General features: G+C 50.8%; 2 protein-coding genes and 1 pseudogene across 5 annotated transcripts in view; 2 read left to right on the top strand and 1 right to left on the bottom strand.

Annotated features, from left to right (window-relative positions):
• Positions 1–58,355, top strand: part of GPR107 (G protein-coupled receptor 107) — a 69,707-nt gene extending 11,352 nt beyond the window's left edge. Inside the window, exons 2-19 of one of the 2 annotated variants that reach the window (XM_081237770.1) lie at positions 4,507–4,629; positions 5,396–5,446; positions 5,691–5,770; positions 6,811–6,950; positions 8,847–8,884; positions 10,469–10,525; positions 13,996–14,106; positions 14,457–14,590; positions 19,398–19,473; positions 21,130–21,203; positions 21,588–21,705; positions 24,730–24,860; positions 27,039–27,082; positions 29,762–29,818; positions 42,237–42,286; positions 43,526–43,609; positions 44,343–44,464; positions 53,356–58,355. In XM_081237770.1, coding sequence (XP_081093896.1) covers positions 4,507–4,629; positions 5,396–5,446; positions 5,691–5,770; positions 6,811–6,950; positions 8,847–8,884; positions 10,469–10,525; positions 13,996–14,106; positions 14,457–14,590; positions 19,398–19,473; positions 21,130–21,203; positions 21,588–21,705; positions 24,730–24,860; positions 27,039–27,082; positions 29,762–29,818; positions 42,237–42,286; positions 43,526–43,609; positions 44,343–44,464; positions 53,356–53,452 — 1,587 coding nt within the window. In that variant the 3' untranslated portion in view covers positions 53,453–58,355. The remainder of the gene's footprint in view (positions 1–4,506; positions 4,630–5,395; positions 5,447–5,690; positions 5,771–6,810; positions 6,951–8,846; positions 8,885–10,468; positions 10,526–13,995; positions 14,107–14,456; positions 14,591–19,397; positions 19,474–21,129; positions 21,204–21,587; positions 21,706–24,729; positions 24,861–27,038; positions 27,083–29,761; positions 29,819–42,236; positions 42,287–43,525; positions 43,610–44,342; positions 44,465–53,355) is intronic. The other variant, XM_081237769.1, reaches the window with a different exon arrangement.
• An 18,763-nt stretch (positions 58,356–77,118) lies between these two features.
• NCS1 (neuronal calcium sensor 1) lies at positions 77,119–138,567 on the top strand. 2 transcript variants are annotated; one of them, XM_081237773.1, is made up of 8 exons: positions 77,119–77,516; positions 101,986–102,010; positions 114,860–114,998; positions 116,949–117,027; positions 118,539–118,627; positions 118,988–119,065; positions 122,674–122,791; positions 134,826–138,567. In XM_081237773.1, exons 1-7 carry the CDS (start codon positions 77,453–77,455, stop codon positions 122,770–122,772), a joined length of 573 nt encoding a protein of 190 aa, XP_081093899.1. In that variant the 5' UTR covers positions 77,119–77,452; the 3' UTR covers positions 122,773–122,791; positions 134,826–138,567. The 2 variants fall into 2 exon arrangements, with proteins under 2 accessions (XP_081093899.1, XP_081093898.1); XM_081237772.1 differs by having other exon boundaries at positions 77,120–77,516; positions 134,864–138,567.
• Positions 108,414–111,215, bottom strand: LOC308619201 (acireductone dioxygenase-like; annotated as a pseudogene). The gene has a single exon. The product of its transcript is annotated as an acireductone dioxygenase-like (transcript).
• Positions 138,568–140,857: the final 2,290 nt, after the last annotated feature.

The raw sequence follows: 140,857 nt of genomic DNA, 5'->3' as shown, positions 1-140,857 counted from the left end.
TGCGTGTTCTTGGCAGCTTTGTCAAAGATCAGTTGAACATAAATGAGTGGATTTATTTCTGGGCTCTATATTCTCTTCCATTGGTCTATATGTCTTTATGCTAGTACCAGACTATTTTGATTACTATAACTTTGTAATACATTTTGAAATCAGTCAGTGTGATGCCTTCAGCTTTGTTCTTGTTACTCAAGATTGCTTTAAGGTCTTTGTGGTACCATGTGAATTTAGGATTGTTCTAGTTCTGTGAAAAATGCCACTGGAATTTTGATAGGGATTACACTGAATGATATGGATAGAATGGACATTTTAACAATGTTAATTCTTCCAATCCATGAATACAGCTTATGCCTCCATTTATTTGTATCTTCTTTAATTTCTTTCATCAGTGTTTTTGTCGTTTTCAGTTTATAGTTCTTTCTTCTCCTTGGTAAAATTCATTCCAAAGTTTTTATTTTTAATATTTATTTATTTATTTATTTATTTAGGCTGCAGTGGGTCTTAGTTGCAGCATGTGGGATCTTCGTTGCGGCATGCAGGATCTTTAGTTGTGACCTGCAGACTTCTTAGTTGCAGCATGTGAAATTTTAGTTGTGACATTCATGCGGGATCTAGTTCCCTGATCAGGGATCAAACCTGGGCCCCCTGCATTGGGAGTGCAGAGTCTTACCCGCTGGACCACCAGGGAGGTCCCTGTTGTTTTTTTTATGCTATTGAAAATAGAATTGTTCTCTTTATTTCTCTTTCAGATATTTCGTTATTGTATAAGAAATGCCACTAATTTTTGTATGTTGATTTTGTCTTGCAACTTTACTGAATTTGTTTATTAGGTTTTTAAAAATATTTTATTTATTTATTTGGTTGTGCTGGGTCTTAGTTGTGGCTGGTGGGCTCCTTAGTTGTGGCATGGGAACTCTTAGTTGCAGCATGCTTGTGGGGTCTAGTTCCCTGACAATGATTTGAACCCAGGCCTCCTTCATTGGAAGTGCAGAGTCTTAACCACTGCACCACCAGGGAAGTCACATGAATTTATTAGTTTTAATAGTTTCTTGGAGGAGTCTTTAGTGTTTTCTATATATAAGATCACGTCATCTCTGAACAGAGACAGTTTTACTTTTCCCTTTCCGATTTGGATACCTGTTATTCCTTTTTCTTGTCTGATTGCTCTGACTAGAACTTCTAGTACTGTGTTGAATGGTGAGAGTAGGCATCCTTGCCTTGTTCCTGATCTTAGGGGGAAAGTTTATATCTTTTCACTGTTGAGTATGATGTTAGCTGTGGACTTGTCATATTACAGCCTGTATCATGCTGAGGTACATTCCTTCCATACCTGATCTGTTGAGCATCTTTATCATGAAGGGATGTTGTATTTGTCAAATGCCTTTTCTGCATTTACTGAGATAATCATAGGATTTTTTCCTTCACTTTGTTAATGTGGTGTATCACATTTATTGGTTTACATATGTTGAACCATCCTTGCATCCCAGGGATAAATTTTACTTGATCATGGTGTATGAGCCTTTTAATGTGCTGTTGAATTTGGTTTGCTAGTATTTTGTTGAGGATTTTTGCATCTTTGTTCATCAGGGATATTGACTTGTAATTTTCTTTTCTTGTAGTGTCCTTATAGGCTTGGTGTCAGGATGATTCTGGCCTTGTAGAATAAGTTTGGAAGTGTTCCCTCCTCTTCAATTTTTTGGAAGAGTTTGAGAAACACTGGTGTTAATTTTTCCTTAACTGTTTGAATACTGATTCAGTCTCCTTATTCAGATTTTCTGTTTCTTCAGATTGAGTCTTGGTAAGTTATATGTTTCTAGGGATTTGTCCATTTCTTCTAGGTACTCCAACCTGCATCTAATATTATAGTGTTATTACTTTCCAATATTAGGGGATAGTGGTGTGAAAATGGCTTTCATGTCAGATCTGTGTTGAAATCCCAGCTTTACCACTTAGAGTGTCCATAGTCTTGGGTAGCGTTTCATCTCTGAACTTGTGTCTTCATCCCTGTCATAGGGATACTGCTTTTAACCACACTGGGCTGAGTGAGGATTAGACATCATAGGAAAGCCCTTGGCACATAACCCAGTTCTTGGTAAGGGAGTTGTGATGCTGTTGTGATTGCTTAAAATATTCTTCAAAAACATGTTTTTAATGGCACTGTATTATCAAGTGAAATGCTATACAAAAGTGGGGAAAAAAAGCACTAAAGGAATATAGAGTTTGTATGGAAAAAAATCACTGTTATAAGGTTACAACTGAAACATTTTCCCCCCAAAACCTAGAAAATAGACATTGTGGTGGACTACGTGAAGATAAAAATCAATTAACAGGCTTCCATTTTTGCTACACAGCATCTAAATGCGGGATAAATTAGAACAAACATATTTTCAAAATTTAAACTTATAGAAGTATAATATACATGCTAAAGAAAATACTCACTGTAAGCATACAGCTCAATGAATTTCCACTGTGTAAGAATACTTGTGCAACCAGCAACAATGTTACCAAGCATTTCCAGAAGCTCCTAAAGGCCGCATCCCCCAAGTGACTGGGAAGTCTCTCCCTACCGAGAATAACCAACCACCATCCTGACCTCTATTGCCTTAGCATATTTCCCCCGACGTTTGAATTTGAATTTGTTATACCTATGGGGAATATGGCTTGTTTTGCTTAGTGTTATGTCTGTGAGATCCATCCACCTTGCGTGGGGCAGGAATTTTTTCATTTTCCTTCATTGTCCCTCTGTAGCCCTTCTCATCTGTGGATTTTGCCGGAGTCTTAAGCCCTGATGTCCAAAGTGATCCATCATATGTAGCTGAAGTAATTTCTGTCCTGTGAGTGTAGGATGGTAGTAGCCTTGTAACACTTTCGGGAGGACTGAGAAGATGCCCGCTCAAATCATGTTCCGTGGAGGTTCATCTCTCGTAGAGTCCCAGGGAAGACTGGGAACTTGAGCTTTTCTGGGTTTTGTGGTCTAGCAGCTCTCCAGTGTCTTCTAGCAGATGACTTCTGGAAGGTAACAGTTAAGTTATCTTATCTGGCTTTTTTTTTTTTTTTCTCTTCTCTCCCTGGGAGTGCTGGTTTGCTGCAAGCTCCTTCATCCCACCTGGAAATGGAAGGAAGTCTGGCAAATGCATAGCTGGGCTCCTAGAAAGGGGAGGGAAAGTCCCAGGGCCAGATAAAGGGGAGAGGGAGAGAAGGAGCTGAAACCCCAGTGGCAAAATAACACAAGCCAGGGCTGCCCCAAGGTGTAGAAATCTGGACCCAGAGCCTTGGATTTTGAGCAGCTGGTGAGGGAGAGCCGGAGCCAAAGCCCTAGACCCAGGCCAGGAGGGCCGCTGGGACTGTGTCCCTCTCCTCGGCTCACAACAGCAGACTCTCAACAGCTCTGTTCCTCGAATGAAGGAAGTGGGCTAGGAAATAGAACCCTCCTAACGGCAGTGGGAGGAGTCCGTTTGATTTTTCTGCTGAAGATCTGGTCCTTAGCCTCTCATCATAGGCGTTTGGCGTTTGCAATTACACTACCTCTGAAGTCCAGGAGCTCCAAGTCTAGAAATAAAAAATTACCCCTCACACAAAGAAACAAATTGCTAGGAAAGTCAGCAGAGATGACCAAGAACAGAATTAGGGGTTTCAGAGCTCCTCAGTATGTTGTAAGATGGCTCTATTTAAAATGAAAGAAATAACTGATAGAGTTTTAAAATACGAGCAGGAAACAAACACTATCATTAATGACTATGCAGATTTGAGGAAGAACCAAATCCAAGTTTTAGGAAAGTACTTAGCCTAATGCCTTTGCATTTAGGAGCTACTTAATAACTGTGAACATTTGGGCAAATAATTCTCAATATAAAACTCATGACTTTACACAATGTGAAGCGTCTTTGTGGAACCTCAACTTTAGAAGTACTCACTAATACCATTGTTCTGTTGGCCCTAAAATTTGTTGACTGAGTTGACATTGGAATCACCATTTTGAGATAGTTTTAAGTAATGTTCAGCTATTCCTGTTGTCCTGCAGTGGGAGGAGCCGGTTACACCAAAACGCCTAAGAAGGTTCATATGAATGAGTGTATTCTTGGAGCAGCTTTGGCCTCTTCTCCCTCCCTCCATGCCCCCCTCCCCCGCCTCCATGTTTTGAGTGCCTACTGGATGCCAGGCCTTGTACTTGAAGGAAGCATGGGAGGATGACTGTTCCTCCTTTCCTGGAATCCACATTCCACAGGCCATCGAGTCTGCCCCCGGGACCCTTACAGATACACTGGAATGAATCGAATCTATTGTGTGTTTCCTTCTGCAAAATTGTTGCTATGTTATGAGTTTCTGATGAGTCTTCTTCAGCTTTGGGAGCAAGAAAAGGCCCCACAGCTGTCTATATTACTGAATATATAGAAACATTGGTTAGGTAGCAGGGACCTATATAACCATAGTTTTCCAAGCAAATGAATAGGTTAACTCATCAAGTTAACTTCTCCATGTTACTAATTCCACCACCGCAAATCCTTTTAGGACGATGTGAGGCATAAGGTTCATCTGAACACCTTTGGATTCTTCAGGAACGGGTACATGATGGTGAATGTCAGTAGCCTTTCCGTGAATGAGCCTGAAGGAGCCACAGACAAGGACGCAACGGTAAGTGCCTTTCCAGGAGATCTTTTCTGTTGCTTAGGTGAAAGCTTCATCCCATACTTAAATATGAAGTATCAGAATGTAGAGAAAATTAAACTTGTGAGCGAGCATCAGATGGTTTTATTCTTTTTTTTTTTTTTTTTTTTTTTGCGGTACGCGGGCCTCTCACTGTTGTGGCCTCTCCCGTTGCGGAGCACAGGCTCCGGACGCGCAGGCTCAGCGGCCATGGCTTACGGGCCCAGCCGCTCCGTGGCATGTGGGATCTTCCCGGACCGGGGCACGAACCCGTGTCCCCTGCATTGGCAGGCGGACTCTCAACCACTGCGCCACCAGGGAAGCCCGATGGTTTTATTCTTAACAGTTAAGCTGTAATAATAATAATAATTTTTTTTTTTTTTTTTTTGCGGTACGCGGGCCTTTTACTGTTGTGGCCTCTCCCGTTGCAGAGCACAGGCTCCAGACGCTCAGGCCCAGCGGCCATGGCTCACGGGCCCAGCCGCTCCACGGCATGTGGGATCTTCCCAGACCGGGCACGATCCCGCGTCCCTTGCATCAGCAGGCAGACTCCCAACCACTGCGCCACCAGGGAAGCCCAAGTTGTAATTCTTGAATAATTTTAGTAACAACTGATCCTTCTTACAAAATGAATGCTAAGAAAACCAAGAGGTGGCCAGGCCAAAAGAGTCACCTTTCTGCTCTTGGAGTAATGAAGGTAAGGGCGCCGGGCATCATGTGGTTATTTACTTCCATTGTTTTCACCTCCTCTTAGATTGGATTCAGCCTAGACCGCACAAAGAATGATGGATTTTCTTCTTACCTGGTGAGTATCAAATGCTTGACCTGATCCCTCCCTTCACTTGAACCCAAGACACTGCGTGGAAACGTCCGTCAGTGCTGTTTTCTTGAGGTGGTAGTGGCTTTGACTTGCAAGCATCTCTGAGCACCCACAGTTGTGTTATTTGAACGGAGTCTGGGCCACTTATTTGCTTTGTTCCTGAAAACGTTTTGTTCTTACTCTAGTGTGAATGAATAAGGTGGTGTGTAATTGGGTCTTCCTTTCTCAGGATGAAGATGTGAATTACTGTATTTTAAAGAAACAGTCTGCCTCTGTCACTCTTCTAATCCTAGACATCTCCAGAAGTGAGTAAGTAATTCTACTAATCCTTCAGTTCAATCCTAGAGTAAAGTTAGGGGGAATTTGGTAGTTAAGTTACCATTTATTGTCTGCCACATGCCAAATATTTTGCTGAGTGCCGGAGATTAAAAACAAGATGAGGAAGACAGAGGTCCAGTCCTGGAGGAGCTTCTAGATGGGTGAGGGAGCAAACGATCACAGCAAACTAGAGAAGTAGTAGAGCAGAGAGACTGAGGATTGCAGAAGAGAAGGGAAGGCTTCAGAGAAGTGTTGGTGCGACCGCCCTTCTCATGAATAGACTTTACAGATGAATAGGAAAGGGAAGAGCATTTTAGGCAAAGGGAACGTGATATACAAAGGCAGAATGGTGTGAAATAGCATGGTGTGTTCAGTGAAGTGAGGTCATTGTCCGCATCCAGCTAAGGGGAAGAGAGGAAGGCTCCGCCCCGTTCAGTGCTAGACATGCTCCCCTTGGTACGAGTGATGGTGCCAGCTGAGGCTGCGTGTCCGCTCAGGCATGGAAACTTGCTTGTTCCTCCTCAGGCGGGATGGGGCAAACAAAATTGCGGTCTGGTAAGTAGGGAGGAGGGAGGAAATGCATATTAGGTGGGCTACTAATAGTGCTCACTGCCCCTCGCGTGCTCCCCAAGGCTTCACTTTAACATCTTACTGGGGGTTTTTTTTGTTTTTTTTTTTTTACCTCTTGTTCCTTTTCCCTTGTACACCAATTTGTTGAACACATTGCACATACTTAGGGGGGAATGTGTACCTCAGAATTGTATGGTTGCTATGAACTTAAGCTTTAGAGTGAGACTGCCCAGGTCCTCGCCCAGCTGCTCACTAGCTTACTACTCTTGGGCAGGTTCTTTAACCTTTCTGAGCTTTCATTTCAACATCTGTAAAATGTGGATAATAGAATCTACATCATAGGACATCATGGGACTGCATGAGATGATGGATTTAGAGCTGGAAACAACACCTAACTTACAACACTTACTGGCCATAAGCATTACCTTGAACTCTTTTTCTTCTGTCTTGTTTGAATATAGAGTGCGAATAAAATCTCCACCAGAAGCTGGTACCCAGTTACCAAAGATCATCTTCAGCAAGGATGAGAAAGTCCTTGGTCAGAGCCAGGAGCCTGGTGTTAACACTGTTTCAGCAGGCAGCCAGACTCAGAAAAAACAAGGTAAACTGTGAGGTAGAAGCTAGCATTTTCTTCACTACCCTGATTTGTAGATTCTTTTTTGTTCCTAAGTAAAAACAAATATGATCTTAGCATTATTTTATTTTTGAGGTGATATAAAAATATGTACCAAAGAAAAATGTGGAAAAGGTGGGAGAAGAAATGTCATTTCTCCTTACTCCCTGTGTTAGAATTTTAGTAATTTATATTTCCTTCTAAACTTGTTTCCTAAGTCTAGAATATTTGATTTTTAAAACTCATACATGTTTATAATTTTATAAGCATCCCTGTTCACTCAACTTTAAGTTATTTCATACTTATTAGATATCTCATTAAATGGATACTGTAATTTGCTCAGCCTTTCCCCTTAAAGAGACATATTTCTACCTTGATGCTATTATATTAAAACATTGCTACATCAGACATTGTTATTTGTAGATTTTTTTTCATATGTAGAACTTTCTTTAGGATGGGTTCCCAGAATTGGAATCTCTGGTTCAAAGGATATGAATACTTTTGAGAATATTGATACATATTTTCATTCCTCTCCATATGAGTTGTGTGAATTTATACTCCTGTTGGGAAATATATAAGAATAGTGCCCACATCACCATGTCCTAGACAATACTGGGTTTTTGGTTTTGTTTTGTTTTTTAAATTCTAAAGTGAAAGGCAAAAAGGTATTCTTGATTTTGAAGTCACTTTTTTAAAAAAATTTATTTATTTATTTATTTTTGGCTGTGTTGGGTCTTCGTTTCTGTGCGAGGGCTTTCTCTAGTTGTGGCAGGCGGGGGCCATTCTTCATCGTGGTGCGCAGGCCTCTCACCGTCTCGGCCTCTCTTGTTGCGGAGCACAGGCTCCAGACGCGCAGGCTCAGCAGTTGTGACTCACGGGCCTAGTTGCTCTGCGGCACGTGGGATCCTCCCGGACCAGGGCTCGATCCCGTGTGCCCTGCATTGTCAGGCAGACTCTCAACCACTGTGCCACCAAGGAAGCCCTGAAGTCACTCGTATTACTGAGGCTGCTCTTTTCCTCCATATGTTGATTAACCAATTTATATTTATCACCTCTTTCATTAACCGTTAGGTTTATCTAATAATTTATATGAGTGCTTTAAAGATAACTATTTATTGTATTATTTATGTGTCTTTTTTCTCAGTTTGTCAAAATTCTAACCCAGGTTAAAAGATGTGCAGAAATGTTACATTTGTGTGATGAGGTAGTTTCACGTATGTTCACCATCTCCTCCTTGTCCAGGTTCCTCAGGCTCACATAACCATTCCCTAGGCAGAAAATCTTCTTTTCCTTCTTTTTATTCTGAAACTCTCTCCCTTCCTGCAGGGAGTTTGAGATGCTGTCTTCCTCACGAAGAGGGTCTTAAGTAAAAATAAGACACAGATGCCCTCTCTTTTCATTGAAAGAAGTCATTAGCAATTTCTACACTCCTTGATGTGGAAATAAAAATAGTATGCTTTATGCTAATATTATTTCCGATTTTTCCGTGTATATAAATAAATCTCATATATTATATATATATGTATTTTAAACAATGATCTGTTTTCAAATGTAATTACTTAGAAGATAAGGAAGTCATTCCACGTGGTATCTCTGACGGTAACATGCACTAGGTTATTTAGAGATGATTTCCCTCGTCTGTACTGAGTATTATCATTTATTAGATTGCATTTATAATAGAACAGGTTGCCATTTGCGGCTTCTACAGCTCAGGAGTGTTTGGGGTTCTAAGCAGATGGCATTTCACTAGATGGCACGTGGCCTCACCGTTTTGATTGTTTGAATTATTTGATATTAGACGAGCTAGAGTCTCATAAAATGATACTGTAATATACATATGAGCTGAATCATGCAATAATAGCTCTTAAATGGTTCTGCTTCTAGACAGTGCAAAGTCTGAAAGAAGTACAGTGGATTCAAAGGTAAGAAATAACCTGACTTATGCTCTCAGCTTTCCTGGGTGTATATGTATGTCTGTGTATGTGTGTGCATATAGGAATGCATATACATATGTATATATGTACACACACAGGTGCGCACACATACATCTGCATGCCTGATCTACAGGGGGTTGCCTTCTGTTTGGGGAGATAACTTAGGCACTCGGAAACAATTTCAAAGTAAGACTGAGTGCTGAGCTATACAGCACTTACATGATAGAGGCTCAGATAGTGAGAGGAGAGGGAAGTGGGCTCTCGGAGAGCCCTCTGGAGGGAGGCGTCACCAGGGCTTGAAGTTTGGTAGATTGTTTGGGGAAGAAGAGAATGAAGGAGATGAAGACCATCATGAGCAAAGACCGGAAGTGGAGATGAGCGTGACAGGTGCTGGGCACTGGCCTATTGGAAGTAAAAGGTACCGTTTGGGAGCAGAGAGAGGTGTCTTAGATAACAGAGGGCTGGAAAATTGAAGGCATCGATGCACAGAAAACAGGAAGTCATCATGTGTTCTTGACAAGGATGGAATGTGATACAGAAGGTGTTAAGGGAAGGTCATAGTTCTGAAGGAATGTGTAGGGAGAGGGAGACAGTGAAATTAGAGGGACCAGGAGGAATACTGTTGTGATAATACAGGTTTAGGGTGATGAGGATCTGAACTAGCGCAGAGCTTTGGAATCAGTCTGGGAGGTCATTTGGGGGTGGTGGGAGGGTAGGAGAAGAGGTAGATTCCCCCCCCCCCGCCCAGAGGTGTAGGAAGTAGAAATAGCAGAAGGAAAAACGGGAAAGTTTTGGTTTGGGATATCTTGGTTTTTCAGTGATGGGACATCCAAATGGCGGTATTTTATTTTGTTTTATTTTAACGGCTTTATTGAAGTATAATTGATATTTAATAAACTGCACATATTTAAAGTGACAATTTGATAAGTTTTGGCTTGTGTGTACACCTGTGAAACCACCACCACAACAAGAGAGTGAACCTGTCCATCACCCCAGAGGTTTCTCCTGTCCCTTTGTCACCTTCCTGTCCCTAAGTAACAACTGATCCGTAACTATAGATACGTTTTACAGAAGCTGCTATAAATGAATTATGCAGTACCTACTCTTTTTTGTCTTCTTTCATTTAGCATAATTATTTTAGGTTCGCCCGTGTTGTTCCATGGATCAGTAGTTCCTTCTTCTTGTTACTTACCTTTAGTCCGTTGTACCGGTGGCAGTATGTAGATCATTTGAAGTCGGGGATGGAGCCCAGGTGCCGTGCCAGGGTGTGACCTGGGTTGGCATCCGTTGTCTAGCTGAAGCTTTAAGACTAGAGAGGTGGTCACTAGTGAATAGGGGGTATTGAAGAGACAAGAGGTAGATGAGAAAAGGAAATGGGTAAAAGAATTACCATTCTCTGTGGAAGGTGATTTCATACATCTTGAAAAAAATGGTGAATTTCTTTTTCAGTGAGCTTCTGAAGAAAGCTTGGGTTTAAGAAAAGCATGTTTTGGAGTTTTAGAATTTTTATTTTTATTAGCAAGCTTTTTCCACCAGTCTCATTCTAAAATAGGTTGTTACTGTCTTTTTTAGGCAACAGGAGAGAAATCCTTTTCTGTTCGTAATAATGATGGGGCAGTTTCATTTCAGGTATGTATTCTCTTTCAGTCAAGCTTCGTAGAATTTATCTCTACCATGTAGAAGGGTGAATTTTTATAGAAAATTTGAATTTAGAAGTAGTAATTTAGGTATGCTACGTGTCAGTCACTTGAATACAGTAGCTCTCTCCATAACAAACCTACAAGGTGGGTATTGTTAGCCACCACTTATCAAATCGTAAATCTCTGAGAGAGAATAACTCAGAGTGTTATGTCCAGTGTGAGTGAGGAGGCCCGGATTCCAACCCAGTTCTCCCTGGCTGTCCCCACACCTCTGCCTCTCCAGTCCCATGCTGCCTCCCATTCAGAGTGTGTCAGAAACACAGACTTCTGTACCTGAAAGGACCATTGTGATCTTTTAGGGTGATGTTGTCATTTCAGAGATGAGTTCACTGAGCCTTAGAGGCCTGAGTGACCTGCTTAGCTGTCACCCTTGTTAACTGCGCACGGGTGTTTATGGCAGCATCGCAGCCCGTGTGTGGGGTCCGGCGGAGGACACTGGACTGGACCTCAGAGCCCATGTGCTAGCTGGTGACCTTGGACAGCTCAGTCAGCTTCTGAACCTCGCTCTTGAATGATCTGAACATGGAAAACGAGCGCGCGTGTCTCACAGGGTTGTTAGGTGTATCATTCTTCAAAAGTAAAAGTGCTTTGTAAAGCACCATATAAATAATCTTTTATCATTAATTTGTAAGAATCACTGTCTCTTTTCTAACCAGTTTTCATTAACTGAGGTGTAATTTGCTTAGAGGGAAATGCCCAGGTCTTACGTGTATGGTTCAATCAGTTCTGACACCTGCATGCACCCACATAACCCACTCTCAAGCTTCTCTGTATTTTCACCATCTCCGAAAGTCCCCCACCCCTGCGTCTGCTCTTCTGATTTCTTTCACCGTGGATTCTTTTGCCTATCTAACGATTTTTATGTGTTCTTTCAAGTTCAGTGGCCGTCGGTATTAACAGCTAATAACTGAGCGCTTTTGGGGCGCTCATCTGCTCTGAATCCTCGGCAGCTTCCCATCTGTCTCAGAGTAAAAGCCCGAGTCCTTCCACGTGGCCTGCAAGCCTGCGTGGTCCAGCTGCTGTCAACTTTCTGACCTCAGCTCCTGTTTCCTCCCCAGCCCCTGCTTATTGCTCGCTTCCAGCTACACAGGCCACCTTGCTGCTCCTAGAAAAGGTCATGCCTTGGGCTCTGCTCTAGCTGTACCTGCTGGAGGAACATTCATCCCTCAGAATCTGTGTGATCAATTTCTTCCTCCTTCAAGTCTTTGCTCAAATGTCACCTTCTCAACAAAGTTTACTCCCATCGCCCTGTTTTAAACACAGCACCCCCCGCCCCGCCCCTGGCTCTGTTTTTTCCCTTAGCGCTTCTTTCCAACGTACGGTATACCTGTACTTATTATTGTATTTATTATCTGTCTCTCCCTTTAGAAGGTAGCCATAAGGGCAGGGATTTCTATCTGCTTTATTGCCGCTGTATATGAAATTCCTCGTCTTGGGCCTGGCCCATAACAGGCTGCCCATCTGTCATTACGGAGATGAATGAGTGAGTCACACATCGTGCTGAGTACTTATGTGTCATCATTATCTCAGTTCATCCTCCCAACAGTCTGTGAATTAGGTACTGTTATTATTCTCCTTTTACAGATGAGGAAACTGAGGCTCAGAGAGGTTAAGTAACTTGCCCAAGGGGAGGGTTCAAACCCAGGTTTGTCTGACTCCAAGGCCCATGTGTTTAATCACTTTGCTTTACTACCTTCTTAAGAAAATACAAGAGGTACTTTTCTGTCTTCTTTCCTTCACTTTAAAATGTTTGTTAATAAAATAAGCATTTTGAATGTTTCTTTTTTAAGTCACAAAAGGAAAGCATTTATAGGGTACACATTTGTCCGTTACTAGTGCTTTGTGTCGAGGTGAGTACTGAGGGGAAAGCAGCATTCGTGGTGATTCAGAACATTGCCTCAGGCAGCCCGTGCATAGGGTTCTTGGGATGCATAGAACAGGCGGCACACAGAATGGGCAGCTCGCTTTCTCTCTGGCCTCCCCACCCCTTGTAGAGAAGCCAGCAGGCGGCACGTTAGTGTTCTGCTACCCAGTGTCCTCCCGGTTTTGGGCAGCACAGTCACTCCGAGCTTTTCTGCTCCATCCACAGAGGAGGTCTGATAGTCTGTCTACCTAGAGCTGGAAAGGGACTGTCAGGGCTTACCTCAACCCTAACGTTTTCATTTTTGCTTTATTTTCTTTTCTTTTTTTTCCTTCAAGTGTCAGGTCTCTACTCTGATCCACCATGATGGTTCTATTGATTTTTTTAAAAAATATTTTTTAGAAATTTAATGAGAGTCTTACTTTTGTAATTAAATTTACATGTTTAGAAAAGTTTTCTTTTTGTGTCTACCTTGGGTGGACAAGAATACACGCTCTCACTTTACAGGGATGAGTTTGGGACATGGTTTTTCGGTAATAATTTCAGCTTGAATAATTCTTGGTCTTTTCTTTTCGTCTTCTTGTCAGATGTCTCTTTTTTCCCCCCATTCTTTTAAATTTTGAGGTATAGTACCTATAGAAGAGTGTATAGTACTTAAGTTGAGTACAAGTAATTATAAATAATCACCTTTGTAACCATCACTTGGGACAAGAACTAAAACAGTGCCAACACCCCAGAACCCCCCTGTGGCCCTCATGCTCTTCTCAACTCTAGAGTAACCCCTATCGTGAAAGATGTTATCGTAACCATTTCCTCACTTTTCTTCATAGTTTACCACCTATATATGTAACCCTAAACAGTATATTTTAGGCTTTGAGTAAAATGTTCTCTGGAATTGATTAAGGTGTCACATTCTGTGATCTTTATATATATATATATATATACATTTTAAAATTTACATTAAACTTCATTTGAATACATGAAATAATGTTGAAAACAAAGAAAAATGTCTAAATGTAGAAATTGTAGCCTCTGTTACTATTGTTTAAAATCATATGGGTAAATTTTGATGAGGGAATACTGGTCCTTTAACTTTTCAAGTATCAGATGAACCTCCTTTCTTTCTCAGAAGTATTTTTTACCAAAGAGCAAAACAACAATATGTTGGCTTGAAAACTAGAAAACTGTATCTTAGGTTAGCTCTGCAGACTTCTGCAAAAACCCATCACTGATGGATAAATATGTGATAAAGCAAGTGTAGTAAACTGTTAATTGTAGAATCTAGGTAGTGGGTACATAGGTATTCACTGTATAATTCTGTTAACCTTTCTGTTAGCTTGAAAATGGTTATAACAAAATATTAGGAGGGTATCATAGAATAAGAAAACATCTATTTAAACTCTGCTCTGGGACAGTTTGATTAATCTAAGTAAGCAGTCTGTTTTCTTCTGCTCATGGTGTTCACGATTTATTTCTAAGATTTAAAAATTTAGCCGAGGATTTGGGTACGCTTAAATTTTTTTCTTCTTCACTTTCAGTTTTTCTTTAACATCAGCACTGAAGACCAAGAAGGCCTCTACAGTCTTTATTTTCATAAATGCCCTGGAAGTGAAATACGGTCTAATGACAAGTTTTCATTCAGCCTCGATGTGAGTACCATACAGAAACTCACATGTGGGTGTTGTCAGCCGTGTAAAATGGGAGACAGTTATTTCTTCATGAGAGTAGTCTTAAGAACACTTAAGCCAGAGTAAGAGAAACATGTGGCCAAAATAACATTTATGCCAGTGGGCAGGATACTTCAGCAGAGGGTTCATAAATAAGAAAATATAAAGCGATTTAGGATGTGTTTACACTTTCAGCCTATGCATTAAGAATGTGGGTGTTATCTGCTGGTACTTACTTTCTTGAACTTCCGTGAAACAGCTAAGATTCCAGATTGCTGAATATGGGATGATCTGTTTCTGAAAAGTAAAAATTAATGTCATGTTGGTTTCAGATTGAGATCACAGAGAAGAATCCTGACAGCTACCTCTCAGCGGGAGAAATTCCTCTCCCCAAATTATACATTTCTATGGCCTTTTTCTTTTTGCTCTCTGGGACCATCTGGATTCACATCCTTCGAAAACGACGGTAAATTATCACCTCCTTGAGCCCTTCATCCACGAGTGTTCGGGGATTTATATAATTTCACCTTTTGCTCTCTTCTGAACCTGGAGCACTTGGCACTAGCGATCCTGTTCTCTTCAAAGGGCATCTTCCCCAAAACAAAGGGAGACCGTGCAGGAGGCTTGCCGCCTGGGAGGCCTTTGCATGCCTTGGTGTTTGTTCACTTCCCATTGCTTTGTTTAAAAAGCAAATCCAAATATTTCAATAATATACAAGCAAAATAAAATGTATAAGCAAAGCGTTTCCATAGCGAGGACACTAGAGTCCAGGACTCAGAGTGAACACATTGGTCCCATTCAGGGGCTCTTTGTTCTTAAGAGACAAGTGACGACAGCCCAGTGCCTGGTGGGAGCATGGAGTTGCTGCTGAGCACCGAAGGCCCCTGCCCAGAGCCTGGGCGGGGTAGATACCGACCTCCAGAGGATCATCACTTGAGAAAACCTCTGCAAAGCCCACCTGCCTGACTCTTGGCCTTTCTTCTGAAATCCCTGAGGCTTTAACTTCCTGGTCTCTTGGTACTTGAGGGCAGCAGCAGCATATGTGTGGAGCTCATGTTTGTGTCCATCCCCCGAAATGGAAAACAGGATACTAATTTTCAGTTAAAAAATAGTGTGAAGTGTTTGTTACAGTATAAGGCCCACAAACTGTGTAAATGATGGTATGTGAATACGGTATTATAATATGGATTTAAATTCAGACAATAATCGAGCACCCCCAAGTACCAGACACCTCTTTCTCTGGAGCAGTGGGACACATTGAGATCTCTTTAACCTCTGGTGGCCAGATTGCCTTCTAGTGGACGTGTTCAGCTCGGGTACTGGGCTCTGCTGGATGTGGTTGCTGGTTCCTGTTTGTTGTAAATCTTGTACATCCACTGGATGGAACTGTGTCTTGTTTACTTGTGAAGAACCCTGCATAATCATGTTTGGACTGGAGATCAGGCAGCCATTAATAAGAAAAAAAGAATCCTACAAATTCAGGCCATAAGAGGTGTTTGGGGGGTGGCGTTTGGTTTGTTTTTTTAAAGAAAGTTTTGCTTTTGCCGTTATTAGAAAAGTAAGAACTAGGGGTCGGAGACCTGATTTCAGGTGTAAATGCTGTGACTCTTAACTGCCTGTGTGCCTTCCTTCAATCTAAGCCTCTTTCTCCTCGGCTACAGAACTGGGACAGTCATAACTGCCCTGCCTTCCCCTCAGTCTTAGATCCTTAGTTTTCTTATGTGATTTCCCCTGAAATGATGTGTACGAGTTCTGCAGATCAGGGTGCCGTGCAAAGATGAGGGGCATACAAAATAGTTTAGCCAGATGTTCAGTGGTATTTTAATTTCCCTTTATTTAGCGATGCAATAGTCACTGTCGCTGGTTCACTTATGTAAACTCATGGCAGCAGTTTGAAATCTGTGGTTAAACGCGGCTGACCTACTTTGTACACCGTATTTTACACTCCTTGTGGAAGTATAGCGTGTGTACAGGAGCGTGCCATTTCAGCCGCCTGCCCCATCCCCGTGTTTTTCCTGGAGTCTCACAGCCAGCCACGTGAGTCACGTCACAGATGTGACTCCAGGGCTGCCAGCGCATTTCAGAGACTTGTAGCCCCTTAGTGCTGGAGGGAACTGAGAGATTTTTTTGCCTCGTCTCATTGAGGCCTTGGTGGGGGGGAAGTGAGAGACATGGCTAGCATCCCCCGACAGAGCTGGCCCCGGGACCCAGACTGGCTTGCTGTGCCTTTGTGGCTCTGTCGTAGGCCCCAGAGCACGGGGAAGTGGGAGGGGCACGCGGGCAGCTGATCGGTTTGGTACCTGCTCTCTGCCCAGCCAGGCAGTGGATGTCACGGCTCCTTGAGGCCACTGTTGGCCCATTTTCAGCAGAGGTTTCTGAGGCCTAGAGAGATGAAGGTCGTCAGGGTGGACCCCGCATGTGAGCCAGGTCGGTGTGGCTCCAGTGCCCGAGACCTTTCCCTCATTCACGTAACGGCCCAGCCATGAGTGCTGCAACTTGGACCGCGAGCCTTGGTGGCCGGGGCGTGTGGTGAGCACAGCCCTTGACGGTTCTGCACTCTGGGTAAGTCTCATTACTATTCAGGAGGGACAGACTCTCTGGCCTTGACTTCCCTTTCGACCTTCAAGTAGGTAGGCACTGGAGCAGGAAAGTACCAGGGAGGAAACCAGTCATCCGGAAACTGGGTGTGCTGGGTGTGCGTCAGCGCGCGACACGCCCTCCTTATCGTTCTGTGCACGCCCTCTCCTGTTTTACTTCCTGTCCCCTCTCCCGTTCCTTCCCCGCACGGCCAGCCACTCGGATGCGGTTAGTGTGTGTTTTGGGGATATTCGTGTATTCTTGTAAACAAATAATGTTTATTGGTATTGCATATATTTTTTTAAATAAATTTTTATTTATTTATTTATTTATTTATTTATTTATTTTTTGCGGTACGAGGGCCTCTCACTGTTGTGGCCTCTCCCGTTGCGGAGCACAGGCTCCGGACGCGCAGGCTCAGCGGCCATGGCTCACGGGCCCAGCCGCTCCGCGGCATGTGGGATCTTCCCAGACCAGGGCACAAACCCGTGTCCCCTGCATCGGCAGGCGGACTCTCAACCACTGCGCCACCAGGGAAGCCCTAAATAAATTTATTATTTTATTTATTTATTATTTTTGGCTGTGTTGGGTCTTCACTGCAGCACGTGAGTTTTCTCTAGTTGCAGCGAGCAGGGGCTACTCTTTGTTGCGGTGCGCGGGCTTCTCATTGCGGTGGCTTCTCTCGTAGAGCACAGGCTCTAGGCGCGCGGGCTTTAGTAGTTGTGGTGCATAGGCTTCAGTAATTGTGGCGCGCGGGCTCTAGAGTGCAGGCTCAGTAGTTGTGGCGCACGCACGGGCTTAGTTGCTCCGCAGCATGTCGGATCTTCCTGGACCAGGGCTCGAACCCATGTCCCCTGCATTGGCAGGCGGATTCTTAACCACTGTGCCACCAGGGAAGCCCTGCATGTATTTTTAATTTATATAAACTGTTCCATCTGTAGGTATTGTTTTTGTACATTCTTCACTCAGAATATCCTCTTTAAGATCTAGTCACGTGGCTGCGTGCACGTCCAGTTCATTACTGTTCAGCCACAGTGAGCGTCCATGTCATCCACAGTGCGCGTCCCCATTCCACCCACCCACCCCCTTAATGGTGGACCCCTAGGTTGTCTTCATTTCCCTGCTTCCCCGTGCTGTCATGATCCACCCTCCTTCCTGTCCCCGGAGGGGTCTGCAGCCTCTGAAGTACATCCTCGGAAGGAGGTGCCCTGGGTGTCGGGGAGCTCTCCGTTAATTTCGCTAAGTGCCGCCGATTGCCCACCAGGATGCGTGCCTATGCCGGCTTGTGCTCCTACTACACGTGTGCCAACACTGGCACCTTATGTTTTGCCAGTGTGATGGGTATAAACTGGTACCTCATTTTCTTCTGCATTTCTCTGAATATCAGTGATATGAATTATCTTTTCAGAGACATGTTAACCTTCTGGGTTTTCCCTCTGTGACTGCCTGTATTTGCATATTTTTCTGTGGGATTTTCTGTGGGATTTTCTGTGTTTTTCTTGTTGCTTTGCATAAATTCCTCACACATTCGGATCTCAATCCCTTGTATGTCTTAGACATTGCAAATTTCTTCTCCCAGTTGAATTGTTGAGTAAAAATGTTTCATACTAATGGAGTCACGGCTATCTAATTTTAGTCTTTGGGACAGTGCTCCTTGGAACTTAAGAGGCCCATTCCTACTCCAAGATTACAAAATGTGTATTTTATGCTTAGCATCAGACTCCACCTGGGTTGTAAGTAAGTGTGAAGCAGAGATCCAGCTTTCCTTATTTCTTATATAGGTTTGAGCTAATTTTTCCCCAATGTCAGTCATTAAGCAGGCTGTTCTTTTCCCATTGACTTGGTATCCCCTTAACTATCAAGCTTCTGTACACACACGAATCTATTTATAAGCCTTCTAGTCTATTCTGTTGGTTTACCTGTCTGATGCGACACCCGTTTCCCGTTTTTTACGGCTGTGGCTTTGCAGAATGTCTTGATATCCGAAAGTGGGAGTCCCCACTGTAGCGCTTACTCAAGTCTTTGCTTTCTTTAAGACTTTTCTCCATCGTGGTTTTGTTTGTCTTCTTAGGTTAATTCCTGGGATGAGGCAAGAAGGGGTAGTGGAGTTGAGTGCCTGGCAGCCTGAAGGTGGACTCGTGCCCGTAGGGGGAGGTGGGCAGTGGGTGCTTTGCGCCACTGTCCTGCTATGTTTGGCAGGTTCTAGCTGTGAGGAGGGAGAGAGGGGCACAACCCCAGCGCTTTCTCTCTGACCAGCCCTGCTGCCTGGCTCCAAAGCCTCCTCTCCTCCTGGCTACAGATTTCCCCTATAGCTGTGCCTAATCACCTCTGCCTTCTTGGGGGTTTCATGCCATTTTCATAGATCCATCTGCCTCATTCTTGATTCTGCGGGCTTTCCAAGGTGGTTTCTGGAGAAGCAGCGGGCAGCCTGTTTAGATTTCCATCTTATCAGGCCTGGAAACCCATTGTGCATAACTCGGCTCTATTCACAACATTGAATTATATAGTAGAGGTGACTTGGGACTCCATTCCAGGCCTTTTCTGCTGCCAGCAACCACTTGTTTAAAAAGCTTCATGTTTGTGGTTTGCTTGATTATATTTCCTGCCTCCTTATAAGTATATGATGTCTGGAGCTTCACGTGTTCTTTGGGAGTATGAAATATCCCTTTAATTCTTTTCTCTCTGTTTTTACATAGGAATGATGTATTTAAGATTCACTGGTTGATGGCCGCCCTTCCTTTCACCAAGTCTCTCTCCTTGGTGTTCCACGCAGTACGTATTAGTATTTTGGGGTCATTTACGAAATGATGTACAATGCCTATACTGTCTGGAAAAATAAAGTAGAAGACAGGACACATCAAATAAAAGATGAAAGAATACCTTTGTCATGAAGCCTCCTTTGGTCTGGGAGGGACTCTGGTCACAGAGATGAATCCTCACAATCTCCCTAATGCTAGACTTGAGATCTTCACACGTTACCTTCAGACTCAGAGTCTTCTCAGAACGCTGGTTGGTGTCTATTTGTTTTGTTTTTGTTTTCCCAGTCATTTCTTAAGATTAGTGTGCCATCTGCTGAATTGTTTCCATGACTTCCTTTATTTTTCCAAATATTCCCTCATGTTCCCGTTTGATTTGAAGTTCAGTGTTAGGATACTTATTTGAGAGAAAACTGATGCTCTAAAGATTGAGGCATAAGAATTGAGCTTAAGCTTTGACTATTTAGTCCTGATGCAGATTGAAATGAGCCTGCCCATGGGAGTAAGATCACAGCTTCCCTGATTTGTAGGCCTACGAGGTATCCATGGGTCATACGTGAGGGTGACAGTCTCCAGACATGTGCACAAGATCCTACTGCACTTAAAAATATTGTCATAGAAAAAGTAATAATATAGCCAGTTACAATCTCAAGAAATGACAATTATTTGGATAATTTCCCATTTGGGTGTAAAGTAAAAGATTCTTTCTGGAACCGTGTAGATGACGAATGATAAGATTCTTGAGTCACTTTCATATCTAGACAGCCACGTGTGGGAGAATGAAAGATGTATAAAGAAACTGATGTCAGCTTTGGGAGTCCTGCCTGGAAGCATTTGGGCCACTACTGAAACTGGTCACTTTAGTTAAACTGCACTGGTGATTTCAGGTAGCTCTAAATTTACAGATTTTTTTCCAAAGAAAACATAGTTGAAGCTAGGTGATTCCACATAGATTTATTTACTGACTTTACTGACTGAGTTATTATGTAAGCAGCAAGGCTATGAAAGATAAAGCTCTTGACTGGGGCATTGAAAAGACCTGTGGCATTTGGAGGTCCTTTTTCTTGTTTATTTATTTTTTGGTGGTTTTATTTTTATTTATTTTTTTATTTTTTTGCGGTACGCGGGCCTCTCACTGCCGTGGCCTCTCCCGTTGTTTTGGTGGTTTTATATGTCATTTTATTTTATTTTATTTTACCTGGGCTACGGCAGTGAAAACCTGGAATCCTAACCACCAGGGAACTCCCTTGGAGATTTTAAAGAAAAGAATAGGCATCCATTTGCCAGAGTGAATCACCTGCCTCAGGAGAGGGGCCCTGGGACTTCCCTGGTGGCCCAGTGCTTAAGACTCTGAGCTTCAAATGCTGGGGGTGCAGGTTCGATCCCTGGTCGGAGACTAAGATCCCACATGCCGTGTGGCACGGCCAGAAAAAGAGAGGGACCCAGACTAGGTGTTAGTGACATGGAACCCTTGCGTCAAGTTCCTTGTCAGGACGCAAGTTTCCTGACATTTGTAGTGCTCTTACAGGCTTCACTGTGCATCAGCAAGCTCAGCATTACAGATTGGGAGCGGGTGTCTCCCGTCACGAGGGCCTCTGGTGGCATTTCCTGTTCTGCTGTGTGTAAGGCGTGTAGTAGATGATCTTTCTGAAATACACTTGTTTGATTGCAGATCGACTACCACTACATCTCCTCCCAGGGCTTCCCGATCGAGGGGTGGGCTGTGGTGTACTACATCACTCACCTGTAAGTATGCAGAGTGACACAGGAAGCACCCATCCCGCGAAGTAGCTTGCCAGACAAGTTGGGGGAGCCGTGGTAGGACGAGACCTGCCCCACGTTGACTGGCCCCGCCCTCCCAGGGCAGCCTGCCGGATTCCTGCCAGGCCTGAGGCGTGTGGCGTGTAGTGGCTGTCCCGACCTGAGAACGTGGGGCCGTCGACGTGCCCCTGCCGATCAGATAGCGGGGTGCATAGCTAGCTGCCGTGTGCCTGAAAGTGACGCTCACTTAACGGTGGATTCCCTGAGTTTGGCCACCTGTCTTTTGCAGGAAGTGCGTGAAATCATAGAACTCTCAGAGTGAGACGCTAAAGACACCCGTTGGTATCTGTTCATTTTTTTCCTTTGCAGCTTGAAAGGGGCCCTGCTGTTCATCACCATCGCGCTCATTGGCACCGGCTGGGCTTTCATTAAGCACATCCTTTCTGATAAAGACAAGAAGATCTTCATGATCGTCATCCCGCTTCAGGTAAAGGAACCCTCGTCCTGCTTGTCCTCGTTCTCTCTTGACACTTAGCTGGGCTCAGCTCCAGGCCTTCCTGGGAAGAGGGAGTCAGTTCTCCTGGAAACCCCCGCTTCTGCCTTTGGGGTTGAAGACTGGGCCTCTCTTTCTGAATTCTGACAGACCTAGACCTCAGGTCATTGCACTGGGGGATGCTCCACCATCTACCATCTTTAAGCCAGCATGTGAATAGGGAGCTGCTGAGAAGTTAGGGAATCTGTTTGCCTTGTAACAAGATGGTCCTGTTAGCAAAGAAGCTTGGGTACACAGTGACTTGACCAACAAAATTTTTCCCCCCGGCATGCCGCACGGCTTGCAGGATCTTAGTTCCCCACCCAGGGATTGAACCTGGGCCATGGCAGTGAAAGCGCCAAGTCCTAACCACTGGACCGCCAAGGAATTCCCAACAAATTATTTTAAAACCGAATGACATCAGTGAGTTTCCACAAGGTAGAATATGAGACATTGGGGCAAACATTTATTAAATGCTTCGTATGTTTGGGGCCCTGGACTGAGGCCAACTTTATAAAATTGTGAGCCCCTCAGGAGAGGAACCTTGTCTTACGTATAACAGTCTTACTGGATATAGAACCTGGATGTAAGGGACGCATAATAAACAGAGAGGTCCTAGCAGGGATGCACAGCTCCTCAGCTCTGCTTGACCAGGGAGCTTCTATTTGATAAAGTTGTTCTCGTCAGCCAATCATTTTGGAGCACAGTGTAAGTGTGGCAGGTGAGGGTGAGAGAGGGACAACTTTCTGGGCACCCAGGTCGGCCTGCTCCACTCTGGTGATGGGTGGTTTGGCAATGCTTGCGGCAAAACAATCTTCACGTTCAATAATACGGGCCACACACTAGTGCCAGGGGAATGGTGCAGACCAGCTGCTGTAGGTTTCCAATGAGAGGGTATTCACCCCAGTTCGAATGATCTGGAAGAGCTTTATCGTGGAGATGGGCCTTGCCTAGGTTTTAAGGTAAGACACATGACGGAGGCAAACATGACACGACCATCTGGTGTACAGGAGATGCTGAGGCGCTGGGCAGGTCTTGGCTGTTGAGCCACTGGGGCCACTTCTCTGCCGGGCTGAGCTCTCCAGCCTGCCAAGGTCTCAGAGCTCGGAGGCGGTGGGCCGGGGTGCTCCTGCCGCTGCCGTCCTGCCCCGTCTCGCCTTCCCTCTAGGAGCCGCTGCCTTCCCCCCCAGTTTGACTCTTCCTCACATAGCCTAAACTATGATACAAGGGACACAGCTTCCCCCCTTTTGTTCCCCACAAGGTTACATGGCAGGTCACTCGGAGGAAACAAGTCCACTTAAAAACTGAATGTAAGGAAGTTAGGAGTGTTTAAGTGTCAGGACTCGTCTGGGAAGTCCTCGAGCGCCAGCCTTGAAAAGTTGAAACCGTTTCCTTTTGGTCATGGGGAGCCACTGTGCGTTTCTGAGTAGGGAGTGAGGGATGTAAAAATGGAGTTTCGAGAACATGATTGGCACTTGGTTCCACACCAGCGCCTCTGGGAACATTTTGTGTCTCGTGTCAAGAGTGTGAACTAAGGACAAAATGGCATTAAACATTTAAGCTGTCAGTTTCCCACTTTGTCTTCATGGACAGAGCCACAAATGCAGATGTTTAGGATGGACTGGGCTGCAGGAGGAACCCAGAGGCTGGGTGTCGGTGGGAGACTGAAATTGCAAGCTAATTTTTGCATTTGTTTTAAGTGAATTAGGGCTTCAGTAATGATTTAACTGGTAAGTCCTAGATGGAAAGAGAAACTACCCTCCCCAAGTCATTGCACGACAGGTTTCACATTTTGGTACAAGTGTGGGGAATTCCCTTTAGAGCAGTGAAGCAGAGTATTTGGGACCACGGACTTCGCATGGAGTACAGAGGTGGGATTCTGATCTCTGCTTTCAGACCTAGTGATAATCTTCGAAAGAATATCTCATAAATTATGTCTCCCTTATGCTCAGTAGTGTCACAGTTTTAAAAATATTGCTCTCTCTGTTTAGCCAGCTGAGGGACTTTTATAACATGCTAAGAGCTTAATGACAGGACCAAATGTACAAGGCATGTCCTTCACTTTGGAGATTGAAGCAGGCCGTGGACGCGGACACACCTCAGTGTGGAGAACCAAGCCGCGTCCGCTGTGGGGCGGGCCGACCCGGGTTATTCCTCTGAGGAGCAACGTGGCCACTCACCCACTGGGCTGAAACCGGCCCTCCTTGCCGCTCTGGTCTCTGATAAAACAGTCCTGTTATCTGTCCCCGAGGGCCAGGGGCCCCATGCGTGAGATCTCAGGCCTGAGGAGGTGGCTGGAGGGGATGTGAAAAAAGCTGTTCAGCACCTGAGCCACTGCTGAGGCTGAAGGTGCCTGCAGGGCAGCGTGTCCCGGTTGTCTGTGGCTGTGTAACACGTCACCCTGTTGTGACTCAGTGACTCCACAGCGCAGTGACTGTTGACTCTGTCTCACAGTTTCTGTTGGTCAGGAATCCGGCAGTGGCTCACGTGGGTGGGTCTGCTAGGTCTCATGCAGTTCTGGTAGACGGCGGAGGGGCCGTCTTCACTTGCCTCTGTCTCCTGGGCTGGGAGGACTTGGTCAGATGAAGCGGGAACTGTGGGGACTCCTCGGGCATCTTCTCTCTCTCTGGGTTCTCCGGCAGGGCGGCTTCAGGGTAGCCAGACTTCTTATAAGACCGGGTCTCCAGAGGTGTGTGAGAGCCAGGCAGGGGCAGTGTCTTTGGCGTGACCTGCCTTGGAAGTGACATGTGTCAGTCACGGCCACCCTCTATTGGTCAGAGCAGTCGCAAGCTCGAGGAGGCACGGAGACTACTTCTTGATTGGAGGGAAGCAAAGTTCTGCGAAAGCACGTGGACCTGGAAACCATGCTGTGGCCCCAGGGTGGGGCCTCTAGGTCCCAGTGTCCCCCCCCCACGTCGGGGCTGCTCTTGTAAAGATTTGTCCATGCTTTGGGGCCTCAGCGACTTCTGTGTCCTGCAGGTCCTGGCAAACGTGGCCTATATCATCATAGAGTCCACCGAGGAGGGGACGACCGAGTATGGCTTGTGGAAGGATTCTCTGTTTCTGGTGGACCTGCTGTGCTGTGGAGCCATCCTCTTCCCGGTGGTGTGGTGAGTGCCTGCGGGGAGGGAGGCCGCGTGTGCACCGTGGGCTTGTCTGTCCAGCCCGACGGCTGAACCCGCTGTTCCCAAACTGGTCAGAATCACACGGAGCATCTGTTTAAAAATGACAACTTCCTGGGCCCCAGACTCACCTGAATTAGTCTCCAGGGGCAGGACCTTGGAAGTTTTGTCTCTTTCAAGTTCCCAGTAGATTGTGATAGCGCTCATATGGCACAGGCTTTTAGCAGTTCAGACACTAGAGAAGATTCTTGAGATGAGAACTTAGTAGCAACATAAAATAGCAGAATGAATTTAAAGGGAAGGGAGTTGAAGAAAGCCCATAAACAGCCTCATCTTGCCAGATTAGGTAGAAAGTGAGGAAGTTTATTAACATAAAACTAGTGATAGTTCTCAGCTCATAAACATTGCAGATATCTTCAGAATGGTTTGCTTCATTCCTGGAAGTGGCAGACTTTAGATGCATGTATGCATTGTGCTTTGTGTGTAAAGACACGTTAGTGCCAAGTCAGTGGTTGACGAGAAAGAATATCCTCCTGAGATCTCATCAAAGTGAAGGAAATTCTTGCTTCAATAGGAAGCAGTTAGAGGAAGAAGGGCTAACAAAACTCAGACACTCGCCTTCATGATGATCTAGTTCTGTGGCTACTTGAAAGCAATCAATTCTTTTAGAATGAAGTTGAAAAATACAGATTTACCTACCTTTTATTAGAAGTGTGGTGCACTCTGCAGTGCCCCATGCTGTGAATTAAGATTTTTAGACTCCTGGGGTCGATCAGGTCATTCAGTTATTCTGATTATTTAGAACATGGTGCCAGTGGAGTGTAATGCTCATTCCGGCCAGTTATTTAGATTCACTCTTAACCCTAACTTCGTCATACTTCACATGTGTACATGCATCAGTTCAGTAGATTGAGCAGACAGCTGCCAGCACAGGAGAGAGAGCACGTGTGAGTCTCGTTAATCTCCACAACCTCCCCGTACCCTGCCCAGGCTTCTGTGACAGGATGGCCAGTGTTGTCTTCAGGTAGAAGGAGCATCTTATCATCAGGGAACAGAGCCTCCGCGCCCCCTGCCACATGTGCGCATGACATAGAAAGGCCCTGGGGGACGGGGAAGCCCCATACGCTCCAGAGCTACGAGGGGAAGGTTCCTGCCGTTTGTTAATTACAGCACTAAGGAGCAGGTGCCAGATGGCAGGATTCTTCAAGGTAAACGCTCTGAAAATTGCTGTAAAATGAAGAAACTCAAGTACTAGAGAGGTGATTTAAGAAACAGTATCAAAAATTTTTTAAACATTCAGATTCGGCCAGCTTTGGTCCAGTGTCAGCTTTGTGCCACTTAATTTCACATGTTGCACCATTCAGTTCTCACAGGTGGGCAAACTGCGGAGGTTTTAGGAGAAATGACTTACTTACAGTTGAGTAGAGAGTGGGCAGCTGTGCCAGGACTGCAGGCTGGGTCTGTGTGACCCCAGCCCTTCTCCCCCTGTGCCATGTCCGCTTGTGCTGTGCCCTTCCTCCCACACAGTCCTTCCCTCGGTGCCTGTGAACTCTGCCTAGGACGCTGGTCTACAGCTTCTTTAAGAACGTTCACGTTCCCCTGTCTGAATGGTAATTAGTTACCAGCACCTCACAGCCAGAAAAGATTCCCTGGAGGTTGGCATTTTTTCAGCAAAGTTAGAAATCTCAGGTCGATGACGTATCGAGTTTGCATGAAGCCTTGTGCTCACAGCTCCTAGACCTAGACTTCAGAAGTCGGCCTGTGACCTTCTTATAGGGTCCATTCTCTCCAGGTAGCAGGTGAACTCGCTGAGGCTCCATTGTCCTAGCTGTGTTGCGGCGGGGGCGTAGCTGTGGGACTGAGAGATTAGGTAGAAAAAGATGAGGAGTGTTACTGTGTTTTGATCTTTCCCCTCACACCCAGGTCTCTGCCAGGCTTTTTTGAGCCAGCAGAGGGCATCTTTAACCCTCAGGCTTGGGCACCATACATGCTGAAGGGTTGATTATCAACAATCATGTTGTCTAGGGAGAGTGCTCTAAAATCATCTAGTCCAGCCTTTTAAGTTTATAATCGAGAAATCCAAGGCCTCAAGTTACTAGTGCTGAAAATAGAGAGGAATGCAAATTTGTTAGCTAACCTTTTTGTTCTCCAAATGTTTATTTTTAGGTCAATCAGACATTTACAAGAAGCATCAGCAACAGATGGAAAAGGCAAGTTCCTTTTGGGGCCGGACAGCGTTCCCTGAAGCAGCATGCCTGGGCACTGCTGAGGGTGGAGCAGGAAGGCCGGTGCCCAAGGGAGAGCCCTAGGGGCTTCTTCGTAAGAGCAGCCCCGGGTTGTTTGGTGGGGAGGCAGGTGGGGAGCATTACCGAGAGGTTGTGTAAGGCCTGGAGGTGACTGCTTATCTCCACTCGTGAGTGTGAGCTTCACCTTCTCAGAACTGAGTCAGGAGGAGAAAATGTTGTCTTGGAAGGACCAGATAACACTTCACTGTGAGAACAGGAGGTATTACGGATTGGGAATGGCTACGTGTAAAGCATCCCTTCCTGCTGATTTAACACGCTTTCAAAATAGTTGTGTCAGTATTAATTTAAAAAGAGACTCATGCCAGAAAGAACCTCTGAAACTCAGATTTTTAAATGGTTGTGCCATTATAACCCTTTTGCATCTTCTTGATTTTCGAACCATGCCTCCTAAGTCTGAAAAGAAACCACAGAGAAAATGTTTTGCGTTTCTGGGCTAACTTGAATAATGTCCATGACTACAGGCTGCCGTGGGCCACGCGGGGATTTCAGGCCACAGCTGGTTGAGGAGGCATGCTCTCTCTATGGTCCCCTCTGCCTCTGGATCCATGAAATCCCACACCCAGTGCTGGTAGTAATGTTCTTTAAGGCAGATTATTCATTTGTTCTTGTTAAATAAAATTTTGTTGCTGACCTGTTTTCTGATTGTAAAAGTAATGTAGATTCATTTTGGAAATTTTGGAAAATAGATAGTAGGTACAGATCTTCCTTCACACTTGCTATACAGTTAATATCACATGATTTTCCTTGAATTGAATTAACCTGACTTCAAGGCTTCATACCAGTGTCAGGCACGATCCCGGTGTTCTTACTGAGAGCACAGCACTCGCTGGGGCGTCTCCAGTTTGGGGTCCACGGTAGTTCCTGTCGGGGTTCCTGCTGTCTGGGTCCGTGAAGCGCTCTGTGAGAAGCCTGGTGCGTGAGGGTCATGCCAGGCTGGGAGCCCCGGTCCTCAGATTCCAGGCTCCCAAGGTGCCCCCAGCTTCCCAGGTGGCCGTAAGGCGCCACTTGCAGAATGTACCAGCTCTCTTTCTAGTCCCAGGAAATAGCTTTTTTTTCCTCTCTCTCTCTTCCTTCAAAGGCCCTGGATTCCGTTCTCCCTCTGGAATGCTCTCTGGGATAGATTCTTTTTTATTTTTTTAAAAAATTTATTTATTATTTATTTTTGGCTGTGTTGGGTCTTCATTGCCGCACGCAGGTTTTCTCTGGTTGCGGCGAGCGGGGGCTACTCTTCGTTGCGGTGTGCGGGCTCCTCATTGCTGTGGCTTCTCTTACTGCAGAGCACGGGCTCTAGGCGCTGCGGCTTCAGTAGTCGTGGCTCATGGGCCCTAGAGCACAGGCTCAGTAGTTGTGGCGCACGAGCTTAGTTGCTCCACGGCATGTGGGATCTTCCTGGACCAGGGCTCGAACCCATGTGCCCTGCACTGGCAGGCGGATTCTAAACCACTGTGCCACCAAGAAACTCCTGGGATAGATTCTTTTCAGTGAGTTTAAGCTGGAACGTGGTCTGCAGAAATCTTTTGCTTTTAGCCTGGCTTTCTGAGCCACGGATCTCAGAGAGCCGTTCTGCCTTCTTGGAGTGGGGTAAAGGAAAGCAGCAAAAAATAAATCATGAATTAGAATCTTGATAAAGCACGTTGCCACAAACAGAAAGTAAAAACCCAACTTCTGGGAACTTGGGCATATTCTTGACTTTTTTTTTTTTTTTCCTTCTATGCATGTTATATAAAAAGTTGGTTTTATTATTTCTGTAACTTAATGAATAGGTCTTTCTCTTATTTTAATATATTGAAATGAGACATGTTAACTTTTTCATCTTTTTACACTTCAGTAGTTCTGGGTTCATTTTACTGACTGTTTGACTGAAAATGTCCAAAAATCCCAAGGGTAATGTTTTCCAGTTGATAAGTTTTATCTGTACTTTTCTTTTTTTTTATTAATTAATTTATTTGGCTGCATCAGGTCTTTGTTGTAGCGCGTGGGTTTCTCTCTAGCTGTGGTGCGTGGGCTCCAGAGCACGCAGGGTCAGTGTTTGCGGCGTGCAGGCTTAGTTGTCCCACGGTAGTTGCGGCACATGGGCTCTCTAGTTGTGGCGTGCGGGCTTAGTTGCCCTGTGGCACATGAGATCTTAGTTCCTCGACCAGGGATCGAACCCGTGTACCCTGCATTGGAAGGTGGATTCTTAACCACTGGACCACCAGAGAAGTCCTATCTGTACTTTTCTTCTTGGCTTCATCCTTACCCCTTTGTGAATTCCTCTATTCCTTCCTCACCACTCCCTTCTCCCCTTCTCCATTGTTCTGATCCTTTGACACCTCTCTGCCTTCTCCACTTTGCTTTTAGAGGGCTTGGAGGTGACTGTGGTAATTAACTGTCTCTGTGACCATTTATTCCATGAGACATTAATTGTTGACTGAGGATCTTAGTAAAGTGTCCTGCCTGCGGTGGACAACACAGCAAGTGAAGCCCAAGATGGGGGGGTCGCAGTTGTCCCCCAGCATCTGTAGTAAAGAGAAACTTTATGGAACAAGAACGCTTTTGTCATCCCCTGGGGCATACAAGGCAGTTTCTTGTTTTTTCCACCAGGTGACAGCATGGGACCTCTTCAGCAGAGAGCGAATATGAAAACCGGAAGTCATGCAGGCACACCAGGGCTTTTGTTCCACCATTCTCGGGACATACCATTAAGAAAGCACCCGTTTCTCGTCAGCAGATATCACAAGCCCTTTGAAAGAGGGACAGAGTTGATTAGAATAGGGGTGTCTTCTTGATTCGTGTTCTTTCACTGAACTGATGTAGGCTGTGGGGTGCTTTGGAGCTAATCCACAAATGCATATTTCACTCTGAACTTTGAAGAATGGTTATGCTTGTGACCCTTCCAGAAACAGGGCAGCCATGTCCCCGCAGTTGAAGTCCCCCCTGCAGAGAACTCAGGGACAGCACGCTGTGCTGGTACACCATCCTCGGGCATGGCTGCTGAGCGGCCGTGCCCTGCTCGGCTACCCCAGGACAGAGGTGAGGCAGCGCGGGAGAGCTTGAGTGAGCGCACTGCCCACCGCCTGCTGGTTCTGGAATGTTGCGGTTGACCCTCTCTGCTCCTCAGTTCCCGCGGCCTGAGGTCTAGCCCATCCTGGAGGCAGCTGACAGAGCAAAGGCCGTGGGCAATAAAGTCTCTTGCGGGATTTGGAAGCTTTTGGCTGGATGGAGCCTGACACTTTGGTTCTTATTAGTCTCATTATTCCACTGAGTCATTACATGACCTTGACCGCGACTTGGGCTTAAGAATGTCAGTTTAAGTGCAGTCTAGGCTGACTGACTGCAAGTGGGGGAAAGGCTGTAGTTGTTCTCCCTGCACTTGGGATTCATATTGCTTTCTTTTCTTTTTTTCTTTTTTCTTTTTTGAGAGGTAAGATGTGGATTTATTTAGAGAGAAACACACTCCACAGAGTGTGGGCCATCTAAGAAGGCTAGAGTGGCACCAGGGTATGGGGCTGTCAGTTTTTATAGGAGCGGGTAATTTCATAGGTAAAGAGTGGGGGGGGTGTTCCAGCTATTTGGGGGCATGTTGCTTTCAAAGAATGTGGGTTTGGATTTGTTTACTTCTTTGTGTCTAGATTCCTTTTGACAGAAGCTGAGAAAGTATAAAGGAAAACATTAAGGGCAAAGCTGCCCACTGTCCTTAAGTCGTGTCTTTGTCTCTTCTGTCACACGTGGTGGCTTCTCTCAGGTGCTCTGTCATTTAGTGTCACTGCCGTGCCACATCCTCTGAGAGGAGGCTTCGTTGAGTCTTCACAGGCACGCCCAGCTCTGCTGCGCTATGTTTTGCCTTCCAGGAGTCACTGGCTGTTTCTGCCTTTGAGCCTGCACCCTTGTTCCCTTCTGTTACTCCAGTGTCATTACCTCAGAGGACTGGACTGGGGAGACACACCATACATCTAATTAACAATCTCTGCTTCTGAGCATCTTCTTTTTTCCCCTTTTGTTTCTGAGGAAATTTCAGCGGAAGCCTTCTTCGGAATCTTAGCTTTCACATGAGCTTCAAAAGCACTTAAACAAATGGTGATTGGCTGGTTGAAGAGGTTATGGAGGAAAGGCTTCATCCCCAGCTGCCACTATGTTCTGAAAGTAGCTGTGGCCTTGAGAGGGCAGCCGTTCTCAAGAGGGTCCTCAGGATCAGAACTTTTTTCATAACAAGACTTTATCAGCCTTTTTTGCTGTTGATGTTTGCACTGATGGTACAAAAGCCGAGGTGGGTAAAACAGCTAGCGCCTTAGCATGATTCAGGACGGTGGCACCAAACTGTTAGTGGCCACTGCATTCTTCATTACCATCTACTTCCTGGGGGTGAAAAAGAATGACCTTGATGAATTAGGAGAAAGTACTAATGTTATTAAGTCTCAACCCTTGAATATATGTCTTTTACCATTCTGTGTGGAATGGGAAGTACCCAGGAAGCACTTGTGCATCGTACTGGGGTGTGGTGGTCATCTTGAGGAAAAGCATGTGTGCAGTTGTTTGAGTTGTGAGCCCAACTAGCTGCTTTCTCTCAGGACACTGTTTTTATTTGAAAGAATGATGACAGTAGAACTATGTTTACTCAGACCTGGGCTTTTGACGAACATTTTCCTGAAAATGAACGAAGTGAATGTGTCACTTCAGGAAAACAATTAAAAATATTTGTTGGGCTTCCCTGGTGGCGCAGTGGTTGAGAGTCCGCCTGCCGATGCAGGGGACACGGGTTCGTGCCCCTATCCCGGAAGATCCCACATGCCGTGGAGCGGCTGGGCCCGCGAGCCATGGCCGCGGAGCCTGTGTGTCCGGAGCCTGTGCTCCGCAACGGGAGAGGCCACAGCAGTGAGAGGCCCGCGTACAGAAAAAAAAAAAAAAAATATTTGTTGTCAGTGATCTAATTTTCACTTGAAAGCACAGATTTTAATTTAGGAAAACTTACAATCTACCACTGTAAGCTTGACGGCTTCCCAGTTCTTAACAGACATCTGGTGTGAGCAGGGGAGATATTCAACAAATGTGACTTTAAAAATATTTTATGATAAAAGTTTCAGTATTTCAGAGATCTGCTTAACTCAGTGAAACACTATTTTCTACCTGATCAGTGCATGTTACACAGTCATGCATGAATAAGAGATCCATTCAGAGTCCAAGATGGACCTGTGACAGAGTGCGAGAGTTCATCGCTACCGGGACCTCCCTGGTAGCAGTCCGCCCGCCGATGCAGGGGACGTGGGTCCGAGCCCTGGTCCGCGAAGATCCCGCATGCCGCGGAGCAACTAAGCCCGTGGGCCACAACTGCCGAGCCTGTGCTCTGGAGCCTGCGAGCCACAACTGCTGAAGCCCGTGGGCCACAACTACTGAGCTCATGTGCCGCAACTACTGAGCCCATGTGCTGCAGCTGCTGAAGCCTGTGCACCTAGAGCCCATGCTCCACAGCAAGAGAGGCCACCACAGTGAGAAGCCCGCGACCCCGCTCACCACAGCTAGAGAAAGCCCGTGTGCAGCAACGAAGACCCAACGCAGCCAAAAATTAAAAAAAAAAAAAAAATTTTTTAATTAAAAAAACCCAATAATCTAAAAAAGAAAAAGTTCATTGCTACAGTTTCAGATTCCCTACCTCACCTATCTTTAAGAAGCTGCCATTTGTCAAGCTTTAATGCAGAATCAAAGACGACTGTTCACAGTTCTCTGAGAAGGCCGACATCTGATTAGGCCCTATTTTCTTTATAGACTTCAACCAAAACACTCCCTCACTCCAGATTTGAAGGCAGAAGCAGATACAAGAATCCAGTTGTGTTCTATTAAGCCAGACGTTACAGGAATTTACACAAATGGAAAACAATTTTACTCTTTTCATGAAATTTTTTTGAAAGTTATTTTTTAATAAGGAAAAAGCATTGTTTATATTAACATGTAATGGATTATTTATTTTTGTTACTTTTAAATGAATTATTAAATGTTTTTGTTTCAGTTTCTAATATGGTAAGTATTGGTAGACTCTACTCATATTAACAAAAGCTCCTTGTGGTCCTCAGTAATTTTTTAAAAGTGTGAAGGGGTCCTGAGACTGAAAGTTTGAGAAACGTGTGTTAGGGACAAGGCTTCCTGAGTCTGGTGGTCACAATGACCGTGAAGGGGAGTGAAAGCCTGCCTGGTTCTCTTCTCCTGTGCCTCCTGAGCCCGTTTCAGACTTACTTGGTCATATTCTATGACTATTTAAGATGTCTGTTCATTCTGGGCAACTCACGGGGGGAAAAATGTTTTATTTGGATGTATTCATATAAACAGGCCTAATGAAATACCCACTGATGAGAAAGGAAGAGAAATATCCTCTGTCTGTTTTTATAGATAAAGTCTTACTGGAACACAGCTGTGCAGTGTGTATGCCTGTGGTTTGTGGCTGCTTTTGCACTGAGGTGGCAGAGATGCCTGGCCCACAAGGCCTAGACGCCTGCTCTCCAGGCCTGTATAGAAACAGTTTGCCGGCTCCTGGCTGTTGTAGACATTGAAGAGATACCATTTTAAAAACCGTACCTACAACGTGGTGCTATTGACTGACTTTATTCTATACTGAGCACTTTGAAAACTCTTAAGCTCACATAGATGTAAGAAATCACTCCTTTTAAGCATTTGCCGAACTCCAACTTTTGTATCCAGAACTGTGTTCTTTGTTTTTTGATTGGAACAGTAGCTTTTGCATCTTCATCTGCTCTGATGTTTTACCTGACCTGTTACTCTAATGGGAATTGGTACTTTCCTTTAACTAGCAAGATGGCTTTTCGCATGGATCTCCTCTGTTTACCAGCGGGGCTTTGGGTTGTACCCTTCCACCTGGCCCATGTGAATAAGCACCTCTTCCTCAGTTCCTGGTTATAATTCCAGGTTTGTCCAAACTTTTTTTTCACTTTCCAAGTGGAGACTAAGGTAGCCCCAGATGTACTGATGCTCTAGGCACTGAGGACTGTGATTAGGTTAAACTTGGAGACTCTGGGTCAGAAGCCTGGAGGGGGAGAAGGAGGGCAGGAGAAGGGGGAGCCTCCCGGCTGCACATCTGGCGTGATTCCACCGCCTCGGCATGGGGCTGGGGCCGGGGCCGGAGGTGAGGGTTGAGGGCGGTGCTCTAGGACGGGGTGCGGCCTGGGCAAGGCTGATTTCCTCCAGAACTGCCGTCTGCTAGTGTCTGCCCTGCTGTGGAGGGTAGTCTGTTGGGCTCCTGGCTCTGGAGCGCTGTTTCCTGATGATAGGAGAGAAGAGGCAGAGAAATGAGATTCCCTTTAGCTGGTCCCTCAGAAGATGTTCATGCTTTTGTCCGTGTGTAGCCAGAGCACGTACTTGCAAACCCACCTCTGTGCCAGCAGTCTGATGCATACCACGGGAGCCCTGTAACAGTTCTCGGCTCCAGAAGGGTGGAGTGTCAGCAGGCAGGAACGCTTTCTCTCCGGCAGTGTGATACAGGTACTCATAAAACTCCTGCCTCTCTTAAGGCATGAGGTGAGCGGGCATATGTCGAGCTCTCAAAAGGATTCTGTCCTGTGCTCAGGGCCACTTCACTGAAGTGTGTGGCGACCCTCTGACTCTGATGTTCTTCCCATGGCATCCGTGAGTACCTTACCCTGGCGTGTGCCACCAGGCACTTCAGGCGCGGGTAGGGGGTGCATGGCCTTCAGCAAATTTTCAAACAAGTCTGTGACCCTAGGAAGGGTGAAAACCATAGCTAAGTAGACTGTCATGAAGAGAGAATGAGAGAAAAATTGTATTTTATGAGACTGGCTTAATACAGTGATTTTTAATTTTTAAACAAATTTATTTATTTATTTATTTATTTATGGTTGTGTTGGGTCTTCATTGCTGTGCGCGGGCTTTCTCTAGTTGCAGCGAGTGGGAGCTACTCTTCGTTGTGGTGCATGGGCTTCTCACTGTGGTGTCTTCTCGTTGCAGAGCACGGGCTCTAGGCACGTGGGCTTCAGTAGTTGTGGCACGTGGGCTCAGTAGTTGTGGCTCGCGGACTCTAGAGCGCAGGCTCAGTAGTTGTGGCACACGGGCTTAGTTGCTCTGTGGCATGTGGGATCTTCCTGGACCAGGGCTCGAACCCGTGTCCCCTGCATTGGCAGCGGATTTTTTTTTTTTTTTTTTCGGTACGTGGGCCTCTCACCGTTGTGGCCTCTCCCGTTGCCGGAGCACAGGCTCCGGACACACAGGCCCAGCGGCCATGGCTCACGGGCCCAGCCACTCTGCGGCATGTGGGATCTTCCCGGACCGGGGCACGAACCCATGTCCCCTGCATTGGCAGACGGATTCTTAAGCACTTGCCCCACCAGGAAAGCCCAGTGATTTTTAATTTCTTTAAACACCAAAACCTCTTCTCATTACTTTTCCTCTGCAGATCACACAAAATTCCTTCAATGTCGTGAACCTAATCACAGCTTCTGATCAACATTTTGAAATAATCATTTAGCCAGTGATACCGCCCTGAGTTCGTATAATCTACAACCAAAAGCAAAGGGGCCTCTCATGTCCTCAGGCTGAGAACCAGCCTCATCATGGTCACATTACCAGTTTTTTATTAGGCCTTTAAAACATTGGGAACCTAACTGCCTGAGGGGTCCCTCCCTCGGCCACCCAGCGGGCCTGGTCAGTAACCTGGGTTGGCGGCCCACCTTGACTCCGGGCGTGGTTCTCTGTCTAGGGGTGTCAGCACGCATTTGACTCTGAGAGTCTCGAGACAGACACAGCTGAAACCAGCTCTTCTCCATCACTGCATACTCAGGGAGGTCCGGTTCTCTTATTGAGAAGGTGCTGTCCGCTGTTAACCAGCTGTGTCTTCAAGCAGTGGGATGTCTGACTTCCTCACCGCCGCGGACTGAATCTGTGCAGTGGGCGGCCCTGGGGCGGGGGTAGTCCCAGACACTCTACTCAGCTCAGCTCATTGCGGACTTCCAGAGACGGGACGTGATGGGAGAGGCTGACAGGAGCCGAGTCTGAGATCGGCTTGGCCCTGAGGACCCCTCTTCCAGTGGGGCCTTTGGTGTGGTTCTAGAGTATAAGGGAAGCGAAAGGCAGAAACTTGCTTGACTTGACAGTGAAAGTCCTCATAGAATTGCTTTCCTTGTGTGGGATGGCCATCAGCCGCTCTCTTGGGCCATTCTTGTTTCTTTCTTTTTATTAGTCATTTAAGATAAAATTTTGCTTACAGTAAGATGCACAGTCATAAACTGTTGAGTTCAGTGACTTTTGACCACTCCTGGGTCATTGATTTAAGTATATATTGGGAATGTATTTTGAACCACTTTTCACACAACCCTCAACAGTTTGAAGGTCAAAGAATTTCATTCTCTAAGCAGTTCTTCTTCTATTAGTGCACCCTTCCCCGTACTTGCTCCTGATACCTTCTCAGCAAGATGCGTTAGTGGAATCTCTTCTTAATGGAGGCCAGAGGGCACCCCATGAGCTGATCACTCCCCAGAAAGGACCCTTTGAGAACAGTGGGGTCCCAGGTCAGTGTGTGGCCTGGCTTTCAGGTCTGTGCTTGACCGTGAACAGGGGAAGCAGCCCTGTCCCCCGTACAGAGTGGGCCTGAGCCCGAGGCTGAAGCAGGTTGTGGAAATGGTGCTACTGAGAGTGAGTCAGAGTGAGCCTCCTGCCGTCCAGGCTTTGCCATCACACTCATTTCTTTCATTTTTGTGCTTGACTCAAAATCCCCTCTGAAGCGTGGCAGGGAGGAAGCGGGAGAAAAAGGTGATGGGTAGGTGAGGATGTTTTTAAGCCCCGAGGCTTTCCTTGCTCCCGGGCAAGGATTGTTTTGGAGATTTCTCGCCGGGCCTTTGCCTCTTTGTGCCCCATGGACCAGCCAGTACCGACCCCTCAATACTGGATTTTGCTGGCAGGTCCTGGGCGTTGCCCACACTCGGAGCCATGAGCTGCCAGTGGGTTACAGAGCCATGAATTGCCCGTCTCTTAGCACAAAGTGTAGGTGTTAAAAGCCCGGTCCTTGGAGGGAGGGACCTGGGTTTGAGCGCTGGCCTCCCCACTTACAAGCTCTGTGACCTTGGTAATTGACTAAACTTCTTCAGGCCCGGGTCCTTCATCTGCGAGGCAGTGGTAACAGTGCCTCTTCCCTCGTGGAGGATGTTGTGGGGATTTTACATGAGATGAAGCATGAGGGGTGCCCAGGCCGGTGCCTGGTGCATGGTTACCACTCAGTAGATGTGACCACCTGCACTATTGTTCTTTTCATTGTCACAGTTCCGAGACCACCCAGGGAAGACCACTGGGGAGGAAGGGGACGACCTGCCTTCTTGCCAGCCTGTTTAGTTGCCCATTGGTGTAAAGAGGAAAGGTGAGAGTCTAGGGAAGGTGTGTTTCCTCTAGATCGGGTGCGTTTGCTCTTTTGCTACTGCGTCAGAGAACTGACTCGTTAAGTATATGAGAACCTGGGTTCTTCCTGCCTCGCAAGCACTTGTTCTGTTCTCATTGGCCACTTGTTCCGTTCTCATCAGTAAAAAGCACTTGCCAAAATCCAGGGTCATGGCTGTTTTCCTGAGAGTGAGTGGGAGGAAGAGGAATGCACAAGAGGCCAGCCTTGTAGGAGCTCCTGAAGCAGGTGGACCTGCTCCCTCCCTGCCCCCAATCCCTGCCCTTCCCTGTTCCCTGTTCCCTGGAAGGCTTTTCAAAATCCTTATAGCCAGGCCCAGTTGCAGAAGAATCAGGGGCAACCTGGGCCTCTATCCTTAAATAAAGCTCCCCAGGTGATTCTGGTGCTGACCCGGTTAAGAGCCATTGCCATAAAGAAATTCTAGCCCACCATAAAGACATTCTCTAAAGGAGACTGATGCCCAGAGAAGGAAGTGGCAGGCCAGGCTAGGGCACACTGAGTTACGATGGTGCAGCGACCAGAATTCAGGTCTCCTGGCTCCTTCCGAGGTATTTTTCCTCTCGTCTTGCTCATTCTTTTACCATATTTGCTGTTCCTCGTGGTGGAGTCAGAAATAGCCCAGACTTGGTGAGCCTTCACTCCCGTGGGAGACCAGCCCGGCCGTGGTCCAGTGAGCTGCAGGCTGTCAGCGTTCTTAAGTGCAGGCAAAGCTTTTTTGGAAGAAAAGCAAGGGGAGGCTTGGGATTCCAGGCTGCGACGTGCCGCATCCCTGCCCATTGCAGCACACGGGTGAGGTTGCACCTCGGAGCTGGTCCTCCTCTGCTCAGCATGCTGACTCAGCACGTGCACGTGGCAGCCCTGCTTCCGGGAGAGCCCGGGGCCACCACTTGTTCCCGTTTCACTTACTAGAGCCTAGACTCCTGCCAGATGTGGCAGCCACCACAACGCACTTGGTATTGGAAAACTAAACAGTTGACCCTTGAACAACGCGGGGCTTGGGGCAGTCGAACCCTCTGCACAGTCGAAAATCGATGAGTATAACTTACAGTCACCGCTGTTCTTCCGTATCTGCATTCCACAAACCACGGGTCCCCTATGACTGTAGTATTTACCGTTGGGGAAAAAAATCCACGTAAGAGTGGACCTGAGCAGTTCAAATCCGTGTTGTTCAAGGATCAGCTGTGATCCTAATACAGTCCTAATGCTGTAACATCGGACGTTCATCCAGTGCTCACTGTGTGCTGTTTGTCTTCCATGAACGGTGTCGGTCAGTCCCTCCAACCAACCCTAGCGGTAGGTGGTGGTATTCTTGTTTTACAGATGAAGGAATTGAGGCTCAGAGAAGTTAGGTGAATTATCTGAGGTCACACAGCTAGTAAGCAACACAGTTGGAACTAGAACCCAAGATGTTCAAATGTGCAGGGCCTACGCTGTTACTCACGACAATAAGTGAGCTTGCTTCCTGCCTTCCCAGCCTTGGCTGTGACTAGAACACCCGTGTGGGACCCGGGAGCCTGATCCCACGAGCAGCAGACTTGCAAACAGATGTCTTTCTTGTGACCGGAAATGATGTCCGTCGTGACTGGTGGGTTTCGGGGTCAACCCTGAGCTCTGCGTATTGTGGCCGCATTTCTCAGGAGTCAACACCGGCTGTTCCCAAGGTCCGTTTATCCGTCCTAGCACGTGTCCTGGGATGGCACAGCATCGGTGCCCGTGCTGACGTTTCCTCGTGTTGCCTGGACGTGCGTGTGCAGGCTCATTTTCCGAGTGCTTCCTGGCCTGCCTGACTTCTCGGAGTGTCTGACAGGCAGCCGTGGTGGTGCAGATCGCAGGGGATGGGAGAGGCAGCGCCTCCCCTCCTTGCTCTGATCCCATGGAGACCTGCGGTGACCTGACCCCTCTGCTTCCTCTCAGTCAGCCCTCCCTCTGCCCCTGATTTGCTTTCCTGTGATGGCGGGGGGCTCAGACTTCACCTGAAGAATTCTCTCTGGTACCCTCAACTTCATCCCCCCCTCCCCCAGCCACTAAGACAGGATCCACCTTGTTCCCTGGCCCGCCACTGCTCTGCCCTGACAGATCCCTTGCCACTTCTTAGAGGAACCTCTACAAATTCAAGGGTTTTGACCTTAGTGGGGCTCTCCTTCTTCTTCTTCTTCTTCTTCTTCTTCTTCTTCTTCTTCTTCTTCTTTTTTTTGTGGCCGTGCTGTACAGCTTGTGGGATCTTAGTTCCCCAACCAGGGATTGAGCCCCGGCCCTCGCCGAGTCCTAACCACTGGACCGCCAGGGAAGTCCCTGGACTCTTATTCTTGACTCTTCATCTTTTCTCTGAGAGATTATTCCAAAATGTAGATGTGATTCAGGTTTTGCCCTGCTTGAGACGCCTCAGAGACTCCCTGGGGCCTTGGCACCAACAAGGAGTGCAGCTCATGGTCTGCGTCTGACTGAGTTTTGGGCTTTGTCCTCAGCCCGGCCGTGTCCCTGGCCTCTCCGCGGTCCAGCTGCGCTGAGCTGCTTTCTCTGCACTGAGACGTGATACCAGCATCTCCAAACCTTGGTATCTGCTCTTCCCAAACGTTCTCTCCGCTCAGCCTCTCCACTCTCGCTCCCTCCTGAGCCCCCGTCAGGCCTCTGCTTGGACACCACCTCCTTTGGGAATACTGTCCTTCCTCCCTGTCCCCTTAGTCTGAGTTGGGAGCCCTTCATTGGGCGTGGCCATGGCAACCATGCATATCCCAGCACGGCACCTTGAAATCCAGGAATAGAAACATGCCGCTTCTCTCTGTTGGGCTGATGTTCCTTGTTGAAGCAAAGGCAGGAGATTCATTTGCCAGGAGTTATTTCAGCAAGCAAAATTCAGAAGAGACTCGTAAAGCATTTTTATTGTTTAAATGGGCTGATGGTTGGTGCTGTTTTTTGTCAGTTATTCACAAAGAAGAGGATTGAATGTACAAATTCAAGACCGATTTTGCTTGTTCGGAAGGGGCCCAGTTTTTGTAGGCCACCTGGTTTTATGGGGCAGAGTGCAGGAGCAGCTGGCCATATCGTTGACTGCCGCCAGTGTGAGCAGAGACTCGCACGCAGAGAGGAACACAGAAGGAACGCTGGTTCATGCAAACGTGCAGAGTTTGAAATCTGGTGACGTAGTTATCCGACACTTCTCAGTTTTAACATCTTGACCTCGTGTAGCGTAGCGTAGCCTCTCTTGTCCCCCAGGCGGGGAGGTGAGCAGAGACTCGCACGCAGAGAGGAACACAGAAGGAACGCTGGTTCATGCAAACGTGCAGAGTTTGAAATCTGGTGACGTAGTTATCCGACACTTCTCAGTTTTAACATCTTGACCTCGTGTAGCGTAGCGTAGCCTCTCTGGTCCCCCAGGCGGGGAGGAGACCCTGACCCCACACCCGCACCGCCCAGTACTCTGTGCGCTTAGCATTGTGAGTGGATGGCCAGTGATCCAGTGCTTCTCCTTCCCTAAGGCATGGCAGCCACCCCTGGGGCAGGCGCCGTGGTCACTGCTGCATCCCGGGGCCTGGCCCAGAGTCAGAGTAGATGAAGAAGGACCGAGAACCAGAGAGATTTAATTTAAAAAATAGCAAGACCGCCAGAAGGGTTGCTAGATCAGAAAGCTTTTGCTGATCTGCCTACTTCACGTGTTACTTGAGTGCATGAATCCATCACAGCTCTGTATGTGGGTATTATAGCCTCTCAATTTGGGGAGTTGGAATTTCTCAGAAAATATACACTCAGTTTCTCACCGTATTCTTGCAGATACTGTTAGTTGATAATCACCTTGAAGATTAATTCAGGATTCCAGGAATCCTAAGCTTGAGTGCCCCCCGACTAATCATGAGTCAGAGGAGGGAGATGGAAGGAAATCGCTCCTTCACCACCCACAGTTCCATTCCTAAAGGGAACCAGTAATTAAATGTTATTAAGCAAAATTAATTTGCCTCCTGCAGGGAGGTTTCTGATGAATGAAAGGATTGCTGATCGGGGAGGGAGCCAGGCTATCCTCTGGTCATCAATATTTCATGGCCGTTGGCGGTGGCAGGAAGTTAGCTGTCCTGGCTCCCTGACCTTGAGCAATCTTGAAGGTAGGGCAAAGCTGGGGAGGTTGTAGTTAAAGGGCTCTGTTACAAGACACTTAGTGCAAACCTAAGTGAAATTTGCAAGACGCACCCATGGGTTAATTGAATTTACACCCTCAGTTAGCTGGAGGCTCCCCTGGATGGGGCTTAGGGACCCACCTGGGACTGGTCCTGTTGGGGGATGCAGCCCTGTAGTCACAGTGGCAGAGCTGAAATGTTTAATGATGGCTCTGGGGGAGGCGGGGCGGGGGGAAGAGTCCTGATTTGTAGTGTCTGCCGATTTCTGTGGTGTCACTGTATTCTCAGCATGGCTGTTTAAAGCTTCTGAACGTGGAGCGGGGAGGTGCACTGGTTTACTGGAGCTGGGAGTCCCAGCGTGTTGCCGCCACAACTCCCAAATTCTTCCTGGTGACTGGGGAAGACCCTGCCAAACTGCATTTCCAGAAATAACAGATGTGCCCCCTCCCGCCCTTGGGCGGTACTCATGGGCATTAGACTTGGCCTCTTGACTGAGAGGGTACCTGAATGTGATGGGCTTTAAGAATGAGAAAAGAAGTAGCCTCTCATTTTGTTCTTTTCTTCTCCCCAGCTGCCATTAACTTGGCAAAGCTGAAACTTTTCAGACATTACTACGTCTTGGTGAGTAAAAAATTCCTGAATTTGTAAATAAGGTCAATTCATGAAGTCGAGCTAATGAACTTCCAAAGCATTGGTAAAGCACAGGAAGTGTGCTACCTGGAGCTGTGTGGGGTTCGTTTTACAAAACCAAATGGTGGCTGTGGACATGGGAAATTAAATATCTGAGTTACTTCTTTTTAAATTTTAGTTTTAAATTTGGCTTTAAATACTCAGAAAAGTAATACATGCTTGATATTTTTAAAATGCAGGATTATAGGAACACAGCAAAAGCCCTTTATGACCCCGACCTTCTACACCCCTTCCCCTTTTCTTCCTCCTACCCCAGGTATTATGGTTAACAGTTCAGTGGTTATTTCTCTAGATTCTTTTCTAAGCATATGCCACTCATAGCTGTTCCTTTGACTTGCTTTTTAAAAAATTCATTTACAAAAATGGGATCATAGCTACAAACAGGACTGGAATGAACATGAAAAGTCCCTATAAACGTAGCACCAGAGGCAGGACTTACTGTAAGTTATTAGAGTCATAATTTCCTGGACTATATAAGGTATAGATTTCTTGTGGAATTTGCTTCCGTACTCCTAAACGAAAGCTTCTGAGTCATCTTTATCTGTGGTTTGGGCATTGGCTGTCACTTTGCACAGTCCCCTGCAAGCCTGTCTGCCCTGGGTGCGGTCACAGTGAGCCGTCCACTCTCGAGGGGTCAGCGTGTTGAATCCTTTTCACATCCTCTCTCACTAGAATGCTTAGGATTATTGGTACTTCCTCTGAGCGTGGACCTCGAACATTTACAGCATCTGCTGAAGAGACTAAAAATCAGTATTTTCCCTGTGTGGCTTTATTTTGCTATTACTGCTGGAAAATATTTCTCAAATCCTGGGAATAAAAAACTACCACCCTTTGGGGCTTGAAATCAGTGGGTCATGTATGAGAATTAGGCGACGAAGGGGTTACTCAGGAATTAAGAGCAACTACAGCAAAGTGTCCTCCCAGTGGGTGTGACTGTGATCAATCAATATCTTGGTCACCTAGAGAAAAAGAAGAAATCCTTTTTAGCGTAACTAGCAGAGAATCTGTCTCTCTGCCATGTTTACTGATTAGCACTATAAGTGTCAGATAATCTTCAGGTAATTCTGTTTTCTCTTTTGTAGTTAGTTTGTGAAAGCAGGTCATTGGAAGAAAGTGGTGCCATAATTTCTATGTTGATTTTATTTCTTGTTTTCTTTGCCCCTCATATAGATCGTATGTTATATATACTTCACCAGGATTATTGCATTTCTCCTCAAACTTGCTGTTCCGTTCCAGTGGAAGTGGCTCTACCAGGTATGCTGCTCAGAGGGGACAGTGCCAGAGAATTTGTGTCTGAGGATGAAGTCTTAGGGTGTAACTTAAGATTGTTACTAATTTATTTGGCAGTGGCCACTAAGACCTTTTGTCTCTTCCGGTCTGCAATTAAGACGATATGTTTGTCCAGGAAAGCTGCTGGATTACATGAGAAATCTGGAAGTAATTGCATTATTGATTTTAGTTTTCAATTTTTAAAGTTTTTGCAGAGAAAAGCCTCAGGCCGAGAAAGACTTGCCCTGTATAATTAAAATCTAGATGAAATCAGTTATATTGGGCTTAGAATAACTTGGAATCTAGACCTCCCTTTTTCTTGCCCATTTTTACTATTTCAATAATAAAGTATCTTTGCAATATACTAGAACTAGTTTAACTACTAGGGTCGCCACCATATGATTTCGAGACTTTTTTCTGGAGGCTCTCACTTGGCGCTTTAGACCCTGTAGGAAAATGTATGTATGTAATGAGCTCTTAAAAGATGCCAATGAAGACACTTAAAGCAAGGAGTCTCAAATGTCATCTCTGGGCAGAATGCTTCTAGCTAAGGCTTCAGCAAATCCTCTAAGGAAAATGCTCCCCAGCGGTCAGCTCTGGCATTTGAGTGACTGATTGCCGAGTCGTCGGGGGGAGGGGGTCAGTTTGTTTAGTTCCACTGCTTTCTGAAGAACAATATTCTAATCCCTTTATTTGGGGGTGGTTTTAAAATTTGCAGCTCCTGGATGAAATGGCCACGCTGGTGTTCTTTGTTCTAACGGGGTATAAGTTCCGTCCAGCTTCAGATAACCCCTACCTACAACTTTCTCAGGAAGAAGATGACTTGGAAATGGAATCTGTGTAAGAATCTCCTTTCTTCCCTCCCCTCCCTCGCCCCTTACGTAACTAAGAGCAGCGTGGTATGAACTGGAGCAGCTGCTCTCCGCAGTTTGTTGCTCCAGAGGTTGTCCCTCTATTTTTTTTTTTTTAATTTTTTTTTTGTGTGTGGTACGTGGGCCTCTCACTGTTGTGGCCTCTCCCGTTGCAAAGCACAGGCTCCGGACGTGCAGGCTCAGTGGCCGTGGCTCACGGGCCCAGCCGCCCTGTGACATGTGGGACCTTCCTGGACCGGGGCATGAACCTGTGTCCCCTGCATCGGGAGGCGGACTCTCAACCACTGCGCCACAGAAAAGCCCATAGTCTTTATTTTAAAGTCTATTTTGTCTGATATGAGTATTGCTATTCCAGCTTTCTTTTGATTTCCATTTGCATGGAATCTCTTTTTCCATCCCCTCACTTTCAGTCTGTATGTGTCCCTAGGTCTGAAGTGGGTCTCTTATAGACAGCACATATATGGGTCTTGTTTTTGTCTCCATTCAGCCAGTCTTTGTCTTCTGGTTGGAGCATTTAATCCATTTACATTTAAGGTAATTATCGGTAATGTATGTTCCTATTACCATTTTCTTAATTGTTTTGGGTTTGTTATTGTAGGTCTTTTCCTTCTCTTGTGTTTCCTGCCTAGAGAAGTTCCTTTAGCATTTGTTGTAAAGCTGGTTTGGTAGTGCTGAATTCTCTTAGCTTTTGCTTGTCTGTATAGGTTTTAATTTCTCCATTGAATCTGAATGAGATCCTTGCTCGGTAGAGTAATCTTGGTTGTAGGTTTTTCCCTTTCATCACTTTAAATATGTCCTGCCGCTCCCTTCTGGTTTGCAGAGTTTCTGCTGAAGGATCAGCTGTTAACCTTATGGGGATTCCCTTGTATATTATTTGTTGTTTTCCCCTTGCTGCTTTTAATATTTTTTCTTTGTATTTAATTTTTGATAGTTTGATTAATATGTGTCTTGGCGTGTTTCTCCTTGGATTTATCCTGTGTGGGACTTGCTGCGCTTCCTGGATTTGATTGACTATTTCCTTTCCCATATTAGGAAAGTTTTCAACTATAATCTCTTCAAATATTTTCTCAGTCCCTTTTTTTTTCTCTTCTGCAACCCCTGTAATTCGAATGTTGGTGCGTTTAGTGTTGTCCCAGAGGTCTCTGAGACTGTCCTCAATTCTCTTCATTCCTTTTTCTTTATTCTACTCTGCAGTAGTTATTTCCACTATTTTATCTTCCAGGTCATTTATCCGTTCTGTCTCAGTTATTCTGCTATTGATTCCTTCTAGAGAATTTTTAATTTCATTTATTGTGTTGTTCATCATTGTTTGTTTGCCTTTAGTTCTTCTAGGTTGTTGTTAAACGTTTCTTGTATTTTCTCCATTCTGTTTCCAAGATTTTGGATCATCTTTACTATCATTACTCTGAATTCTTTTTCAGGTAGACTGCCTGTTTCCTCTTCATTTGTTTGATCTGGTGGGTTTTTATCTTGCTCCTTCATCTGCTGTGTGTTTCTCTGTCTTCTCATTTTCCTTAACTTACTGTGTTTGGGGTCTCTTTTTCGCAGGCTGCAGGTTCGTAGTTCCTGTTGTTTTTGGTGTCTCCTCTCAGTGGCTAAGGTTGGTTCAGTGGTTTGTATAGGCTTCATGGTAGAGGGGACTGGTGTCTGTGTTCTGGTGGATGAGGCTGGATCTTGTCTTTCTGGTGTGCAGGTCCGCGTCTGGTGGTGTGTTTTGGGGTGTCTGTGACCTTATGATTTTAGGCAGCTTCTCTGCTAATGGGTGGGGTTGTGTTCCTGTCTTGCTAGTTGTTTGGCATAGGGTGTTCAGCACTGTAGCTTGCTGGTCGTTGAGTGGAGCTGGGTCTTAGCATTGAGATGGAGATCTCTGGGAGAGCTTTTGCCGTTTGATATGACGTGGGGCCGGGAGATCTCTGGTGGACCAGTGTCTTGAACTCAGCTCTCCCACCTCAGAGGCACAGGCCTGACACCCGGCTGGAGCACCAAGACCCTGTCAGCTATGCAGCCTCTTAATAAATGTGTAAGTATATAAATAGTGTTGCTAATTATAGCCACAGTGTTTCACAACATATATATGGAACTTAATCATCTTGCATAACTGCCTTTTAAGACATGCTCCCAGGCTGCCTTAAATCAAGATAGCCATTCCTTCCATTAGGTCTCTTATTTGTGTAAATTTGTTTTCATGCTTCACGTTCATATACAAGTTGTTTAAACTAGTCATTTTAGTTTTCAGGAAAGCTTTCTAGTCAATTCTCTGTTTCATTAGGGGCTTTTTCTGAGGTTCTGTCTTTTCTTTTGTCTGGAACATAGTCTTCGATTTCTTCATTTTGCTCGACTCTGTGTTGGTGTCTATGCATTAGATTAAACAGCCCCCTCTCCCAATCTTGAAGGAAGGGCCTCATGGAGGAGATGAGCCTCCCCCTTCAGCCCTGCCCTGACTCTTGGTTGTCTCTCAAACCTTTGTGGTCATCCAAGTGGCCTATTTTATTTTTTATCAGTGTCCCGAAGGGAAGGATCTCAGGCAGCACCGAGATTCAGGCAGATTGGAAGCCACACCCTCAGGCCAGAATAGTTTTTTTAAATTAAGGTTTATTTTGAAGAAGTCTGAGTTCAATTTAAATGTCTGCCAATACCTTCCAAAGTAAGGTAATATTGAGACAATCGTCCTCATCAGATGGCTTAGAGAAATTTCTGGAATATTCACATCTGAAGATTCCTTATTGATGAATGCCTTTGACTTAAATCTAACCAAAAAGTGCAACATTATTCTTTGTACATTTTTATTATATATTTATAATGAACAAGCTTAGTTGGAAACAAAATACTTAAGCTGTTGGTAAAAAAAAAAAAACACAAAATAGAGTCCATCTGGTAAGCAGCAGCTTTGGGAAGTAACCGGAGACGTGGTGTGTTTTTCCTTTCCCTGCGGGGAGCCCTTCAGCTCAGCATTCCGTTACCGTTAAGGCAGGGTTGCTCTGGGGTCATAGCGAGAAGCTGAATGGCTGGGTCCTAGCATCTTCCCTTTGACTGAAGTGTGATCAGTTGATGTTCTCCCCAGCAAGGCAGGCGTTCCTGTTCCCCACATCCTTTCCTTCAGCCATGGCATCTAGAAGTGCAGATGCTTTGTTAAGATATATTTGTCTCATTGGCAAAATTTTTAAAAATTTGTTTTGGTTTCTATTTCTCTGACAGTATTTGGTGGTAGTGGTAACGAAAACGCAAGAGGGCCTGTGTGTGTGTTAAAATCAGGGGAGGAAAAGGGAAGCAGACAGACAGACCAGCAGTCCACTGGAGCCTAGGGGGAGTGTGTTTCTTTCTTCTGGCAAGATTTGGGGAGGGTGGGCAGTTTGAGCCAAGGTTGACCCTTGGGTTGCCTCAGCTTCTGCTCCTGTTACCGGGGAAGGGCGCTCCATGCGCTGTTCTCCGGGGTTGGCTGAGTGTGGGCCCTCCCGTAACGGCGAAGTGAGCGTCTCTTCCGTGACGGGAGGGCTGCACGTGTACCAGCTAGAGAGGGAGTCGGCCCAAATGAAGGTTTGCTTACAGGGGTGATGGTGGTGTTCCCGGGAGCATCAGCCCAGATGAGCCTGTGAAAGACACATTGAGGAGCGAGCCAGTTGAGGCCAGGTGCCTTTTAGTCAGCAAGGCAGTTGTGCTGGGGTTTCCCTTCAGCTGAGAACTCGACTGTTGGGAAAGTTCTGTGAATTTATAAGATGTGACGGCAGAAGAGGCCTGAGGGGGGAGGCTTCAGCCGCAGGGGAGGGCCAAGGCCCAGCAGCTTCTGGGACCGCCGAGGCCAGGCTGTCATCTCCGTTTTCCGCTCGGAAGCACCGTTCCTGGAGGTCCCTTCTTAAATCCTCCAGAAATAACCCAAACCAGAGACCAGCAGAGCCTTGCCTGTGTTTTCTAGAAGGTCGTGAGTACTCTGTCTTGCACACTGGAGGGTGTTTCCTGAAGGAGGCGCGAGGTCCGATCCCCACCCAGGACATCAAGCACCTCTGTGTGCAAAGTGTCAGAAATAACGTCTATGCCTCGCACACCTAAGACGAATTCACACCCTTCCTAACACGCCCTCTGCGCCAGAACTCTGACCTGGGCCACGCGTTGACCTTGCCGACTGAGGTTCTGGGTAGCTTCTCATTCACCTCTCCTTACGTCCTCTGTCTGAAGCTGAGCTGCGGGAGGGCGGTGCATCGGGAAGTGAGTCTGGCCCAGGGTAGTGCGTCCTCCCCGCCGCCAGCCTAGGCCTGCGTGCAGTCCGGGCAGCTGCGCCCTCTGGGCCTGGGGAATGAGGGCGCCTTCGGAAGCAATGCCGACTTTCCATCTTTTTCTCCTTCTGTTCCTTTTGACATCTCTCTTTGGGCTCAAGCTCAGAGGGGCTTACTGATTTCGGTAACAGAATTTATCATAACAAAATCAGCAAATTAAGTATTGGTTGTAATTTCAGTTATCAGACTTACAGCCACCGCACGTGCTGTGCGTATCCTTGATGCTCTGAATTATTTCTGCCATCTTGAGAAGCGGGAGTGGAAAGAGATCTGGTTTGGGTTCCAGAAGCTGTCTCTCTGGAGTTCCCCTTCCAGAGTGCCGGCTTCAGGGTTGCCGGTAACCTTTTACTACTTCCTGCATTCGTGCAAGTGGGTAACCAGTAAATGTAGAAACAGAGGTTGGAGACTAATAGAATTGTCTCTCAACCAAGCCTCTCTACATTTCAAGTCCAGAAATGGTTAGCATTTAGATTTAGTTTGGTTACAGAAACAGAGGCATCCGTGTGCCACTTCGGCCCAGGCCACAGTTGACGGCAGTCTCGTGTGGCAGAGGGAACAGGGGGACCCGAAGCCCCCTTTCTCGTCTTTCCCGTATTCATTAGGACCCTGTTGCTTGCAGACACGAGACTCAGGCCTCTACAAGGAAAAGAGAGGTCACCACGTAGGGGTGGAAGGAAAGCGGGAGGCAGCTGGGTCCGTCCGCCCCCCGTCTCCGCTGGAGCCCCCCCTCCTCTGGGCGCCTCTCCCCGCTCCTCCGGGCGCCTCTCTGCTCCACTGTCTTCTCCATCCTCCACGCTCCCCTGGACCCATCCCCCTGGGAGCACCTCTGCCGGCTTAGCACTGTTGCCCCTTGCCTGAGACCGCCTCAGGAGCTGCTCACCCTTGGGCCAGTGTCCTCTTGAAGTCAGGAGTGGCCACCTCGGCTCGAAAACGTTGAGCAGGCCCTGGGGGCAGGACAGCTTCTGCTGGCAACAGCGTGGGACTTGGCAGCCAGAGAGGCTGGCTTGGCCCGGGCACCGAGTCTACTCGTGCTGGTGTGAGCGCTCTGTCGGCCCTGCAGGTGGTTCCGGACACCAGCCGGTGCCGAATCCCCCAGTCTCCCTACGGGAACAGCATGACAGTGTGGACAGCACTGCGATAGAGGTGTGTGTCTAGAGCCACAGAAAGGCATCTGAGCAGTGGGGGCGAGAAGGAGCTGGTCAGGCAGGGCAGGAATGGGCAGGCCTTGCCCTCTGGGGACCAGGCTCTCCCCGCCTGGGCGGCTCCGGGGGCTGCGCCTGCATTCGCATCCCTGGGGTTTGAGTTTAGGCTGAAAATCACCGCTACTCGGTGCTTGACCTGAGCTTTGTCCGGCGTCTTTCTGCGCCACACGGAGGGCCTCTGCGCAGGTTGTGTGTCGTGCGGGGTGCTGCTCCGAGGACAGGGCTTCGGCTGTTGGTCCCCCTTCAGTGTTTGTACTGAAACCAGGGCACGCAGTGGGGTGTGCGTGGAGCTGTGAAGTTGCCAAAGCGCCACCTCCTGCCCGGGAGGCTCCCGGGCGTCAGTCTGACCACGGGCTCCTCCTCTGTCTCCTGCACCTGGCGTCCCTCTCACTTCGCAGAGGTTTCACTGGGGAGCCAGGGCGCAGCGCCCGTCCAGCCTCACACCACATCCCACCATCGCTGGCTCCGCCCGTGCCACCCTTCTGTGCCCGCGCACCCCTCACCCTGCAGCAGGGAGCCTCCCGCTCGGCCGCTTCTCGCCCGGGGCTCCTCCTCCGCTCACTGACCGCTCCCCAGTCTCCAGCTCCAGCCCCCTTGCCTGTCCTGAGCTTCGGGTCCCTCTGTCCACCTGTCCACCATCACCCCAAGCTTGCCTCTCCCCTGCATACCCTGTGGGCTTCGGCATCCACCCAGTCGTTGTCAGCAGAATATGGGTCTTGGCCTAAATGCCTCCCTCTCCCTCGGCCTGTGTAGGGTGAGTGACCGCTCCTTGGAGGCTTAGCGTCATGTCTCCCGCCCTCTCCCCACTTTATCCTGGTGCCCTGCCCTCGTGTGGCCGATGTCCTCACCTCCCATCTTCTTCCCTTCCCATCCGTTCTCCTCAGCTACCCGAATCACCTGTAGACTGTTTTTTAAGAGGATACCCTGGCTCCTCTCCAGAGACTAGATTCTGAGTGTTGGGGGTTCCGGTGTCTCCGTGCTTTTTTGACTCCCCTGGATCCTGCTGGAGGCCAGGCCTGAGAACCCAGGTATAAGAGTCACGCCCACCCCAGCGACATGGCACGGAAGGCCGTCCACAGCCCCGTGCGCCCACCCTCAACTCTCCTGCCACGTTCCTTCACCAGCAGCTTCTTAGCACTCCCTGACTGTCGGGGGGCTTTCTTGTGTTTCCTCCAAGCCTTTTCTTGTTAGATTTCTTTTCAGAAACTCCCCTGCCCTCCCCCCACCCCTCCATCTCGCTGCTGCTCCTCCTCCTCCTCCTCGCCTTTCAACACAGGCTTCAAAGCGGCCCCCAGCAGAGGTGACTCTTCTCACCCCAAGCCATCGTCACACCTGCGCCCTGGCACTCCCGTCCTGTCCTGTGTGAAGTGGCTCTGCGTGTCCGTCTGGAAGACCGTCCCTTCTGCTGGGCAGCGGGCTCCCTGGGAGCACCAGTTCCAGCTCTCTGTCCTGGCCCAGGCCTGTCCTGACAGAGGGAACGTTGTTTTCTCAGTTGGGCTGCCATCTGGCAAGGAGTATTTCCTTAGGGAAGGAAAGGGAGCAAAGGGTTTCCCAGGCCCGCTCTCCGAGGCGTCCTCGGGTCACGGCGCCTGTGCTCTGCCCTCCGCGTCCGCGCAGGTTGGCCTCCTTGTCCTTTTTAACCTGGAGCAGTAGCCACAGATCTGCTGGCTGTTGCCAGGAGTGTTTCTGGAAGACTCGAGGTTGTACTTCTTCCCTTACATCAACAGGTTTGGAGGCGCATAGGGGTTGCTCTGCTGGGGCTGGAAAGGCTTGTGCCCGTGTCCTAGTCTGGAGAAGGTCCCTTTAGAAGCTGCCCTGGGTGCATGGATTTCTCCTGGGAGAAGTGTGAGTGCTTCCCAGTGAAGTCAGGCCCGAGACGGGCACCGGCTGGCAGGAAGTGATGCTAGGTTCTCTCAGTTGGTGTTCCCTTTGTTTGGGGGCTGCATTTATACTCACCCACAGCCTCTGCAGGGATCCCTCAGTTCCCACAAGAGCCACCTACCTGCAGCATACTTTGTCCTGACTTTACCAGAAGTACAGATAACGCATGAGTCCAAAGGACTCTTGTTTGAGAAAAGCCCCACCTCTGGGGAGGGCTGGATGGCTTTGGGGCTTGGTCACAGCAGCAGCATGGTGGCAGGAAAGAAGGGAGAAAAAATTTTCTTTCCTTGCTCAAATAAAGTAATTTATCTACTGTTAGGTCCAGCTGAACAAACTCTAGATGTCACATGTAGGGCCACTGAGTCGCCATTTGTAAGTAACAGGATTTGGGAGTTGGTGGGGGGGCTAGGTAGGGTCCTTGGAGAGAGTCTGTTGGAATGATTGTTTGAATTTATTCTACTGATTAGGAAATTCCTGTTGGTCCGCGATAGAGGAACATAGGTGCCTCCTTGCTTCCTGGAGTCCTTAGGGAGATGCTGGGCCAGGGGTGTTTGTTTCTAACACTTTATTTTAGGTTCATAACACTGAACAAAATTGAACAGAGGGGACAGATACTTCACATATGCCCCCGCCACACACACACATAGCTTCCTCCATTATCAGCATCCCCTGTCCACAGTAGTACGTTCCTTACAACTGATGGGCCTGTATTGACTTACTATCATGCAGAGCCCGTAGTTTACAGTAGGGCTCACTCCTGGTGTTGTACACTGTGTGGGTTTGGACGGATGTGTGCCCACCATTATATAATAGAATCATACAGAGTCATTTTGCTGCCCTGAAAATCCCCTGTGCTCCGCCTACCAGGTGGAGTTCAGTATCTGCTTGGTGTTTCCTCAGTTGCGTCATGGATACCCAGATCCTTAGAATCTGTCTAGCTCACATTTTGTGAGGCAAGAGGCTGTCTTCTCATAGACCCCCACCTTCTCAGGAGATGTCGTGAGTCACTCTCTGTCTCTAACGGTCAAAGAATCTTTGGGCCCAGAAGGTTCCTCCAAACCTGTGGTTCTGTCCCAGGACTCAGAAATGACCCACTGTGGCTGATTAGTGTAAATGTCTACAGCTGATTAGCTTTTTTTTAGAATGTTAATTATGATACAGATACTGGTGTCATAATTGTGACTAGTGTATATATGTAACATAAAAATTTGTGACAGAAAGAGATGAATGCTGGTTGTGGTAACAGCTGGTATGTAGTGACTGGGCACGACGGAGAATCTCGTTTTTCCCTCACGACAGTTCTGGAAAGTGGGGACTGTGTTTCTCCTGCAGCACAGAGAGGTCACGTGACTTGGGCAAGCTTACACAGCTTGTAAAGAGCGGGTCATGATTTGAACCCAGGTGTGTCTAATTCCAGAGCCAACACCCTTTACCCCTGGCTGCCACCGTGCTGTGGTGAAGACGGCCTTTTACTTTAAGACTGAGGTTTTCCTCGTTTTTTCCCTCAGAGTGACCACGTCAGGGGTGATGGAGAATATGAAGAAAGTCAAGAAGGTGACCAACGGCTCAGTGGAGCCGCAGGGTGAGTGGGAAGGCAGCGCGTGATGGAACAGCTCCGAGGCGGCACTGTCAGAGGAAACAATTTATTCATGGTCCTGTTGGTCAACGAGAGAGGTCGGCCCCTCCCGACGGTGACACCGCAGAGCACGTGGCTGGGAGCAAATTGCCACGGAAGCCTAACTTTTCACTCTTTGCTGGAAGCTGGATCTGTGGCTGGTGATAGGCAGCTAGAATTCTCCTTCAGGTGGGAGTGCTGGGTAGGGGGTGTAAGAGGAGGAGGGTAGAAGGAAGACTTTGTTTTTAATCTCTATTATTTTAAATTGGGAACTCTTCAGGTAGGTGCAGTTGTGACCCAGTGTGTAGCAGCGGAATGTTGGTGGATGGGGCACGGCGGGGGGCGGTGTGTCTGCAGCCGTTCAGGGGAAGGGACTTTAGGAAACGAGCAGATGTCGAGTGGGGCACGGAGGCTCACAAAGCAGGGAAAGGTGAGCATCGCTGTGTCTTGGGGACAAAAAACGAGTGAGATCAGGTTATTTTAGAAAGCAAAGTCAAAACCCAATTTAGTATTAAGAGACTGCCCCAGGACTTCCAGCCCTGAATGTCACCCAGACCTTCACCCCGGATTCTGAAAGTGACCAGAAACAACGGTCGTCCGAGGGCTACCGTGTCAGAGTCAAGGCCCTGGTGGTGGCAAATGGTTCTCTTGACTGAAGTGTGTTCTGTGTTACCTAATGGATGGACGGAAGTGTGTGTTTAAGCTCGAAAAGCCGCCTCCTGTAGGATTTCCCTGAACATCTGGTCCCCCTGACGGCCCAGAGCAGCACCGTCTCTGGCGGCCCTCTCTTCTCGCAGCTGCGTCTATTTTGTGTGATCAGAATATGGGGAAACGGGAAGGACTTTTCCTTAAGGAGCAGCTGGGGGCAGAAAGGATCATGTCGAAGCACATCCTTAAGGCAAATCGTCATCATGACAAAGCTTTTCCTGTAGCCAGGTAGGACTTCTAAAGGGAGGAATGAAGCAGACCTTGTCCCTGTATTCCAAGAGTAAGTATGCGAAGAAGATGCGGGTGATTAAACAGGTTTACTCTCGGGGTGTGGGGATGATGAGATCTTTCACAGAAGCTCAGTGAGGTTCCCTTCCAAACTTTCAGAGCTTGGAGAGGAACACGGATAGCTTGCCTGAGGTGAACAGTATTGCAGCTCGTAGCCAAGTCATCTGAGTAGTGGGACAAGCTCAGAAGTTTCCCCGTGACGGAGGGCATAGCAGGGCTTACCGCTCGTTTCCTACGAAGGCTTTGGCTGCCGGAGCCTGAGATGGGGACTGAAACACTGCATCAGGCAAGCTCCCTGGAGCGTGGGGCCCCGGCCGGGTGGGGTAGCTCCCAGTGCCCACGTGCGTCAGGAGCCCGAGCCCCCCCCCCCCCCGACCTCCTGGCCTGCCTCCTGGGTGCTGGATGGTGACGGTGGCTGGTGGTTATTCTCTTACCTCTGGCTTGGAAGGGTCGATCAGAAGCCACAAGATTTAGGGGTGCCGCTCAGTATGCCCGGTTTGGGAACCTGAAGTGTCTTTACTCAGAAAACAGTTATTTTCCCTCTCCTGTACCATTTCACTTCCTAAATGACCAGTGAGGAAGCAAGTGTCCTTTCTATGCGCTTCGATGAGCCCTCTGCTCTGCCCAGTGCCCGCTCCACAGGGGCTCGGTCCTGGCTGAGTAGGAGGAAGAGCCAGCATCTTCCAAGGCTACTGCTGCTCACCTCTCCGCAGATAACCTTAGGGAAGGGTTCGTGTGTCTTCCCATCTTCAGGAGCGAGGAAATATGCCCCAAGTATTCATCTAAGGGCCTTTTTTTGTCTTGTAAGTAATCCTGGAGCTGTGTGACAGGAGAAGGAAGTGGCAGGGAGGACGGGAGTATTTTTGAGACTTTGTTTTCCTGACGTGAACACCATCCCAGTGATTAAGAAATGTGTCTCATACTGTGGCCAGAACTCCCTTTGCTGCTTCCCTCCGAGGGACGTGTTTGCTGTTTGTCCTGCAAGCAGATGTTCTCGGCTAGGCCGTAGACCTCTTGGCAAGAACCAAAGGTTTGAGGAAACACCCCACCACCACCACACACACACACCCACGAAAGGGTCTCCACAGAGGTGTCCTCACTTCATGTGCTGGAAGTGGGGAAGCGAGTGAATGAAGATGAGTGTGTGCATGTGGGCTGGCACCGGCCCCTGCTCAGCCCTCCTGCTCTGAGGTCCCCGGGCCCCAGCGGTCACAGGAGGGCATGAGCCAGAGGGCTGGGCTTCTCTGTGGTACCGGGTGGTCTTCAAATCCCACGCGGCACCTGTAGGCTTGCAGAATGGCTGAGAGGCTACAGTTTTACAGTCCTGACCCTTCCGGAACCAGAAGGTACAGATGAGATAAGGTAGTGGATTAGAAATAAAGGCAGGCCACAGGCTTCCTAACAAACGGGTCGTCTGCCCATGTCCTGTATTTTAACTGGCAGAAGGTTTAAAGGCAGGCCGCTGATCAAGAGGCATCAAAACCCCAGCCCAAGATTGGGAAAATAGGTGGTAGTTCAAGTTTTGACAAAATTGTTTAAGCTCTTCATCCTGTTGCGCAAAAATTTGTTCTCTTTCTCTATGACTTGATGGCAGTGAGCAGCATTCAGCTCTCCTCTTGAGTAAAGATGACTGATTGGGGTCTAAAGCCAAGTTGTTTCCCCAGCTGACAGCCCACTCCCTGATTTTCACAGTCCACTTGGGCTCATGGTGATGCCGTGTTTGAATAGTTAAGCCCTCTCAGTATTTCGGGGATTGGGCAGACAGGATTGGTGCACATCACAGAGTGATCGGTGGTATTTATAGCTTCGCTCTGTGTTCTGCTCCCCGTTTCTGCCTACGCGAAATATACGTACTTCCTCTGAGAATCCGGCCGTGGACTGGAAGTGCCGCTGGCTGTGAAACTTTAGGAAGTAAAGGGTCTGTTTTCCTTTAATAAAGTGTGTGTGTTTTGCTAGAAAATTACTTCTTGGACAACAAGAACAATCACTGATCTCTTAATCCTGGCTCTTAACAGTGGCCAGAGACTCCATCGGCCTGTTTCTTGGTCCCGTGATACTTGAACGGTTTAGCAGCAGTGCCTCCCCCGAACACGCCTGCTGGCTCCTCTTGGAAAGAGAAGCTTGCTCTAGTGTAAGAGATGGTTTCTCAGATCATAGCCTGAGTCTGTTTAGTTTCCTTTCAAGAAACCACTTTAGAGTAAAATTTCCAGGTTTTTTTTTTCCCCCGGACAAGTCCAGCCAGCCAAGGCGGCACCCAGTCTCTTCATAAGTCCACTCCACGGGGCTGCCACGGCCAGACGTCCACTCCCTCGTTGTGATCTCGCCACAGGATGCTCTCCTTCCCCCTCCCTCTCCCCCCACTTCCTCCTTCCCCCTCCCCGCCCATCTCTTCTTTCCTCGCCTTGGCCCTCGCCCATCAGTTCCACATGGGCTCAGTCTGGGAGTATGGGCTGAAGCCTTTGGTGCATTGCAGCATTTTCTCCCAGCAGCTGTGTGAAGGACGTCTTTTCCAAGCTAAGAATTGTATCCCAAGAGCACATATTACTGCTTCGGACCATATGTGATCTTCCGCCCCCGCACGGAAATGTCTGTCTTGTTTTAGTCCGTACTGACCAAGGAACAGTGTCAAAGATGCCCGTTTTAATTGTGAGTGGCTCTGGGCATCGCTGCCATCCTGGAGCATATCCTTCGAGGGAGGCTTCTAGGACCTGAGACAGTCTGATGGGTTATTGGCCCTGCTCTGTACAGCCCGTAGAGCAGTGGGACCGTTGGTGCTTCCTGCTGCCGAGCAGCTCGTTCAGAGGACACGGGTCCTCGCCCCCTCCTCCTCCTGCTCTGCACTCCACACCTCACCCTTGCTTCCCTGACCCACGCCTGGCCTTCAGCAGATTCCGAACACGCTGAGTCCAGGATGCCTGTGGCCTGCTGCTTTTTTTTTCTCTTCAGAATTCAGAATTCCCCACTGAAGAAGTTAAGTTAGACTTTGACTTGATACCTCTTGGCGTATCAAAAACCATACCAGACGTTCTAGAAGATCCGCCCTTTACTCCAGTTTTCTCTAGGGTGTTTCTGGCAGGAGGTCGTACAAGAGCTCCACCTGAGTTGATGCTAATACTCGTCACTACGACCTGCAATGTAGATACTGATTGGCAAGCCAGACATTCCCCCCAGGCCCCTTCTGTCGCTTGCAATGCATCTGCCCTCTCCGCACGGCTTATGCTTGAAATATAATGTTTTTCAGTGGCTCGTTGCTAGGACATGGACACGCACATCCTCTGAGAGACTGTGTGCAGAAAGCACTTGGCGGGGCGGGGCGGGGAGACCCAGGAGCAAGGATTCGGTTGTGTTGCGTCAAGGACCTTTGGGACCTACTGGCAGGAAGTCTGCAGGCCGTTTGGGCAGGAGTGCGGATAAAGTCAGTAAAGGTCAAGGTGAGATGGAAGAGCTAGCTCACCCCCAGACAGCAAACTTCTCTTGGGGCGGGGTTTGAGGCTTTGGGGTGGGCAGCCAAACCATCAGGGGGCCAGGCGGTCAGGCTTCTTAGCATTTAAGACACTTATTACAAAAGGATCCAAAAATCCTGTGCACACAGGGGGGTTTCTTGATGCCTTAAGCAGCCTTTGCGGATGATAAATTGGATTTGCCTAGTCATGTGACCTCAGAAGAACATCCAATCCAGAAATAAGTTTCATTTGGGGGAGAAAATGTAAATATTCTTTGCTTTCCAGGTTAGATTGGGATGCAGCAGGAGTTTTCAGTACTTTTTTTTTAAACACTGATAGTCACTGAAGAGTGTTTATGTGAACATCTGCCGGGTGGAGGCTCCGGTCGGGATGATGTCGGGGCCGGGTTCTCCTGCTGTGGTGCACACGTGTACAATAAAGATTCTGGGACAGGGACGCATGTTTGTCATCCGAGGGGGTTGCCGACTCCTGCCTGCTGTCTCTCCGCCCCCTCCCCCTTATAATTCTTTCCTTTGTGAGTTTTGTTCATTAAATTAGTTAATCGCCTCCCACTCGCTCCCACTGGCAAGAGTGACACCTGCTAGAGAAGCTCCCTGTGTCTCAGCTGCCATTGAAACTCAAACGTGACTTCAACTCCAGAGGCTTTGTTTTGGAACAAGCTGAAGATGAGTTGTGGTTGACTGGTGTCCTGCCTCCAGTGGGGACGGGGTGCTCTCTGAGTCAAGGCCTGGGCACTGCTGCCATTTGAGGGGAGATGACGGCGGAGACTTGGGGTAAAGCCCACCCTGCGGCAGGCTCGGGTTCACCCTCTTATGATGTTGGTCATCAGATAACCCTGCTGGTGTTCCCACATCAGAATCAGAGAAATCCAAGATTTTAGACTCAAGGCATTTTTGGAAGTCATCCAACCCCAAACCCCTTATTTTACTAGGAATGTTTTAAATTGAGGTGTAACTCACATACAGTAAAATTTACCCTTTAAGCGTACAGTTGGATGAGTTTTGACAAGTGTATATACAGTTCTGTAGCCTCCGCCCTAAGTGAGATGGAACATTTCCACCACCCCATAAAGTCCCCTGTGCCCCTTCTCAGTCAAAACCGCCCCCTGTCCAGAACTACCACAGCCGCTGCTCTGATGTCTACGCTGTAGGTTAGTTTATTCTGGAACTTCACGTGAGTGGAATCACACTTCCGTGTATGGCTTCTTCCACTCAGGAGACTGTCTGTGATTTGTCCATCCAAAGCCCTGGCTTTAAAGCTGCAAAAAATGGAGGCCTAGAGAGGGTTGTGCCCCACCCTCCCCCTCACCCAGCCAATAAGTATCGGAGCTGAGGTGAGAACCCAGGTCTCCTGACTCCAGCCTTGGTGTGGTGATGAGGATTAAGTCAGGGGCCTGGCCTGGAGCTCTGTCGGGTTCTGTTGCTGTGTTTACAGTGACGTTAGAATGATCCTCAGTTCACTGTATCCCAGAAGCTCGGAACGAAGGGCCTCAGAGTCCATGTCGTTTCCCCTGGGCCTTCCGGTTACTGGCCATGCCTCACCCACAGCTCCTTCCTGACTCTGCAGAGGCCTTGGGTTACCCAGGGTGTCCATAGAAAGAAGCCTGAGGAGCGGGGACAGGGCATTCCAAGAGTAGAGCCCAGGAATCGGGTGAGACTCTCAAGGGTGAGAGATGCTGAGGCCCCCCAGGAAGGGGACAGCTGAGGAAAGGTGTGGGAAGGACCTGGGGACCATCTAATCCAGTACTTCACAAACTGGAGCAAGCCTCAGTGTCCCCGGAGGGCCCAGGGCTTCTGATTCAGTAGGTCTCCTGCGGGGCCCGAGACGTTGCATTGCTAACAAGCTCCCAGGTGATGCCACCTCGGCTGGTCCCAGGTCACACCTTGAGAACCGCTGATGTAACCCAGCTCCCTACTTGAGACTTGCCCCAGTCATTCAGGGGGTGTGTTGAGCACCCACCCGTGCAGACTCCTGCTGGACACACAGCAGCGAGACGGCGTCCTGACTCCGGGCCTGCCTGGCAGGGTTGCGGTGGTAATCCGGTGAGGGGTGCCAGTGGGCCAGCTGAACTGCTCCCCTCCCATCAGCCTTGGCTTCCTCCTCCCCCGTTAGAAATGCAGCCGTCCAGGCTGACGACCTGTGAACTTCGCGGGCCGAGGATCCTGCACCTCCAGTGCCACTCAGGGTCAGGAAGGCCTGTGCCAGTGGGTCCGACCACAGCTCACTCGCCTTCTGGTTTCTCTAATGAGCCGTAAGAGCAGACCAAGTGGGCAGCGGACAACTGACCCAGATCTACCTGCTGAGAGCGGCCGACCGCCCCTGGGACCCTGTGGAGTCCTCCCAACGCCCACATGGGCTCCTTTCCTGTAGCAGCCGCCTTCGGGCGCCCTGCCCTTCCCCAGGGATCTGTCAGGTCGGCAGGTTGAGAGCTGCGCGGTCCCTCAGGCTACTCGACAGTGAGGCTGGTAAGTGGGGTGAGAAAGTGCCGACTTTCTTCCCGCAGATCTGCGCCCAAGCTGCGTACACAGCGGGCGCTTCCGAGCATCCATCCAGCCCTAGAGCTGGCCTGGCCCCCACCACGTGGGGAGAAGCTGCCTCAGCGGTTTGGGGGCTGGATTTTAGGGGGTCAGTGTGCCCCTTGCAGGAGCTGCACCCTGCACCGCTCCTTCCCAGTTTGCCAGGGTTGCTGACTTTAATAAAAAACAAGGAATCTGCTCATGGAAACATCTGCACAACCAACCGAGCTTAAGTCTTGTTTATGCACTTAGCACGTGTCTCATTCAGGGCCCGGGCTCTAGGCTGCAAGCCTCACCGAGGGCTGAAAGCACTCCTCAACACACTAGTATTTGCAGGACCACAGCACAAAATGATGTGAGCCTGGTTTCCGCCGCATGATGGGAGAGCAATAAGGGGGGGTGCGTGGGGGAGAGTTGAGCGCATGACTGCTGCCCCCGCTTTCTCCCCTCCTGCCTCCCACCCTTTCCATTTTTACTGGCCCCTTCGCATCACCAGTACAGCTTGGTCAAGTTTTCTTCCCATTAAAAAAAACAAATCTCCCTAGGCCAAGCTGCAGCTCCCGCCCCCCACTTACAGGGTGGACTTCTCAGGTCTGCCTCTTTCCCCTCCAGTACCCCCAACTCACTGAGGTCTGGGTTCCACCGGCCAAAGTCTCCCGCAGCCTCTGGGGCTTGGTTATTACCTGCCGTGACTGTAGCAGCCTGTGGCACGGTGGGACCCCTCGCCTTGCACCCTTGGCCACATCACCTTGCACCCACTGCCTCCCTCCTCAGAATTCCACGCCAGCCAGGTTAGACTTCCCGGTAGTTTTCCTTTTCTCTCCAGGTGCTTGGCCACAGTCGGCTTCCTGTGCCCAGGCCTTTGGTGTTGGGCTCCTCGGCACTGCCCCAGCTCTCTTCTGCTCTCTGACACCCAGGATCGTATTCCCAGCCTAGAACTGTCCTGAGCTGCTAATGGTTTATCCAGCTGCCTCCTGGACTGTTTTGTTTTTGTGTTTTTGGCCGTGCCGCGTGGCATGCGGGATCTTAATTCCCTGACCAGGGATCGAACCCGTGCCCCCTGCAGTGGAAGCATGGAGTCTTAACCACTGGCCCGCCAGGGAAGTCCCTGGACTGTTTTAAAGGCACTTCAAAGCTACACTTTCAAAATGAAATTACCACGTCTCCTCCCCAATCGTAGTAAATGTGATCCAGGCCAAAAACTTGGGCCTTATCCTTGACACTTCCCTTTCCCTCACCCCATCACAGTCCTGTGGCTCAAGCCTGCCCATTTCTCTCTCCCCACTGCCACTAGCCAGGCTAGCCACACTCACCCGTAACCTGGATTACAACATCAGCTGCTGCCTTGCAGCTGGTGGCCTGACCTCCAGTCTTGCCCCACTCCCAGCCTTTGCCATGCCTTGGCCAAGTGCCTGCCTACTGTGTTAAGCATATAGGTGCAAAAGCAAGCAAGGAGGATGCATGGTCAATATACAGAAATCAACTATTTCTATATACTTGCAATGAACAGTCCAAAAAATGAAATTAAAGCATTTCCATTTACAACAGCATCAAAAAGAAGAAAACATATACTTAACAGAAGAAGTGTAAAATTAATATTCTGAAAACAAAAACACTGAAAGATGATCTAAATAAATAGAAAGCCATCTCATATTCATGGATCAGGAAACAATATTGTTAAAGATGACAATACTCCCCAAATTGATCTCCAAATTCATTGTAATCCCTACCCAAATCCCAGCTGGTTTCTTCGCAGAAATTCGCAAGCTGATCTTAAAATTCATATGCAATGCAAGGGATCCGGAGTAGCCAGAACAATCTTGAAAACGAGGGACAAAGCTGATGGATTCCCCCATCTCAATTTCAAAACTTGCTAAAAAACTGTAGTGATCGGAGAATGTGGTAGTGATAGAAGTATAAATGTAGAGCTCAATGAGATAAAATAGTCTTGAAATAAACCCATATATCTATGGTCAATTGATTTTCGGCAAGTGTTCCAAAACCATTCAATCTGGAAAGGATTTTTTTTTCCAATCAATGCTGCTAAGGACAACTGGACATCCCCATGCAAAAAGTAAGTTTGTAACCCTACCTCACACCATATACCAAAATTACCTCAAAATGAACCATACGCTTAAAGCTATAAAACTCTTAGAAGAAAACACAGGAGTAAATCTTTATGACCTTGTATTATTAGGCAATGGTTTCTTAGATAAGACACCAAAGACAAGCAATAAAGAAAAAAGATAAACTGGAGTTGATGAAAATTAAAACTTCCGTGCTTCAAAGGACATCATCAAGAAAGTGAAAAGACAACCCAAATACTTGTAAACTGTATATCTGAGAATGGTCTTGTCTCCAGGATATATGAAGAACTCTTACAACTCAATAAAAAGATAACCCATTTTTTAAATGGGCAAAGGATCTGAATAGGTGTTTCACTTAGCATAATAATTTCAAGGTTCATCTGTAATGTGTATCAGAATTTCATTCCTTTTTAAGACTGAACAACATTCCATTTTATGTATGTATAGACATACCATATTTTGTTTATCCATTCATCCATTGATGAATACTTGGATTGCTTCCACATTTTGGTTATTGTGAGTAGTGCTGCTGTGAACATGGGTGTACAAATATCTATTCAAGTCTGTTTACAATTTTTTTTTTTTTTTGGCTGCGTTGGGTCTGTTGCTGTGCACAGTCTTTCTCTAGTTGTGGCACGCAGGCTTCTCGTTTCAGTGGCTTGTTGGTGGAGCACAGGCTCTAGGCATGCAGGCTTCAGTAGTTGCAGCACGCGGGCTCAGTAGTTGTGGCGCGTGGGCTCTAGAGCACAGGCTCAGTAATTGTGGCACACGGGCTTAGTTGCTCCGCAGCATGTGGGATCTTCCCAGACCAAGGCTCGAACCCGTGACCCCTGCATTGACAGGCAGATTCTTAACCACTGTGCCACCAGGGAAGCCCTGTTTTCAACTCTTTTGAGTACATACCCAGAAGTGGATTGCTGGATCATATGGTAGTTTTGTATTTAAATTTTGGAGGAACTGCCATACCATTTTCCACAGCAGGTGCACCATTTTACATTCCCACTAGCAGTGCACAAGGATTCCAGTTTCTCCACGAGTGTTCTTTGCCAACACTTATTATTTTGTAGGTGATTTTGTTTTTAGCATAGCCATCATAGTGGCTGTGACTTGGTATCTCACTGTAGTCTTGATTTGCATGTCCCACATGAACGGTGATGTTGAGCATCTTTTCTGTGCTTCTTGGCCATTTGTTTATCTTCAGAGAAAATGTCCATTCAAGTCCTTAGCTCATTTTAGTTTTAGTTTAGTTTTAATTATGGTAAAATATACATAAATTTATCATCTTAACCATTTTCAAGTGTACGGTTCAGTCGCGTTAAATACATTCACGTTGTTCTGCAACCAATCTCCAGAACTCTTTTCATCTTGCAAAACTGAAACTCGACCCCCACTAAACCACTCCTTATTCTCCCCTACCCCACAAATCCCTGGCACACACCCCCCATTCTACTTTGCCTATGAATCTGACTACTCTAGACACCTCGTATAAATGGAATCACACAGTATTTGTCTATTGTGACTGGCCTATTTCACTTAGCATCGTGTCCTCAAAGTTCCCTTTGCCCATTTTTGGATTGGGTTTTTTTGTTGTTGAGTTGTAGGAGTTCTTTATATACCCTGGATACTAATCTTTCATCAGATACATGGTTTGCAGTATTTTCTCCCACTCTGTGGGTTGAATTTTCACTCTTGATAGTGTCCTTTGCTGCACAAAATTTTAAATTTTTGATTAAGTCCAATTTATTTATTTTGTTGTTGCCAAGAAATCATTGCCAAATCCAATGCTATGAAGCTTTTTTTTTTTTTCTAAGAGTTTTAGGTCTTAGATTTAGTTTGATCCATTTTGAGTTCATTTTTGTGTATAGTGTAAGGATGAGGGTCCAGCCTCATTCTCTTGCGTGTGGATATCCAGTTTACCCAGTACCGTTAGTTGATAAGACTGTCCTTACCCCAGTGAAATGGTCTTGGCATCTGAATAGCCATTTCTATAAAGAAGATAGACAGATGGCCAGCAAGCGCCTGAAAAGACTCTCAACATCCAGAGAAAAGTGAATCAAAATTAGTGAGATACTACTTCACACTACTAGGGTGGCTATAATAAAAAATATGTAATAAGTGTTGGTGAGGATGTGGAGAAATTGAAATCCTTACACACTTGCTGATGGGAATGTGTAAAATGGTGCAGCTGCTTCGGAAAAGTTCGACAGTTCCTCCAAAGACGACGTGTAGAGTTACCATGTGACTCAGCAATTCCGCTCTTAGGTACACAGCCAAGAGAAATGAAGACACAGGTCCACATAAAAACTTGGATACAAATACCAATAGAAGCATTACTCCTGATTAGCCTAAAATTGGAAATAACCCAAATGCCCATCACTGATGAATGGATAAATAAAAGTGGTCTATCTATACAAAGGAATATTATTCAGCAATAAAAAAAGCATGAAGTACTGATACATGTTACGACATGGATGAAACTTAACAACATTTTGCTAAATGAAAGAAAACACGAAGGCTGCATATTGTACGATTCCATGTATATAATATGTCCAGAATAGGTAAGTCTGTAGAGACTGAAAGTAGATTAGTGGTTGCCAGGGGCTGGGGGAGGGGGGTTGCAAGGGGTGACTGCTAAAGAGTGAGTTTTGCTGCTGTTGTTTTTAATTTTTATTGGAGTATAGTTGATTTGCAGTGTTGTGTTAGTTTCAGGTGTACAGCAAAGTGAATCAGTTATATACATATATCCACTTTTTTTTTAGAAGAGTTTTTTTTGAAGTGATGAAAATGTTCTAAAATTTTGGTGATGGTTGTACAACACTATGAATATACTAAAAACCATTAAATGTACAGTTTACATGTGTGAATTGTATGGTATGTGAATCATAGGTGACAAAAGCTATTAAAAAAATAGTGATCCAAACTGAGAGGTGTCTGTGGGAGCACAGAGCCTGTGCACCCAACCCTGGGGAGGTCAAGGAGGGCTTCATGGAGGAAGTACCGTTTTGTATGGATTAGCTCAATGAAGCAGGCAGCGACGGAAAGGTGTTTGGGTGGGGGGAATGGCATGTGCTAAGGCCAGTGATGAGATCCTGGCACATTGGGACGAATCCAGTAGAGCTGGAAGCATGAGTGGGAAGTCGGGAGCAGAGAGGGATGAGACTAGAAAAGCAGATGTGGGCTGTATCAGGAGGCCCTCTGCTGAGGAGGCTGGCCTTCACCATGAAGGCAGTGGGAAGGCGCTGGCAAGTTTTATCAGGGAAGTGATGTGGTCAGACTGCACCCTGATCATCTAGCGCGCTGGTAATTACAGCACAAAGGAGTGATGTGGGGACATGGCTTGGCTGCCTCTCGTACTTTTATCTCTTCTCTATCCCAAACTGGACCTCAGATTTCTCAGGCTTGTGTTTTGGAGGAGACTGACCCCATACTCCTAACTCTAGGCTTGAACCTCAAGTGATTGAAACTGATCAGCACATCCCTTGACTCCCCACCCCACTACATTGATTGGTTGGCAGGATGAGGGCGGGGAGGAAGTGGGTCACTTTCAGCAAGATGTGAACACCAAGTGGGACGCCTAAACTGCCGCCTGCAGCACGTTGGAGAGGCTTCCTGAGAATGGCCCTAACACTGCGGATGCAGACCCAGAAACGGAGAGAGGAAACCCAGATCCTCTCATAACCTATAAGCCGGGATCAAGCCTTGCCTGAAGGCAGATACTGCTGGACTCCTGAGTTACATGAGTCAAAGTTCCCTTTATGCTCTAGCCAGTTTAGGTCAGGTTTTCTGTTACTCTGAAGTGTTCCAGCAGGCAGACACTCTGACAGAAGGGATGCACAAGGGATCAGGAAGCCCTGAGGAACCTTTGCAGTCTCCCTGGAGGGTTCTGGAAGGCTCCCTGGAAAACGTTGGGGCAGAATTCTGAGACGAGAAGGGGGGAGTTAGCAGAGGTGGAGGGTGTGTCATGGGAAGGGAGGGGATGGTTTATACAAAGTGTCCTTCCTGAGAATCTGCTGATGACGTTCATTCATCACCGGTGCCCTGAGGGCAGGCAGCCAGGTGGGATTTCTGCAACCCTGACCCCAGACCCAACACTGAGCACGAAAGGGGGCCCGCCCAGTTCCATAGACCAGGCAGCCAAGGTGAGGTCCCAGGGGGCAACTGACCTGCGCACGGCCACACAGCAAGTGCCGGGACTTGGAGCCCAGCTGTGCTGTATCCTGGGGCGAGTCCTTCCTACCCAGCACTCCTCTGGGTTTTGACTGGAAGCAGCAAGCCTTCCAGGGCTGAGCCTGGGATAAAAGCTGATTTTGTTGGTTTTGAGAGAAAACTTGTTTACCTCTTCTGGAATTCACATGCGGGCTCCTTTGCCCACATGCATGTTGGTGGCCCCGACTATTGTGGCTCCTGCCTTTTCCTGGTCCAGGCCTCATAAAACCCATTAGCGGGTGGCCTCATTGATTTTCAGTCGTGTTTAACCTCCCGGTTATGAGTCTCTCCAGGCCCCTATGAACCAGTCTTAGCACAGAGCAGCCAGAGGCCGGGTGATTCAGACAGAATTATTAACAAGGCTATATTTACTTCTCCGGAGGGAACTGCCGGGAAACCTGGCCATGCAGCAGAACAAGGGAGAACCTAGGGCCACACGGGCAGTAAGGGGACAAGTCATCACAGGGCCTCCCCCACCCCACAGCCTGCACTGGCTCCCATGGCCTTCCAGGCTCAGGACCCATCCTCACCCTTGGAGACAAGCTGGCCCTTAAATCACCCCCGAGCCACCAGCCTCTTTGGAAGGAGCCAAAAGCTATGCCTGTTTTCCCTCTGGTTTGTTGTTTTCAGTCTCGCCCCAGGCCCCAGGCCCCGAGGGGCACTCTGTCACCTGCAGGGCCCTGCTGTCAGCTTGCTGTTGGCAGGTGTCCTTCAAATGGAGTGGGTCAGAGAACCACAAGAAGCAGAAACTGGTGGGCTGGGCAGGAAGGCGAGAGAGGCCGAGTTCCACGGACGTCAGGTCATATCTGCCCTTCCCGCCCCCAGCCTGGGAGCGACTTGGGACTCGGGTCAGGTGTGCTGCTGGATGGGCTCTCGGAGTGGGAGCGAGGGGGGAAGGACGTCCCCTCTCCAGCCCCCAGCCCACACTTAACCTGTTGTAGGGCGAGAGGGGGCGTGTGGCCCTGCTAGCTCTAGAAGCATTTCACAGTCAGGAGAAGCAGAGGCCATTCTTTTATAAATGAAGGGCCAGAGAGATGGGGGCTGGGGGGGTCCAGGAAAGACACTGCTAGAACTCCTCCTCCAAACTCTCAGCCCTGTGCCCTCACCCACCAGAGGAGCTTTTCCTACATCCTAATGTGCAGCATTCTGCCTCTTTATTCCCAGAATCCACACGAAGACCCCTTCTGAGTCCCCCGCAGTGGGTTGGGCTTCGAAGGGCGGGCAGGGATCCCATACTGGGCATGGAGCCCTGGGTCAGGCATCCTTGGCCAGCAGTCAGTGAGGGAGCGTGAATTTCCCTGGGCTGGGGGAGTGGGTGTGTGAATTTCCCTGGGCTGGGGGAGTGGGTGTGTGGTCTGCACGTCAGTATGTTAGTGATGGCCCAGCGGCCGTTGAGAATGAGGGCTTTATTTTATTCTATTATTGTTTTTTTATTATTATTATTTTTTGCGGTACACGGGCCTCTCACAGTTGTGGCCTCTCCCGCTGCGGAGCACAGGCTCCGGACGCGCAGGCTCAGCGGCCATGCTCACGGGTCCAGCCGCTCCGCGGCATGTGGGATCCTCCCGGACCGAGGCACGAACCCTCGTCCCCTGCATCGGCAGGCGGACTCTCAACCACTGCGCCACCAGGGAAGCCCTATTTTATTTTTTAATACTTATTTATTTGGCTGCGCCGGGTCTTAGTTGCAGCGGGCTTAGTTGTCCTCTCCAATCGCCATTTGCCCTGACTGGGTGGTAATTCGCTCGGGGTGAATGATGTAGCCTGCCCCGCAGGAAAGGATGGGAACGACCACAGAATTCTTCCCAAGGGAACACGGAGGTACACAGTGCTGCCTCTTGCTCCGTGATGGCCATGACCCGCAGTGCAGTGGTTCACGCCACTCTCTCCAGCCCAGCCCCTGCCCAACACGGTGCTACAGCAGCCACTGCCCACGGGCTGGAGTCAGCAGCCCACTGCAGCATGTTTTGGCGACAGGGTGAATCAGCTCAGCTGGACCCACCCTGTGGTCATGCAGCTCCCACTGTGGGCCAGGTACCTGCAGGACGTCTGAGACGGGGAGACAGCTGGCCACTGGGCGGGCTCTCTCTAGCAGTGCCGACCCTGTGAATATGACAACTAAAGACTCAATGCTTCGCCTCCATCCATTTCACCTCTTCATTACATCATTTCTCCCACGGGAGAACCCATAAAACAGTGGATTCCTCATGTTTGTGTATTCCACAGGACATCAGTTCTTCAAATGCTATCTGGAGTTAAGGAAAAAATAAGAGTAGAAATACTGAAATAAAACAAATTTCTTTCCCGCAGGATTTCTCAGAGCCTTTAGTATGCTAATGTGCCTGACTCTTAGATGGGATATCCCCCCAAAGCATTTGACCAGGGAACCCTTTTCCCCACAGGACATGTGTACGACTGAGACCGGTTTTTCTTCAGGAGCTACTGGATTATATACTTTTGATAATCTTTTTATAATTTGGAGGAAAAAATATGATTAAAAACTACTTAATTAAAAAACACAGGGACTTCCCTGGCAGTCCAGTGGTTAAGACTCTGCGCCTCCACTGCAGGGGGCATGGGTTCCATCCCTGGTCTGGGAACTAAGATCTTGCATGCCGCACGGTGTGGCCAAAAAAAAATCACACACACACACAATGAAGAACACAGATTTTTTTTTCGTCCCACAGTTGGCATCATCCTAGGATTTCTGAAACTTTTTTGTGCTGTTAACGGATCTGTCTCATGTAAGTAGATTTCTGTCCATGCTGTAATTTAATACTGTTGGACAGGATTCCATGGTATGGATAATGGAATCCCTCGGTTTTGGATATGTAGGTTGTTTCCATTTTTGTTGTTGTTGTTATAAGTGCCGCTATAGTAATGTCCTTGAAGCTAAACACTTGTATAGAGCTCCAATTGTTGGCTTCGGGTAATTTCCTAGAAGTGGAATTGCTGAGTCAGAGAATATGGATATTTACTGCCAAAATGTTCTTCAGAAAGGTTGTACCAACTCAACCTGCCTGGCACTGGCTGGTTGCCCATTTTCTCACTTCTTTGCCAACACTGGGTTATGGTCACTGACTCCTTTTTTTTCCAGTTTGTTTTGTGCTCCTCTGATGAGTTGTCAGGGACGGCTTTTGTGCTGACGGGAGGCTTGCATTCGCTCCAGTATCACCTCCTTGAGTCCTTTCCCCATTTTCAATTGGGGGCTCACCGTTTGCTTCTTAGCCTAGAAAGTTCTTAATAGGTTAAAGATGTTAACTGTTTGTCGTGCGCTTGTGCCCAGCCTTTTTGATGCTTATAAACCCTCCCCTCATGAGAAGATCAGATTCGTCCATGAGATGGGAAATGATTTGCCCAAAGCCACACAGTGCATGAGGAACAGGATCAGGCCTGAACCTGGGCCTCAGGATGCATGCTCCACGCCGGGGATTCAGTGGGTCCCCTCCTCTGCCTCCCCACACTGGGCCAAATTCCAGCAAACCCTTCCCCCAACTCCTAGCAGCTGGCTGTACCTGGGCAGCCCCCATTCACACCCACCTGACCGATGGAGCAAGAGATCGGAAAGGACTTCCTCGGGACACACCTCCTTAAATCAGATAAAGTGCTGCAAACCCCAGGACCAGGTGCCGTTGGGCGTAGGTGCACACTAGGGGGGCATGAGGTCACCTGTGGGACCCCGGGAAGGCTCTGTGGAGGTGATGCTTAAATGGAGGCTAGAAGGGATGTCCAAGACAGCACTGTCTGTTAGGAATATAATGTGGCCACAGGTGGAAGTTTATATTTTCTAGTAGGTTCATTTAAAAAAAACTAAAAGAAACAGATGGAATTAATTTTAATAATATATTTCACCCATTATAGCCAAAATATTATTGGTTCAATGTGTAATCAAATTTTTAAAATATATGAACGAGATAGTTTTCATTCTTTTTATTTTGTCTGACCCTTCGAAATCCAGTGTGTACTTTGTGCAGAGAGCACATCTCCATTGGATCGGCCACGTCTCAGGTGCTCAGTGGCTGCAGGTGTGGGAGGGGTTTCCGTGTTGGAGCTTGAAGGCCTAGGCAATCACTGCAATATGGGAGGGGGTGGGAGGGCAGCCCCGGCGGGGTAACAGCTTGTTAGGGGGACCAAGAGATGAGGCAGGAGACGGTGGCTTTGAGAAAGGGCAGTGGCTGGATTAGACCTGTTGTGGGCTGGGGAGGAGTAGAGAAAAGCGTTACGCCTTGAGGGCTATTTAGTCAGTGAAATCCCATGGACCAGGTTGATGGATCTAGAGAGGGGAGTTCCTGGGGAGAGGGAGGAGCCTAAGATGTTTCAGATTTCTGACTGGAGCCACTGAGTATGGGGGGCGCCATGTGCCCAAGGGGAGAAGGTTCTTTTTGGGAGGGAGGGGATAAGTTATGTTTCTGTCGTGATGAGATGCTAGTGAGACGTCCAAATGCACAGTTTCGATCAAGCAAACCCAGGATAAAAGCCCGGTCTACTGTCTTGAATTCAATCGTCAGCAGACTCAGCTTCTGACTGCTGGCGATGCCAAGGGCATGGTAAAGGTGTGGCAGCTAAGCAGAGAGTTCACTGAGCAAGGACCCCGGGAAACAGAGGACTTGGACCAACTGGCAGCAGAGGTGGCCACCTGAGGTGGGGGGAGTCCCAAGCACAGAGGCAGGTGGGGTGAGGCTACATCTGTGCTATACGTTTCTGATGGAAGCTGAATGAAGACACGACAAGCAAAAAAAAAAAGAAAAAAAAAATGCTAGCGAGACGTCCAAACGCACACACCCCATAAGGCACTGGATACATGGACTGAGACTTGGAAGAGATCAGGATGGAGCTGTTGATCAGGCAGAAGAGGTGACTGACACCCAGGATGCAGTGACCTGGGGGAATCTTTAATCCTGACTCTGCCCATCACATGTGTGTCATTTCTCCCTCCCCCCGACCAAAAGCTTTCTGGAAGAACTACCAAGCAAGCATCTGGGGTCACTCTCCCAGGTGAGCTTATAACACAAGGGATGGGACTCTCAGCTGAAAGGCGAGAGAGGGAGACCAGACGCTGGGTTAAAATGCAGATTCCCAGGCCATGATGCCACCTCCTTCAGATTCACCACGTCTGGAAGGGGGCTGGGCATCCAGGTCATCCACGAGCTCTAGCAGCTGACTCAGGAATGCGTATTCCTGGGGCTACTGGCAGCTGAGCAAAATGACTTATCAAATATTTTCCTTATACAAAAGCAATGCATTTAGTTGTAGAAAACAGTCTATATAAGACACAGAGGAGATTCTGGAATTAGGTAGTGATAATGGCTGCAGAACCTAGTGAATATACTAAAACTACTGAATTATATACTTTAAAATGGTATATTTAGGTTATGTGAGTTACATCCCTTTTTTTTTTTTTCCACTGAGCGGCTTGCTGAATCTTAGTTCTCCTACCAGGGATTGAACCTGGGGCCACGGCAGTGAAAGCACTGAGTCCTAACCATAAGACCACAAAGGAAGTCCCGTCCCAATTTTTTAAAACACAAGGAAAAATACAGATGAGAGAAGAAAATAAAATGACCTATAATCCCACATATACTGGTAGCAATTGCTGTAACACCCTGGAGGTATACCCTTCAGACTGCTTTCTACATAGGTATATGGAGCTAATCTGATGATTCTGTGCGCACTGGTTTATGACCTGCTCCTTGCCGGGCTCTCCCTCCCCCTCCCCCCCCCCATCAGGGATCCATTCCGTCCCTTCCTCTCTCTCGTCCCCCCAACCCCTATCTAATCAGTTGCCACTCAAACTGCCGGGCTCTTCACCGGCCTCTGGGCTTTAACTCTGTCCCCTGCAATCCACAGCAGCCAGAAGGGGCCTCTGAAAGTGGGAATCTGGTCGTGAAACCCTGGCTTGAAGCCTGGCTGCACGTTTTTCTTCACCTTAAATACCAAATTCTTGTGGCAGAAAGACCCAGAACCAGTGCTCTCAGAACGACCCGGGCATCAGAGAGTGGATCTGAGCGCTTAGTCCGGGGTGGCTCGGGATAAGGTATTTGGATGTTGGCAGGGACCCTTTGGGCTGAAATCCAGGTCAGGAAAGAGGGTAAGGCTGGCCCCAAGGCCCAGCACCTTCCCACATGCCCTCCCCACGTCATGGGGGCCCGGAACACTCTGCCCAGCCTTGCCCGACCAGCTCCTATATATCTATATGCTCCCTTAGTGACCTTATCCTGTCGCAGGGCTTTAAATTCCATCTCTGCCAGGATGACTCCCCAGCTGATCCCTGCAGCCTGGCCCTGTCCATGAACTCCAGACACCTGTGTCACCTGCCTCTTCGGCATCTCCCCTTGGATGTCTAATAAGCCTCCCATACCTCACACGTCCAGAACCGGACTCCTGCTCTATCCGCCTGCAAACGTGGCCACTCCCCACGGTAGCAAATGGAAACCATTCTCCCAGTGGCTCAGGTCAAAATCCTTGGCCTTGATTCCCTTCTTCCTTTGTCTCACGCCCCTACCCAGTCCATTCAGGTATCCTGTCGTCTGTGCCTTCAAAATATAACCGAGTCTAACCAGTTCCCTCTATGTCATCACTGCCACACTGGACCCGGCCACCACCGCCCCAGCTGATGATGCTGTGACCTCCCAAGGGCCCCTGTTTCCACCCCACCTGCCTGGAGTCAGTGTGCAGCAGCCCAGGGATCCGGCTAAGTACCAACAGATCCCTGAGTCTGACCTCATCTCCCATCTCTGCCTCACTCTCTAAGCCCCATCTTGCTGCGCCCCTGCCAGGCCACACACAGGCCACCAGGCTCCACTGCAGGGCATCCCCCTCCTTCAGGTCCTTGTTCAAATAGCACCTCTTCAGTGAGGGCTCCCTGCCAGGAAACATCTCACAGCTCCCACCCCAGCACTTGCCATCCGCCTTCCCTGCCTTATTGTTATATTTCACCTCTGACATTATATATTTTACTCATGAATTTTATGTTTATATCAGTCTGCCCTCATTAACTGTACACTCCACAACAGCAGGAGTTTCGTCTCTATCCTGCAGGCCCGGCACATAGTAGGTGCTCAGTAAATACTTGCTGAATGACAGAGTGAATCTGTGAAGCCCGCAGGAAGCTCCTTGCCCCCACAGGAGTTTCTGTGTATGGTTCACATCCTTTCGTGGAGTTTGTCACCAGTGCGATTTGGGGACCAATGTGGGGCAGACAGGGGAGGGGGAGGTCCCTGAGCTCCCTGAGGAAATGGACCACGTGGGTCACGGTGGTGTCCCCAGTGCTCAGCACAGTGCCTGGCATGTAGACAGTGGGCAAGAAATACAGGAGGAGCACCTGGATTTAGGGCTTTGATTGCTACCGCTGTCACTGTCGTCCCAACTAGGCCTTGGTCCCCTTGCTGGCTCCCCCTCCTCCCAGGCAGGACGCTCAGGCTGGGCTGGCCAGCTCTAAACCCCTCCCCGCGGGTCCCTCCCTACTGTCCATTCCTAGCCAGTCCTCATGGTTGGGACATCCTGTTCCCAAGTTTAAACCAGGTCCCTCCAACTGCGGGCCCAGCTCTTGGGGTCCGTACCCTCCTCACTTCCTTGACAGAATGAGCTCTAGCAGGCTAGCAAGTGTACCCCTCTCTGAAGGCTTCCTGGGACCGGGGGCTTGAGCCAGGCAAGGCCTTCAGGAGGAAGGCTGGAATGGGGCATGTCTGGAGGGAGGAGGAGGCATCTGGGGGTTTGAGAAGCAGGGTTTCTGTCTCCCCTGTTCCTCCGGGCTTCCCGGATCCCCTGAGGTCTGAACACTGTGCCAAAGTGGGGACAAAAAGACACCCTGCCCACCACCTCATCCCTGCGGCCCTGAGGAGGGCGGCCTCTTCCTGCCATGCTGTGTCCACCCCCAGGCCCCCAGCACCGGTGTCCTCCCTCCCTCAGCCCTTCACTCATTCACAGAGGTTTGCTGAGTGGCCACTGCAAGTCAGGTGCCTTCCGGGTGCTGGAGATACAACTACAAATGAGAAAGAATCCCTGCCCTCGGGGGGCTCATACTCTAGCTGAGGAGACAGCAAAACACAACGAAACAATCTGCTAATGAAATCTGTGATATTGTTTGTTCCTCGTTCTCTAGTTCACTTAGGTGTAAGGTTAGATTGTTTATTTCAGATGTTTCTTGTTTCTTGAGGTAGGCTTGTATAGCTATAAACTTCCCTCTTAGCACGGCTTTTGCTGCATCCCACGGGTTTGGGATCGTCGTGTTTTCATTGTCATTTGCCTCTAGGTATTTTTTGATGTCCTCTTTGATTTCTTCAGTGATCTCTTGGTTATTCAGTAGTGTTTTATTTAGCCTCCACGTGTTTGTGTTTTTTACGTTTTTTTCCCTGTAATTCATTTCTAATCTCATGGGGTTGTGGTCTGAAAAGATGCTTGATATGATTTCAGTTTTCTTAAATTTACTGAGGCTTGATTTGTGACCCAAGATGTGATCTATCCTGGAGAATGTTCCGTGTGCACTTGAGAAGAAAGTGTAATCTGCTGTTTTTGGATGGAATGTCCTACAAATATCAATTAAATCTATCTGGTCTATTGTGTCATTGAAAGCTTCTGTTTCCTTATTTATTTTCATTTTGGATGATCTGTCCATTGGTGTAAGTGAGGTGTTAAAATCCCCCACTATTATTGTGTTACTGTCGATTTCTTCTTTTATAGCTGTTAGCAGTTGCCTTATGTATTGAGGTGCTCCTATGTTGGGTGCATATATATTTATAATTGTTATATCTTCTTCTTGGATTGATCCCTTGATCATTATGTAGTGCCCTTCCTTGTCTCTTGTAACATTCTTTGTTTTAAAGTCTATTTTATCTGATATGAGTATTGCTACTCCAGCTTTCTTTTGATTTCCATTTGCATGGAATATCTTTTTCCATCCTCTCACTTTCAGTCTGTATGTGTCCCTAGGTCTGAAGTGGGTGAAAACCATAATTCAAAAAGACACATGCACCCCAATGTTCATTGCAGCACTGTTTACAATAGCCAGGTCATGGAAGCAACCTAAATGCCCATCGACAGATGAATGGATAAAGAAGTTGTGGTACATATAGACAATGGAATATTACTCAGCCATAAAAAGAAACGAAATTGGGCCATTTGTTGAGACGTGGATGGATCTAGAGACTGTCATACAGAGTGAAGTAAGTCAGAAAGAGAAAAACAAGTATCGTATATTAACGCAGGTATGTGGAACCTAGGAAAATGGTACAGATGAACCAGTTTGCAGGGCAGAAGTTGAGACACAGATGTAGAGAACAAACGTATGGACACCAAGGGGGGAAAGCCGCAGGGTGGTGGGGATGGTGCTGTGATGAATTGGGCGATTGGGATTGACATGTATACACTGATGTGTATAAAATTGATGACTAATAAGAATCTTCTGTATAAAAAAATAAAATTAAATTTTAAAAAAGAGATCTATGATAGTTGCTAAAGAGAGATAAAGCTGGGGAAGGGGACAGTAGAGGTCCCAACATGTTCACATTGGAGATGGGGTGGTCCTGGAAGCCCACGTAGACTCTCTCCCTCCCCATAAATTTACCCCACCCCCATCCCTTGCCTCTGTCCATCCAGGTGGAGCCCTGGCCACTGGTCTGGGCCACAGCTCCTGACCAGAGCGCCCCTCCACACTGATGCCAGGGAAGCAGAGAAAGCAGATCTGACCCTGTTACCTCCTTGCTTAAATCGCAGAGGCCCAGCTCCTTGGGGCGAGCGCAGGCCTGTCCCCACTGGTCCTTGCCCTTCTCTCTGGCCTCACATCATACCCCGGGCTGTGCGTGGAGTCCCGTGCACGGAGAGGAGCTCTCCCTGGGGTTCAGGCCTCCTTCCCTCCTCCAGGTTTTCCGGGCCTTGAACACGTTCCCAACCACCCTCCCTCCCTCCCTCCCTCCCCACGGGCTTGGAGGTCACCTTCCCCAGGCCGCGGTAGGTGCCCCCCCCACCCGCCACCACATGTGACATCCTGCAGAGACGTGTCCTCCCCTCCCGTCCCCGCCCCGTCAGGGCTGGGACCGCGCCTGGCCTGCTCCCTGGCTTCCCCAGCGCCCAACAAATCAGTGTCGAATGAATGAATTTCGCCAAGCCGAGCCTCAGCCTCATTCACGTCAGATCTTCCGGGCCCTCCCCCGCCCGGCTCCGCCCTAGGGGGGGGCCGGATCGCCGCGAGGGAGGTGGCGGGGGTGACCTCGCCCTCCCGCCCGGGGACCGATGAGGCCGGGGGCGCCACTCTGAGAGCTTGGCTTGGCGCTCGCGGGGTCGTCGTTCCGCGGGCGCAGGCCCGGCCGGGCGGGTGCGGGGCGGGAGGTGGCGCCGGGCGCTGAGTGGCGGCTCCGGGTCCACCCCTGGCGCGCCGGTGCGGGCGGGAGGCGGGAGGCGGGGAGCGCAGGGGCGGCGGCGAGAGGGAGCGCAGCAGCGAGCATGTGCCGCGGAGCTCAGTAACCAGGGACGACCGCGGCGATACCGCGGCCGCGTCGGCGCCCAGCCCAGCGCAGCTCTGCGCCGCGGCGCCCGGAGAGGGCGGCGGCCGGACGGCCCGGGCCTGCCGAGCGGCTGCCCCTCGCCCCGGGCCCCGCGCCGCGAGCCGCAAACAAAGGCGCGGCCCCGGCCCGCCGGCCCCCCGCGCACCCCGCCCCGGCCCAGCCACTCCCGCTGGGCGCCCCGACGGGGTCCGGCCCGGGGCGCGGGGGCCGCGGCCGCCGAGGATGGGGAAATCCAACAGCAAGTTGAAGCCTGAAGTTGTGGAGGAGCTGACCAGGAAAACCTACTGTGAGTGCGCGCGCCGGGACCCCCGCCCAGCGCTCCCGGGCGCTGCCTCCGCCCCCTCGCGCCCCTCCCCCCACGCGCGGTCACCACCCCCACCCCCCGCCCCGCGTCCGCTCCGGGCCCGCTCTCCGCTCCCCACGACGCCGCCACCCTGCCTCGGCCATCCCCTGCCCTGCACCCGCCCCCGGCCCCTCGGAAGCTCCCGGCCGCGCCCCCAGCCCCACACCTGGCCCTATTGTTCTAGGACACCCCCCAACCACGCGCGCCCGGGACCAGTGCCGCCTGTCTGCGAGCGCGGGGCCACCCCCCCGGCCCGGAGGGAAGCCCCCAGCCCCCCCGCGGCCCCCCCAGCAGAACTGTCCAAAAGGGCAGGAGTGTGCAAGGGCGAGGGGCGGAGAGGGGGCGCCTGCTTGCGAGGTGGCTCCGGCTGCGCGGAGCCGACTGGCACGAGCGCAGCGGGGCGGGTGATTCATGCATCACGGTGCCGCCGCCACTGCCGCCGCCGCCGCCGCTGCTGCTGCTGCTGCTGCGAGGTTGGCCTGTCGCCCCCTCCCTGGCCCTGATCGTGTGTGGTGGGGTGGCGAGACTTGTCAGAGAGCTCATGGCAGCGGCAGCGGTGAAGGGTCCTGAGCACCCTCTTGGCTGCAGGGTTTATAGGCTGAATTCTCCTCTGGCCCTGACTGCACCTTCCCAAGCTTCTATCTGTATCTGCCAAGCTGGGAAATGGGTTTCTGCAGCCCTGGGTGATCTGGTCCATCTCATCTTTTAACCGTCTGCGGCACCCCTGAGAGGAGGGTCTGTCAATTTCAGATTTCTCTAGATCTGTCCCAGTGTGTCTCTCTCCACGTGCCCAACTTCACAACTCTCCGGTCACCTCACCTCTCCAGTTTCTCTGTACCAGACTTCTCCCTTCCCTACAAACCTCTTGGAGCTGTCCCAGAGTGCCAAGGGTTAATGGCACTGGGTCCTGACCACACGGTCTTTCTTTTAGGGTCTTTCTTTTGGGGGATCGGAGGAGGACTGCTGAGTGGTCTGGAAGGGCTTCTGCCTGGGGATCTGACTTGGAACGGGGCAGGGGCTCTGGGCTTGGGCTGGGATTCTGAGCCCGCACCTGGGTGGCTGCGTGGGTCCAGCCGCTCTGTGCCGTCCCTAGACGGAGGCAGATTGACCGCCACCTCCACGCGTTGATGGAGGCTTGGGAGGCAGCTTGTGATGGTGCATTGCACAACCTCTGCTCTCCCCTCCCCCCACTCCATTGGTCTTCTGGGCACGTTTGCCGGTCTTTCCAAGCCCACACTTCAGCTCCATGCCCCTCACCCCCATGTGCTTGGATTGAAGGGGTCTTTCCTGAGTGGGTGCTAGTCCACTGGGAGGTACTGACCCCTCTCCAGTGGAATTCTGCAGCAAGGCGCTCACATCCTAGTAGCTGCTTCTTGAACGGCTGAGGCTCTGAGGACCAGGGACTCCGTCCTTGCTGCTCTTACCTTCTTTCCAAGGTGGGTAGGTGGCCCTTCCCAGTTTGGCTGCTGTTTTGTGAGATTTGCTGGGCCTTCCTTCAGGCTCTGTCCAGCTGCGGCCTGTAGCTGTCAGCAGGCAGGCTGCACACGGGGCTTCCCGGGCCCCTGGGCTTGGGGAGGCAGAGGGTCCAGTGGGTTTCAAAGGCGGGTGAGCTTGGGCTGCACCAGGGTGTCTCCATCACCTGCGAGCTGAGTGAAGCCAGGTTTCCTGCTTCTGGAGCACATCACGCACCAAGCTCCTTGCCTCCCTAACGCGTTCAATCCTCACAGTAGTTGCGGGACCCGAGATCCCAGGGCCCGTCAGCAGGCAGTGCCAGGTCTCGAACTCAGGCCTGTCTGGCCCCCAAGTGAATCCCCTTGAGAGACGTCAGAGCTCACGCTGAGAAATCTGTAGGGGCTTGTTTTCTGTGTGTCCCTTTCCGATTTCTAAGCCCATGATGGTGGCCTCTGGGTTGGGAAGGCACCTGGGGCGGTCATTTTGTCCATCGCCCTCTCTCTGGGCAGATCTGTCAACTTTGGTAGAAGATGAGTCAACAAGGCCTTGTTAGGAATCAGGCCCATGGTGCTGGGCTGGGCCGGGCTATTTTAAAAGGCCTTTGGAGACCTGGAACAGTTTCAATGAGGGAGAGAGTGAGCCGGGTGCTTTTCCTCTAGGGCTCTTATTGGGTTTGGGCTGATGGAGGTCGTGGTGGGCTCGTGGGACTCTTGTCTATCTCCCTTGCTGATGTCGGCTCCCTCAGGGCAGGCCCTTCCCTGTCGGGTTGCGTTGGCACTTAGTAGGGCCACAGGTATCTGTTGAATGAAAAGTCTCCCGGCAGGAACAGCAGGAGAAGCCTCCAGCCTGTTCTAAGGCCCCAGATGGGCCTCCTTTGGCTGGGATGTGAAGCCGTCTGCTCTTTGTTCAAGGAGTTCTGTGTGTGTTCTTGACCTCCGGGCCCGGGGGTCAAGAGAGGAGCGCTTAGGAAGGACTCTCAAATATCAGAATCTCCTGGAGGGTCCATTAAACACCAAGGTGCCTGGGTCTGGTCGCCCTCCCAGATTTCCGATTCTTAGAGTCTGGGCCGGGCCCAGGAATTTGTACCCTTAACGAGCATTTGTCATGCAGACCTTGGTTCTGAGGAGTCCCAGTTGAAGACCCACAACTGGTTCTGGGAGTCCTGGCATGTGTAAGCATCACCTGGTGTCCTAGGCCACCTCGGCATCCCACAGCCAGCCACAACGCCGAGGGGGGCCCAGAGGGGAGCCCCAGATGTTCTCGCCCAAGTCAGTGCTGGCTGCCATCCTTGGTGGTGAGTCTCCTGCTCTCTGGAAAAGACTGCCTTGGTGATCTGTGTGTGTGAGGACGCAGGAGGAGTTCTCAGAGCTCCAACCGTGTGGCCCTCCCTCGGCACATCTGGATTCAGCCTAGCTAAACCTCTCTGTCATTCAGCCTTAACACTGCAGAGCAGATTTTTTTCCCTCCCCTGCAGAAAAGATTTTGTAAGTCGTCAGCGCCCCGTAACCCAATCCTCACCCTCCCCGGCACAGTTCACATCCAGGGGCAGCAGGAGGTTTGCGAGAGACGGAGGCCCTGCCCAGCCGGGACTCATCAAACAGTGCTCGGTGTGGCCAGCGGCCCGGTTTCTGTGAGGTCTGGCCCAATTTTTGTGCAGTTTGTTGGTGAGGATATTGTCATCCCTGTGTGCCCAGGCTGTGGGACAGGCCAGCCCTTCACCTAACTGAGCCTCAGTTTCCTCATCTGCAAAATGGTTGTGCTCATGGTCCCTGACTCCAAGGGCATGTAAGGAGGCAACAAGATGATTCACATACAGCAGAGTATAAGGCGTATGATAAGAGGTCCCTGATGCGTGACACACACTTGTCAAGGATGCAAGGATGCATGTTAGCGATCGTTATTAACAGGTTGTTTTGACTACACAATTCGGCTTCATCCTGAACTGGTCGTAAATATATCTTGTGAGCAAAGTTCATCCTCCATGAAGGAACCTTCCTACGGCCCTGGTCTTTGTGCCTGGCACTCAGGAGGCATGGAAAGATGGGACTTTTGGTTTGCCCGAATCTTAGCAGGTTCTTGTTTGACCTGCTGCAGTCTCTCCCCCACCCCCATCCCACTTGTTAATTTTGAGGCTGCCCTGACCTGCCCTTCACCGAATGCTCACTCTGTCCTGGGCACAGAGATGGAGACGTGAATGAGAGAGATGTAATTCCTGCCCTCAGGTGGAAACTAGCCAGGTTGTCCAGAAAACCGAGCTTGTGGGGCTCAAGCCATTTGTCGTGGTCTGAGCTGCATCCGTTTAAACTCTTCTGGGCCAAGCCAGCCAGCCCCAAGAGGCAGAAACCTCCACCCTCTCTCCCCCTTATTCTCTCCCCGTGGTGCTCACGGCTCTCCCCACGGAGCCTCCTTCCAAAACTCAGAGGAGGTCACCTCCTCCCTGCTGTTCTTGGTCAGTGCAGGCTCTGCCTTGACCTTGCTTGCCAACCTTGGGTCTCTTCGGCCTTTCCCCTGATGCCAGAATGGTGGAGGGAGGGGCATCTGGATGCGGGGGTGGTCAGGGTAGCCAGCAGCTAAAGCGTCTGCGGCCCAGAGCAGAGAAGGGGACCCCCAGGAGTCTGGTTGGGAGATGCTGGATGTCACCAGCCTCTCTGGCTTTGGGAAGGGTCCGTTCCTGTAGAATAAGGAATACTCTCTGATTGGTGCTTCCCCCACCCAACTCTGCTTGACCAGGGAGGGCAAGACATTGCCTTGGGGGGAGGCAGTATCTGGCACCCATCTTAAGATAAATGAGCGGGTTGGGGTGTGGAGGGCCCCACAGCCGAGAAAGGGATAAGCCACCCAGGAGAGGGAAGGCCCTGAGGGAGGGAGGCGGCTTCTGCGATCCCTCTGCCTCCTGTGTGCATGCGGGTAAGACCAAGGAGGCCGCTCCCCGATTCCACTGAAGGCTAAACAGAGCAGCAGCAGGAGGAATCGAGGTTAGACTGTTAAAGCTGGGTTGGGCAAGAAATATCAAGCCTGTTGTAAACTCAGTATCCTGGAGAATGCGCCGGGTCCTCACTCGGGCTCTGTGACCTTGGGCAAGTTGCTTACCCTCTCTGAGCACCAGTTTGCTCATCTGCAGTACCTGCCCACGTGACTCTGTGGATCTAAAGGGGAGAGGGCTTGGAGGTCCGAGCGGGAGCCAGAACGGGAGGGGGCGCTGTTTAGCCACAGAGTCTCAGGGAGGGAAGTAGACCCCGGGGACCAGATGCGCTGGGGTTCTGGCCCTTTCCTTGGGCAAGCCCCGTCTCATGGAGCTTCACTTTCCTCCTCTGGAAAACAGGCATCAGGGGGGCCCCAGAGGGGGGAGGAATCGGCGCACTTGAAGGATTTAGCGTGGTGCCTGGTTCTGGGGGGACCCTTTAAACCCCTCCTGGTGGCAAATGACCCTCAGAGGCAAGTCCTCAGTCCTCCAGAGCAGGACGGGCCCACTGGTTTACAGCCGCCCCTTGCTGAGAGAAGCAGAGGTCAGAGAGGGGCAGGGACTCCCCCGGGGCCCAGAGCCCAGGCCTCCTCCAAACACCTCTTCCGGCTCTTTCTGCGTCCTCCAGCTCCATCCACCCCCATCCCCACCCTAGAGAGTTCTGGCATGTCATATCTCACAGTGTCAGGTGAGAGCCCTTCCTCCTGGCCGTGGCCTTGGGATTGGGCCCAGATTCCTTTACTCCCAAGGCCAGGCCTGAGCCCCTCTGGGGCAGATGCAGCCGGCCAGTGCCCTGGGCTCACACCATCCCTCACCAAGGGCCCCAAAGGCCGTAGGAAGGGTTTTGGACATTTTCCGAGATGGGTGGGGCCGGGGGGGGCCATCTATGGATGGAGGTGGTGGAGACGTTAGATTTGGGTTTAGATATCCTTTTAGTACGTAGTCCCAAGTATGGAGGGGGTTGGAATCAAGGCCGGGTGATCATGGTGATAAATTGGGGGTATCACTGGGGGTGATGTCAAGGACAGATCCTACATATATTTAGGGGGAAGACTCAATAGGACTTGGTACATAGGTTTCATTTTGGGGGTTATATACTTTTAAACTTTTCAAAATCTGACAACTGTGAATGTTTGCCCATGATTTTTTAACGGTACATCATATGAATGCAACATATTTTATTGAATCCCTGGCCATTGGACATTTAGGTTGTTTTTTTTCTCCCTAATATAAACAGTGCTTGAGAATCATCTTTGTACTAAATCTCAGCATGAACATCTTTGTAGTAAATCTTTGCACGTGTCTCTTCTTGAAGATAAATGTCCCCAGATGAAGTTGTGGTATTAAAGGCTGGGAACATCTTAAAAGGCTTTTGATTGAAAAAATTGTTCAATTGCTCTCCACAAAGTATGTTCCCATTTATATTTTCAGCAAAAGTGGATGAGAGAGTGCCTATTTCCCTGCATCCTTGCCAGCACTGAGTGTTATTGTTTTTCTTCATAATTGCCAACTCGATGAGGAAAAAAAGAGTAGCTCACTGTTTGAATATTCATTTCTTTGATTAGCATGAAATAAAATCCTGGAATCTTTGAGCTAGAGGAGACTTTGGGGTCATGTAGTCCAGAGTCCTCATTTTACTAATGGACCTGTCGAGTACCAGAGAGGTGAAGTATCTCTCGCAGGGTCACATGGCAAATACCCGGGGCAGGTTGACTCCTGTCGGGTGCCTCCTGTGGTGCCGTGATGGGTTGCCTGCCGGGGTGGAGATGAGGATGTCTTGCTTTCTTCGTTGAAGCTGATAGGGCTCATCTTGTCCTAAATCTCTCTTGCTCTCAAGTAAGGAAAAGAAAAACCAGTATAAATTAAAAAGAGGTTCCTCCTTACTGTCATTTTGAGATGAAACACTTTGCACAAGTGGTCTATCTGCCACGGCAGAGATCGTCATAAATTAACACGCCAGGTTTCCAGGTAATGTGAAATTGGGGTCAGGTTCCCGGCTGGGGGTGGGACAGCAGACTGGTGAGGGCTCAAGGGCCAGCTTGCCGGCCATGTGACCCTGGGGAGCCCCCCACCCTGCTGAGCTCTGGGTGCCAGGTGTGTGCCGTTGGCAGGCACAGGGACCGACACCTAGTAAGTGCTCAGTAAATGTCCTCACAGGAATGGGGCTGCTTGGCCGTCAGAGTCAGGGGACAGTTTGCGGCCACCCCCCTGGGAGGTAACAGGGTGAGCTGTCACAGGCCCTCAGCTGAATTGGGAGTGAATGGTAAATGCAGACGGCTTCTGTGTTTGGCCTGGCTGGTAGCTGGATTGTTCTGGGAGTTGGGGAGGGCGGGCCGGCTCCTGAGTGCTGGGTTTTAGGATCCTGCGTGGACGCGGGCCTGGAGGACTGGAGACACACCTGCTTGGGGTTCTGTCCCAGAAACACTGCAGCCTGGACAGTGACTTTAGAATCACTAGTCCCCCCGGGCCTCGGTTTCCCGCTCTGTACAATATTCAGATGGCCAGATGGTGAGACTTCCGTGGGGCAGCTCCTCCTGGGCCCCAGGGACGGAACATGCTCGGGCTCCGGTGTCTGATGACGTGGACTCTCTGGCTGGCTTAGCCACAGGCAAGTCTTTCATCTATTGATGCCTCAGTTTTCTCATCTGTGAGTTGGAGATCATAATACCCTGATAACACAGGGCTGTTGCGTGCGAGGTTAGCAACAGCAAAGGCACTGAATTTGGTGGCTTGGGTGCTCCCCGTAGCTCATCAGTGGTGATGGAGACCCCGTAACCAGCAACGAGTAAGGGTCAGAGGCGGTCGCCTCGGCCGGAGTCTGGCATTAAGCATGTGCCAGCCCAACTCAGCGTTGGTGCGTTCATCACCCACTCCTCCCAGGAGCCGTGCACAGTCCCCACTTTACAGATGGGGAAACTGAGTCTCAGAGGGGACCGGCACTGGTCCAGGGCCACACATCTGGTGAGTGGTGCGGGGGAAATTGACCCTGGGCTGCGATGAGGGGCCCCATGCAGGTGGGGGGCATCGAGAAGCTTCGGTGCAGGTGTGAGGGTGAGCATGAGTGAGTGTGGGTGTGCAGCCCTGGCTCACGTGGGCACGCTCCGAGTGTGAGTGACGGGGTCGTGGCATGTGTCAGGAGTGAGTGAGCGGCACGTTGGTGTGTGTGAGGGCAGGTCTGAGCAGGTTGTAATGTAGGTGTGCAAGGGGGGTGGGGGCACTCAGGTGGGAGGCACAGACAGGCCGGGCCCTGGATCAGAAGCTGATTGCTCAGCTGCCTGCCCTGGGGTCAGGTGACGTGGCTGCCACATCTCTCCCCTTCTGCCTCGGCCTCGGTGGTCTCTGGGAGCCCCTCTGCCCTCGAGCAGTGGGAAAATGTCATTGGGAGGAGTGACAGTGGTGATGACTCTTGTTTACCAAGTGGGCACTCGGTGCCAGGAGTGTTGAGTACAGATTTTCCCCCCTGTGTTCTCACCACAGCCCTGGGAGGAGGAGCTATTATGCCCATTTTACAGATGAAGAAAAGGAGGCCCAGGCAGGTTCAGGGACATGCCCAAGGCCTCCCAGCCAGTCAGTGGCCAAGCTGGGGCTCAGGCTTAGACCTTTGTCTTGCCAAAGCCATGCCCTTCCCACCCCGTGCCCGCCTCCCATGACCTCTGTGAGCCTTGTATCCTTAGAGCTGCTGCCAAGAGTAGTGAGTCTCCCATCACTGGAGGCATTCAAGCAACTGCTGGAGTGTCAGACACTGCCAGGCGTCCTGGATTCCTGGGCCGGATGTGAGGTTGGATGGTGGAGTGGTAGGATCCTTCCAGCTGGGAACACACAGCCCTACTGGTCTTTTTTTTTTTCTTTTTTCTTTTTTTGGCCATGCCGTGCAGCTTGCAGGATCTTAGTTCCCTGACCAGGGATTGACCCCGAGTCCTCGGCAGTGAAAGTGCGGAGTCCTAGCCACTGGACCGCCAGGGAATCCCCAGCTCTACTGGTCTTGCTGTTCTGATCCCTGCAGGGTACTGGGGGCAGCCTCACTTGGCTTCCTCTGGGATGGAGGCAGAGTTGAGGATTCAGTAAGGTGACAGGAGAAGGGTCGTGACAAGTCCAGGGAGCATCACTAGGAGTGTACAGTGGGCTGGGCCGCACCCAGGCCTCTGAGGCTTTCTTAGCCTTTGCCCCATCCAGGGGGGGCCTTGGGTGCTAAGGCGCAGCCCGAGGATGAGGCCGTGGAGGCCCAGAGTGCCCCGGCCATCCTGCCTTGCCCGTTCCTGGCGTGGCCTGGGTGCCTCAGGAAGGGTCTGTTGGACAAGGGAGAGACCAAGTCCTCATGGGTGCCATGCGGGGCTCAGAGGCACAGTGACAGAGAGGACCTTGGGGTCTGGAGGTCTGGTAGCCGTATCCTGGGGGACTGTAAGCACCTTGAGGGTAGGGACACATCTGGTGGATTTGGGCACTTGTTCAGTGCCCAGCTGGGAGCTGTGCACGGTGCAGGCCTGTGAATGCCTCTGGGTAAGGCTTGGGCTTTCCAAAGTGCTTGTCCATGTGTTGCTTTGTTTTGCTTCTCTGCTGACCGGGGCGGGGCCCACCTGTGTCCCTGACCTGCAATCTGATGGGGGTGGGGAATTGCCAGGGAGCTAAGAGTCTGGGGTCCTGGTTCCAGCCCAATTTGCTGTGGCTGAGCCTCTCAGGGTCTCAGTGTCCCCATCTGTCCCACTCTCAGTGATATGGATGTCACCTTTTCTCAGCCCCAGGGAACCCTGACGGTGCCATCTAGGAGGCCATGCTCCCCACCAAGGAAGTCTGGGTTGGGGGTGCCCAGGATGGGTTCAGGGCAGCTGCTGGCCCTGGCACTCCTGGTCTCATGAGGTGGCCCCAGGAAGCTGGCGGGGCATCCAGGCCACTGTGCTCTGGATTCCCTGGCAGGGGAGAAGGAGGAGAGGGGAGGAATGTGGCTTTGAGGAATGTTTAACCCAAGGCAGAAATAGCACTCTGCATTTTTTATTTCAGGCTTGAGTTTTCAGCTAGGAAGTGAGCTCAGAGCACCATTCTCTCTTTCTCCAGGCTCCACCAGCTCCCCCACTGCTCTGGCCTTTTGGGGACAGGAAGTGGCCTCTTTTTTTTTTTTTGAAGTAAGAAACTGCTGTGGGAACCAGAAAGGACGCTGGATTTGGAGGCAGACAGAGCTAGGTTCAAATCCCCTGTTCTCCACTTCCCAGCCCTGTGATCACTTCCTACCCTGAACCCCTGCTTTCTCTTCTAGGGAACTGGGGGGAGGGGGACGGCAGCTGAGGTGGCTTGTTGGTAGTGTCAGGAATTCCTCCTCAGGGACCAGCCGGGCCTGGGTACAGAGCCCAGCTCCTCTCATCAGCTCTGGGATCTTGGCCAAGCCCTTTCCTACTGAGCTTCCTCACTTCATCTGTAAAATGGGCAGATGATGCTAACCCTGCCTCCCAGGATGGTGGATGGAATGAGTGTGAAAATATTGGCAAAAGGGCCTGGCACACGCTAGGCTCTTGAAACCCCTCTTCTGAGTCCTGGTGGCCTCATACATAAAATGGGGAAACGCCTCCTGCAGACCTGCTGCTGGAGAAATGAGGGTCCTCACCTGGGCGAGGGGCAGCTGAGACCGCCTTCCATCTGACCTTCTGTTTGCCTCATTCCTCTGAGCCTGAGCAGGACCCACCCCCGCCCACACTCAGCTTGCATCAGCGCCCAACGTCCCCTTCCATGGAGGTGCCCTGGGCCCAGCCAGTGCCCGCCCCAGACCTGGTGCTGAGGACCTGTTTAACCCACCTTCTTGCCGTTCGGCTATGAGCGTCGTGAGGGTGGGATGCGTCTGGTTTCACGGTTCACTGCTGCATCCCTGCTTCTGGGACAGAGCCCGGAGCACATTTGTTGGAATGAAGGAAAAAACAAATCCATAAACAAACAAGCTAATGAATGAACGACATTTCTTTTCTTTCTTTTTTTTTTTTGGCCACGTGGCATCTTAGTTCCCCGACCAGGGATCGGACCTGCATCCCTGGCAGTGGAAGCGCAGAGTCTTAACGGCTGGACCACCAGGGAAGTCCCTAAACGGTGTTTCTTCTCATCCATCTTGGGTCTTTGCTTTCCATTTGTCTGGCCTCCTCCTACCTCCTGGCCTGGGTGACAAGGGGCTTAACACATCGGCGGGGGGTAGGGCAGGGCGGTCCTCAGAAGTTAGGTGCTGGGAGGCTGGGCCTCAGCCGGTGAGGCTTAACAAAGACCCCAGCCCCTCTCACCGTCTGGGTCTGGGGAGCCGGGGAGGGGTCCAGCCAGCCAGCTTGGCCCCTCCTCCCAGGCCCCTCCTTCTCCTTTCTCTTTGTAGGAACCAAAAGATTCCTGTTCAAAGGCAGGAGATGGGGCTATTTTTGGCACTGTGGGGGAAAAAGCGAACGCTTCCCTTCTGTTCAAAAATATATGGTGTATGTGCTGGGCAGGCAAGGAGCTAGACGAGCTCAAAGCCTGTGCTGGCGGGGCTCCTGTCCCCCGGCACCTGTCGCCCTGCCACCCTCTGTGGCTCGGTAGCCTACACGGCCATGTTGGGTGATTATTGTTTCCAGACTGCCTATGATGAGGCCCTTGCTGGGCCTGAGCAGGACGGGATCTTAATTAAAACCAACAGTGGCCGTCAAAACACAGGAGAGGAGCCTGCTAGCTGCTCTCGCCTTGATTCGTGTTTCCTCCGCTCTGGCTCCGTGGAGGGGGGTGAGTGGTCATGAGAAGCATTCTGGGCGCTTCTTGGGGAAGGAGGCCCGTTCTCTCACAGCTGGAGGCCCTGTGTACCCGTGTGGGCCAGTCTGGCCGAGGGCATCCCCGGGCCGCTCTGCCGCCCCTCACTGCCTGATGCAGAAACTGTCTGTGGAACAGCTGTCTCCTGCCAGGTCCCGTGGGTGCCAGGACACGAGGCACATTTGGATGGATGGATTTCTGGCCCTCGTGGCATTCACAGCTTGGTGAGGAAACAAGACAGAGCGTTGCACCACGCTACGGGAGCCCGCCGGTTCTGTGGTGCGCCTGGGAGGGCTTCTTGGAAGAGGCAGTGTTTCAGCGGAGACCCAAGGGTATGGCTGCCAGACATACTAAATAGTTATTCATTGTTTATGTGAAATTCGAATTTCACTGGACATCCTGTATTTTTATTTGCTAAATTTGGCAGCCCTACCTGAGGGAGAAGTAGGAGCTGAGAAGGCACACAGAGGTTTTGGGGGCGGGGGAGGGTTTATGCGAGATGTTGAGAGCGTTTCAGACAGAAGGAACAGTGTGTTCCGGGTCTGGAGGCCTCGAGGTTGCAACTCTGAGGCCCTGGAAACCTGGAGCGGGGGCGGGAGTGTAGAGGGGATGCACGGTGAGCCAGAGGCCTAGCGGGGTAGCCCCTCGGAGGGGCCCGCTGACCAGCAGGGAGGGCCCCACCCGGAGGGCACACGGATGGGGCTAGTCTTGGGAAACAGGCAAGGACACAGGGCACACTAGGGGAGACAGGGCCCTCCTTGGGCGAAGGAGGCACCAGTGGGCGTCTTGGGTCAGGATCAGGGTCCAGCCTCTGGGGGGGCTCTGGCCAGGCTGATGGGTGTGCGGCTGTGCCTCTCTTGGAGTCCCAGTGCCGGGGACTGCTGCCCAGGACCAGGACAGGGACCACAAAGGGTCCCTTCTGTGCCTGCCCACAGAGGGTGGGTCTGGGCTGGCCTCTGCCCTGGGCTCTTCAATGGCCAGAGCTGGAGCCGGACCCGCAGTGCTGCCGCCCTGGGGCACCTGGAGCTCCACCCTCCCGGGCCAGGTGCCCTGGGATTTGTGTCCCGGAACCCCCTGGGCCGCCCCGCTGGAGTCATTCCGCCCCATCTCGGCTCAGGTGCAGGCCCTGGCTGGCTGGTTACTCTCAGGAGGGCATCTGCCGCATCCTGGGCGGGAAGGGGAAGGGAGGGATGCTGGCGGTGGGGTGGGACTGGGTCCTGATGACCCATGACTGCCCGGTTCCCGTTCCAGGAACAGCCCCTGCTTATTCGTCTGTGTCCTTGTCAGGGTTCCCTGGGTCTCTCCCCGTGTGGGGCGCTGTGTGCCCTTTCCACGGCTCTGAGTGCCCCTCCCCTGGCTCTGAGTGCCCCTCCCCCACCCCCATTCTGAGGTTTTCTTGCTCTAGTGGTGGTGACCTTAAGGACGGTGGCTGATCCGGCTCATGCCTGAGCTGTGATGAAGGCCAGCCCAGAGTGTCCCACCCCTTCCCAGGGCTGGGGATGAAGCAAGGAAGTGGGGGCTATGGGTGGGGGGAGGCAAAAGCCACATGCCCCAGGACGGGGTGGGTAGGAGGAGTGGCAGCTGTCCACGGCTTCCTGTAGCCCCTCCCCTCCCAGGTGCTCCCGTTATCGCCCTGGTCATCCTGCCTCGTCTTTGGGTGCTGTGACACCTTTGTTAATAATAGTAGCAGTTGTTAATATCTTGGAGCCCTTTGCTGTGCTCTATCCCCGTAGCCAGAGGAAGCTCCACACGGCGCTTCCTCTGGCTAGTGCTTTGTTCTAGAGAGATGCAGCTTCTGGTGGTCCCCTGGCCTCACCGTTCTCTGTACCGTCTCTGGGTTTTGGACATCGCGCCCCACCCCCCTTGCTGGAAAGCCCTTTCTCTTTGCCTGCTGAAGTCTGATCATCCTTTATGTGTCAGCCTAAGCGCCCTGTCCCCAGGGAGCACGCCCTGACCCCCCCCCCCACCTGCTTGGGTCGGGTTTCAGCTTTACACTTTCCCTTCTTATCACAGCAGATAATTAGACAGCTGTGTGGGCGTGTGCTGTAGGTCCGCATCTACTGTTACTTCAGGGCCTCGGAGGACAGGGGTCGGGGTCTGGGTCACTGCTGTGTTCCCTGGCCCATTTGAGTGCTCAGAAATTAATTGTTGGATGAATGAAGGGGTGAAAAATCCCATTTGTTCCTTCTAACCACCCTGGAAGGAAGGTATTGTCACCACCACCATCCCCATTTTACAGGTGAGGAAACTGAGGCTCAAAGAGGTGAACTCAGTTTCTCCAGGTCACACAGGGGCTAAAGATGACTCAATTCAGAAAAAGACCTTTCCTGTTGACCAGGTGCCTCAGGGCCTCCCACAGCCTCCGACCTTGGCAGGTGCTTGGAAAATGTTCATAAAATTGGGCTGAACCGAACCCCTGAGCACTCGGCTCGGCTCGGCTCTGAAATGTTTGAGAGGTTCTCCACCAGGAGTCCTGAGAAAATCCCACATGCCGACCGTTTCCCAAGGTCTCAAAGGAAGCAGAAGGTGTGGTTCACTTCCTTCAGGACTCACCACTCTTCTATAATATTCAGAGTCTGTTTTTTTTTTAATTAGTTTCTGCTTTATAACAAAGTGAATCAGTTATACATATACATCTGTTCCCATATCCCTTCCCTCTTGCGTCTCCCTCCCTCCCACCCTCCCTATCCCACCCCTCCAGGCGGTCACAAAGCACCGAGCTGATCTCCCTGCAGTACAGATGGCTTGAACCAGGGAGTAGTTGGAGTCTTACCTTGGGGTGTGTGTGTGTGTGTGTGTGTGTGTGTGAAAGAGAGAGAGAGAGAGAGAGAGAGAGAGAGAGAGCCCATGTGTAGCCACCAGGGCAAGTCCATTTATTAGCCAGGAATAACTGAGTTTTAGGAAACTAAAGTAGGCATGTCTACTTTCCAACTTACCCAACTAAATCAAGCATAACACGTGCATTCTACAAGAATGAGTACACACTGAGCGCCTACTGTGTACCAGATGCTGTTCTGTGGCTGTGATGTAGGCAGACTCAGATCCTGCCCACGGAGCCCCCAATGATTGGGGAAGGACAGAAGTGGAAAATAGGGGCCATCACAAAGATGAGAACAAAACCACTCCTTGTACCGTCTCTCTGACATCACTGTCGTTAACATTTTCACCTGTTCCTTCTAGTCTTTTCTCTATGTATACAGCTATGGTAGGCTTTATCATCCTTAGTTTCCTGACAAGGTTCAGAGAGCTTAACTGATGTGTCCAAGGTCACACAGCCAGGACATGGGAGAGCTGGAATTTGAACCCCCACTTAGTCAAAGCAAGTTCTTAATAGATCAGCAAATATGGAGGACCTTTGCTTCGGAGCCCCGGTGGCCCTTTGTTGGGGATTCAGAGAAACCAAAGATTCAGTGGGACCAGACAGCGGAGTGCAGGAAGCAGTCAGGACGTTAAAGAAGGTTATTCTCAGAATGGTTTTGTGTGACATTTTAAACACTGCACTTCTGCACAAGCTCTGCAGTCACCCAGACCCTGGTTCTGGTCCCAGCTCCACTGCAGACTGACTTTGGTCCTTGGGCAAGTGGCTTCAGCTCTAAGGGCCTCAGATTCCTGATCTGTACAATGGGATAATCGAAATCCTTGCCTGAATGAGATTCAGGCGTGTGAAGTGCCTAGTCTAGGACACAAACAGTCATGCCTAGTAAATGGCAGCTCTTTCATCTTGCTATTCCTGGAAACCACAAGACGAATGACATCTTCCTGCAGTTTTACTTGAGAACATTTTGGCAAAAGTTATTTAACTTACACAGAAGTTAAAATGAATGCATTTTGTAACTTTAAAGTAAAACATCTATAAATGATGGAATAGAATGCAAAATCTGCAGAAATATTTGAGCTAAAACACAAGATTTGAACTACACCTTGTTTCAGTGGTTGCCTAGACTCTACCTCTCACTCCCGGGGGCAGGGGCACTGGCCTTCTCCCTTCAGGGGGTCTGGGGAGGGCACCTTTGGGGAGTCTTTGGACTCTTCTACCACATGGCCTTGCTCCAGGGACCAAGCGATTTCACCTACCTGTGAGCTTGTCAGAGTGAACATTCTTTTTTTTTTTTTTCATTTATTTTTGGCTGCGTTGGGTCTTCGTTGCTGTGCGCGGGCTTTCTCTAGTTTTGGCGAGCGGGGGCTATTCTTCATTGTGGTGCACGAGCTTCTCATTGCAGTGACTTCTCTTGTTGCGGAGCACTGGCTCTGGGCGCATGGGCTTCGGTAGTTGCAGCACGCGGACTCAGTAGTTGTGGCTCGTGGGCTCTGGAGCACAGGCTCAGTAGTTTTGACGCACGGGCTTAGTTGTTCCGTGGCATGTGGGATCTTCCCAGACCAGGGCTTGAAAATGTGTCCCCTGCATTGGCAGGTGGATTCTTAACCACTGCGCCACCGGGGAAGCCCCAAAGTGAACATTCTTACCCCATTTGTCAGATGAGAAAATTGAGGCTTGGAGTGGGAAATGAATCACAAAGATTCAAGCTCTATTTGGTAAATCTGAAAGCGAGAAGGGTCACAGCATCCAGGAGAAAGATGGAGCCCAGGGGCCTGGCTCTCCACTGGAGGTACCGCCAAGGGGCACTTGGACTGTCAGGAGCCGGCTGCTCCCCAAGTCTCACACACCCCAGTGCCTGGCCCGCAGCAGGTGCTCGGCGAGGGCTTGCCATGGCTTAGGGGTGCTTGGTGTGCAGCCCCCTTCTTGGGGGTGACCATCGCCAGGCTAAAGCCTTCTTGAGTTTGGGCTCCAGAGTCAGATGGACCTGAGCTCCCATCTCCACTCTGCCACTGACCATGTGACCTGGGACGAGTGCCTTTGCCTCTCACTGAAGCCTCAGTTTCTTCATCAGTGAAGTGGGCTGTTGGGGACCCCCTACCTCTCAGCAGAAGGGCTGATGCAGCCCAAAAGCTCAGCCAATGGAGTCGTCTGGGGCTCAGGGAGGATCCTGAGGGGCCAAGTGGGATACAGGAGATTTGAACTGGGACTTGAGTGCCTCTGAGCAACTTCTCTCACCTGTGTTCCCTTGAGGGCTTGGCTCCTTTCTGTGTCCTGGAAAGTTTCCTAACTTAGCATGGGTCCCACAGCCTGGCGCCACCAGCCACTTGTCCCGCTGCTGCCCCAGTGGCAGTGAGACCCCTGCCATTTAACCCCAATGCCGTAACTATCGTCATGATAGCCCACGTCTCCACGTGGAGCACTTGTCACATGCTGGGCTCAATGCTTTCAACCTCCTCTTGTTGGCTCTGACGGCAGCCCTGTGATGGAGGAGGAAACCATGGCTCAGAGAGGGGAGTGCATTGACCGGGGTCACACAGCGACCACATGGTGGGTGGACCCTTCTCTGCAAAGGCCAACAGCGGGAGAGAGCCCAGGTTCTTTGGGCCACGGTCAGGTCCACCAGGCCTGAGCTCAAGGTGGCGAAGAGCAGGTCTCAGGAGCCGGGGGCTCAGCTGGCCCAGTCCCAGCCTGAACCCCGCCTCTGTGGTCAGGGACCCACCATCCACTCCAGGTTCCTGAAGTCAGGCCTTATGGGCCTGAAGCTCCCCCTAGACCCCCAGGGGCCTCTTCTGCAGGTGAAATAGCCCCAGAACTGCTCAGCCATCCTCCTACCACCCCAGCGCCCTGGCCCCTCTTAGTGCAGGGGCTGGGGGCACCGTGAGGGTGTAAGGAGCGCGGCCAGGGAGGCGGTCAGAGCCTGGTCAGCTGGGTGATCGTGGACGTGGTTCCCTCTGTACCCGGGACCCTGGGCGCTTTGGGAGGGTCTCCGGAATCTTGTGTATGAAGGGCTGGGTGCAGGGCTGGCGGATGTAGTGGTGGCTCACAGGTCCTTACCTACCCGTGGATGGCAGTCTGGTGTCCTGGGTCCTGGCGGGCGAGCCTGCACAGAAGGGTGCAGGGTGAGCGAGGCAGGAGGGGCCCCTACCAGCCGGTGCTCAGCCAACGAGGGTGGAAATAGTGAGCCAGGGAGGCTGGGCCACTGCCACCCCAAGGGGAGGGCTGTAGGGTTTGGGGCTCTGGGCACCTCGCTTCTTCTGTGTCAGGGCGAGGGACTCCTGCAGCGCCCAGCGCAGCCCAGACTGCCCGGGATTCTGGGCAGGAGGCCAGGCCTCCTTTCTGATGAAACTCAGGCTGGCCCTGGGGCGCAGCTCCCCTGCAGCTGGGCATTTATGGAAAACAGGCATGGGGCGGGGTGGAGGGCGCTGGGTCCGATCTCTTCCCTTCCCGGCAGAGGCGCGGGATGATCATCACAGTGACAGTGACCGTGGCACTCGGGCTCCCGTGCGTGTTACCACGTTACATCTGATCTGCAGTGGCTCTGCTGGAGGACTGTGCTTTACACATGAGCCTCCCAGCCCCCCGTCCAAGGTCACCCGTCGCGTTAGTGCATCTGGGACCCAGCCCAGGATATCTGGCCCAGGGCGGGTGGGCGGGTGCCCACCCTCCAGTCTCCATACCGCCCCTCATGGTGTCCATGGGCTGCTCCCTGGGCTCGGGGCCTGTGGGTCTCCATCGTCATTGACTTGCTGCCCGCGGGTCACTTCGGGGAGCCTGGAAGTCTCAGGAGCCTCCAGGGAGGGGAAGCAGCGTGGCCACGGCAGGCAGCCCGAAGTCCCCTGCCCCTCCCAGGGGCACCAGTGCATTTCCACAGGCTGCTGGAAGCTGCTCCGACCGTGCTGGCTGACCTCAGGGGCTGTGGTCCACGGGTCTGTTACAGCTGGGGGTGGGGAGTGATTTGGGGCTGGGGAGCTTGTGGCTCCTGGGGGATTAGAGAGGGCAGCTCTCCTCTCGCCCAGCCCTCGGAGTGGCAGGCCTCTGTGGGTGGGAAACCCCACGGGCATTCAGTGCTCTTTCCTGCCCTCCCCGGTGCAGCCCTTAGCCGGGTAGCGTCGCTGAGACCAGCGGGAGGAGTCCTCTCCCCCTTCGGGGACAGGGACGCTGAGGCCCAGACCAGGGAAGTGACAGGTCACGCAGGAGGGGGGCGGCAGACCCCTGGAATCCACGTCCCACAAGACCACCATGCTCTGCCATCTTTGCTACAGACAACTACCCCTCCTTGGGGATGCTGGGGTCACTGCCCCTGGAGTGGGGGAGTCAGGCTGCTGTGGGGCAGGGGGGCCGCATCCTGGCCCACCAGCATGTTCTCTCCCTTCTCTGAAGAAGCTTTGCTGGGGGGGAGGGACATGACCAAATTAGGGATGCTGGCGGCTGCTGGGTGGGGACCAGATGGGAGGGAGGAATGGAGGTGGGAGGCTGAGAAGAGGCTGGCACAGCCCTGGGCTGGGGTGGGAGACTCCGGGCTGGCCCTGGACAGTGTTCTCGTGCTCTCCAGGGAGCCAGGATGGGTGGGGCTGCCGGTAGGGCAGGAAGAGGGGTGCGCACAGAATGGGGATCCAGGAGGGGAGTTCCGGCCTGGGATGGGGGTCCCTTTGGGCCACTTGGAGCATGAGGGGTCCCTGGGCTGTCAAGAGGAGCCAGAAGCCTGGAGGGAGGGGTGCAGGGTGCACATGCCGCCCCCCAGAGAGCACGTGAGGAGGACACTGAGGCAGGGACTTGGGGAACCCCAATATTTGGAGGCTGAGCAAAGACGGAGAGGCCTAGGGCCTGGGGAGGAGCTGTCTGAGGGGGGCTGCACTTCTGGAAGGTGTACAGTCAGCGATGTCAGGACTGATGGGAGGGTGGGATTCAGTGATAAGGGAATGCTGGCGGCCAGGTCCAAACAGCCCCCAGTTCTCTTTTTGTGTGAAGCAAACCGGAGGCCCCTTTGCTAATGGTTTTCCTGCAGTGGGGGTGGCGGAGGCACAGCCAGCACGCAGCCTTTGTCCCTGGAGATGGAAAGGGCCCCCAGGACAGTGGCTGGGGAGCGGGGGCAAGAGCTCGCACGCAGGGTGCCCTCCATCCCTCCTGCTGCCGCCAGCGCCTCTGTGGGCCGCAGCCCCTGCTTTCTGTGCCCACCATGTTTGAGCTGAGCTTCAATCAGGAGAGAGGTATTTTGCTTTAGGGAAATCAAAATCAGACTCAACATTTATCCTGGGCTCCAGGGACCGGCTCTCGTGTTCGCTCCTGGCAGACGAGAGCTACAGGGAAAGGAGGAGGAGAGGGGGGCGGCCCGGGGACGCGGCTCTGTGGGTGGAGGGGAGCAGGGGGCCCTGGGGGCACCCCTGCCACAGCCGGTGGGTGAAGGCTGGCCCAGGGGCAGGGGCTGGGCCCCTCTCTCCACGCTGAGCCCCCAGAAGGCTCCTTCCCGCTCTGCTGCTCCCAGCTCTCGGTGGCGGGGGTGGGGTGTGTGTGTGTGTGTGTGGTGGTCAGCAGGAGGGGGGTAGAGCTCAGCCCCCTGCTAAGCTGGGAATTTTCTATCCGCCTCTCAAGCTGGGACAGAGTGAGAGAGGGGCACGGACATCTATACAACTACCCAACGTAAAAGAGACGGCTAGTGGGAAGCAGCCGCATAGCACAGGGAGATCAGCTCCGTGGTTTGTGACCACCTAGAGGAGTGGGATAGGGAGGGTGGGAGGGAGGGAGACGCAAGAGGGAAGAGAGATGGGAACATATGTATGTGTATAACTGATTCACTTTGTTATAAAGCAGAAACTAAAAAAAAAAAAAAAAAAGAAAACTGGATTAATAAGGGGTAATAAATATTAAAAAAAAAAAAAAAAGAAAGAAACCCTCCCGGTGACTCTACCAGGTAGGAGTTTGTACCCCATCCTTCAGATGAGGACTCTGAGGCTCAGAGAGGTTAAGTAACTTGTTTGGAGCAACCCAGTCGACAAGTGATCAAGACAGGTCTTAAATACTGGTTTCCTAATGAGCCTGGGCACCCCAGGCCTGGAGGCGGGGGCGCGCTGGAGAAAGGCAGCTTGTTTTTAAAATTGGCCGAAGCCAGTTGTAATTATGAAGGTAAACATGTTGTGAGAAACGTGTTTTAGGATGTGTTCCCAATCCAGCCAAGTGTCTTGGTGTTGATGTGGGAATCAACAGGACACTGGGCTGGGCTTTGAGGGTGATGCTAGGAGAAGCACCTTGACCTCTGGGGGCTTAGCATCCAGCTGGGAAGGTGAGGGGGAAAAAAGGGCTTCTACTGAGCGCTCGCTGTGTGCCAGACATCACACCAAGCACTTTAAGTCCATCCTCCTCCTCTAAGAGACAGTCTGTTTGTCCCATTTTACAGATGAACAAAGGCTCAGAGGTGTGGGGTCATTTGCCCAAGACCACACAACCAGAGCCCTCTGTGTGGCCCACCCTACTTTACCGATGTCCTGTTACCCCCTTTCCCCGGTTTGGCCCCGGCAGGCAGCGCCTCATCTGATCCTCTGTTGTACAGTTGATGGGAAGACAGACTACACGTAAAACAGGGAGTCCCACATATGAAGGGAGTTCCCAAATGGGGCTTGGGAGGGCTTCCTCGAAAAGGGACATCCCAGCTGGGACTTGAAATGTGTGTTGGGGTTACAGGTAGCAGAGGTGAGGGCATGTGTTCTGGGCAGAAGGAACAGCAGGTACAAAGGCCCGGAGGTGGGACCAGTTAGAGGAGCTTGAGGGGGTCACAGGGTTGGGGGAAGGCAGGAGAGCAGGGGCCAGTAGCACTGAAAATGACCTTCATTCGTGCTGGGCCCTGAGTGCTGAGCCTGGACCCACCGAGGGCTTGGTGGGTGCTTGTTAATTTCACACGCGCATGTCGGCTCTGGGAGATGGGGGGGTGGGACCAAGCTGGGAGCCTGAGCCTGTCGCTCTAGTATCTGGGTGGACGGCGGAAGCAGAGGGACCCCATAACTGTCCCTCAGCCCTCTCCTCCCTGCTAGCGCCTGCGATGGTCGGAGCTGCTAGGGGCGTGCTCCTGGACAGGACCCTCGGCCCTTCTGGTGCTGTGAGGGGGGCACACAGGTGGTGGGCTGATGAGGACAAACATTTCCCCCCCCAACTTTTTGTTTTGAAAGATCAAGAACAAGACTAGTGCTGTGAGCACCTGTGTGTCCACATCTAGATTCACCAGCTGTCAGCATTTTGCCACATTTGCTTCCTCTCTCTTTCTAAATATGTGTGTGTATATTTCTGAACCTTTCCCAAGAGGCTGCAGGCATCCTGATCGTCACCCCTAAGTGCTTCAGGGCACATCCCAAGGAAAAGAGCATTCTCCCACATAACTTCCCTACCGTTGCTGCTCCTAAAGAAACCAACAGTGAGTCAGTCCATCAGGGCATCCAGCTGCCCGCCTGTAGGCAGCTTTCCCCACCAGCCCTGTCGTAGCTGGTCTTTAACTCCAGATCCAGGACCCAATCCAGGCATTGCGAGTTGCATTTGATGGCCTTGTCTCTTTAGGGTTTTTTTCTGGAACAATCCCCTGCCTTTTTTACCTTTCGCACCCTGACTTACAAAATTATCCTGGCCACTTGTCTTATAGAATGTCCCCCATTCTGCATTTGCCTGGTTATATCCTCATGATTAGACTCGGGGGGCTGGGATTTGGATGCAGGCCTGCCTGACCTTTGGGGAGGGGCTGGGGGCAGGTGACCAGGCCCCCTGAGACCTGCCTGCTGCCTGCCCTCCTCCAAGACCCTCCAAGATCCTCCAAGGTCCAGGCAGTCAAGCAGTGGCAGCTGCTGGGCCTGGGACGGTGCCAGGGGATACCTGTTTCCTAAAGGTTAATTCGCTTAAAGCACGGGGCAGGGCCTGTCTTCCCCTCCCCAGCTCACAGCCACCTGTCTGCCCCTCCCCAGCTTACAGCTTGGCTGCCTGCTGACCACACAGTGTTCTGTGATGGGACCATTCTAATGGGGCAGGGGACAGCCAAACATGTCTGCATCCTTGGAGCTTGTTGGGTGCAGGGGCTGGTGAGGGGCACAGGGGAGCCTGGAGGCTGAGAGGCCCTGCGGGGAGGTTGCTGGGGGACGGGGCGGGGGTGTGTGGTCAGGAGAGGGTTGGGACTTCCGAGCTGGGGGATTCCAGGGAAGCCTTCTCTGACCCTGGGAGGCCTCCCCTGAAGTCAGCAGTGGACCAGCCGCCTGAGCCCTTGCTACCTGGCTCCTGCTGTTTATATCACATGATGCCAAGGTCATACAAGGTCATGCAGCTTATTGGCTTACTCAAGGTGGGCGGGGGGGGGCATCCACTTGGACATCCATCCTGGGCTCTGGAGGCACAGTCCTGGCCCCTGGCCCCACCCGGTCACCTTGCGTGACTTCGGGCAAGTAAGCAGACCTGCCTGAGCCTCAGTCTCCTCATTGGGAAAATGGGGTCACACCTACCTGTGGGAGTCTTATGTTCATGAAGAGCACCAAGCACTTTAATCTTCACAACAAGCCCATTTGACAGATGAGGAAACTGAGGCTCAGAGAAGGGAAGTACTTAGCCCAAGGACACACAGCTAAGAAGCTGTGGTGCTAGGTTGAAACTCGGGCCGTCCAGTCTGGCTCCAGAGTATAAGCCCCTAAGCTCCCAGCTGTGCTATGGTGGGACTCCTGTGTCTCCAGCTTGGGTTTTTCAGCATCAGCCCCTCAGCCCCTGCTGCACTTCACTGCCAGGTGTGGGTGGCGGGTGTAGGGCAGCCCACCCTGAGTTAGACCACGGACACTTCCCTCTCCACCCCCCTGCTGGACTCCCTTCCCACCCCCTACCCTCTGCCAAGACTCTCTTGGAAAATTGCATTTTTTTACACCAGGTCTGGCTGGCTGTTCCCAGTAACCTACAACTCTCACTGTTGCCTCGCTCTTTTTGTCAGCATCCTGCTCATGGACCGGGCTCTTCCTTAGCCTCTGATTGGGCTCGTGGGAGGAGAGCGCCAATGAGAAGGGGTCTGGCAGGAGCTTGCAGCCTGCCCCAAGAGCCTGACTGCCAGGGCCTGGCTGGCAGATGGCTGAGCCACAGGCCTGAGTTCAGACCCTCGCACTACCACTTCACGTCCTGCCCACTTTGTAACTCAGTTTCCCCATTTTCAGCCAGGGCAGAGTCACAGCTTCCCTGGGAGCATTGTCAGGGCAGCTGAGTCGAAGCACAGAGGCCCGCCCTGGTACAGATCGAGGCTCGCAGTGGGCACTCAGGACTTGGCAGCTGTTACGAGCTTGCTTTGAGCAGTTTTTGAAAAGTGGCCTCAAGTGTGATCGGGCACAAATGGTGAGGTGGACCCCCTTGGGCCTCCCCCCTCACTTCTCTGGGAAGGGATGCCAGTTCCTTTATTCACCTGACCTGCACCCAACACCCACCTTCCTGTCCATTCGTTCTTTCGTTCATTCATTCATTCTACAGGCCTGTATTGAGCACATCCGAGTGCCAGGCCCTGTGCTGGGGATTCAGGAGTTTTCACACGTGGTTTGATTGAATTCCCAGGACAGCTCGTGTGGCAGGTACTATAACTATCATTCCCACTTTACAAACGAGGAAACTGAGGCGTGGGGAGCTGGAGGTGCTCTCCCAAAGTCACTCCCCGCCCCCTCTGCCCCGAGAATGAGTGAGGCCTTAGAGGTGGTTAGATGTTCTTGTTCAGTGATTTGAGCGAAATTACTGGTTTTGTTCCAACCTGAACCGATTCAGTAAAAAAGCATTTTTTCATTTGTTTCATGATTCAATAAAGAATGACTATTTGGGCTTGGCTGGAGGTTCAGCTACTTTAATGGCTCATTCTAGCTTCTGGTTCACCGTTCTGTTCTCGTCTTGCCTGTAAAAAGAACCTGGGACTGATGGCTCTGAGGGGCTGGAGGGATGGGTCAAGGAGGGGAAGGTGCTGGGTGCTGCCAGGGCCGAGGAGGGGGCCCAGCCTTTCTGCCCTGGCCCCCCATGTGCAGGCAGGGCAGCTGAGTGCCTGGGGAAGCCAGTGACTTCTGTGACTGTCCTGTCCCCAGGGATGCGAGACGGGGAAGAATTATCTTCAGTGTTGGCCTGGGCACAATAATCCTGCCTGCCCAGCCCAGGACTGCAGGGAGAGGCCAGCCCCTGCCCGCAAGAGGCTGATCTTGGCCGTCCTCCAGGCAGTGCAGTGGGCATCTGGAGGGGATGGGCCAGTGTCGTCCCCTGGGGGGTTAGACACAGAGCTCCTGACTGGGACTGTCCACTGGGCGGGGTGGGAGTTGCAGGCACCTTCTTGTTCAGAGCTGGCTGGTGTCCAGACTTGGGCACACTGGCTGTGGGCCGGGGTGGGGAGGGCAGGAAGGAGGCTCCCCTGTGTCTGTCTGTGCCCTAGGACACCTTCCTGAGCTAAAAAGCCACTTTTCTGTTTTCTCTTGCAGTTACTGAGAAGGAGGTCCAGCAGTGGTGAGTAGCTGCTTTTGCCCAAACTGTTGGGTGGGAGAGGGGGTGTTGGCTTTGTGCTGATGAGATGGCAGTCCAGCTGCCCAGGACAGCGGCACGTGGAAGACCCTCTGAGAGCGGCTTATCTGCAAACCAGTCCAGGCAGCCTTTATTCAGATTCCTTTGTTCACAGGAGACTGACATAGATCCAGTTGAACTGGGATGGGGGTGGGGTGGTGGTGACTCCTTGCCTTGTGTGGCATCTCTAAGGACCACCAGTGTTCATTTCACACCCTGCTCACCCAAGGGAGGGGTTTGGACCAGAAACAAGTCAGGAGACTGGATCCCAGGCCCAGCTTTGTCCCTAAATCATCCCGTGGCCTTGAGAAGTCTCTTCTCTAGAGTTCAGCCACCCTCTCTATAAAGTGATTGATTAGAGTGGACCAAGGATGGCAGATAGGTTTCTTCTTGGATGCCAGCTCTAATCAATCCATAGTAGCTGCCTGGAGTGCTGTGTTAAGAAGGATTCTGAGACCGTAGATCATGGAGCAAACGGAAAGTATAGCATCATTAATGCCTGGAAGGTCTGGAATGGATTAGTTATGCCTGCCCTGGGGCAGAGAGGGGAGAGTGGTGTATACTGTCTGTCATTGTGGAATGTGGAGCAGACAGGGGAGACTCACGCACGGTCAGGTGAACCTGAGTTGGGAGCAGGTGAGCGAGGAGGCGAGCTTGGAGACCTTCCAGAAAGTTTGGTGGCTTAGAAATGGTCTCTGCCCCAACCTCATCCTATCCAAGTGACCTCAAGTGATCCAACCCCCCTCAGCCTCCGTTTCCCCACGTGTGTGATAGGAATGAGGAGGCATCGGGGCGACATTCCCTGTAAAGTTCCTAAGAGATGACAGCCTTGACAGCGGTCTTCCGTCGACTGTTCAGATGGGGAGCTGAGGCCTACAGACGTGCCCTCCATCACAGCAGGCCGCAGCAGGGCCCAGGCCACGAGACTCCTGGTGGAGCCCTGCTGGGGGCAGGGCCAGGCTCCCCGGGGCCACTGCTTACACCTCCCTGTCCTTGAGTCCAGGTGGCAGAGGCGGAGAGTTGTGGCTGCCCTGCTTGGCCCTGCTGACCCCTTGCTGGAGACCCCGGCTAGGTGGGCAGAACCTTGGTGGTGAGCTGGCTGTGCCCCACAGGGGGAGTGGGTGTGAAGGGAGCAGCTGCCACTCCCTTCCTCCTCCCCCACATCCTAGGACCCAACAGGTGGGCCTGACCTGCCTCTGACCTCATTTTCCACTTCTCCACTTCCCCAGGTGAGCGTTCCAGAAATACTCCTGTTTCTAGGTATTTTTTTTTTTTTTTTTTGGCTGCGTTGGGTCGTCGTTGCTGTGCTCAGGCTTTCTCTAGTTGCGGCAAGTGGGGGCTACTCTTCGTTGCCGTGTGCGGGCTTCTCATTGTGGTGGCTTTTCTTTGTTGTGGAGCACAGGTGCTCGGAGGCGCGCGGGTTTCAGTCGTTGCAGCATGCAGGCTCAGTAGTTGTGGCTCACGGGCTCTAGAGCACAGACTCAGTAGTTGTGGTGTATGGGCTTAGTTGTTCTGTGGCACGTGGGATCTTCCCGGACCAGGGATAAGACCTGTGTCCCCTGTGTTGCCAGGCAGATTCTTAACCACTGTGCCACCAAGGAAGTCCCTGTTTCTAGGTCTTTATCTGTGAAGTTCTCCCTCCTGGATTGCCCTACCCGGCCTTCCCGAGCCTTTGTCACTCACTTTTCCCACCCTTCCTTTCGGGGCCATCTGAACTCCACTCTCCCAAGGCGTACCTAAGTCACCTCCTCCAGGAAGCCTTCCTGGATTCCCCATCTGTACATAATCCCCCTCCTTCCCACATGGCAGCCAGAGGGGTCTTTGTTGAGCAAATATTCAACGATGCCAGCCTTCTGCTTAAACTCGCCCTGGACTCAGGTGAAGTCTGCGCCTCTGGCATGGTCACGTGATTACGAGGCCTGGCTCAGGCCAGCCTTGCTGTGCTGAACCCTCCAGTCTCATTGCCATTTCCTCCTCTCCTCTGCCCTCTGCCCTCTGGCCTGCCCAAATTGCTATCCGTTCCCGAATTCACCTTACTTTCTGGGGCTTCCTGACCTTTGCCTGGGCTGTTCCCCTTTCTGGGAATACCCCTCCTCCTCTTTGCTTGGCCGCCACCTCCTCACCCTCAGGCCTCCTTCCCTGAAACCTCCTGAGCCCCCAGGTTGAGTTAGGGACCTCCTCTGACCTCCCACAGCTCAGTGTCACAGCCGGGGACATACCAGGCACAAACAGGACACACCTGGGACAAACAGCAGTTACAGGTCTGCGTCCTCCTCCGCCTCCCCTCCTGGCCTTGAGGCCAGCTCTGCCCTGTTCACTGCTGTGTCCCCAGGGCCTGGCCATAGCAGGTGCTCAGCACCCATCTGTCACCCCTAGGTGCTTCACATACACATTGTCATCGACTCCTGGGCGCTGTCCCGGGGGTTGACATGGCTTATCATCTCCACAGCGATGGAAAAACTAAGCTGAGGCTCAGAGAAGGTCAGAGCAGGGATGAGGACGAGGTCTGTCCTTGCGAGGTGGCAGATGCCTCCCCAGTGCTGCTCTCAGATGTGGCCTTAGTCATTTTGTCCTCGTAGTCACCCAGAGCGGTGTCCCACCATGGCATTCCCTAGACGAGTCTCCTGAGCCCCAGGAGATGCAGGGCACACCTGAGCCCCGGCATCCTCCCCTGCTCCCCTGGGTCTTCCCCAGGAGGCAAAGTGGCCAGAAGGGATCCGGAACCAGGGCTTGAGCTGAGCAACCTTGGACAAGCTACTGGACTGCTCGGTGCCTCAGTTTCCCCATCTGGAAAGTGAGGGTAATAATAGTCAAGCTTTATAGGAATACTGTGAAGAATAAATGAGCTAATTCATACACAGCGTCCGGAACAGAGCCTAGTCATAAGTTCTCTGTTTTGTTAATAACGCTAATACTACTAATAACACTGATCAGTACAACCACGGAGGGGTCCTGAGATTGAGGGTCATCTCCTCATTACATAGATGGGGAAACTGAATCCCAAACAGGTGGAGGGAGTTTTGTTCCTTCATCAAGCTGACATCTGAGCTATGACCTGGACAACAGGACTCAACCGCAGAACAGTGTTCCAGGCACAGGGAACGGCAAGGACAGAGGCTCAGCAGTGGGAAGGGGCCTGGTGTGTTTGAAGAACAGCAGGGAGGCCAAGGAGGCCGGCCTGGAGGGGACAGTGGAGGCTTCTACAACAAAACCAGGGCCCTTGTGATGCCCAGTCCTTGCTGTAGGGGAACTCTCTCTAAAGAGCTTATAAAGAAAAAAAAAAAAGATCTTTTCTTTGCCACAAAGTTCCATGGACCTCAAGTAAATGCCCTTTGATTCATTTTGGTGGTGCCTTTCTCTAACCCTCCTGGGTCAGCCCACCACCCACCTCACTGTTGTATCCTAGAATGGTTATACCCCCCAGGGTGAAGGTAGACTAGGGATGGTTAAACAGCGACACTCTTACCACCACTCTCCCCACCTGTGTCCACAGCAGACATCAGTAATGGATCACAGATTATGGCCCTCTGGATCAGTCTCCTCCAGTGCTGTGGGCAGCCCGTGTAATTATTCTTAGCACACGAAATGAACCAATTTGTAATCCCATGATGGGCCTACACCTCCCTGGTTCACTGGGACCATAACACAAGCCTGCTGGGTCAGAGGCCAGATCCATGCAGCCCGCTATCCCCTCTGTCCTTTGCACAGGAGACAAATGGGACAAGCACCTGCATCCCAAGTGCCCTGGCCCATTTCAGAGGACCCTTTCTCACCATGGTCTCCAGCCATGCCCTTTCATGTCCTAAACGGCTCTCTGGCACCTGATGGCTGGGCAATGCCTGCCCTTCCTTGGGAAAACTGAGGTTCCTGAGCCCAGACTACCAGGGCAGCAAACAATTTAGCACCAAACCATCTGGGGTGGGATTGGGAAATGGGAGGGAGGGGCACGCGGAGAGCAGCGTTGCCGCAATGGACAGAGTTTTCCTATCCCACCTGTGACACATGTGGGTGTATTCAGCCAGGGCAGCTTCAGTTTCCTCCTGTGTTTCTCTCTCTCTTGCTTAAAGCCCTTTGTGGCTTCTTAACTGCACTTAGAATAAAGACCCAGCCCCTTTGCCTGGTCTTCGGGGCTCCCCAAGGTCTCTGGCCTCACCCTCTCCCTGGCTTACCAGGCACCAGCCACACTTACTGTCCCTCAGCCATGCCACGCTCCTTCCTACCTCAGGGCCTCCATCCTTGCTGTTCCCTCTGCTCTTCCCTCTGCCCCAGATCTTGGCATCTTCGCTGCAATGTCACCTCCTGGGGGAGGTCTGCACTGACCACCCTGCCCCTGTTTCTCCTGCCTGGTACAGGATCATCTTGTTTGGTGTTGACTTTCAGTAGCTGCTCCCCAGAATAGGAACCAGACCCAGGGGTCTTCTGTGACTCTGTGACTTGTCCTGGGCCACCCAGTGAGCAGAAGCAGAGCTGGGCACGTCCCAGGTCCTCCAGGAGAGCTGAAGCCCCAGGGGGTCAGGAGCGCAGACCAGGCCACAGGGATATGATGCCTGAGCCGGGCCAGCTGGGCACTCACCTCACACCCGGCTTCATGCTGGACACCCATGGTGTCATCTCCGCTGCTCCTGGCTCTGTATTTGTCAGAGACCGGAGGAGGCTGGGGCGTCGGGAGGTGGGGCCAGTGTCAGGTCCACAGCCAGTCCGAGGCCCCTGCCCACCGGATCCGTTGTTCTTGACCAAGCTCCATTCACCACAGTGGAAGATCGGGGAACCTCGGTGGGGACTGACTAGGAAACTGTAGCAGGTCCCAGGCCCTTAAAGCCGATCGTGAAATTGTGATCACCTGGAGGGTGACGGGAACGCCATCCCGAGGGGGAACAGTAGGGCACAAATAGTGCCCCAACACAGTTCCATGATGAAGAAAGTGTGGAGGGAAAAGAAGATGGAAAGGAGACTGGCCAGAGGCTAGAAGTGGGTGTGCTGGGGGTGGTGGCATCATGGGTATTCTTTTTTCTCTTATATTTTCTATTTTACAAGTTGTCTGTAATGCTTTTGTTACATTTATAATAACCAAATAACCCGATAGTATTGTAACAAAAATAGTGGGCGGAAGCAGGAGGAATTCTGCAGCCGCCTCCGCAGGGCCAGCTGTCAATCCTGGACCCTCCTCCACAGTCACAGCTGTGGGTAAGGAGGCCGCCGCCAATGCCGTGGGGTCAGTCTAGGAACAGCCCGTTTTACAGATGAAGAAACTGAGGCTCCGAGGGGCGGAGACACTTGCCTGGGTCTCACAGCTCTGTGTGTGTGTGTGGAGTCTGGGTCCAGCTTGCTGGCCTCCATGGCCTGGGCTACGGGGGCTCAGCTCTGCTGGCTCTGGCTTTGGGAAACCCCGCAAAGCTGAAGGCGGTGGAGGATGGGGGGACGCAGTGAGGAGAGAGATGGGGGAGGGGAGAGGGGAGAGAAGGAGAGGGAAGAGGCCTCATCCTCATGGATGTGTTTGAGCCCCTCCTCCAGGATTGTCTGAAGGCAGGTCTCCAGGGAGCTGGGAGGGGAATGCCGGGGGGAAGGGAGGTGTTTGAGAAGATAATGGGAGAACAGTTTGCCAAGGCCGCTGTGGCAGTCCCTGATTGCAGTTGGGGGTTATGCTTTATTATTTATCCATCTATTTACTTCCCACTTTCCACACTGCAGAGAGCAGCATCTGCCACACTTAACCCTGGCGGGGAGGGAGGTGGGCATGGAGGGCTATGAGAGGCTTGCTTCAAGCTGGGTCCCAGAGGACGAGGCTCTGTGGGAACTGCGAGCAGTGAATTCCAGAAAGTCCTAGCAGGCTGGTGCCTTTGGGGAACCAAGGCCCTGGCGGCGCTGGGGATGCTGGGGGCCACAGAGAATGGGATGCTGAGCTGGAGTTGGACCCGTGCCTCATGGCCAGCGTGCATTCACGCACTCACTCATCAATCATTCTTTCATTAATTCACTCCCTCATGCCTTCATTCACTCATTCATTCATTCATCTGGTCACTCATTCACTCCCTCATTCATTCATTCAGTCACTCGTTTGCTCCTCATTCATTCAGTCAGTCACTCCTTCATTCATTTATTCACTCCCTCATTCACTCCCTCCCTCATTTGCTCACTCCCTCATTCATTCTCTCACTCATTCACTAATTCATTCATCCGCTCACTCATTCCTTCATTCCTTTGTTGGTTCATTCATTCCGTAAATCTTTACTGAGCACCTATTATGTGCCAGGCCCATGGCCAGCACTGGGGGCAGCAGGGACTGGGGAAGCCGAGCTGCTGGAGTCCCCTGGGGGACACAGGCTGGCGCAGTGGGGGTTAGATGCGGGGTGGGAAGCTTACAGGGAGGAAGCCCAGCGTTGAGTCGGGCGTGTTTTGTAAGTGGCATTCAGCCTTCAGTGTTTTTATGAAATGACAGATTTCTTTTTTTTTTTCCCCTTTCCCTTTTAAAGAGGCTTAAGAATGCAGTTGTCAAATCTGGGATTTTCTTCTCTCGTCTCCACCCCGTCGTGGAGAGCTGGTTCCCAAGCACAGTCAACCATGGCGAAAACCTGTGCTCTGGTGGCTGGAAACTGCGTGTGTGGAGCTCAGGAGCCGCGCCACGTCCCAGGCTCGGCTCCACAACTTCTCCTCCCATCCCCAAAGAGAGCTGAGACCCCTGCTCTTGAGCACGGCTGTGGGAGGGGTGGTCTCCATATAAATTCCTCAGAACGCTTTTTGTGCCTCACCCGCCCTCCCCGGCCTAACCTGCGCCAGCGACAGTGCCAGGACTACTGCTGCTTCCACCCCTGGTCTGGAATCAGGCAGAAGGCACTGAGGAAAGCAGGCCACGGGGGCTTCGGGCCTCGCTGGTGACCGGCCGCACACAGGCGGTGGCAGGGGTCCAGTTGTGACCCCCCATTTGGCAGTTGTGCAGCTCCAGTAGGTATTTACTGAGCACCTGCAGTGGGCCCTGCAGATTCGGGGTGAGCTAGAAGACGGGATCCCTGCCTTGATGGACCCTGTGGTGCACTCACTGGCCCAGGCATCATACAGGCTACAGGCACAGCTGAGAGGCCCAGGCCAGGGACAGGGTGCAGTGAGTGTGTCAACCGGTGTGTGTACTGGGGTCTTGGGTGGCCAGAGTGGGCTTCTCTAGGGGAGATGCACGGAAGCCAAGAAAAAAAGGGGGAAGGAGGAGGGGAAGGAGTGGGACGGGCAAAAGAAATGCCGTGTGAAGGCCCTGAGCCAGGAGACTTAACAGCCCCCAGCCTCAGTTTCCCCATCTGTACAATGGGCATAATAATCGTCCCCTCCTGGGCCTGTTTGCACGATTTGGTGAAATGGTGCCTGGAAATCACATAGCTCCGTGCCCGGCTCTCAGTGGGTCCCTGTTATTCAGAATCGCAGATCACTGGAAGGCAGACGCTGGGGAAGACCCTTCCCCCCGCTTTGTGGGGGTCCCCAGAGACCATCTAGCCCCGTGGTTCTCCACTGGAGTGGTTCTGCTCCGGGGGCGTATTTGGCACTGTCTGGGTTGTCATAACCTGGGGCGGGGGTGCTTCTGGCATCTAGCAGGTGGAGGCCAGGGATGCCGCTAAACCACCGGACAGACCCCCATCACCAAGAATCATCTGACCCCAAGTGTCAATGGCGTGGGTGGAAAAACCCTGATCTAGTCTAAGTCACTTATTTTACCAGCAGGGAAACTGGGGGGCATTGCAGGGAAGGGGTTTGCTCGGGCCCCTCTCACAGTGAGACAGGATGGGCCAGGACTGCAGCACAGGGCAGGCCCCAGAGCAGGTTTCCAGGCAGCAGCGTGTCTGAAGGAGAGACGGGGTGGGGGCGGGGAGAGGGAGAGGCCCAGGCCTGTTGGAACCTGAGCCTGGGTCAGGGGTGGGGCTGCAGTCTCGTACATCTCTCAGTCATCCTGGGATAGAATTCTTGGGCAGGAACTCTGTTATTTTTAAATTTTTTATTTATTTTAACATTAAGGCAGCTACTATATTTTGAACAAGAAAGTGGCATAAGCTAGCGAGTGTCCCCCTAACATGCCAGCTCGTCCCCCACGCACCCCACCGCCCCCCAGCTTCCCCCGCGTTTAGGGAGAAAAGCATCTTTTCTCTGCCCAGTCCTGTCATCCACTGTCACCCCTCTGCACAAGGCAGGCATGGCCTCGCCTGGTATCTGCTTGAAGTCCAAAAATTGTCCAGATGGAGCAGCTAAATGGCTGCATCTGGGGAGATGAAATTCATTCGGTCAGAGCTGAAGGCACCAGCTGACACAGGGCCACTGACCACTGATCCTGAATCAGAGAAAATGAACGGATTTGCCCAGACTTCCACAGGTGCTTCCATGTACAAACAAGTTCTATAGCTACTTCCATTAAAATGTATTCTGATCAAACAACCTTGCAGAGGAAAGCTCACCTAGCCTCAAGTCTACAACACAAAAGCAAGGAGAAAAGGACACTTTCTGCTGACATCACATCTGGAACCTTCACAAGGGGGGCCGGGGTGCACGAGGCCCCAGGGCCCCGCTAGGCTGTCTGCGCCAGCAATTCCAGATTCTGCCTCCGGGCCTCGAAGTTGTCGGCCGGCCGGTTGTATGCCGTCCACACCGGGTCTCCCACAAACAGCCGCATGGCCTTCTCGTATTTCTTCTCGTCCGGTGTGAAACGGTGGTAAATCCCGGCAGGGAGCATGATCATGTCTCCTTTTTCCACGATGATCCGGATCCACCTGTCCTCTTTACCTCTCACGTCAAAGTACCCACTGCCGTCCAAGATGAAGCGAATCTTGTCATCCAGGTGTAAATGCTCCTTGTAAATCATCTAATCTTTTCTTCGTAATTTGGTAGTTTGTCTCTGCCTATGGTTATTATGTCCATCCAGGAGTAGTTTCTCTCTTTTCGGATCTTTTCTAATTCTGGATCATTCTCCTATTTGTTAGCATCCAGTTTCCAGTAAAGGACCCCGAGCCCGTGCAGCTGCTCCAGGCCGACCGGGCGTACGGGCTCCGCGTGGTGGAGCCACGGCGGGTTGTCAGCCGAGTCGTCCATGTACCAGGCCTGCACCGTGGCCGGGCCGGGGTCACTGCCACCTGGCCCCAGACCTGCTATGCGACCTGCTCAGGCTGGTCTCAAGAGCTCTGTTATTAAGCCGCAGCTCCCTTGGGTGCCTGCCGTGGGGTGGGGGTGGGGGTGTGTTCCTGGGTGAGTGTCCTGGCTCGGCCCACCACAGGGGCTGGGCTGCACCTCGCAATCGGACCATGGCAGGAAGTCCTGGCCTCCGAGCTGTGAGGACTTGAAGAGCAAATTTGGGGCCTGGGGCAAGTGGGGCGTCTGGGACAGACCTCCTCCTCTCTGCTCCAGCGAGACAGGGTGCCCCCCATCTTCTGATGAACAACCATGGGGTTATGCAATGTTTGGGGAGCAGGCTCTTGGCTTTCCATGGGGCTGGGGCCAGTGCAGCCTGGCAAAGAGGGAGCCTGGGAGGCGGGAGTCCCGGGTGTGAGCCCTGTTTCTGCTGCTAACTTGCTGTGTGACCTTGGGCCAGTCTCTCTCCCTCTCTGGGCCCCCAGTTCCCCATCAATGCACAGAGGGGTGGGCGTATATCTTTGGTGCTGTAACCATCTGCACGGAGTTCTCAGGTTCTGACCACGGTGCCCGGGGCTTAGGAAGAAGACGCCTGACACCTGGCCTCTTCCTCTCTCTGTGTGTTCATTCGTTCATTCATTCATTCAGCTCATTCATTCAGCTCACTGGGCATTTGCTGAGCCCCCGTTATGTGCCAGGCGTCGGGGCACTGGGAGTTCACTGTTGGGTGGAGGACACAGCCTGGGGGCAAACATGACACAGCATGGTTCATGCTGCGCTGGGGTCGTTCAAGGGATGGGGGCGCAGAAGAGCAGTGCGGCCCCTGGGGGCCTGGGCGGGCTTCCTGGGGGGAAGCCAGGACCTGGTGGATGAGTGCATTAGCCAGGTAAAGAGGAGGAGGATGTGTTTTGCAGGCACAGGGACCTGCAGGCCCAAAGGCCTGGCGGCTGGCTGGCATGGCAAGCTCTGGAAAGTGCAGGAAGGTGTGGAATATGGGCGGCGTGGGGCGGTGAGGTTGTGTGGCCAGAGGAGGCTGGGCTGTCAGGCTGGAGCAAACCTTCATCGGTTGGGCCTCCGAGGGGGTGGGCCTGCTGCTAATGGCACCAAGGGGGCTGGGGCCCCACAGTGACAGTGACAGTCTCTGCAGGGGGAACCAGATAGTCCCCCGGAGGCTCCCCACTGAGGCCAGCCTGCCTGTACCCACCTGCCCCCAGTAAAGCTGCAGGGCCCCCCGCAGGTGCTCACAGCGCTGACAGCTCCTGCTGCTGCAGCATCTGCACTGCCTTCCTTCCTAAGAGCCAGACACCCGCAGGGGCCGGGCCACGAGACGCCTCTGGGCGCCTTTTGTTCTCCCTTTATTGTTTTTAATAATCTTTTCAAATTACTCAAGTGACACACAGCCATTGTGGGGAATTGGGAGGCTCTGGGGGACACGAGGGGAAACGATGGCCCCCCTCTGGCCTCCAGAGCCGGCTGTGCCCCCATTTGGTCCTCACGGCCTGGCGCCGGGCCTGTTCCCTCCTCCTGCCCCGGGACCCGTCCTGACCAGGGGCCTGGGGTCATGGACCAAACCTTGGCTCTGAAACGCTCCTCTCTGGCTCTGCGTCCTGGCCCAGATGTGAAGGTTTGAGTCTGGAACACCCAGCTGGGAAGGAGGCTTCAAGGGGAGGGACCCGGAGGGGCCGAGTCCCTTTCTGGTACCTGCTGTGGGAGGGGCCCTGCCCTCTGTGCCTCAGTGCCTTCATCTGTGAAATGGGGATCACTGAACCCACTGAGCAGGGCTGAGTGGCAACTGCAGGAGGAACCACCCACCAAGTCTTAGTCCAGTGCCCGGCATGGGGCTGCTGTCAAAGGTGCAGGCGGTGGTGAGATGGGGCAGCGATCCTGATTACTGGGCCGGGACCGCCTCCCTGGGCCTCTGGCCCCTCAAGGTGCCCCAGGGGGTGGGTGGGGAGGCACGCAGAGGCCCAGCCATTTTTTACAGCCTCATGCTTGCTGGGGGCACTGCGGGAGGGTGGGTGCCCACGGCAGCCCGACGCCACGCCCCACTCCATCTCCCAGCCTCGCCCTCACCCCTAAGGAACCGCTGACGTGTTAGCAAGAGTCTTGTCTTGCTTTCTTTCGGACATCTGACCTTGATCACTTAGGCCCCAGAATTCCCAAGTCTCCCTCCTTCCGGTGCCCTGCGTGTCCCTTCACCCAGCCTGGGCCCCTTAGCTTGTTCTCTGATGGGTGGAGGGACAGTGGCTTCTCCACTCGCTCTCTGTGTGTACGGCCCTCAGTCACGGCGCCACCAGCAACTTTCCCGGGACGAGACGGGAGAGTGGCCCTGGGTAGACCAGAGAACAGTGGGGCGGGGGGGAGGGGACGTCGTCAGCGAGCGCGTGTCTCTGAGCATCTGGCCCCATCAGTGGTTACTTCGAACCCCACCTCAGCTCCAGTCTGGGCTGCAAGGACTTGCAGATCTCCCCGTCTCAAAGCCTCAGTTTCCTCATCTTTAAAATGGGCTTGGGACTTCCCTGGCGGTCCAGTGGTTAGGACTCCACACTTTCACTGCTGGGGCCCAGGTTCAATCCCTGGTCGGGGAACTAAGATCCCACAAGCCACGCGGCCAAAAAAAAAAAACGGGGGGCTTCACCCTAGTACATTGCTCATAGGGCTGTTATGGGCATTCCAGGAGAATCAGGTTTGCAAAGTTCCCAGCAGAGAGTGGTCCAGCAGAGGTAGCAGCTGGTAGCTGTTAATGGCTGACCCCTCTCTCTAGCCCCACTTCGTGCTGGGAATCCTCCTCAGAGGAACATATGTCCTGGTTGGAGTAGCCAAGCTACACGCAGGAGCCAACTTATGAATTGATTTAAAAGAACGCACTGAGGTCATAATACCAAAGGTCATGCCGTTGCTTACTTTTTACGTCCAACCCTGTGCCAAGTATGCTACATCACCATCTCACGCAGTCCCCACAAGATGAACGTGACAGATGAGGAGGGTCAGGCTCAGAGGCGAAGGCACCTGCCTGAGGACGCAGCCAGCCAACGGCAGGACTGGGATTTGGGCTGCAAAGCCATGTTGCCATCAGCTGGCTGGGTATTTGGAGGGTCCCTGGGCACTGGGAATGCAGGGTGGACAGGTCCAGCTGGGACCCACCAGGATGCCCTCCGAGCTTGCTGGGCGGCTCCCGCATCGTTTACACAGTTCTCTGGGAACAGAGGCAGGGGAGCGGGTGTGTGCACACTGCGGGGCGCAGGCATGTGGGAGGAGCCAGCTGCCGGCCCCATATGGTGGCTCTGCCCACCAGCGCCGCCAGCACCACCAGCCTGCCTGGCTCCGGGAGGGGCTCAGTGGAGAGGGTCGGGGAGGGTGGAGTACCCTGTGGGAGAGCGGGACTTCGGGGAGGTCGCTCCTGCAAGTTTTGTTTTAGTCGCCTGTGTGGAGCAGGGGGCCGAGTGGCCAAGTGACTCTTATCCCTCTGGGACAGATGAGGCTAAGAGAGGTGTGGCCACCTGTCCCAGGTCACACAGGTAGCGAGAGGCAGAGGTGGGATGAGCCCATGCCTGTGGAGTCCAGGTCTGTGCTGACGACCCCGTGTGGCACTGTCTCCCTGGACAGGGACTCACAGGCTTCCAGGGCGCTGGGCAGGAGCTCCCAGCAGGTGGGTGATGCTGGAGTCTCCTTTACCCTCTCTCACCTGGTCTCTACCTCCAGGTACAAAGGCTTCATCAAGGACTGCCCCAGCGGGCAGCTGGACGCAGCGGGCTTCCAGAAGATCTACAAGCAGTTCTTCCCGTTTGGAGACCCCACCAAGTTCGCCACGTTTGTTTTCAACGTCTTTGATGAAAACAAGGTGAGCTGAGAATTGACAGGGCCTGTGCCAGCCCAGAGTCCCCTCCCTCCTGCGGCAGCCTGCGCGGCTCCACACCCACGCTGTCCTGCTGATGTTCCATTCCAGAGAAGGAACACACAGACGTGTGCACTCACACATACACATATACACACAAACGCACGCACATGTGTGCACACCCACACGTGCTTATACACAGATGCACACAAACGCATGCATGCACACACAAACATACATGCACTCATTGTACACAAATGCATGCACGTATATACATTGCAGGAGCTCACACATGCACAAGGAACCCACAGAGATCCGTGTATGCACATACATACCATGCACACAGACATACATGTATACACACATGCACACATATGTATACCTTGACCCTTTTCTTACAAGCACAAAATGCAAACGCCTCCAGGGATAATAACAGGATTTATAATCATAACTGACATTTACTGAACATTTACTATGTACTATGCTCTTTATGTAGATTTTTTAAAAATTAATTAATTAATTTTATTCTTGGCTGCATCGGGGCTTCGTTGCTGCACACGGGCTTTCTCTAGTTGCGGCGAGCGGGGGCTACTCTTCGTTGCGGTGTGCAGGCTTCTCCCTGCAGTGGCTTCTCTTATTGCGCAGCATGGGCTCTAGGTGCATGGGCTCAGTAATTGCAGCACGCGGGCTCGGTAGCTGTGGCTCGTGGGCTCTAGAGTGCAGGCTCAGTAGTTGTGGTGCACGGGCTTAGTTGCTCTGTGGATTATTTTCAGTGAGACCTTACAACCAACTACCTGTAGGGATGCCTTTTTTTTTTTTTTTTTTTTTTTTTTTTTGTGGTACGCGGGCCTCTCACTGCTGTGGCCTCTCCCATTGCGGAGCACAGGCTCCGGACGCGCAGGCCCAGCGGCCATGGCTCACGGGCCCAGCCGCTCCGCGGTATGCGGGATCCTCCCGGACCGGGGCACGAACCCGTGTCCCCTGCATCGGCAGGCGGACTCCCAACCACTGCGCCACCAGGGAAGCCCCTAGGGATGCCTTTTAATTGCCCCCGTTTTGCAGATGAGGAAACTGAGAATCATATAATATGGGAACTTTTGTGCCCGGCTTCTCTCACTGAGCATCGTGTTTTCAAGGCTTATCCGTGTTGCAGCGTGTCCCTTCCTGGTGACGGCCACCCTGACAGTTGGCATATCCACCATTGGGGCATCTGCAGTCCTCCAGACTCTGTGCCACGCTGGCATATTTCCTGGCTCACTTGTATTCAAGGTGGACGTACTGTAACTTGTTTCCATGCTCCATGCTGTAGGGCACTCGGATTTTTTCTGCTGTGTCACGCCCTGACTTTCTTCGCAGGTGGTCTCAGCTGACGATCACACTGCCTGGCCCTGGGAAGAGCTCTGGCCTCTCCAGACCTCAGTTTCCTTATTTGCAAAATAAATAGGATTGAACAGTCCAGAGCCCCACCTTTTTCTAAAGCCTCTGAGCCTGTGGTTCAAGGCCGAGGAGAAAGGGGTTTCTGGGTGACTCCTGCCCAGAGGGTCATGTGTGCTGGTGGTCCCTCTTCCTCCCACCAGACGTGGAGTGTCAGGCTCTCCCTTTGGCCTCACCCTTTTCCCTGTCCCTCCTGCCTGGCTTTTCCCTCTTTTTTTTTTTTTTGGCCACACCATGCAGCACGTGAGATCTTTGTTCCTCAACCAGGGATCAAACCCGTGCCCCCTGCATTGGGAGCGCAGAGTCCTAACCACTGGACCGCCAGGGAAGTCCTCTTTTCCCATTTCTAATCCTACCCCCTCCCCCTCCCCTTCCTTCTCCTGACCCTCATCCCGTCACTCCCGCACTCTCCACTTGGGTGTCTGGTACCTGCTGCCGCCCATCACCACCTGCCCAAGGTGCAGCCTGACCAGGTGACTCAGCGCTAACTGAGGCCCACCCACACTCCCCTCTCTCCTGCAGGACGGGCGGATTGAGTTCTCTGAGTTCATCCAGGCTCTGTCGGTGACCTCGAGGGGAACCCTGGATGAGAAGCTACGGTGTAAGTCCTGCCCCCTGGGCTCTATGGGGTGGCCACTGGGCGGTCCCAGGCCGGGGGGAGGCCAACTACCTGGGCCAGGTCATCTGTCTGGGGCTGAGAGTGGCACAGATGTCCTGCCCTTCCAGGTCAGAGGCAGTTTCTTGGAGGAGGCCAGGCGGGAGGAACGTGTCTTCCTTAGATGTGTGGACAGATGGGGCGGGAGCAAAGGGGCATCCGAGCAGGTGCAGACATGGGACCTCGGGCAGGACAGCGTGGAGTTAAAAGACCCGGTTCCAGGGTTGGATCCACTACTTAGGAGGCTGTTTTGATAACTGATCTCATTCATTCACTTATTTACTGGTTCACCCAACAGATGTTGACCAAACACGGCCACGTGTCAGTGCTGAGCAGAGGCCAGGACCCACGGGTGCATCAGATAGACGGGCACCTGCCCTCGCGGCTGTCAGTCTAGCTCAGGGACCTTATCCAAAAGATCCCAGAAAACTGCAGCCGAGGCAGGAAGAGGGAAGTGGGAACCGACAGGAGAGGAACTGACCCCGTTATGATTTGGGAGCTGAGCTGGGAAGGGTGAAGGTGCCAGGGAGGAAGGAGGGAAGAGGGTTCCAGGCAGGGGAGCAGCATGTGCGAGGCCCTGAGGAGGGATGAGAGAAGGATTCAGAGGGGAGAGTGTGCAGGCTCGTGCTGCTGCGAGAGGGAATCTGGAGAGAAGATGAAAACAGCTGGGCCAGAACTCACTTCCCACTGAGACACTTTCACTGCTCTGCGTCGGCACCAAGAAAACGCGGCAGTTTCTTTTTCTTTCTCTTTTTAGAAATAAAAGAGGATTTTATTTATGCAGAAGCTCCTCACCTTCTCCCCAGGCATATTATTTTATTTTCTAAGTTGATCCCAGCAGGATACAGTGTAATTGTGGAAAGGAAGTGGGCTGAAAGGAGGCAGAGGCCCGGGCATGGGGAAGGAGAGGGGGGCCTTTAGGGCTCCTCCTGGGGTCCCCTCCCTCCCTCAGCTCCAGCTCCAGCCTCAGCTCTCGCAGAGCCAGTGCCCCCTCCTTTTTTTTTTTTTTTAATGCGGTACGCGGGCCCCTCACCGCCGTGGCCTCTCCCGTTGCGGAGCACAGGTTCCGGACGCGCAGGCTCAGCGGCCATGGCTCACGGGCCCAGCCGCTCCGCGGCATGTGGGATCTTCCTGGACCGGGGCACGAACCCGCGTCCCCTGCGTCGGCAGGCGGACTCTCAACCACTGCGCCACCAGGGAAGCCCTGGCAGGCGGATTCTTAACCACTGCGCCACCAGGGAAGCCCCCCCCTCCTTTTTATATTTAGGTTTTTTTTAAATAACCCTAGTTGAAACGGCGCATGTGTTCCTGTCGTGCGTGCGCGTGCGCGTGTCACGTCTGTTTTGATGTAAATATTCATTGATTGGATGAGTAATGGGGCTGTGGTGCAGTGGTGGGGGGCAGCAGCACCCCTTCCCCGGGCCGGGGGTCACTCTGCCCTGGCTGGTTCACCGTAGGGGCCTTCAAGCTGTACGACTTGGATAACGACGGCTACATCACCAGGAACGAGATGCTGGATATAGTGGACGCCATTTACCAGATGGTGGTGAGAGGCCCGGGTCCTATGGGGTAGGGGGAGGTAGTAGGGGCATCGAATTCAGTGACTGGGCCTGTCCCAGAGGAAGCACCCCCGTGGGACTGCTCTCCTGACCGGGGCAAGCGTTGGCCAGGTAAGGGTCACTGCCTGGGGCCACTCAGCACATCTGCAGCTGGGGTGGCAGATGGGGGCTAGGGTGGGTGCGAGGTTCTGGAGCAGAATTACAGATGGCGGGGGACGTTGCGGGGAGTGGGAGGCAGAGGGGGTCTTCATCTGGAACCCGCCCAGGTCTGGGGAGCATATTTTTGGGAAAAGGGCCCAATGCCCAGAGTGCCAGGAGCCAGCCCCCACCTTGTCTGTCCCTGGCAGGGGAACACTGTGGAACTCCCCGAGGAGGAGAACACCCCCGAGAAGCGGGTGGACCGAATCTTCGCCATGATGGACAAGGTGAGACCCCTCCCCGTAGGCGCCACTGACCACCTAGGGGCCTGGCTCGAGGCAGGCAGCACACCTGGTGTGATGTCCACTGGTCCGGTTGGCAGCTGTCCCCTTCAGACATCCAGGTTTTTGTTTTTTTTTTTTTTTTGTGGTACGCGGGCCTCTCACTGCTGTGGCCTCTCCCATTGTGGAGCACAGGCTCCAGACACGCAGGCTCAGCGGCCATGGCTCACGGGCCCAGCCGCTCCGCGGCATGTGGGATCTTCCCGGACCGGGGCACGAACCCGTGTCCCCTGCATCGGCAGGCGGACTCTCAACCACTGCGCCACCAGGGAAGCCCCACATCCAGGGTTTTAAGTAAATTTGTCCAACAATTTCTCTTTGATCAACTAAGATTCTTTATTTATTTTTTTAAATTAATTAATTAATTAATTAATCTATTTTTGGCTGCGTTGGGTCTTCGTTGCTGCACGCGGGCTTTTCTCTAGTTGTGGCGAGAGCGGGGGCTGCTCTTCGTTGCGGTGTGCGGGCTTCTCATTGCAGTGGCTTCTCTTGTTGCAGAGCATGGGCTCTAGGCGCGTGAGCTTCAGTAGTTGTGGCACGTGGGCTCAGTAGTTGTGGCTCATGAGCTCTAGAGCGCAGGCTCAGTCGTTGTGGCTCACGGGCTTAGTTGCTCTGTGACATGTGGGATCTTCCCAGACCAGGGATCAAACCCATGTTCCCTGCATTGGAAGGCGGATTTTTTTTTTTTTTTTGTGGTACGCGGGCCTCTCACTGTTGTGGCCTCTCCCGTTGTGGAGCACAGGCTCCGGACGCGCAGGCTCAGCAGTCATGGCTCACAGGCCCAGCCGCTCCGTGGCATGTGGGATCTTCCTGGACCGGGGCACGAACCCGCGTCCCCTGCGTCGGCAGGCGGACTCTCAACCACTGCGCCACCAGGGAAGCCCTGGCAGGCGGATTCTTAACCACTGCGCCACCAGGGAAGTCCCAAGATTCTTAATCTTTTAAATTTTTTGCCATGGACAAGAAATTTGGGCATTCTGGAGAAGTTGTCTGTGGACTTCTCAGAGTAATGGTTTTAAGTGCATCAGATAAAATCCACAGGATTAAGAAGGAAGCTATTTTGGAATGCAGCTATCAAAATTTTTTTAAAAGAATTTGTGATGTGGTATATGAGCTTCTTTGTGAACACATCGGATGATGAGATACAGTGGTTTAACCACCCCACAATTTCGAACCAATGATATGTACAGGTGATGCCTACAGCAACCGTGGAGTGTTATAAAAATGCCTCGATCCCCACAGTTGACACAGGTACTGCTGTTTCTGTGGGAGATCGTTACCTAGATTCATTATGGAAGGAAGAGCTAAATTTCAGTTATAAGTTAGTGAAAAGAAAGACCTCATTTTTTCCCATTTTAGTTCAGAGGGCTGCTGAATTCTGTCCTCAGACCTCAGGTTAAGAAACCCTTTTTTAGGGCTTCTCTGGTGGTGCAGTGGTTGAGAGTCCGCCTGCTGATGCAGGGGACACGGGTTCATGCCCCGGTCCGGGAAGATCCCGCATGCCGCGGAGCGGCTGGGCCGGTGAGCCATGGCCGCTGAGCCTGCACGTCCGGAGCCTGTGCTCCGCAACGGGAGAGGCTACAACAGTGAGAGGCCCGCGTACCGCAAAAAAAAAAAAAAAAAAAAAGAAACCCTTCTTTATACCAAACTTTTTTTTAAACTGGAAATAACTTTGTTTTAAACTGGAATTTGATATCAAGATGGTAAGGAAACACACTATTGCTTGCCTTCAATAAAAGAATTCAACTGAACAGTGACCTTGGGCTTATTATCACATTCTGGCTAGGTACAGGTGCCTGCCCTGAAAGCTTTGAGCCTGAGGCCTTACTTCCTTAATTTAAAAAGTGAGAAAAAAAAATGTCATGAAGAACCTAGGGGTAAGACAGGAATAAAGACACAGACCTAGTAGAGAATGGACTTGAGGATATGGGGAGGGGGAAGGGTAAGCTGTGACAAAGGGAGAGAGTGGCATGGACATATATACACTACCAAACGTAAAATAGATAGCTAGTGGGAAGCAGCTGCATAACACAGGGAGATCAGCTTGGTGCTTTGTGACCACCTGGCGGGGGGGATAGGGAGGGTTCGGAGGGAGGGAGACGCAAGAGGGAAGAGATACGGGAACATATGTATATGTATAGCTGATTCACTTTGTTATAAAGCGGAAACTAACGCACCATTGTAAAGCAATTATGCTCCAATAAAGATGTTAAAAAAAAAAAAAGTGAGATCACATGTCAGAGAAGCAGTAAAGACACAGAGGCTCAGACCACGCTGGGCTGCCGATAATAATCAGAAGATGCGTCCATAGAGTGCGGCAGAGAACACTAACCTCTCGCAGGGTGGTTCAATGTTATTTACCACCAAGGTGTTAAATCCCCCCCACCCCCAATCCAGACATCCCTTATTTGGGGAAGCAAAGTCCACGCTGTAGTCAGACTGGGTGTAAATCTGGCTTCCCCAGTTAGCAGCCAGAGAGGGCCCTGGATAGGTGACTGAGCCTCGGCATCCTCACCGGTGAAACGGTGATAAGAGCAGCCCCTCTTTGGCTAAACAGTAAGTACGCTGCTAAATAACCAAGAGATCCCTGAAGAAATCAACGAGGGAATAAAATAATACCTAGAGACAAATGACAATGAAAACACGACGACCCAAAACCTATGGGATGCAGCAAAAGCACTTCTAAGAGGGACGTTTATAGCAATATAATCCTACCTCAAGAAACAAGAAAAATCTCAGATAACCCATCTAAACTTACACCTAAAGGAACCAGAGAAAGCAGAGCAGCCCCTCTTCTTAGAGCGGCTGTGAGGACCCCATGAGACCAAGCGCACGCATAGCATGAGCGGGGCCCCAGGTAGACGACCCTCAAGGTCTGCCTGCGGAGCTTGTGGAAACCTCGTCACGGTCTCTCTGGGTGCAGGCTGTGGGTGGGTTCCAAGGCCTTTCTCTTTTTCTCTCACGGGTTTCCTTGCAAGATGCTCCAGGGGAAGGGATTCTGGCCCAAACCATTTCTTTCTGCAAGAGACCCACTAAAGCCCCTTGACGTGGGCTCCGTCCAGCCTCCTTGTAGGTCTCCCGGGGGATGGCTTAAATGCCCTTCCAAGGGTGACCCTGGAGAAATGCATCAGGTTCTCGGCCCTGTGGGATTAACCCCCTGTGTGGGATGAACAGCAGTGAGGATGATAACTGCGGAGTTATCAGGTGCTTCCAGTCCGCCGAACGCTTTACACAGCTTGAGCTCAAGGAGTGCTCACCTCAGTGCCCTGAAGAAGCCGTTCAATTCTCTCCAGTCTCCAGATGAGGAAACAAGGGCTCAGAGAGGTGGGTCGTGTGCCCAAGGTCACCCAGCCAGGAAGTGCCCGCCTCTGTCTATGCCTGACCCCTCCCACCTAATGAGCTGCCTTGCCTCCCTCCTGACTTAACTGTGGAAGCTCTTTTGGAAGCAGCCCTGGGCTGGGCTTGGGGATGGAATGTCCAGGGCCCAGGGCAGAGGCCCCTGTCCTGGGAGGTTGGTTGTCCCCTCGCCTTAACCCTCTTCTCTCTGTTTGCAGAATGCCGACGGGAAGCTGACGCTGCAGGAGTTCCAGGAAGGATCCAAGGCGGACCCGTCCATCGTGCAGGCGCTGTCCCTCTACGATGGGCTGGTATAGTCCAAGGCCCAGAGCTGAGGTGAGTGGAGGGAGACTTGGGGCCTGGGGTGGGGGAAAGGGGGCAGACCTAGCCTCAGGACACTTGGGGTTGGCAGATAAGTACCTGAGTTTCCCGGAGGGGAATCGGGGTCTGCCCAGTTGGCGCATAGCTAGTAGGGGAGGCCTAGGAGGCAGGGCCTTCACATCAGCCAGGGCTCCTCTATTTTTGTCATTTTTATATACCCAGATTCAGCCTGAGCGTTTACTTGAATAGAAGTTTCCCTGGGGTGAAAGCACTTTGAAAATCCCAGTTCTCAGCCAGGGCCAGGGGCCTGGGAGAACAGGAGTTTCTCATCTTTTCTCCGTTGGGGTGGCTGAAGACCTCAGCTTCCACTCTCTTGATCAATAGCTCCAGCGTGGTTTCTTTTTTTGCCCCGTTGGATTTCCGTTAAGCATAGGATGATAGCCCACAGAGACCTCTGTTGCTGGCAGAGAACTGACCCCCATGGTCCTGTCCAGCTACAAACACTCTTTTTTTTTTTTTTACTGGCTCTCTCTTTTTTTTTTTTTACATCTTTATTAGAGTATAATTGCTTCACAATGGTGTGTTAGTTTCTGCTTTATAACAAAGTGAATCAGCTATACATATACATATGTCCCCATATCTCTTCCCTCTTGTGTCTCCCTCCCTCCCATTCTCCCTATCCCACCCCTCTAGGTGGTCACAAAGCACCGAGCTGACCTCCCTGTGCTATGCGGCTGCTTCCCACTAGCTATCTACTTTACGTTTGGTAGTGTACATATGTCCATGCCACTCTCTTGCTTTGTCACAGCTTACCTTCCCTCTCCCCATATCCTCAAGTCCATTCTCTAGTAGGTCTGTGTCTTTTTTCCCGTCTTACCCCTAGGTTCTTCATGACCATTGTTTTACAAACACTCTTGTATGTGTCTCCTGGTGGATGGATGATGCATCCTGTTGATATAGATCTAAAAGTAGAATTGCTGGGACATAGAATGTGTGTATATTTAGCTTTAGTAGATACTTCCAGAAGTCTTCCAACATGGGTGTACCATCTCCTACTCCCACTTGCGGTGTATGAGAGCTCCCATTGCCCCACTTCCTTGCCAGCACTGGGTGTTCTCTGTCTTTTAAAATTTTAGCCGTTTTGGTGGGCGTGTCACGATAGCTTGTTGTAATCTTAATTTGCATCTCACTGATGAGCACTGAAGTTGGGCACCTTGTCATATGTGCATCCTCCATGTTACCATCACCTTTTGTGCAGTGCTGTCTTAGTTATCTGTTGCTGCACACTGCAGTGCCGCAAAACAGCAGCTGAAAAGAACAAACATCAGGAATTTGGGTACAGCTTTGTTGGGTGCCTTTGGCTCAAGGTCTCTCATGAGGATGCAGCCAAGCTGTCAGGAGGGTGGCCAACCATCCCAGTTTGCCTGGGACTGTCCCAGATTTAGTGCTGAAAGTCCCATGTCCTGGGAAACCCCTCTGTATTAGGTAAACTGGGATGATCATCAGCTGTTGGCCAGGACTGCGGTCTCATCTGAAGGCTTGGCCAGGGGTGACCCACTTCTAAGCTCACTCATTTGGTTTGGCGGCCTCACCATGTGGCCCTCTGCACAGGGCTGCCTAACAACATGGTGGCTGGCTTCCCGCAGGGTAAGCTGTCTGGGAGGGAGGGAGAGGGAGAACCCAAGATGAAAGCACAGTCTTTTTATAACTTGATCTTTTTTTTTTTTTTTTTAATAAATTTATTTATCTATTTTGGCTGCGTTGGGTCTTTGTTGCTGTGTACAGGCTTTCTCTAGTTGTGGCAAGTGGGGGCTGTTCTTTGTTCTGCTGCACGGGCTTCTCATTGCAGTGGCTTCTCTTGTTGCGGAGCTCGGGCTCTAGCCACACGGGCTTCAGTAGTTGTGGCAGGCTCAGTAGTTGTGGCACATGGGCTTAGTTGCTCTGAGGCATGTGGGATCTTCCCAGACCAGGGCTCGAACCCGTGTCCCCTGCATTGGCAGGCGGATTCTTAACCACTGCGCCACCAGGGAAGCCCTATAACTTGATCTTGAGAAGCAAGATCCCATCACTTCTTTTTTAAGAATGCCTTGGCTACTTTATGCTATTTCTATACAAATTTTAGAATCAACTTATAAATATCTACACACACACACGCTGGGATTTTGAATGGGATTGAGTTGAGTCTACTGTTCAATTTGGGGGAGAATTGGCATCTTTTTATTTTTTTATTTTTTTTTTATTTTATTTTATTTTTTTTTTTGCGGTACGCGGGCCTCTCACTGTTGTGGCCTCTCCCGTTGCGGAGCACAGGCTCCGGACGTGCAGGCTCAGCGGCCATGGCTCACGGGCCCAGCCGCTCCGCGGCATGTGGGTCTTCCCGGATCGGGGCACGAACCCGTGTCCCCTGCATCGGCAGGCGGACTCTCAACCACTGCGCCACCAGGGAAGCCCTATAACTTGATCTTGAGAAGCAAGATCCCATCACTTCTTTTTTTAAGAATGCCCTGGCTACTTTATGCTATTTCTATACAAATTTTAGAATCAACTTATAAATATCTACACACACACACGCTGGGATTTTGAATGGGATTGAGTTGAGTCTACTGTTCAATTTGGGGGAGAATTGGCATCTTTTTATTTTTATTTATTTTATTTTTTATTTTTTTTTGCGGTACGCGGGCATCTTTTTAATGTTGAGTCTTCCAATCCATGAAGATGGTATATCTCTCTCTGTGTTTAGGTCTTTAAATTTTTTTCTCTATAACATTTTGCTGTTTTTAGCTAAAAGGTCTTTCACATCTTTTAGTAGATTTATTCCTAAGTATTTGATGTTTTTGATGGTGTTTTAAACAGTAATTTTAAAATTGTATTTTCTGTTTGTTTCTGATTCATAGAAATTCAGTTGATTTTTGTTTATTGATCATATACCCATGGTCCTGCTAACTTCATTTATTAAATCTAGGAGTCTGCCTTAGATTCTTTTGGATTGTCTACATTCTAGTTCTTCCTTTCCTATCCCTCTGCCTTTTGTTCCTTTTTCCTGCTTCCTTGCACTGGTTGGGCCCTCCAGTCACATAGAAGTAGTGATGGTGAACATTCTTGTCTCATTCTTGAGAGAAAGCTTTCAATAATTCACCATTAGTTACGATGCTTGTTATAGGTCCTTTGTAGATAGATTTTAGCAGATTTAGAAAGTTTCCTTCTTTTCTAGTTTGGTAGGAGTTATTTGTTTTTTTAAAAAAATCATGAGTGGTATTGAACTTTATCAAAATTTTCTGCGTTTATCAAGATGCTCATATGACTTTTCTCTCTTTTTTGTTGTCAATATGATGAATTACACTGATTGATTTTGTGTGTGAATACATTTTATGGATCATCCGTGGATTCCTGTCCACTTAAATACACTACCTTTTTTTTTCTATTCTTTTTCATATTACTTTTCCCATTTAGGTTGTTACATAATATTGAGCAGAGTTCCCTGTGCTATACAGTAGGTCCTTGTTGCTTATCCATTTTTTAAAAAAAGTTTTTAATAGATCTTTATTGGAGTATAATTGCTTCACAATACTGTGTTAGTTTCTGTTGTACACCAAAGTGAATCAGCCATATGCATACATATGTCCCCATATCCCCTCCCTCTTGAGCCTCCTTCCCATCCTCCCTATCCCACCCCTCTAGGTCATCGCAAAGCACCGAGCTGATCTCCCTGTGCTATGCTGCTGCTTCCCACCAGCCAACTATTTTACATTCCATAGTGTATATATGTTGATGGTACCCTCACTTCACCCCAGCTTCCCCCTCCAATCCCATGTCCTCAAGTCCATTTTCTGTGTCTACCTCTTTATTCCTGCCCTGAAACTAGGTTCATCAGTACCATTTTTTTTTTTTTTTTTTAGATTTCATATATATATGTTAGCATACTGTATTTGTTTTTCTCCTTCAATTTGTCACCATTGAGTATGATGCTTGCTGTGGGTTTGTCATATATGGCCTTTATTGTGTTGAGGTAGGTTCCCTCTATTCCCATTTTCTGGAGAGTTTTTATCATAAATCGGTGTTGAATTTTGTTAAAAGCTTTTTCTGCATCTATTGAGATGATCATATGGTTTTTATTCCTTAATTTGTTAATGCGGTGTATCACATTGATTGATTTGCATATATTAAAGAATCCTTGCATCCTGGGATAAATCCCACTTGATCATGGTGTATGATCCTTTTAATGTGCTATTGGATTCTGTTTGCTAGTATTTTGTTCAGGAATTTTGCATCTAGGTTCATCAGTGATATTGGTCTATAATTTTCTTTTTTTATGATATCTTTTTCTGGTTTTGGTATCAGGGTGATGGTGGCTTCATAGAATGAATTTGGGAGTGTTTCCCCCTCTGCCATTTTTTGGAAAAGTTTGAGAAGGATGGGTGTTAGCTCTTCTCTAAATGTTTGCTAGAATTCACCTGTGAAGCCATCTGGTCTTGGACTTTTGTTTGTTGGAAGATTTTTAATTACGGTTTCAATTTCATTACTTGTAATAGGTCTGTTTATATTTTCTAATTCTTCCTGGTTCAGTGTTGGAAAGTTGTACCTTTCCAAGAATTTGTCCATTTCTTCGTGGTTGTCCATCTTATTGGCATATAGTTGTTTGTAGTAGTCTCTTATAATCCTTTGTATTTCTGCAGTGTCAGTTGTGATTTCTCCTTTTTCATTTCTAATTTTATTGATTTGCGTCTTCTCTCTTTTTTTCTTGATGAGTCTGGCTAAGCGTTTATCAATTTTTTTTTTTTTTTTTTTTTTTTGCTGCGTTGAGTCTTCATAGCTGTGTGTGGGCTTTCTCTAGTTGCGGCGAGCGGGGGCTACTCTTTGTTGTAGTGTGCGGGCTTCTCATTGCAGTGGCTTCTCTTGTTGTGGAGCACGGGCTCTAGGCACACGGGCTTCAGTAGTTATGGCTCGCTGGCTTCCGTAGTTGTGGCTCGTGGGCTCTAAAGTGCAGGCTCAGTAGTTGTGGTGCACGGGCTTAGTTGTTCCGCGGCATGTGGGATTTTCCCGGCCCAGGGCTCGAACCTGTGTCCCCTGCATTGGCAGGCGGATTCTTAACCAGTGCGCCACCAGGGAAGCCCCTCCAGCTTTCGTTTGATTTCCATTTGTGTGGCATATCTTTTTCCATCCCTTCACTTTCAGTCTGTATGTGTTCCTAGTCTGAAGTGGGTCTCTTATAGACAGCATATATATGGGTCTTGTTTTTGTATCCATTCAGCCAGTCTATATCTTTTGGTTACAGCATTTAATCCATTTACATTCAAGGTTATGATCGATATGTATGTTCCTATTACCATTTTCTTAATTGTTTTGGGTTTGTTTTTGTGGGTCTTTTTCTTCTCTTGTGTTTCCCGCTTAGAGAAGTTTCTTCAGCATTTGTTGTAAAGCTGGTTTGGTGGTGCTGAATTCTCTTAGCTTTTTCTTGTCTGAAAAGCTTTTGACTTCTCCATTGAATCTGAATTAGATCCTTGCTGGGTAGAGTAATCTTGGTTGTAGGTTTTTATCTTTCATCACTTTAAGTATATCCTGCCACTCCCTTCTGGCCTGCAGAGTTTCCCCTGAAAAATCAGCTGCTAACCTTATGGGGATTCCCTTGTATGTTATTTTTTGTTTTTCCCTTGCTGCTTTTAATAATTTTTCTTTGAATTTAATTTTTGTTAGTTTGATTAATATGTGTCTTGGTGTGTTTTATCTAGGTTTTATCCTGTATGGGACTCTCTGTGCTTCCTGGACTTGCGTGACTGTTTTCTTTCCCATGTTAGGGAAGTTCTTGACTATAATCTCTTCAAATATTTTCTCAGTCCCTTTCTTTTTCTCTTCCTCTGGGACCCCTATAATTCGAATGTTGGTGCATTTAGTGTTGTCCCAGAGGTCTCTGAGATTGTCTTCCATTCTTTTCATTCTTTTTTCTTTATTCTGCTCCTCAGCAGTTATTTCCACCATTTTGTCTTCCAGCTCACTTATTCGTTCTTCTGCCTCAGTTATTCTGTAATTGATTCCTTCTAGTGTATTTTTCATTTCAGTTATTGTGTTGTTCATCTCTGTTTGTTTGTTCTTTAGTTCTTCTAGATCTTTGTTAAAAATTTCATGTATTTTCTCAATCCGTGCCTCCATTCTGTTGCCGAGATTCTGGATCATCTTTGCTACCATTACTCTGAATTCTTTTTCAGGTAGATTGCCTATTTCCTCTTCATTTATTTGGTCTTGTAGGTTTTTACCTTGCTCCTCCATCTATGACATATTTTTTTGCCATCTCATTTTTTTTTTTTTTTTTTTAATGACTGGGATTGTGTTCCTGTCTTACTGGTGTTTGGCCTGAGGCTTTTAACACTGGGGTTTGTGGCTATTGGGTAGAGCTGGGTCTTGGTGCTGAGATGAGGAATTCCGTGAGACCTCACTCCGATGAATAGTCCCTGGGGTCTGAGGTTCTCTGTTAGTCTAGTGGTTCGGACTTGGAGCTCCTACCGCAGGAGCTTCAGCTGACCTGGGCTTGTGAACCAAGGTCCTGCAAGCTGCCTGGGGTGGCAAAAAAAACCCCACAACAATAACAAAGTAAAAAATAAAATTAGACTAGGAAACTAACAGATATGTTAGGAAGAATATGAAAATAAAAATAGGGATGAATCAACAACTGGAAGATGCATCAGTACCACAATAGTAAAAAAGAAGAGGAGGGAAAAGAAAAACAAACAAAAAAAGGCCGGGGAGGGCCTTAGCTGTGGAGGGCGGGGCCTAAGCAAGGGCGAGGTTTGGGTGGTGGGTGGGGCCAATGCTCAGGATCTGGAAAAGGCCCTGGGGGCTGCAGGGGGGTAGAACTTAGGCTCAAGGAACAGAAGGGGCCCAGGCGTTCCCCCCACCCCTGGTTTCAGAGTGCAGGGGACCTCACCTGGGAGCCCAGCAGGCTTCCTGGGCTTGAGTGGGTGGGGCAATCACCCTCTGCTCCTCTCCCTCTCCTCCTGGAAGGCACCTCCCACGTGCCTCTCCTATTCTCCCCCCGGCCTCCTTCCTATGCTCCCAAGGACCCACGTGGCCTGGAGGGGGCCTTGGAGGGCAGGGGACTGGCCTGGGAGCTCAGCAGGCTCCCCGGCCAGAGTGGGCTGGGCAATCGCCCTCTGCTCCTCTCCCGCTCCTCCTGATGGCCCCTCCCACCTGCCTCTCCTGATCTCTCCAGCCTCCCTCCTATGCCTATTTCATTCTTGTTAAAGGCTGAGTAATATTCCATTGTATATTTGTACCACATCTTCTTTACCCATTCTCTGTCAATGGACATTTAGGTTGTTTCCATGTCTTGGCTATCATAAACAAAGCTGCAATGAACACTGGGGTGCATGATCTTTTTGAACCATGTTTTTTTCTCTGGATATATGCTCAGGAATGGGATTGCAGGATCATATGATAGCTCTATTTTTAGTTTTTAAAGGAACCTTCGTACTGTTCTCCATAGTGGCTGCACCAAGTTACATTCCCACCAACAGTGTAGGAGGGTTCTCATCTCTTCACACCCTCTCCAGCATTTACTGTTTGTGGATTTTTTGATGATAGCCATTCTGATTTACACCGATTGATTTTTGAATGCTAAGCCACCCATGATATGCTTTTATGTATCATCAGATTTGATTTGCTGATATTTTGTTTAGGAAGCCTGTTTTGAAGCTTCTAATATTCTTATGTTTTTGCACAAGAAATCCTTTTTCATTGAAGAGACATTAGAAAATATGTTTAAAAAGAAAACCTCCATTAAAAAGTTTATTGAAAAAAACCCTTCATGTATAACCCAGAAATAACCACTGTGAACATTTTGTGTCCAGAATGATTCGGAAAGAATTGAACACTTACAAAAACTTAATACTCAGTAACTAGGTCACATAGGAGCATATAATCAAACCAATTTATAAAGGAACTGTGACAGTCATTTCTATAATCTTAAAAATGTTCAGTATGCAGCTCTGGGTCCCACAGTGCATACTGATCTGTTGTCTGATTTTTCAGAGTCCCTCTTTTGTGATTTACCACCAATGGCCTCATTGGCAACTATCATATAACAGCTGCTTATTTCCTCCAGGCCATGGAAAAATGGTGCAAACATAAGTTCTTGCTGTATCCCTCCAAGGAAAAGTTGTACAGTGTAATTAATTTCTTTAAGTGTGTGATTCTTTTTGAATTACCCTATTTGTTTTTGTCTTACAGTTTTCTATGAATATATATGTATATATATTTCCTCAACAACGAGTTCATAACCATACGCTGTTGGCTGTGTTTTTTGTTTTTTTGGTTTTTGTTTGTTTGTTTGTTTTTGCGGTACGCAGGCCTCTCACTGTTGTGGCCTCTCCCGTTGTGGAGCACAGGCTCCGGACGCGCAGGCTCAGCGGTCATGGCTCACGGGCCCAGCCGCTCCGTGGCATGTGGGATCTTCCCAGACCGGGGCACAAACCCGCGTCCCCTGCATCGGCAGGCGGACTCTCAACTACTGCACCACCAGGGAAGCCCTATTTGTTTTATTATTATTATTATTATTATTATTATTATTTTTGCTGTACGTGGGCCTCTCCCTGTTGTGGCCTCTCCCGTTGCGGAGCACAGGCTCCGGACGTGCAGGCTCAGCGGCCATGGCTCACGGGCCCAGCCGCTCCGCGGCATGTGGGATCCTCCCGGACCGGGGCACGAACCCATGTCCCCTGCATCGGCAGGCGGACTCTCAACTACTGCGCCACTAAGGAAGCCCCACTGGGTTGTTTTGAAGCAAATTCAAGACATCATATCATTTCATACATAAATATTTCAAAATGTATTTCTAAAAGATAACTATTCTTTAAAAAAAGAATCCATAATACCCCCAAAATCAATAATTCCTTAATACGCTCTCATCAGCACTTACATTCCACTTTCCTGTTGTCTCACAATTTTTTTCACTTTGTTTATTGGAATCTGAATCAAGTCCATAGATAGCAAGTGGTTGATAGGTCTACGCTTATTTTAATCTCTACGTTTCCCCCGCTCCCTTTTCCTTCTTGCTATTTGCTGAGAAGAGCGTTCTGTACGGTGCCCCACGGTGCTGTTAACAGGCTCTTCTCTTTCTTGTTCTTCCTGGAAATGGCAGTTAGATCTGCAGGCTGGCTTGGCATTGGGTTTGGGCCACTTTGGGCGAGAACACCTCATGAGCGGGGTTGTGTGTGTCTGGCAGGTGCACATGACCTCGGTGACATCAGCCGCTGTTGCTGATCGCCACCCCCGTCCATTCATTCATTACATGGTGCGAAATGGTGACGTCCTAAAGTCGTCTTTCCTTCTTCGTCATTGGCTAGATTACTTTTACAAAGGGAAACTTCCCCTCATCCACTCGTTGGTGACCCTGAGGCTTGGGTTTCATAGGGAAGGCATGATGGGTACTTGATTCTTTATCAGTTTTCAAAACAAGTTGGATTTCTAAAATCCTTAGAGGTGACCAATGAAGTTTGTAAAAAATATATGTGTAACTGTGAATTTAGGGATTTAAATGCATTGGGTGAGTTTCATCATGTTTGCAGTTCTTTCTTTTTTTCTTTTTTTTACATTTTTTTGGGCCACGCCGCACAGCTTATGGGATTTTAGTTCTCCAACCATGGATCGAACCCCAGGCCTTGGCAGTGAGAGCTTGGAGTCCTAACCACTGGACCGCCAGGGGATTCCCTTAACTAGCAGATACAATAATGCAAGTCACAGGGGTTCACAGATCACCGCGGAAGGCAAAGCATGTGATTGGAGACCCAGCTGAACCTCCAGGGGCTGGCAGGGGACCTGGAAGGCTGAGAGGACCCAGGCCTCTCCCTTGGGTGCTCTGGCCTTTCTCTGAGTGGTTGCTCCATACTCTCTCTCCCTCGGCACCTGCACCATAATGGCCCCCCCAATTCTGGTCCTGCAGGGCCTTCCTACTCCCCCAGGGCCACCTCCACATAGATTCGGATTGGCCCAGGTAATGTTTTTAAGTCATCTCCCCAAATTGGGAAAATGACCCCTTTGTATCAGACACCTACACCTGTCCAGTGGGGAGTGGGGACGTGAGATTTAAACACAGGGGTGGAGCAGGTTATGGGAAGGATCTTTGGATGGCACAGACAGTAACAGACATAACTGTCCCCCAGGCTGCTGCTTTTTAAAAAAATGTACTGAAGTGAAATTCACATAACATAAAATTAACTATCTCAAGTGAACAATTCAGTGACATTTAGTACATTCTAGAACCTTTGCCTCATTCCAAGATAAAGCTCCATATCCCTTAAGCAGTTTCTCCCCCACCCCCACCCCTCACTGAGCCTCTGGCAACCATACTTTGCTTTCTGTCTCTATTCTGGATGTTTCATATAAATGGAATCATTTACTATGTGACCTTTTTTTTTTTAAAAAAATAATTAATTAATTAATTAATTAATTTGTTTATTTATTTAGTTTTGGCTGCGTTGGGTCTTCGTTGCTGCGTGTGGGCTTTCTCTAGTTGCGGCGAGCAGGGGCTACTCTTCGTTGCGGTGCACGGGCTTCTCATTGCGGTGGCTTCTCTTGTTTCAGAGCACAGGCTCTAGGCGTGCGGGCTTCAGTAGTTGTGGCTCTTGGGCTCTAGAGCGCAGGCTCAGTAGTTGTGGCTCACGGGTTTACTTGCTCCGTGGCATGTGGGATCTTCCCAGACCAGGACTTGAACCCGTGTCCCCTGCATTGGCAGGCTGATTCTTAACCACTGTGCCACCAGGGAAACCCTATGTGACCTTTTATCTCTGGTTCTTTCACTTAGCGTCATGTGGTCAAGTTTCATCTGTGTTGGGGCATGTACCAGTACTTCATTCGTTTGTATGGCTGAATAGTATTCCACTGTGTGGTTAGATCACATTTGTTTATCCATTCATTCATTGATGGGCATCTGGGTCATTTCCACCTTTTGGCAGTTGTGAATTATGGTGCTATGAACATTGGTGTACATGGATTTGAGTACCTATTTTCCAGTTTTTAGAGTACATCCCTGGGGTGCAATTGCTGGGTCATATAGTAAGTATGTTTAATTTTCTGAGGAACTGCCAAACTTTTCCACAGTAGCTGTGTCATTTTATATTCCTCCCAGCCATGTTCGAGGGTTCCAATTTCTTCACACCCTCACCAACACTTGTTGGTTTCAGGTTTTATCCTAGTGGGTGCGAAGTGGTGTCTCATTGTGGTTTTTTGTTTGTTTGTTTGTTTGTTTGTTTTTGCGGTACGCAGGCCTCTCACTGCTGTGGCCTCTCCCGTTGCGGAGCACAGGCTCCGGACGCGCAGGCTCAGCGGCCATGGCTCACGGGCCCAGCGGCTCCGCGGCATGTGGGATCTTCCCGGACTGGGGCACGAACCCGTGTCCCCTGCATTGGCAGGCGGACTCTGAACCACTGCGCCATCAGGGAAGCCCCTCATTGTGGTTTTGATTTGTGTTTCCCTGATGACTAATTCTGTTGAGCATCTTTTCATGTGATTATTGGCCATTGCACACATTGTTCTTGATGGTTGCAAACTTTTTTGTCCTATGGCTCTGTCCTTATTTATCCAACCTGTCCCCTGATAGTGGACACTGAGGTTGCTTCCTCCCTTTTAATTTTGCTATTACAGATGATACTGTCATAAACATTTATTTCTGTCTTTTTAACTTATTTTTTACTGAAGTATAGTTGATTTACAATGTCATGTTAATTTCTGCTGTACAGCAAAGTGATTCAGATACATATTTCTTTTTATATACATTCTTTTTCATATTCTTTTCCATTACGGTTTATCCCAGGACATTGAATATAGTTCCCTGGGCTATACAGTAGGACCTTGTTGTTTATCCATTCTATATGTAATAATTTGCATCTACTAACCCCAAACTCCCAGTCCATCCCTCCCCCACCCCCCATAAACATTTATTTCTTAAGGATAAATACTAAGCACCAAATGTGTGGATCGGAGGGCATGCACATTTTTAGGACTTGTGACGTATAATGCCACCTGGCCCTCTAGTTGACTGTAGCCTGCTCTGTGTCCCTGGCAGCCAGCTCTGAACCCGCCCCGCCTGCCTGTGTCTTCCAGATGCCTGGGAACCACTCACCTCCTCCCGTGCCATGAGGCCACCTCCGCCCCGACACCACCACCCTCATGTGTCCACCCAGCCTTTCTCCGCATCCACGCCCCGCCGGGCTGCCCTGGAACCGTGAGGCCCGGCTCTCCTCCACCCGCCCCGCACCCACCCGCCGCCTGAAGCCACCGGCTCCAATTGCCACCAACTTTTGCTTGTCCAGAAAACGACAGTACGGACGGGAAAAGGCTCCAGCCCTCTGCAAAACCAAGGACTTGGCTGCTTCGCAGGCGGCCTCGCGGTCCCTCCTGGCTCTCCTGCGTGTGTGCTTTCGTTCTCTATTTCAAACAGACATTGAAAAAGAAAAAAACACCTACCTTCTGTCCTAGAAGATTCAGACGGACAGATGGGGAGAAGGCCTCGGGGACGTCAAAGAACTCTGCCTCCTGCCTTGACCTTGGCAGTGGGAGAGGCCACGGGAGTCACGGCCTCGGCCACGGGGGGTCGGGGCGTGGGGGGGCCTGCCTGCCCATCGTGATTTGGCGCCCCATCCTCGAGCAGCAAGACCACCTGCGCGGCTAGGATGATTCATTACAATGTTGATGATTTTTTTTGTGATAACAGTATTGTGCTTTTTGTGGGGAAAGTGAGGGGTTTTTTTTATATACATATATAATTGATACCTTTTATTTATTGGTGGGTAACCGTTGCTTCTGCCTCGTGTGTCTGACGCTCCCAGGGATGCGGGGCCCACCGTTTACACGTGCGCGCCCTCGCCCACCTGCCCAGGCGCTTGGGAGGATGGTGGCCTGCAGCGGCCAAGAAGCCAAAATTTTTTTTTTTTTTTTTTCTTCAGATACTGTGCTCGATGTTTGGAGAGGGGAAAGGTGGGCTTCTTAAATGGCTAATGCACTGTTGCCTCCAGCTTGAATGCCTCCCTCCTGGATCTCTTTTCTCTGCTCCCAGTTCACACATCTCTCGGTCCTGTATCCTCCTCTGGGTCCATAACCTGTTTTCTGAGGACAAACAGGGGACATCTTCCGGTTTCTCAGTTCTTGCTTTGGTGTTCGCAGTGCCATGGGGAATGGTGAGGCTTGTGCTGAGACTGGGAGCCAGGAAGGGGCGGGGGTGGGCCGAGAACCTAAGGAGAGAAGGAGGAGGGAGTGAGCAGGTGTAAAGTCTGCGTCTCCCTCCTTGGTGGGTTTTGAGAATAGCCGCTCACCCGGCTTTCCTGCCTTCCTGTCTGCCTCGTCCAGCGGACCACAGTATCTTTCCCTCTTTTAGCTGAAAGGCCAGAAGGGAGAGGGGGAGAGAGAAGGGCCGCAGGCAATCCCATTCAGGTAGCTTCTTGGGCTGTGGCCCACATGTGCTCACAGGAAGCTTCTAGCTCTGCCTGCCACTGAGACAGGGCAGGCCCACAACTGTCACCAGGAAAGTCAGATGACCTTGGACCAGAAGGCAGGATCCTGAGGCTGGCCCTTGCTCCGTGATTGTGGGCTCCCACGCCCTCTGTGGGCCCCACCTCCCCCTGCTGCAGAGCCGGGAGGCCTTCGTGCTGATGCTGTCTAATTCTAAGCTTGGGTTTCCTGCAGTTGGTGATTCTGCGGTCTGGGTCTAAGTTTACAGACCCCAGCAGACACGGGGACTGCCTGAGTCACTATTTGTCTCTTAGCACAGTCTTCAGGGACACGGCAGCCACTGTTCGTGGTGTGTGCGTTCGGATGACACACCCTGTCCCTCCCCGCAGAGCTTCCTGGTCCCTCCTGGACTCTTGAGCTATCTTTCAGGCCCAGAACTAGTCCTCACCCAGGGAAGGCTTCTGGGTGAGAAGCAGCCTCCCAGACTGTTTACGGCCAGGCCAGAATCGAGAATCCTTGCTTCTTCTTTGCGAAGTCAGCAGCCTATCACCTCCTGACTTATCCCGGCCAGCAGAGGGGAGGAGCTGACCCTCGGCCCCCGCTTTAAATTGCCCTTGGCGTCCACTTTGCGCTTTCCCAGGAGGCCAGAGCTTCTCCTTCTCTTTAACTCTCACAGCAGACGCCCCGCCAGAGAGCGGCTCTGCCAGCGTGGGACTTGTGTGACTGCTCCTGCAGGCTGGACCGCTTGGCCAGCCCCTGTCTCTCCCTCCTTGCATTTGCCAGCCCCTGTCTCTCCCTCCTTGCATTTGCCAGCCCTCTGGCTGCCCTCTCCCTCCACTGGAAGCCCCCCAGATCCTGCGGGGATAGGAGCGGTAGTTCCATTTTCGCGGGTGACTTTGAAGCTTGGGCTCTTTGAGGCCCCTGCGGTCACCTTCCTGCTCAGGCCACTGGCCTAGGAGGCCCAGTACTCACCACCAAATCCTGCAGTTCCTCAGCCTGGCTCTGACCTAGGACCTTAGGGCAGCAGGTGAACTTGGTGGCTTGGGGCTGGAGATGGGGAGAGCGGGGCCTTTCCCCAGGTCACATGATTTCTCTGGCCTGCACCTAAGCCTCGATTTACCTCTCTGATCCACTGGGCAGGAGCTTTTGTGCAGCCTGTCCTGGAGCATCACGGGAAAGGGCTTGTGGCTAAGAATTATCCAAGGTTAAGCATGTGGGTCCCGCCCGCTGAAACATTGATTCCTAGGAGTCTAGGGAGATGTGTGTGCAAGGCTTTCCTCCCACCTCCTCACCGTTAGGCCTTTTGGTTTGGAGCTACGCGTGTGGCTTTTGACCTTAGCAGGCGGTACTGTGGACCCATGCCCCAGGCACACCTTGGATCCTTGCCCAGAGACAGTCCAGAGCTGCTGGAAGGGCCACGCTTCTTCCTGGCAGGGTGCTGGACACTGGCCATTTTTGCCCGAGGTTGCGGGCAGGGACAATTCTGTCCCGTCCTCTCACCAGGCCTCTAGCTGCAGCACCCTCGGAACCCAGAGCAGCCCTTGGGCCTCTCTCCCCAGCACCGTTTCCCACCCGAGGCCCAGCCCCATCAACTGCTGCTCTCTGGGACTTCCAGACCAGCCAGAAGCCAGGCTCTTAGCCCTCGCTCCCCAGCCCAGGGGCAGGGGCCAGTCTCGGGCAGTCCGTCTGCAGCAGCCCTGGCCTCTTCCTCATAGAATCCGCTCCCCACTCTGCGTCGATGGTACTTAGGAGAACGTCATGAGTTTCCAGTATTTAACCAGGCAACGTTTAGAATAACGTCAAGGCAGATGTGTGTCCTCCTCTTCCCCTGAAATGCTTTTCATGTTGACAGCCAACTTCCTAGATGACAGATGCATCTGGGCTTTCGGGGACCCTGTCTCTTCTCTAGGGGGTTGGGGTGTGGGGTTCCTGGGTCCCTTGGGAAGATGCAGCCTCTCCCTGGGGAAAGCCCCACTGCTCACCTAGTGGAAAGCTACCCGGTTCCCAGTGGTTTCAGCTTCTAAGGGATTGAGGGGAACGCGCGAGCGCCCCCTCGTGGCAATGGTCAGTAAAGGCATTTGGGGGACCTGACCAGACAAATAGGTGATTTGAGAGGGAGGCGGCAGATGGGGAGGCGAGGGGGGCGGCGCGCCATGATTTCACCCAGGCCCTGGGCTTCCAGCCCCACCTTATTGGCAGCATGTCTCCCAGACGCCCTTCTTCTAGGTCTACCCCAGAGATAGCAAGTGAATCAGCATAAGGGCACTGTAATGGGAAGCCTTGCCCCCTGACCTTTTTTAATATCTGCGGAATAAACCCAATGGTTGATTTTTGAATGAATAAAAGGCTTTTGTTGAATACACAGCTGGTCCCATCTTCTGTCTTGGCATCTAGGCCTCTCAGGCTTTGTCTGCTCCCCATGATTGGGACAAACGCAGAATCCCCTCCACCTCCACCCCGACTGCCCCCTGCCCAGGCTGTACATTTCTGTTTTCCATGTGTCTTTGCCTTGACCCATGGCCCCAAGGAGGGCCACAGGCTCCCAGTCTGACTCAGTGACCAGCTTCCTTCGGGACTCCGGGCAAGTCACTTCTCACTGGGACTCAGTTTCTCCATCCGTCAGATGGGAGTGAGTCTCTGCTCAGCCCATGTCACAGGGCCATTGTGGGGAGCAGCCATGAGCGGAATCATCAGAGCCTTGGCCGAGGTGAAAGGCCAGTGGGAGTCTGAATCGTCATGGTGCCCCCCGCCCAGAGCCTGCAGCTTTGGAAAGGAATTTGGGCAACTCTTACCAAAAAAAAAAAAAAAAAAAGCAATGTTTCGTGGGTGGTGATTTTCTTTGTTTGCCTTCCCAATCCCTCTGAGCCTCTTTTGGGGTGTTGTTCTGTCTGAATCTGCTGGTGTGTGTCTCCGGGGGAGGGGCAGGCCCTGGGGTGGACAGGGGCCACGTAGCACGCCCAGGCCTCCTCTCGTGCTCTCCTTGTATGTCGTCCTTGTCACGCCAATTAAACACGCTTCCTGACTTGTCTTTGCCTTCCTTGTGTGGACCTGTTGCTTTGTCTGTTTCTTTTTTGTTTCATTTTAGGTTTCTTCTTCCTCCTGTGACACCCTTTCTCTTGCTTTGGGTGTTGTCTGCCCAGTTTCCCCAAGAGAAAGAATGTGCAGAGTGAGAACCTTGGGTGTAATGATTAAACCAGAACATTTCCAGGAGTGTTTCTGGGAAGCCAAGGGTTCAGCAGAGTGAATCCCCACGCCACCCCACGTATCACTCCCAGCATTTCCATTCCTGCCTGTTTCATGTCTTGGGGTTCTCTAAAGGTTTAATAATGTTTGAAAACATGGGCCTAGACTAGTGGTTCTCAGAACTGAGCATTGTAGAATCACCTGGGGGCTTGTTAAAACCCAGACTGCCACCTGCAGAGTTTCTGATTAGCTAGGTTTGGGCCAGGGCCTAGGAATGTGCATTTCTAACAAGTTACCAGGCCATGCCGAGGCTGCTGGTCTGGGACCATACTTTGGAAGGCCTGGGGAGCTGCGGACACTGAAGGACATCCAGCTGGGTTCTAATTTTTTTTTTTTTTTTTTGCCACAGCATGTGGCTTGCAGGATCTTAGTTCCAGGGATCGAACCTGGGCCCTGGTAGTGAAAGAGCAGAGTCCTAACAACTGGACCGCCCGGGAATTCCCCAGCTGGGTTCTAAAGAGGAGTCCACCCTCCACTTGCTGGGGATTCAAGCTAATCATTCACCTGTGCGTAACTTTTGCACCTGCCATGTGTCAGGCACTGAGGGCCCAGAGACTTGTCACTTACCGAGTGGAGGGGTGTTTCGGGAGGGGAGGTGGGTAGGTGAGTAGCTCCGATGGGGGCTCTCAGAAAGGCACCCCATGGTGTGGCTGTTCGAGTGGCTGCCCTCTGCCATGGCTCCCCTCGGCCTGGAACCTGGGATCTTGGAGGGACCTCTTCTTTCCCCTCTAGTTAAGTGACCAAATGCTTGCTCAACACGCATGGCGTGGGTTCCCCATGTGCCAGGTGTTTTGGGGAGGGGGATCAGAGGAGGTGACTGTCTTTGCCTTCTGGGTCTTGCTGAGGGAACGTCAATTAGGAGAACAGTAAAAGGCAGTGTCACGTCAAGAGTGTAACTGCTGGCTAGAAATATGTTGCCACTCTGGGCCAAGGGCCCTTGAAAGACACGTGAATGTGTCGGTTGATGAGATCAAGCAGCCAACATTAGAATGAGCCACCACCTGCAAAAACAGGTTGTGTTTCACAGTTGGTTTTGTGAAAAGGAGTGTCAGACCGACACCAACCTGGGAGACAAAGCTGGAGGGCCCACTTCGGGGCTGAAGCAGCCACAGAGAAGGGGGTGCACAGATGGCACCTTCCATGGCCACGCTGGGGACCCAGCCTCATGCCTCACTCTGGCAGCGTCTGTAGCGAAGACGCTAGAACTCTGCCAGACACATGGGAGCGAATCAAAGGCAATGTGGGACAGTGGTTACGGCTATAGGTTCTGGAATTAGACCTGGTTCTCAGCAGCCTCCACCACTTGACATTGGGCACGAGTTGTAACTGACAGGGTTTTCTGGTAAAAACGTGGACTCCATTTAGAGGCAGGTGATGACTCCACAGCCCTCCCCAACAACCTTACCA

Source organism: Mesoplodon bidens, assembly GCF_964165515.1.
Source record: "Mesoplodon bidens genome assembly, chromosome: 6".
NCBI lineage: Eukaryota > Metazoa > Chordata > Mammalia > Artiodactyla > Ziphiidae > Mesoplodon > Mesoplodon bidens.
The sequence above is the reverse complement of the archived record's forward strand: the minus strand, read 5'-3'. Positions and strand labels throughout refer to the sequence as shown.

What these genes read in the sequence shown, in the direction of transcription:
- NCS1 (XM_081237773.1), top strand. Translation starts at nt 77,453, where the DNA reads ATGGGGAAATCCAACAGCAAGTTGAAGCCTGAAGTTGTGGAGGAGCTG. An exon ending in CCTGGATGAGAAGCTACGGT is followed by an intron (nt 117,028 to 118,538) that starts GTAAGTCCTGCC and finishes GGTTCACCGTAG; the next exon opens with GGGCCTTCAAGCTGTACGAC. An exon ending in ACGCCATTTACCAGATGGTG is followed by an intron (nt 118,628 to 118,987) that starts GTGAGAGGCCCG and finishes TGTCCCTGGCAG; the next exon opens with GGGAACACTGTGGAACTCCC.